Below are 144,179 nucleotides of genomic sequence, written 5' to 3'. Positions count from 1 at the left end.
CTCAGGAACAGGTCCGGCGCCAGCACCAGGCTTACTGGGGCAAGTCCTGGGGCCCAAAGCTACTAGGGGACCCACACAGTTGAATCTTAGTCCCCTGCAGGTTGGCAGCACCTGGTCAGGGGGCTGTATATAATGAATCCATGGGGGAGGTGTATATAGTTAAACTGTGACAAGGCTGTTTTGGAATTTTAAACCAGGGAATATTTTAGTTAGTTTCTGACTTTTTAATGCTGACATGAGTTCGCTGCAAAGGGGCCCACAGAGGTTCTGTTGCCAGGGGTCTACTGAAACCTGAAGTCGACCCTGCTCAGCAATGTAGAAGGAAGATCCGCATATAATTTGTAGAGGCAGAAGAATAAAAAGTCTTTGGGGCACTCACCAATCTATGGCTCTTGCATTGTTTATCGTCACAATCTATGCAGCTTTTCCCCTGGGAAGCCAAGGGAAGAGGAAGCCACAGGGAATGGTGGAGTGAGGGAGGGTAAGTAAAGAGTTTATTTTTATATATATATATATATATATATATATATATATATATATATATATATATACTGAGGGGCTCCTGTGCTGGCCTTTTATTTAATGAGGGGGGTGGGGGGCTGGTGAACATTTAATCAGGTGAGGGAAGGCTGTTGGGCATTTCATGATTGAGGGGAGGCTGCTACACATTTCATGATTGAGTGGAGGCTACTGGATATTTTAGCAGTTAGTAGAGGCACATATCTAAGGGGGAGACTTCTACTGTACAGTATATATATGGTATTTGAGTATGGTGCTGTGTATACATGTCTGCATATCCTATATGTGTATTTTCCAATGTGATGGCTGGACTGGAGTACATCAACAAGAGTTTAGATATAAAGGGGCTTTGGTCCCACATTTGCACGGTGGCCCACTTACTTATTGTTATGCCACTGTCTAGATTCCTTTTTACATCAAAATAACATTGATGATTACATTATAATATAAAATTATGTCCCTTTGCATCCATTCTTCATCTCATCATTTCATGCCACATAGGAGAAGTCTATAGCACTAAACTAACTCCATATGTGTATAAGATAACAAAACACATAGGAGAACAGACTGGATTCAACTGAAAGTATATAAACCTAAGCGTAATGATACTTTTTGTATGATGATTTACACAAGTATTCCAAGACTACTTGTATCCATATATTATTAGTCAAAAAGGCATCTTGGGATGGCAGAGGTAGCAGTCACACATAGCCTCTAGTGCCTAAGACTAAGGCTTGAACGTAACTGCCATATGATACTTTAGTGAAAACGATCACTTCTATCATTACAGGTTCATTCACTGCAGTGTAAAAAATATCACAATACAGGTCACAATGGCCGGTGAGGAGACCAGTGTATTTTATTTCCAAATTCCAAACTTCCAAACTGTAAATACCAACCAGTGCAGCAGAGGCTACGGTAGTATCTCAGAGTGTACGGTAATCCATTAATGCCTTTCAGGAAGACATAGCAGATGGAACCAAGGAATAATATGTAATTAATCCCTTTGTTTCGAGGAGTATTAACTACTTGGCTACTATTGTTTGCCTTGCCATTTTCTCCATCTGCTTTGTAGCATGGTAGTAAGATGAAATCGGTGGTCAGCAGCTGTTTTCCTCCACCGTGCCAGGACACTGCGCGATGTACCGCGGAGCAAGGAACACAAAAGTGTTTGACACATGATGCTAATTTATCAAGGAAGGATAAACATGATAGCCTAGCGTCAGAAAAGGAGACAATTTGTTAAGAGGTGTCACAAAGTATTTTAGTGGTCTGACACCTTAATGACACTGCTATTATCAACTCCAAAGTAAAGACAATATCAACTTGTCACATATCGCGCACCAAATACATTAACTGCTATCAGCTTTAAGAAATTATGAGACCAGGCCCTAATAATAGGAATAAAAACTTGCTAGTTAATGAGTCCGGTGAATTTAGTGAAAGTTTGAGCCAAGATGAAAGTTGTTCTGTCAACACCACATAAACAATCAAGTCAAGCACCATTGTGATAGTGAAACCCCACTTTATTGTCTGAAATCAAAATAGTGATGGTCATTTTGGCAACGCAGCGCCATCAAGAAGCCAAAAATATACAATGCATTAAACATGGCAGACATTTGTAGACTTTTGTAGCTGCATGGAAGCCAGAGCACCCGTGCCAAAAACCGATCACTTGAGACACAATCCCAACTTTGAATGGTACATTTGGGCAAACACGTTTTTTTAAATGTAATCTTTATTTTTCATTTAAAAGAGCATCACATATCAACAACACCATTGGGTGCCTCTTTTTATCGCAGAGATTCCAAAAATTTTAAAAGCACATACAGAAAAATATCACATAAATCTCCAATATACCAGAAATGCACATCCCCACACTTCCCACCTTTCCTCTCTCCCTGCTCTGTGACCAGCTTCCCTAATTTCCAAACTAGAAAATATCCTGTTTACCATCAGATTCCACTGCTGATTCCACTTATCGACATTATCTCTCAAAAGTTTCCTGTTCTTCTCCAGCCACTAAAAATAAAAGAATGTGCAAAGTCCGGCAGAAAATTGGTGCAGCGGCTTTAGTAAATGTGGCCCATAATGTTAATATTATGTTGACAGATGGGTTTAGCAGGTTGTCCCCATTCCATTTATTCTCTGTAATTTCTGACCTTAAGAAATTAAATTTATAGTCTCAGGCAGAGGTCCAGTTGTATCGGGGTCCTATTACAATGGAAAAATCGGCAAGCAGATGTTTTCCTTGGTCAGATTGGATTGATGTTATCATGTCTTGTTGTCTAAGGATACACTGGCTATAATCATACACTATGGGGCACATTTCCTTAGGGTCATGCGCCACTTTTCTGTTGGACTTTGCATGTTCTTTTAGGTGCAAACTGTTTGCACAGGTATTCAAATATTGTCAGCAGCACATTTGTGTCATACGCAACCATTTGGTTCATGCGATACAAATTTCTGCACTGAAGGGGTGGTCCGGTGCTCCAGACCATGCGCCAGATTTAACATGCAAAGTCAGACAGAAAAGTGTTGCATGCCCTATATTAAAGGTGCACCAAAACAAGTAGTGCACTCTGTCGGGGCAGTACAGGGGGCGCCAGATTCATGAAGAACGTGCGCCAGAAATCATGAATCTGGTGCGCTCTTCACTATACGCAGGCAAACTGCACATAATGCAGACTGCACTGTTCTTAGTAAATGTTCCCCTAACCTATATCTTATATTGGCCACTAATATGGCTGTTGTTATAGACTTTATTATAACTGTGTGGATGCTATATAGAATTATTTGGTAACCGTTTGCCAATGTTATAACGTCAGTGGAGTGACAGTAGTGGTTTTGTTGGTCTTAGTATTGACTTTAGTGGGAATTAAAATAATAAAAATGAATAATATTGCCTCTTTTTCCTATTTTTAGATTTCTCAATTTCTCAAAGCACAGTGACCTTACTGAACCTCTATCAATTATACTTACTGCTATGCATTAATTTTTCATTTAATTGAAAAGATTCTGTAAAGTGATGAGTGCAGTGAGTGGGCAGAAAGCACATTTATGAATTGAACTTCCTCATAATATTATTTTGTTTTCAACTTATTTCAAGATGCAATTCAAATATTAACAATTGTGTTTCAATGTTCCACTTTTGTAGTTTAGCTGCTCTTATGGATTTAATGGAGGGGCTGAGGAAGTCGGTGTCGACTTTAAAATGTTTTGACATTTCAGGGTAGCAATTTGTGTTCATACATTGCGGTACATTAACAATATTCACTTACATTAGTGATAATCTAGTTCAATTTATTCATAGAATATTAAGGTTAAGGTTTTGCCTTTTTCTTAAAAAAAATATATCAATAGTAGAGATGAGAGAGCACTAAAATGCTCGGGTGCTCGTTATTCGTGATGATCTTTTGCCGATGCTTGAGTGCTCGTTTCGAATTACAAGCCCCATTGAAGTCAATGGGAGACTCGAGCATTTTTCAATGTGTCATGTTATTGAGAAATAATGGGGCAGATTTATTAAGCAGTCTGAAAGTCAGAATATTTCCAGTTGCCCATGGCAACCAATCACAGCTCCCCTTTAAGATATTCATGAGCACTGGTGAAATGAAAGCTGAGCTGTGATTGGTTGCCATGGGCAACTGGAGATATTCTGACTTTCAGACTGCTTGATAAATCTGCCCCAATGTCTTCAGATAAGTTAGCAGATGCACTGAAGAACACATTGCAAATGTTTCTGTACATCTGCAAACTTATCAGATGTCATGAGAACAGAACGGTGTTCTTCGCAATAGTATGTGAAGAACAATGAGGCACATATATTATCGCATCTGCGCCAAAAAAATGCCGGTATTTTAATGTTTTTTTGGCGCAGAACTGTTGCCGATAATTTATAGTGAGTTTGCGCCAGAAAGAACAGATGTTTCCAACTATCCCGACACCTCCATCTTTTTTTGCCCCAAGTGGGCATGGCCTAACGTTTCCACATTATCCTCCACATTTATGTGTATTTTGTCTGCATTTTTAGGCACAATTTTTGGCGCACGATAGACCAGGAAAAATTGGTCTGAGAGCAAAATTAAGGCGCAGTCCATGAAAGATTTTGGCGCACACTTCATTACTGTCAGCATTTTTCTGGCGCACGACTGATTAATTCCGTCTACCCAGTAATCACTAACAGCCGTGCACCACTTTAATAGATCGGGCTGTGCTTTACAGAGAATGGTTTCCGATGTTGCCATCATCCTTGCGGCACAATTAGTAAATCCCCCCCAATATGTGTGAAGAATCTTCACACATATTGTTCTTCACATACTATTGTGAAGAACACCGTTCTGCACTCGTGTCTTCTGATAAGTTAACAGATGCATGGAAACATCTGCAATGTGTTCTTCACTGAAGAACACATTGCAGATGTTTCCATACATCTGCTAACCTATCAGAAGACAATTTGCATTGACTCCAACAGTTCTCGAGCGGGCGAAATACTCGCCCGAGCAACGAGCCGTTTCGAGTACGCTAATACCTGAACAAGCATCAAGCTCTGACGAGCATGCTCGCTCATCTCTAATTAATAGTATACTGCTGTCAAGTAACTTACTTGTCTTGTGTATAAGGACACTTTTTAGGCCCCAATTCTTAATCTATGAGTTCAGTCCTGTGGATTGACAAACTATGTTACTCTACCTGATGGTCTAATGTATGAGTCTAAGCTTGACAAATAGAGATGAGCGAACATGCTCGTCCGAGCTTGGTGCTCGTTCGAGCAATAGCGTACTCGAAACTGCTCGTTGCTCGGACGAATACTTCGCCCGCTCGAGAAAATGGCAGCTCCCGCCGTTTTGCTTTTTGGCGGCCAGAAACAGAGCCAATCACAAGCCAGGAGACTCTGCACTCCACCCAGCATGACGTGGTACCCTTACACGTCGATAGCAGTGGTTGGCTGGCCAGATCAGGTGACCCTGGGATAGACTAGCTGCTGCCCGCGCTGCTCGGATCATTCTGTGTCTGGATGCCGCTAGGGAGAGAGCTGCTGCTGGTCAGGGAAAGCGTTATGGTGTTCTATTAGCTTACTGTTAGGCAGGAGTGATTCTCCAAGAACCCAACAGCCCTTCTTAGGGCTACAATAACGTTCTACTTTTTTTTTTTTTTATTTGCATCTAGTACCATTTTGTGAGGAATTAGCAGGGGGACTTGCTACCGTTGTGTTTAGCTCTTAGTGGCACACATATCCACCTCAAACACCAAAGTGGGAAAATTTAGTAGGGGTTGGATTTCAATTAGGCACAGTCTGCCATTTTTCCTTTTTTATTTTACGTTTATTTTGTTTAATAACTCAGTGTCATCTCATCTGGCATAGTAGTGTGCTTTCATACTTGGCTAGAAAATAGCCATAGGAGAATCCAAACGGCTTACGCCTACAGTAGCGTTATATATTTGATTTCTGGTTGATCTGCTGGTGGCTGTACTTGCTGCAGTGCATCTACTAGCCAATTGTGAGCAATTTGTAGTGAGACTTGCGACCGCTGTGTTTTGCGCTTAGTGACGCACATATCCATCGCAAAGACCGAAGTGGGAAAATTTAGTAGGGGTTGGATTTCAATTAGGCACAGTCTGCCATTTTTCCTTTTTTATTTTACGTTTATTTTGTTTAATAACTCAGTGTCATCTCATCTGGCATAGTAGTGTGCTTTCATACTTGGCTAGAAAATAGCCATAGGAGAATCCAAACGGCTTACGCCTACAGTAGCGTTATATATTTGATTTCTGGTTGATCTGCTGGTGGCTGTACTTGCTGCAGTGCATCTACTAGCCAATTGTGAGCAATTTGTAGTGAGACTTGCGACCGCTGTGTTTTGCGCTTAGTGACGCACATATCCATTGCAAAGACCGAAGTGGGAAAATTTAGTAGGGGTTGGATTTCAATTAGGCACAGTCTGCCATTTTTCCTTTTTTATTTTACGTTTATTTTGTTTAATAACTCAGTGTCATCTCATCTGGCATAGTAGTGTGCTTTCATACTTGGCTAGAAAATAGCCATAGGAGAATCCAAACGGCTTACGCCTACAGTAGCGTTATATATTTGATTTCTGGTTGATCTGCTGGTGGCTGTACTTGCTGCAGTGCATCTACTAGCCAATTGTGAGCAATTTGTAGTGAGACTTGCAACCGCTGTGTTTTGCGCTTAGTGACGCACATATCCATTGCAAAGACCGAAGTGGGAAAATTTAGTAGGGGTTGGATTTCAATTAGGCACAGTCTGCCATTTGTCCTTTTTTATTTTACGTTTATTTTGTTTAATAACTCAGTGTCATCTCATCTGGCATAGTAGTGTGCTTTCATACTTGGCTAGAAAATAGCCATAGGAGAATCCAAACGGCTTACGCCTACAGTAGCGTTATATATTTGATTTCTGGTTGATCTGCTGGTGGCTGTACTTGCTGCAGTGCATCTACTAGCCAATTGTGAGCAATTTGTAGTGAGACTTGCGACCGCTGTGTTTTGCGCTTAGTGACGCACATATCCATTGCAAAGACCGAAGTGGGAAAATTTAGTAGGGGTTGGATTTCAATTAGGCACAGTCTGCCATTTTTCCTTTTTTATTTTACGTTTATTTTGTTTAATAACTCAGTGTCATCTCATCTGGCATAGTAGTGTGCTTTCATACTTGGCTAGAAAATAGCCATAGGAGAATCCAAACGGCTTACGCCTACAGTAGCGTTATATATTTGATTTCTGGTTGATCTGCTGGTGGCTGTACTTGCTGCAGTGCATCTACTAGCCAATTGTGAGCAATTTGTAGTGAGACTTGCAACCGCTGTGTTTTGCGCTTAGTGACGCACATATCCATTGCAAAGACCGAAGTGGGAAAATTTAGTAGGGGTTGGATTTCAATTAGGCACAGTCTGCCATTTGTCCTTTTTTATTTTACGTTTATTTTGTTTAATAACTCAGTGTCATCTCATCTGGCATAGTAGTGTGCTTTCATACTTTGCTAGAAAATAGCCATAGCAATAGGATAGCATCGTTTGGTTTTAAAAACTCAAAAACACAAAAAAAAAAAAAAACACAAAAAAAAGTTAAAAAAAAATTAAAGCTATAACTCTCATTTTAAAAATGTTTAACCCGAGGGCTAGGGGTAGAGGACGAGGGCGGGGACGTGGGCGTCCAACTACTGCAGGGGTCAGAGGCCGTGGTCCTGGCCGGGGTGAGACACCACCTGCTTATGAGGGAGCAGGGGAACGCCGCAGAGCTACACTCCCTAGGTTCATGTCTGAAGTTACTGGGACTCGTGGTAGAGCACTGTTGAGGCCAGAACAGTGCGAACAGGTGATGTCGTGGATTGCTGACAATGCTTCGAGCAATTTGTCCACCAGTCAGTCTTCCACGCAGTCCACCCATGTCACCGAAATCGCCACTCCTCCAGCTCCTGCACCTCAGCCTCCTCCCCCCCAGTCTGCCCCCTCCCAGGAAAATTTGGCATTTGAACCGGCATACTCTGAGGAACTGTTTTCTGGACCCTTCCCACAGTCACAAACCACTTGTCCGGTTGCTGCTGAGCAATTTTCCGATGCCCAGGTTTTCCACCAGTCACAGTCTGTGGGTGATGATGACCTTCTTGACGTAGTGGAAGTGTGTAAAGAGGTGTCCGACGATGAGGAGACACGGTTGTCAGACAGTGGGGAAGTTGTTGTCAGGGCAGGAAGTCCGAGGGGGGAGCAGACTGAGGGATCGGAGGATGATGAGGTGACAGACCCAAGCTGGGTTGAGAGGCCGGGTGAACACAGTGCTTCTGAGACGGAGGAGAGTCCTCGACCAGAACAGGTTGGAAGAGGCAGTGGTGGGGCCAGACGGAGAGGCAGGGCCAGAGCTGGTGCATCAGCGCCAAATGTGTCAACTAGTGAAGCTCCCGTGGCGAGGGCTCTTGCGGCGAGGGCTAGATCTTCAGAAGTCTGGAGGTTCTTTAAGGAAACACCGGATGACCGACGGACTGTGGTGTGCAACATTTGCCAAACCAGGCTCAGCAGGGGTTCCACCACTACTAGCTTAACTACCACCAGTATGCGCAGGCATATGAATGCTAAACACCCCACTCAGTGGCAACAAGCCCGTTCACCTCCGGCCGTGCACACCACTGCTTCTTCCCCTGTGTCAGCTGATAGTCAGCCCCCTGCCCAGGACCCTGCCACAAAAACCCCATCGTCGCCTCCACGATCCTCCACAGCATCCACCAGCGTTCAGCTCTCCATACCCCAGACGCTGGAGCGGAAACGCAAATATAGTGCAACCCACCCGCACGCCCAAGCCCTTAATGTGCACATCTCCAGATTGCTTAGCCTGGAGATGCTGCCCTATAGGCTAGTAGAGACCGAGGCCTTTCGCAACCTCATGGCGGCGGCCGCCCCTCGGTACTCGGTCCCCAGCCGCCACTACTTTTCCCGATGTGCCGTCCCAGCCCTGTACCAGCACGTGTCAGACAACATCATCCATGCCCTGACCAACGCCGTTTCTGACAAGGTCCACCTGACCACGGACACGTGGACGAGTGCTGCCGGGCAGGGCCACTATATATCGCTGACGGCACATTGGGTTAACTTGGTGGAGGCTGGGAGCAAGTCTGACCCTGCGGCTGGTCATATACTGCCGACGCCGAGGATTGCGGGGCCTACCTCGGTCCAGGTGTTTCAGGCCTACTATGCCTCCTCCTCCTCCCACCCCTCCTCCACCTCCTCCTCCGAACTACCATCCGTGGGCACGGCGCCATCAGTCGGTAGCTCTAGGCACAGCAGCAGTGCCGTCGCTAAGCAACAGCAGGCGGTGCTCAAACTGCTGAGCCTAGGCGATAAAAGGCACACCGCCCAAGAGCTATTACAGGGCATCACGGCGCAGACTGATCTGTGGCTGGCACCGCTGAACCTGAAGCCAGGCATGGTTGTGTGTGACAACGGCCGTAACCTGGTGGCGGCTCTGCAACTCGGCAGACTGACACATGTGCCATGCCTGGCCCATGTGTTAAATCTGATAGTTCAGCGTTTCCTCAAGACATACCCCAATTTGTCAGATTTGCTCACAAAGGTGCGCCGCATCTGTGCGCATTTCAGGAAGTCCAGCACAGATGCTGCCACTCTCAGGGCAGCGCAGCGCCGCCTCCAACTGCCCGCTCACCGACTGTTGTGCGACGTGCCCACGAGGTGGAATTCAACACTGACCATGTTATCCAGCGTTTACCAGCGCCGAGCGATTGTAGACTGCCAGATGTCAACTTCCACCAGAACTGGTAGTCAGGTCAGTCAGCTTCCTCAAGTCTACAATGAGGAGTGGACGTGGATGTCTGATATCTGTCAGGTGCTGAGTAACTTTGAGGAGTCAACACAGATGGTCAGTGGCGATGCCGCCATCATCAGCCTCACCATCCCGCTGCTTGGCCTGTTGAAAAACTCTCTGATCAGCATGAAGTCGGAAGCTTTGCGCTCGTCACAAGAGACGGGGGAAGAAGATTCCTTTGTTGATAGCCAAAGCACCCTCAGGTCTGTTTCTCAGCGCATATCGGAGGAGGTGGAGGTGGAGGAGGATGAGGAGGAAGAGGAGGAGAATGTTGGCGAGACACAAGAGGGGACCATTGTTGAGTCCTTCACTGTTCAGCGTGTATGGGCAGAAGAAGAGGAGTTGGAGGAGTTGGAGGAGGAGGAAATGGACAGTCAGGCCAGTGAAGGGAGGGAATTCTTACGCGTTGGTACTCTGGCGCATATGGCAGATTTCATGCTAGGCTGCCTATCCCGTGACCCTCGCGTTCAAAGAATTTATTCCAGCACCGATTACTGGGTGTTCACTCTCCTGGACCCACGGTACAAGCAAAATCTTTCCACTCTCATCCCTGCAGAGGAAAGGAGTGTGAGAATGCATGAATACCAGCAGGCCCTGGTGCACAAGCTGAAACAGTATTTCCCTTCTGACAGCGCTAGCGGCAGAGTGCGTAGTTCTGCGGGACAAGTAGCGAGGGAGAGTAGGCGAGCAGGAAGCTTGTCCAGCACTGGCAAGGGTACGCTTTACAAGGCTTTTGCCAGCTTTATGTCACCCCAGCAAGACACTGTCACCTGTCCCCAGTCTCGGCAGAGTAGGGCTGATCTTTACAGAAAGATGGTGAGGGAGTACGTAGCTGACCATACCATCGTCCTAAATGATCACACAGCTCCCTACAACTACTGGGTTTCAAAGCTGGACATGTGGCACGAACTGGCGCTGTACGCCTTGGAGGTTCTTGCCTGCCCTGCCGCTAGCGTCTTGTCCGAGCGGGTTTTCAGTGCAGCTGGTGGCATCATCACCGATAAGCGTACACGCCTGTCGACTGACAGCGCTGACAGGCTGACGCTTATTAAGATGAATAAAGCCTGGATTTCTCATAATTTCCAATCTCCACCAGGTGAAGGAAGCTCAACCTGAATAATTGATCCACTCCTCCTCCTCCTAATTTTCCTCCTTCTCCTCCTCTTTGTACAGTAAAGCAGAGGAAACTGGCTATTTTTTGACAGGGCCCACTGGCTCTAGCTATAGTACTTTATGCATTTAATTTTTCTGGAGGGCCACCTACCCGGTCCTCTGTTTTAAACAATTTTTGGGAGTGCCACATACAGGCACTCAATCTATTCAATTTTTCTGGAGGGCCACCTACCCGGTCCTCTGTTTTAAACAATTTTTGGGAGTGCCACATACAGGCACTCAATCTATTCAATTTTTCAACTAACATAGTTTTAACTGCAGCACCTTTAATCTACTACTAGTTCACTGCCTCCATACATGGTCCCCTTATCAAACGAGCTGTGTCAGGCAGAATATTGGGTTGTTTTCATGGCTTCCATGTTAACTTTGTCGCCACCCTGCTGTGTAATCCACAAAATATACTGGCAAACTTTTATCATGTACCGATATTATTTGAGCGCTTCTTGCTCACCTCCTTTGGTTCCTCTCTGCCACCCATTGGTTTGAAGCCTGAGTCCATTTAGGGTATGTCGCCATGCCACTCTCTAGCCTGCTGCCGCTGCCTCTGCATGCCGTCCCCTATAGTGTCAGGGTCAATTATTGCATGTTTTAGATGCTATCTAGCTTCATTCTGTCACTCTGTCATGGCCATGCTGTTGCCCATAATTTTGGCATAATGGTGCGATTATGCAGCCTCAGAGGCATCCATGCATGCTGCCCCTGCTGTTTCCTGTCCATTTCCGTGGTGTTTCCATCCTTTTCTGAGGTTCCCAGGTGTTTGGCCAAGCTTCCCTGTGCAGAGCCTTGGTCCCCTTGAAAAATGCTCGAGTCTCCCATTGACTTCAATGGGGTTCGTTATTCGAGACGAGCACTCGAGCATCGGGAAAAGTTCGTCTCGAATAACGAGTACCCGAGCATTTTAGTGCTCGCTCATCTCTATTGACAAATACCAAGAGAAAGTTACCTTCCTGTGTCTATGTGCCTAGAGATAAGCAGACCCAACAAGTTTAAGTTCTGGCTCGATGTTCCGGTCTGGCCAACTGAGCCTGACATATTGCTGGATTGGCACCTGAACAGCCAGTCCGCCAAATGAATGTCCCTAGCAACTAGCCATGGCTATGATTGGCCAGGCTGCTGCATTGCTATTTGGTCATCTATCCAGCAAGATGTCTGGTTAGGCGGCAGAACGCCAAACCTGAATTTGAATGTCTGGTCTGCTCATCTCTACATGTGCTAACTATAATATTGATAGAATAATGTTACAGGTTAGGATTTTCAGGCCCCTCAGTTTTACTTAAGCAAAATCTTGGGCTCTCTATATTTTGGTCATATAGGTTGACATAAATCAGGGCTTCTAAACCAGTGTTCAGTCTACAAGCCCTGAAATAAAAGCAACGTTTAGTGGACCACCAGGCATTGCGATTATCTTCCCGTACATGCCACCTGACGCCAAGTGGGAATGGTGGGGTGTGGAGCTGAGTTTCTGTTAAATAGGTGAGACTACTAATGGCCTTACATGTTTTATGCAGTCCTTAATGAGCAAACCAAGAGTGGATCCAGCAGTGATGAAGATTATCATTTTTTATTAATTCCTTTTGAGCCCACTCTTGGTATTGGTTCAAAAACTATAAAAGATTGCAACCCCAGTGTTTTGAAAGAATGTGCAGTATAAAAGATCAACTACTGAAGTAAAAGAAAACCGGAGGTTAATGCTAGAAGCACAAAACCATGGTCAGTCCACAAAGAATGGGCTGTATGCTAGTTATAATTTTCAGACCGAGTACAAAGGACAGGACTCCAAGCATAATAGACACATGTAATGGAAGGAGTCCCTTCTTTCTCTCAGAAACTGAAAAGCTGCTCTTTTGTGGGGAAGAAGGGACTCCTTGGATCATGTATCCCTATGATGCTCCTGTTCTCAGTACTGTGGTTTATGGACTGTCTAGCCTAGGCCTGAGCCTCATATTTTGCCTGTATATTTGCAGTTTGCATGGCTGAGATCTGTATCCCACATTGACTGGAACTGATCCATATGTGGTATCCAAGTTTAAAGCAACTCTGCATGTTAAGGAATCCACTCTGTATGAACTAAGGTTTGGATTTCTAAAATAAAGTTGCACACAGTTTCGGTTCATGCTCAAGGTTCCATCTTCAGACTTGTGAATAGGTGCATGCCATTTCATACAACTTAAACTGGATGGAAATCTGTTCAACAGATATTTTGTTATAAAACATGCCCCTGGTTGTCTATGCCATGTCCACTTGTGCCATGCTTCTACCGGGGGCAGTTTAGTACATGAATCCTACTGTATTTATGAATGGTGATTCTTTAAACCCAACATACGGTAGCTAACTACAGATGTAAATGAATGTATTTATATTTATTATAGGACTCTTGTCTCACGCAACCAGAAATACAGTTCTCCCACTCTGCTCCCGAAACTGTCGCTATTTTCTTTTACAGTTGGGTCAAAAATTCAAGGGGCGATGAAGGCTGGATGCAGATCCATGGTGCCAAACACAAATATTTCTCTGTTTGATCAGCTAATATTTTATGACCATGACTTTGTTGGTCCCTGTGGGTGGTTAGACCCCATAAACCACAATCATACAAATATAGAACATCTCTCCCTATGAGATTTTAGTGCGGCTGTGCATTTAAGACTGTGGAGAACCTACATAGACTTTAACAAGGCAATGCTGCCAAGCTTATTTGACTTGCAAACACATCAAGTAAATGAAAGTGTGATGATGGCTAGGTGTTCTGGAGGGGAGATGACGTGACTTAGACTGATCGCTATGAAGCTTGCATGAAAAGATACCCCTGGGAACAATTCTGTGGTTCTAAAACAGTGCCTTATGCTGCCCATGTACTGCAGAAAGTTTTACCCAATCCCAATTGGGTAAGACTTTTCCCATATTTCCAGCATTTTTTTCAAGCTAAAGACTAAAGTAAATATGTACAGCATGTACTGTACTGTATTTTAATCCTTCAGTTACCACACGTGGCAAAGACTTATGGTCACAAATGTTATTAGGCGTCTTTTTTCAGGGTGGGCGACTAAGCATTATAAGAAAATGTTTAGTTTTCACATGGCATTGAGTACCATTGTCTGTGAATTTCACCTAAAAGGACATGTACCACCAGGATGAAGAATTGTAAACCCAGCACACTGACATACTGGTGTGTGCCCCCTCTGGCAGGATTCGCTCTTCTTTAAGCTTCTTATGCCCTTAGTCTTTTCAAATTATGCAACTATCCACAGGCACTCCAGGCTCTTTAGAATTTAATGTAGCCTGGAGCCTTTCAGGCTCATCTGCATAATTTTTAAAGCCTTTTTTCCTTAAAAACAAGGGTACAAGTTGCAAAAAGAAGAGCAGATCCTGCCAGAGGGCGCACACACTAGTATGTAAGTGTGCTTGGCTTACAATCGTTGATCATGGCGGTAGATAAATATAGGCAGAGTTTACTTGTTTCCACAAGTTTCTTTTTGTAGCCAAGTTACCCGAGGGACAAGAGGACAAAGGACAAAAGTCTGGACATTCAGTTTATATAGTTGATTAACATGAGTTTTGTCTCATTGAACAACAATACATTCAGATACTTGCTCAAATTTACTAAGTCTAAACTTTGTATTTATTTGCATTTTTTTTACTTTTTGTCTCACTAATCCTTGTCCTGTTTCACCCTGTACAAAACATTTTTGAAAGCCTTGGTTAAAATAAAAGCTTTGTAAGGTGAACTACACAATTTTAGGGCTTACTGCAGCAAAGCAAATAAAATGTTTTTTAGACACATGGCAATATATTACAGTAAGACATTCATGTTTGGTGACCTCCAATTTTAAAAGCATTTTATCAGAATTACTCATTCTATCATTAAATGAAAAAATAACGTCAAAGTAGAAAACATGTTTTGGATGTAATACTGCTGTTGTTTTAAACAGGGCCAGTTCCAGACAAAGTGGGGCCCTGGCAAAAACAAAAGTGGGGCCCCAAAATAAAACTATTTTATGAATTTTTTAGGAGATATATAGATGATAGGGAGATTGATGGGCAGCATGGTGGCTCAGTGGTTAGCACTACAGCCTTGCAGAGCTGGTCAACATCTGCAAAGAGTTTTTATGTTCTCTCTGTGTTTGTGTGGGTTTCCTCCGTGACCTCCGGTTTCATCCCACACTCCCAAAATATTACTGGTAGGTTGATTAGACTGTGAGCGCTATATAAGTAAAGAAATTATTAATTATTACTATGATAGAAGATAAATATAAAAGATGATAGAGATTTCTAGATGCAGAACTATAAAGTAGATGATATATACAGTAGATAGATATGAGTGATAAATACAGTGGAAGAGAAATGGAAGATTGATTAATAAATAGATAGAGAAAAAAGCAAGATATATAAATGGTCAGATTATATGAGATCGATAACTAGACAGATAAACAACATTTGAAAAGTCCAGCAGCACCAAGATTGCCAAATAACTTTGTGGGTGCAAACCCCAATATCCTGGTCTTGACACACCAGACAAATATATCCAAGAAAAAAATGAGACTGCACTCCAAGGTAAAATGTGAAAAAAACGGATGGGAGCTTTATTAGCCCAAGTGCAACATTTCAGACCCTGTTCAGGATCCTTTTTCAAGCAATGTGATAAATCCAACACTCCATATATATGGACAACATCATAAGTCATGTGATCATATCAGGTGCATTTATACAACAAAATTACACTTCAAAACATCCATATATGTGACACAGTGAACAGCTTCCATTGATATATTAAGAAACATCAGTAAATAACCCCGTGTAATAACCCCATTTCTTTACCTCTTGTAACTTGGTGACAATAATACTTTCTCCCCCGGCGTTCAGAAGTACAAAAGGCGCATGTGCACTTGGGCTAATAAAGCTCCCATCCATTTTTTTCACATTTACCTTGGAGTGCAGTCTCATGTTTTTCTTAGCTAGACAGATAGATATATAGACAGGAGATAGATGATAAGCATCTTCACCCGGGAATTAAACCAACGGCTATTAACCCTTTCACACCCCCTCACCCCCCCTGGCATTTCTGGATATTTTGACCAGAGCAATTTTTACAATTTTGACGGTTAAAAATAAAATCAAAATTACAGCAAGAAGAATCAAAATAAACCCAACAAACCACATATTTTATGAAAGCAGACACTTGCCCCATTTTCAAAATTGCATTAAAGAGTTTATAGACATAGGCGCCTTCATGCAATTTTGATTCAAACTGAAACATTTTATAAAAATTACAAATTTGACTTTGATGGCAAAAAATGTGTTCCAAACAGAAAATATTTACCTTCACATCTCAAAAATGTAATAGATGGACATGTGTAGAGTTCACAAATATCCCATATTGATATGCTCACATAAATAAATCCATATAATATCACTAAAACTGTAATAACTAGATATCTGCATTCAAAATTTCCTCTAAAATATGTACAAATCCAGAATACTTATATAAAGAAAATATACTATCCTACCCCACACCAATATATTCACCAAAATATGCAGCAAAGGGAACGTTAAATCCACAGGGGACCCCAAACAATTTTTGCAGAAAATTGAACTGAGCTTCAGTGTATCAGATATATCATTGTATGTTCCCTTACACAATGGTAACCCAAATAAATAACTATATATCCAAGCTAATGAGATAATAAAAGTCATAACAAATGAGGGTACACTAGGGATTAAATTCAGGAAAGATGCTGCAAGCACCTGTAGGATGTAGGATACAGATATTTGGTAAGGTGACCAGCTGGCTATACTCTAGAAGAGGACTGAGTGCAGGAAATTAGGTATACATTATATAAATATTTTTTTTGATTAGTTTGGGAAAAATCAGATTTAACTGACAAGTTTGCAATCAACAGGAACGTCAGGGTTGGGGGTGAAGGGAACACATTGCCCTGAAAACTAAGACAGACATGCACAAGCATAGAGAAAGTGAAAGTTTATCCACTTTGACCCCAAGAAATGTTCCTACTCTACTGCTCATACTCTCCTTGTGCTCATACCCTCTCCTGACAATCGACACCTGCGATCAGTGATGCCACCCCCGGCATTTTAAAGCAGACAGCACGTGCACTCTGTTTACTGGACCCGAACTTCAAGGAGTCCACCCATCCCTACTAGAGACATTGGTCTTCTCCTTTTCATATAGAGTAGCAGTGCTGATATTAACCCACTAATAGCTGTAAATCACCACCAGTTGAAAAAGTGTTCACTGTTTTATAGATTTCAGAAATTACTTTTTCAGGACCCTTCTGTAGATGGGGCAGTTCATGATATGGTTATGGAGGAAGAAAGGGATCCATATGTTGACCCAACACAGAGGCGCTAAGTTGCTCAGTGCAAATTCACTGGCCTCATCTGATAATAACAAAATTGCCATTCCAGCCTCAAATGTTGCATTCCAGTTGTTTTTTCCATATTTTATTATTTCTGAACCAAATATAAAAGCTGTTTTCTTTAAAGCCGTTTTTTTTGCAATTATTAGTAATGTGTTATTTTTATAATTTACTTCTAATGTACCAAGGTTGTCTGCACAGATACAGACAGAGAAAACAAACAAGACACAATATAGACGTATAGACTGGCACAAAAGGTTATACATGAGCTATTATTACTGGTTTAACATTTGCAGTACGGATAATAAGGTGATGATTAATGAATATTTGCTTCTCGGCAGGTATGTTCATTTTACTTGCAGACTGAATCGTATACTGTGTTATTTTCATGGCAACCTCTTGCCCCTTACCTAATCTCCTCTGCTTCTTTATGCTTGATGAGTCATTTATTATAATGGTGGATTTCTTTTCTGACTCATCTATTGTGGGGTCTAGATGGGCAAACACAGCACCATTTACAGCAAAAAGTCACTTCATCTAATAAAGTTGCTGGTATATATTTGGGGTACGTTTTTAACGTTATCCTGTAACATACATCTGTATACATTATAATTGTATCTTAAGACTAGAGACATATCACATCTTGGCTGTCTGTTGTGAGGATATGTTGGACAGATTCCCCATGTGTTCACATTTTCTGACAGTTCTTTACTAGTTCTCTAAGTACTTCCTATACCTGCTATAGAGGACACTAAAAGTTGTTACAGTTCAATATAATTATAATATAAAATTAGATAATTAGATTTTTGTCATATCATCACAATAGCAAAAATCTGGTACAGCCATTAGAAGTCAGGATTTATTACATGAAGTATAACCCAATGATTGATAAAAACACATTAACGGGGTCTTTATGACTTACTTCATTATGTCACCACTCTAGCTCATGTGACTGCAGTGGTTACGATATCCCAGCTCGTCTACGAAAGAAACTGAATAGGAGCCATGCCATTCCCCCCCTGCTCTACTCTATCAAGGAATTTTAGGGGATCCTAGATACCCCATTTAAATCTTAAATCAATAGATGGTGGTCATCGCTATCCCTCTGTCTTCAACACTCACCTCAAATGCATATTTATCCCATGAAGTCAGCCCTAACGTAATTCATTAGCCCCTCAGCTAATGAACTGGTCACTGCAGGACTGGGCTTTTCATACCCCAGCAATCATTTTCAGAAGAACTAATTTGTTTTGCAGTTCACTAGTTTCAGCTACATACATAATGATGATAAATACTAGAAGCAATCAGTATGGATGAAAGTAGTCAGAACAAGGAAGCCTTTTCCTATCCTTAGCTTCTGTTAATGTAGTTTCCTATTTAGTATGTTGAGAAAATTGTAGACGTACCGTGTTAGCCAGGAAAAATTAAAATTCTGATGTAAATACTTTTGTGTAAAAACTACAAAAGTGCTTAAGGAATGATACCTTTATTGGCTATCCAGAAAAATTATATTTGGTGCAAGCTTTCAGGGTGTCCATGCCTGAAGAAGGGGCATGGATGCCCTGAAAGCTTGCACCAAATATAACTTTTCTGGTTTTCCTATTTAATGGCAGATATCCCCTGTTCCCAGAGAATGTACCTCCCTATAAAATAGTATAAAGATACAGAGAAGACTGCACATTTCTCCATAAGCTGTTCTTGGATAGTTATTGCCTATTACTAACTTTTTCAACACAGTCTCCAGTCTAGAGAATAGCTAAAACAAGGGGATCAAGCAATTTCTACAATGTCAGGCAATTGACCACAGAATATGAAGCCACAACACTACTTATTCATAGCAAAAGTGAAAAAGATGAAAGCCGATCATTCCTACTCTTATAATAGTAGCATTCAGGCTTTACGTTGGCTTTGTTTCTTGATCATTTGTGGGCTATGCCGTATTCCATTGAGTAAGAGACTGTGGAATTAGAGACTGTGGCTTTAAATAACATAATAATTTGATTTTCTAGTGAGTAGATGAAACCACATTGCACGTTAAACCCGTTCCCTTGTGTTTCTATTACGGCATAATGTACAGGTTGAGGATAACCGCTCAGTCACTGGCCTGGCAATGTGGGAAAAGACCCTCTCAACATACCGTAAATTATCTGCAAGAAGAAAAGTGAATGCACAAAGCATATTTGTAGAATGTGAAAATGCTCAATCCAATGTTTCCTGGAATATTCTGCTTGACTGAGATATTCTAGAAGCGTTACGGATGGGTAGTGGTAATAGACCCCTAACATGTGACAGCTCGGTGTCTGAGAGGCACAGGTAGCAGAAGGTTAGAATAATATGACTATTAACCTGCATGGAAAGGAACGCTCTGATCTACTCCATGAGACTGATTTTTAATACCACCCCTTGTGTTGCAAAATCAGCTCTATTCATTTATTCCAATATAGTCGTCATTCTGCTTCATGGTCATAATTATTCACGGTAATGGGTACAGCATCGACTACATGCTTTATGCAAAATTGAAAGAGCTTGTTTAGACAATGACCTTACTGTCTGCAAAGCCTACATTCACCAAGACTCTCGCTTCATTCATTTTAAGGTCTTTGCAATATTTTTTCTTTATATGTATATTTCTGGACCTTGGAAATACTTGGGGAGAGTGTTTTTACAATGAAGGTTAAACCTTGGCAGATTATATGAATACAGTGATATTGTATGCAGATTAATCTGTCAAATAGATAATGTAGAACAAGCAGCAATACACAATATGACATTGTATGATATTTTAAAATGTCACTGCATGCTGAAAATGCCACATAAGGTATCAAGATGAATATGATTGCCCTTGCAGGGACAGGTGGAAGACAATTACTATGCATTGGAATTAGCTTGTTTAATCCTATAAAAATGTAGCAATGAAATATCTGATGGGTAAAGGTTAAAAATATCCATACGTTTTGCAAATACTGTATAGTTCACTATGTTACTGTATCTTCTTACAAGTACCACTTGCACCACATACACAATCAGTTATGCTATGTATATTTCTAGCGCACAATAACCATAATTGGGCTGAAACATTGTCGCAATCTGCTGGAGTCCAATTCTGATCCAACACGTTCTTCTGATTGTATCGCACAATAATGTAGCATAAAATGATTCACTGGAAGATCAAGGGCCGTCATTCCAGCAGCCCCTAGTGGCAGGAAGCCAAAAGTACATTTTGATTGTTACATGTTACTTCCATTGTGACCACAATTTCCATACAAATGATCCATTAACTGTAAATTGAATTGGGACAATAAGAAATAACTATTATATAATCTATTGTAATGAAGACACGGAATACAATAAATACAAGACAACAAAATAAAACATCTACAATAGTCAACGATACTTTGATTTATGTAAATTGGCAAAGTATTCAGTGGTGAAGATTTATGCTTAACAATACCAATTGTATAATGAAAGGCAATTATCTGTGGCAAGTATGGAATGGGTATGTTCATTAGGATCTTATCCGGCTGCCACGTTCTTGAATACCGGTACACAAAGCAGAGAGGACATCTGGACAGGGGTGATGGGTGAACTTTCACATTAATGATTTCCTCACATGGAAAGAAATGGCATACTGCAGATAAGTCTCTGTGCTAGAGAGAATCATGGGGCTTCAGAACTGGATTTACATTCATTAGCATTCACTTCCCCATTACAACCCAACTAGCTGCTGCACATACCACATACATGATTAGTATTAAAGGAAACCTGTCATCAGAAATTGGCCTAGCAGCTGAGCAGCTTCTAGATGATATTTCTTTCATGGCCCAGGGAGGTGTCATCATCCAGAAAATCAAATTTGAAGTGGGATGTAAATTGGTTTTATGAAGTCAAGGAGGCAGAGACATCAATAATCAGATCTCCTGAAGTCCGGTCGATGTTGTCAATCACATGGGCGTGTTCAGAGGCAGGGAGAGCATATCAATGTTAAATTCTCCGCCTCCCTGACTTTATACATCTAACTTTAACGTTGGTTTTCTGGGTGATGCTACCAAACTGGGTCATAAATGAAACATGATTTAGAAGCTGTTCAACTGCTTGGCAACATACTGGTAGTGATTTATTGGGTCAATTTCTGATGACAGGTTCCCTTTAAGTAGAAACTACTAGGTCACATCAGTGCCTGTCTACCCTTTTAAAAGAACATAATAAAGTTTGAATTTTACCAAAGCCTTTTCTTTTATTACCACTACTCTGCTTATAGAAACTACTGCATCTATGTCAACTACAATTTAGTCCTATCCCTGAAGAGCAGACATCTTGCTTTTCTATCTGATGCTCCAGAGCTGTTCTCTGCTCTCTTCCTCTAGCCCCGTCCCCCTGTATTCCAGGACGAGCTCACACTCACATAGTGAGCTACAAACTACAGGCAGATAAGTTCTTTATCCAGGGAAGGGGAGGGAGACACATCAGATCTAACAGTGTGTGTGTAGCTGAGATGTAGCAGGGCTGGAGACTGTCATGTGTAATAGGCATCTCATGGATCTCATCATCTGTCTCTTTCTATGTGTTAGATACTAGTATAATATTCAGAAGGTAAATGAAAGTGTATATAAACCTAATGTAACCGCATTAGAACCGCTCACAGAACTAGATGGATCAGAATGTGTCTGCTTAGAGAGTCCCCGCCCACACCCTGGGATTTCACATTAACCATAACTGAGATATAGGAGATAAAAACATCAATAAAACTGATTAAAATTGTAAAGTAAAGGTTAAAATTTATTTTTATTGTCTTAACATAACTAGGGGATTTAAATTTGAAAATGTTCTTTCCTAATAAACATATCTGTTTCTCAAGGCCTGTTTTTTATAGACATGGAGGATTTTCCACATACTCAGTTAACAGTGATCACCCATGTTTTAATTGCAGCAAAAATCAAAATTGCCAAATATTTCAGAGGTAATTAGCTCAATAAATGAAAACTGCCAGTATTAATAAACTTTTGCCCACTGCCTACATAAGATCCCTAACTTCCTAAACAATTGGGACATATGGCATAGTTCTGCATACAATACCATCAATATCTAACTATATAATCTTTCGGTTTGCATGATTATGTTATCTGTACATCTACTCTTGTCACCAAGTTACCTGTCTTGGTTGTGTTTTCTCTTTTTTTTAATGGTTATATTGATCATTCCTGTGATAACTGCGCAAAGAAGAAACGACAACATATTTCTTTGTAAGCCAATTTTTATTCATGTTTGTATGTACCATTATCCCTGGAAAATCAATAAAAATGAATGTTAAAAATAAATAAATAAATAAATAAATGAGAAAATTTTCTTTCATGGGCAAACCCGGTTCGTTTGTATTCATGCATACTACCATAAGGTCCTGGTAGGTATGCACCGCTAGATCTCGTGTCCCTCTTTCTGCGGCCATTTTATGGACAAGAATGACAGGATGATAAGGTAAAAGTAATTTCTGAACCAAGGGGCTTTACTATACATTTAAAGAGGTTATCCAAGTTTTAAAAATTACTGAGGCCCAGGCTAGTTAAACATAATAAACATGTACTTACCTCCTCCGGCGGCGCCGATGTCCCGCGCCGCGGTCTGTTTGATCCGTGCCCCTGTTTGTTTACAGGGGCACAGAAGCTGCGCACAGGGAGCTTCCGGTCCACAATGTGGCCGGCTCCTCCCATCCGTCCCTATCTCTCAGCATTGTAAGCGCTGGTTTCAGATAGAAGCTTCCGGCCTGCCCCTGTATACAAACCGGCGCACAGATGAGATGCACCGCGCGGGACATCGGCAGCACCGGACGAGGTAAGTACATGTTTATTATGTTTAACTAGCCCACCCCAGCCCGGCCTTCAGTAAATTTTAAACCCGGATAACCCCTTTAAGGAAAATGGTGCAGAAATATTAATAGGTTTATATGGGTTAATGACCTCATATCCTACCGTAATAGACTACATTAACATGAGATATTGTGGCTAAATGTAAGTACTCATTTAAACCCTGTGTAGTCAGATCTTTTCTACTTCTTCCAACTGTCATCTATTTCTGTATGGGATAGATGAAAGGGTCTCTATAACTCACACCTTGCAAACCATAAAAAGGGCAGCTAATGTAAGCCTAAAGGAAGCCTCTGCTTACTGAATGTGAGTCTTAATAGAAACTGTGCAGAGGTGCTTTAAAGGGGTTTTCCCAGCTAACAAGTTAGACCCTATCCACAGGATAGGGCCTAACTTGATGATTGGTGAGGGTTTCAGTGATGAGACCCCCCCAGATTGCCAAAACAGGGAGTCCGATGGGATCTGAGGTACCCCCGTCGGACCCCTCATTGCTCCCCTTGTTGGAAAGGGAGGTGACGTCACACAGGGGGTGTGAATAATCAGTAGTCTGAAGCATCGGACATCTCATCCCTGCGCTCTAAGCTGCTTTTTATCACTTTTTTTTCTAGGTGATTCTGGCGTGTCAAGCTTGGGGAATACAAGCGGTGAAAAAAGATGAAAAGGAGGGGAGATGAGTGTATGTAAGTGTTTTTTACTTTTTTTAAATGGTAGATTTCCTTTAAGAAAAGTCATTTGGTAATACAGATTTTGGCACTTACAGGTTAACAGATGTTGACCATGGACTTCTATTAGTGGAAACTACAGCAGCACTTAACCTTGACATGGTTTATATCTGTAATTTGAGGGAAAGCCATTTTCTTTCATTAGGTTATTGGTAGTAGACAACCTTAAGAGATTTTGTCACATTATTATTTGCTGTTTTCTGTTTAAATGGGTTTTTGCAGTTTTCTTTCTTCTTAAAAGTTTTTAAACTTTTAAAAAGTGTGTTATGAGTTTAGAATTTCAGCATCATAGGCTATTTCTTTAATCTGTCATCTTTATTTCTGTAAATTTATCAATAATAATAAATCCTTATTTATATAGCACCATTATATTCTGCAGAGCTTTACAGATCATGAGGTATATATACAGACATAAAATTAAATATACAGAATAAAAACATGTCAGATTTAACAACAGAAATGAGGGCCCTGCTCAAAAGCTTACAGTCTATGTATACTTCTAATACATTTTTAAATATTTTAATCTTTGTGTCTTGCAGCTCTGCAGTCATGTTTAATGTATATGAACATATAAACTGAAATGAAAGATTTTTGTAAATCTAGAACACAAGAAATTTATCAAATTTTGTAATTTGTAAAAGAAATGTGATCAGTGGTGTTATATGTTTTATACCACTTGTTTTATTTAATATTCTACCCATTATGATTTTTATTCATCTTTATTAAAATTCTGTGTATTTTTACGATTGTGGACATCTTATTCCACCTCAGTACAAACATGTAGAGTCTTGAATAGCTTTAGTTTCATGTTACCATGGAGTTCTATAACAATATACTTATAGAATTCTATAGATTTGCAGCCAAAAATTTAGAAGCCAAATTTTACAGAAATGGACTTGCATATTGCTACAAGTCAGGTACTTTGTCCTTCTGTATAATTACGGCGAAGATGGGGTGGTGAAATACTGGGACTCCTGTCACTTGCTCAGCCAGGAGAGGGGGCACGGAAGTTACAATATTCCCTGATCACTTGCAGAAGATTATCATGTACTGGGATCAATCACTGCAACAACTGATTAGAGCACACACTTTCAGGGCCCTACACCCTCGCTACACCTGCGCCCCTGAACAAATAACTGCTCATCGATACACCCGGCAGCAGATTGCACGTGTGAGCCGACTCCATGCCTTCTGACTTGGCAGAGCTCAGACACGCAAACTATGTAGTGCCCCAAAGAACTCCTAACATCAACTCCACAGTGCTGCCCCAAAGATCCCCTAATATCACCAACGCAGTGCTGCCCCAAAGAACTCCTAACATCAGCTCCATAGTGCTGCCCCAAAGAACTCCTAACATCAGCTTCATAGTGCTGTCCCAAAGAACTCCTAACATCAGCTCCATAGTGCTGCCCCAAAGAACTCCTAACATCAGCTCCACAGTGCTGCCCCAAAGAATGAGGCCTCTTAGTATATTGGGCACATTGTGCACCAGTGGGGGGGAATATCCTCATGCGAACAATCATGATAAAACATGTTACATTTGTCCATGCCCCCTTCCCGCCCATTATTTATAAATAGAATGAGCTTTGGAAAATAAGTGTGCCCCCCAAATAGTGTAAGGCAGAGCACAGCAGCTGATGGCTCTTGACCACTGGGGAGGCCAAAATCTCCTTACAGCTCAGGGCCCATGATAGTCTTCAACTTATGTATGTGATGCGGTGTAATAGGTTAAAAAACAAAGGTGTGCAATGAGGGCTACAACATTTTCCAGCCAGTGACTCCATAATTCCTAGTGTACATAACACTACTACCAGGGACGTGTAATTTTTGCATGAAAGAAGGATTTGCAAACAGAGTTTCATACAATATAATCTTTATTATACACATCAAAAGTTAAAATGAACTAAAAGAACACTCCATGTGCATAGAAATACAAACAGCCTCTCATAAGCAGAAATTTGTAAACATGTATATTATAAAGCAAAAATAATAAAGACTAATGTTGTATCTCTCTAAATATAATCAAGTCCAAAGGAGAGTGCAAAGTTGGTGTATTCGTTAATAAAAGGTGACTTGTAAGTAGATAGAAAAACCATACATTAAAAATAACCCATCTATTACACCATCAAATATATACAAATGAATGAAATAAGGGAGGCAGGCTTCACCCCAGAGCAGTTTTATGAATTGGGCCCCTCTTCCCCCTTAAAAAATATACATACAGGCGGTCCCCTACTTAAGGACACCCGACTTACAGACAACCCATAGTTACAGACAGACCCCTCTGCCCACTGTGACCTCTGGTGAAGCTCTCTGGATGCTTTAAAATAGTCCCAGACTGCAATGATGAGCTTAAAATTGTCTGCAATGAAGCTTTATTGATAATTCTTGGTCCTATTACAGCAAAAAAATTTGAAACTCCAATTGTCACTGGGGCAAAAAAAAAATTGTCGGGAACTACAATGATAAAATATACAGTTTCGACTTACATACAAATTCAACTTAAGAACAAACCTACAGTCCCTATCTTGTATGTAACCCGGGGACTGCCTGTATTATACACTCATATAGACACACATTAATATACTTATTACAATAATATATATACAGTATATAGACATACAGAATATACATACATACAGTATACACACACCAGCATATACACACATATACATACAGTACCATATACAACCATGTAGCATATACACATCACATTTTACACATACACACAACAAATACACACATGCATACAATACAATATATAGACATATAGCACATATATACCCATACATTATATATATACCACACACACATACATCATAGACACAATACCCCATATCGCGGGGCCCCCTCTCGCTGTGGTCCCATTGAAGCTGCTATGACTGCTACCACTGTAGTTATGCCCCTGACTACTACAATATAATATCATGTTGATCACAAGCATTTATGATTTAGCAAATGGGAAACTCCAAGCTTTGGCTCATTGTTCTTCTTGATCTCTATTTGACTTTTTTTTCTCACTTATTTTGGTCTGATAGAGCCATTGTGACTTGTAAATTATTGAATTATCTTAAAACTGTCTTACATTCTGATACCAGAAAGACATCAACCAACCAAGAAAGGGGCTGATCAACTTGATTGATCACAGGAGTCTGTCAGCATTTTTGACCATATAATGCTGAGGACAGTGATATGTTGCAGCCCTGGTCTATGTGAACCTTCTCTTGCTCTTTCCCACCTATTCTTGTGTTCCCTCAAGTCTACATTTACTTTGCTGCAACAACTATCTTTCTCGATTGCCCTCCAGTTAGGATCAGTGGTTGATCCTCTGGACCACCGCGGGCGATGACGTAAGCCGACACCTGGGACTAGAGTAAGTGGCACCCGGTTTTCACCAGATCCCGCCGCAAAGCGGGTTGGACTTGCAATGGCATGGTACCACAGGTCGTTCCATAGGTACGATTTTGTCTGCAGTATAGGCCAAGCCAAAGTACAGAGTCATAAGGCAAACTCGTAGTCGTGACAAGCAGGAGGTCGATACAGGCTCAGGATCAATGTCGGGGATATAGCAGAAGGTCAGGACGGGCAGCACAGTAGCGAGGTCAGGAACAGAATCAAGGTCACAACAGGAAATCAGGATAATCGCACAGGGCATCAGGAACACGCTTTCTCTAAGGCTATAAGGCACAAAGATCTGGCAGGGTGTGCGGGGAGAGGCTGGGTTAAATAGAACTCTGGGTAAGGCCAGCCCCAATTAACGGAGGACTGGCCCTCTAAATCTTGTGAAGCCGGAGTGTGCGTGCCTTAGGACACTGGGACGCATGCGCACGGCTGAGGACACGGAAGCAGGAGTGAGGATGAGTAAGTTAACGTGCCGGGGAGCAGGGGCACACGGGGGGCATGGGTGAGCCCGTGACCCGAGACATGGGTAACGGGACCACCCATGACACCTCCTGACCCCTGAAGTCAGTCACTGTCCTTAGCTATGTATATCTCAACACTACCGAGGCCATTAATGTGCCGCATGGGTGCTGTGTGTGGACCAGCAGAGCACTGAGATGGTAGAGTTGGAGTCACTAGTGAATTAATAGTTAAGAATAATTATTTTCTTCTTTATACCATTTCTTCCCTCTTGCCTAAGGAATCTGGAAAACTCATTTTATTCACAGAATCTTTAGTTTGCCCTCCCCTATCTAATGAGCTGAGAATTACATATCTAACAAAAGTTTGTTCCCGGTCACACTCATTCCACTTTCTTTTTATAAAGTTCACACAAAATAATCCATAGTGATTACTAATGCAGAAAGGAGGTAAACTCATCAGTCTAAACCAGTCTCATCAACCTTTTATCAAAGCTTTGTTTTCAGACATACAACCAAGTTGAGTTTTCTGTCCTCCTTTAAACACTTTTCCTAATTTCCTGATCCTGCTTCACAGTTCTTCCCACTTCACAAATATTTGCAATGTTTGAGTCACATTACAGACGTGATATTTGCTACTTCTAGGTTACTCATAAATCCATACCAGACTACATTTTTCCTATCAGACTTCTAATCTCCTTCCACAAAAAAAAAAAATATTTTGTAATGTTTCATTCAACTGTTTTATTCATTGAACTATAAAATATACACTGGTGGTTCAAAAGTATATGGCTGCAATCTTGGGATTGGCTTCAGATACATGGATGTTGACATAAAAGTTTTTAACCTGGTTCAAAAAAAAATCTACATTAATGTATGTAATGGAAAAGTGCTATGTTGGATCACCTTTTCTAGTATTTTTAATTTGTATACTGTTGAATATAGTAATTCAATGTATCTCAAATTTTTAACTCCTTACCCACATGTGATGTAACTATCACACATCAGTTGAGGATGTATAGAGCAGGTTAAGAGACTGACCCCACTCCATACACAGCTGGTGTTAGCTGCATTATGCACCCATGGCTGACACCTGCAACTGTTAATCCCTTCAGTACATCAAACGTGATGGCGGCACTTAAGTGACAGCGCTGCATGTGCTCCTCCATCTTGGATCTGGCTGGTGCTCCCATTGATGTCATGGGTGGGCATCGGCTGATTGCTATGACAGCCATGACCCTAATGCCATGATCCTAATGACGCTAATTCTAGCCAATTGCAATACTGAAGTGTTACAGTATATTGTATAAGTGAACAGACCCCCTAAGGTTAAAGTACCCTAGCGAGTCTAGAAATACAGTAAAAAATGTTTTTTAAAAAATGTAAAAAACCTAAGAGTTCAAATCACCACCCTTACCTTAGAACTGGTATAAAAATAAATAAATGTGTCCCAATCTATCAATATATTAAAACAGTTATTCCAGGCAGTGAACTCCGTAATGGCAAAACACCACTTTTTTGTCATTTTGCAACACATAAAAAATATAATTAAAAAAATGACACCTTACTCAGCTCCATACGCCAAAGTATGGAAAAGCTACGGAAAAATGAAGCCTTTTTTTTGGACAAAAGGTTTTAATATTTTGAAACCTATTAAAAGCAAATATAAATATAAATTTGGTATCCCAGTAATTGAATTGACCAAAAGAATAAAAGTTGGACTCCACAAGAAAAATGTTGCATAAAGATTCTTTCGTCATGTTTCCTGCATTTGGAATGTTTTTCCCTCTTCCTAGTACACAGCATGAAAATTTAAATACTGCCAGTAGGAAGTGCAACTTCACAGAAAACAAGACCTTAAAAAGCTCTGTGCATGTAAAAATAAAAAAAGTTATGGGTTTTTAAAGGGGAGCAAAACACAGAAACGCAAAATCAAAAAAAGGGCATTGACGGGGAAGAGGTTAAACTTCACCACTTATAGGATCACTATATCTTGTGGCCCTTTAACTTAAAGATTGACAAAAAGCACCGTCTCTGTACTGATTGTTTCTTTTGTTTCATGTTTGTATACTAGAAAATGTAATAAAAAGTACGTTGAAAAAAAAACAGGATCTCTGTGCTCTTTTTCTTCTTCTTACTCCTGTAATGAACAGTGTATCTTAATGCCTTCTTAGGGACATCCACCTCATACAGTTAAGGAGTCTAACTCTTTCAATTTCTAGAGAATATCCCCCTAATGATTCAGCTGTCATAGGAGATTAGATGATCAGGGACTGTCTGTAAAGGGTTAGGTCAATACACACTATATCAGGCTCCTCTATTTATCAGCTGTCAGTGGAAATAAGAAAGAAAGTCAGAGGGAAAAAAAGATTAGTTTCATAAAGTACACCACCATTTTTATTATTATCAGCACTATTGATTTTTTATATAGTGTCAAAATTTTAGTTGAAAAGTTTATTTTTTGAGAGTGGACAACCCCTTTAATAATGCTCTATTGTTTGAAGAATAGTTCTCAAAAGATGCGACACAAGCAACTGAGTATTCCTCAAAAAGATGTAGGTAAATACTTGAAAACAAAAACAGAGAGCAGACACAGGTTCAGCCTTACTATAGCAGGAAAGAAATAGAAAGGGTGGATAAATCCACTCCCCTTCTTGAGTTGTGCAATTGGTGAAAACTTTATGTATCGTAAGGTCAAGTCAGGTGATGTGGCCTTGTCTTCACCCAGGGATTTTAAACTATGTCTATGCATTCACAAAGACAGGTTGGGTGATATATATGATGTAAACATAGCAAATGGGATACCGTAATTAAATCCCTGATCCCTTAAAAATTTACGATTGGTGGTGCAATTCCACTCCTAACTCTTCCCAAAATTCTGTTTATTGAAGGTATAAAACTGGTACACACTAATGATAATGCGTTTCACAACTCGGAAAGGGTGCTTCATCAGGTTTGTGAAAATAGTGGGACATAGCTGGAAATATATATATAATTCATATAATTTATGTAATTCATATCACTAAGTTACAAAAAGTAGCAACAATAAATATATAAGATAGAACCAAAACAAATTAAATTAAATCCCTTCAAAAGTGTTATAGTAAAATACGGTCCTACTGTACTTGATGTTTAAAATATATATATATATACTAGCTTGGGATAGTAAATAACTGCTCTTAGCTACAGGAAAATAGAATAGGTTAAAAAAAATATTTAATATGTATCTATATACTTTCTCAGACTGTCACTGACCGTCCCTTTTTTTTAATAAAATTTTTGACACTCTCATTCCAATGACTGTTCGTCTCTGAGATTCTCATTCCGTCTCTCAGACTCTGTTTGACAGCCTCTGACTGACAGTCGGCTGACAAATCTGGTTAAGGGCTTATTTTTTTGCAAGAAGCGTTGTTCTTTTTACTGGTCTTATTTTGGAGTGCGTAACATTTTTTAAATCACGTTTTAGAGCATTTTTTAAAGGCTATTAAATAAAAATATCTTTTATTCATAGCATTTTTTTAAGGGGTTCACTGTGCAGGTCCAGTAAAGATTCTGTTTTATCATACAGATTGTTGTGGACACAGCTATATTAAATATGTGGGATTTGTGTATTTTATCCAATTTTACTGAATAAAAAACTAATTTGGAGAAAATCTTGTTCATTTTAGCATCACCATTTTTTCAAAAGCATTACTTTGTTATTTTTCCGGTGACGAATCTGGTTGAGGGCTTATTTTTTGTGAGAACAGTTGTTATTTTTAGAGGTCTTATTTTAGAGTGCATAACTTTTTTTAGAGCATTTTTAAGGGTATTAATTAAAAATTATCCATTTTCGGATCATTTTTTGCATTTTCTTTTCTGGAATTTACCATGCGGGTCCAGTAATGATTCTGTTTTATTATATAGATTGTTATGGACACGGCAATACCAGATTTGGGGGGTTTGCGTATTTGGCTTTTTTATACTTTATTAATGGTTTGTATGGGAAAGTGCCATTTTAGGGACTTATATTTTTTTGTTTTTTATTTATTTTAATGTTTAATTTTTAAAACTATTTTTACTCTTACAAACTTGAACTTGAACCAGCGATGCTCTGATCGCTGGTTCAGGTCCAATACACTGCTCTACAATACTTATTCATTGTAGAGCAGTGTAAACTTTCGGAGAATGCAGAAGACATGTAAGGAGTTAACATAGTTTATATGATATAAATTCCCCAACCTGTCTTTCTCAAAAAGATGTACTTATTTGCTAACTTACTAAGTATCATAAAACCTTACAAAATAACCTAAAAAAAGTTTTTTTTATGCTGCAGCATCAACTGCATAAACATGCAAAATTTTAGCACCTTAGTAACTTGGTCCTTTTTTGTTTTTGTGTTTCCATATTCCACTCCCACCTTCTTAGTAATAACAGTATTTATTATTCCATGATGTGTACTGGGAAGTAGGAAAATTGGTGAAAAAAGACATTTGCAACTTTTTCTTTTGGGATCGGTTCTTACTGTTTTCATTGTGTGCTCCAAATGATACATTTATTTTATTTGTTGGTTTGTACAGTCACAGGGATACCAAATTTATACAGATTGTATTTTGTATGGGTGTTTGCTGTCAACAGGAATCCAGCTGTCATGGCAACCAAACTGAGCCCACTACTGTTGTCATGCGGCTCCAATATAGCTTTGCCGATGAATGAACAGAATCCTTTATTGCAGTGCATGAGAACAATTATACCCTAGCTTTAATGCACCATAAATTTCAAAGTTATATTGAAAAGCTGTTTATGGTAGCAACAATCAGACCCCCTATGGTTAAAGTACCCCTAAAATACCTTAAAAAAAATACAGTAAATTCTTTTTTTAAAGTTACTGAAAAAATAAGCAAAAAAATCATAAACATTTTAGGTATCACGGGATTCCAAAAGTCCAGATCAATCAAAATATAGAAGTGATTTTTCCCGGTGTTGAACCCATCATGGAAAATAGCACCCCATAAGTCTGAATTGTTATTTTTTTTACAACTTTTCAACCCATAAAAATTTTAATAAAAATTGCTGAAAAGGCCATACAGTCTGAAAAAGGTTAGAAATAAAAACATCACATCCTGCATAAAATGATACCTTACACAGCTATGTTTGTCAGAGTTATTATCAGAATATGGCAAAACAAAGACATTCTTCTTGTACTAAAGGTTTTCATTTTTTAAAGATCTATTAAAACCTATATAAATCGGGAGTTTTTATTAAGAGCACACAGTAAAAGCAGTAAAATAAGAGCCCAAAAGAATCTGGTGTAAATGTGTTTTTTTCGTCAATTTCCCCACATTTGGAATTTTTTTCCACCTCCCAGTACACAGCATGGAATATTCCATACCCCCATTTGTAAGTGCAATTTGTTATGCAGAAAACAAGTTCTCATAAAGCTCTGTACTTGGAAAAATAATAAGTTATGGACTGTTAAAGAGGACCTGCCAGGTCGATTAGGGGGCCTAAACTTAAAAAATAAACATTTATCAGACTCACATCTTCAGATCCCGCACTAGCGCCTCCTCTCACTATGCTGGATGTGAAGCCGGTGCCTTATACTGACTTCACTGCGCATGCTCCATAACAGTGAAGTCCGGGTATAATATGCCAGTTCCACTTGAGAGAATGCGCAGGCGCAGAGGGAACTTGGGGCCGGGGTGAGTATAACATAATTTTTTGTCTTCTGAATGCTTACACAGTAAACAGGGCAATTTGGGAAACTAAACCACTGGTCTATAAGGACCTCTGCGTGGTTGATTGTCCCAAATGGCCCTAACAGGTTCCCTTTAAAGTAGGGAAGCAAAAAATAGAAATGAAAAACTGAAAAAGGGCATCTGCGGGAAGTGGTTAAAGATCTCTGTGGGAACGAACCAGAGCTTAGACATGTGCATGGGCTCTACATTTTCTAAAGATGTAATAAAATAATCATTGCCCTCTTTTTTTCTGATTTAACATTTTTAACCTTTTGTACCTTGGCTATGTAATTGTTTACATTTTTATATTTTGCTCATAAAGGGGGGAAAGGTAATTTAAGAAATAGAAGTCAAAAGCCTGAAAAAGTAAACTAGCTATTTAAAGCTCATCAAATATAGGGATTTTTTTTACTACATTAGGTAAGATTTCCATATTAACACAGCGGAGGAATCTTTTCAATATATGTCATGGAAATATTTCTTAATACAAAGGGCTATTTTTTCAACTACAAAGAAACCACTTTATTTCCATGAATGCGTACAGTGAAAAGTTAATGCATTTGTTTTGCTAGCAAGTTAGTTTTAGAGTTCCCGTAACAACTCTGCTTAACATTATGAGTGATACATAAGAGCCCTAAACAAGTGTTCCATCTCCTTCAGTAAATGGTGTCAGAAAGGTAAATACAGAAAAGCCAATGTAGTATCATGGATGGATCCAAGGCTAACAGAGAGCTGTTTATCTTGTAATTGACTCAAAAAAAATTGAATTCTGGGAGAAAAGAAAATATGAGTACACCACGCACACTAATTTTTCTGACCTTGCTCAGAATGTTCTCTAAATCTTGTAATAGCTTGTTGTAAGTTATTGTGACATTTTTGTGTCTGTTTTGGAGCACTTACTTTTGTGACATTTTAAATTGTTACCCCTAAATGTCAAATTTTTACACACTAATATATTTTAAAAGTGTAGGACATTCTATTCTATTCACATGAGCTCTAAAAGAGGAGGTAAAATGCTATAATGTAACTTAGTGATCTTCTCCTCCATTACTCCATAATCATCGATCCCGAAACCTGATACAATCTTCTTCCTGTATGTCTTCCATTAGCACAGGGAACACAAGGAGAATCATTCTTCTTCCTCCTCAATCATTCAATGGTTGGAGTATTAACCAACCTTGATTTGTTTAACCTGCCAGTGATTTGTTGGATGGGCTTTTTCTAGTGTTTCTTGTGGTGTTGGGAGACACACACAAAGAGGAATGCAGTACTTCTATGATAGTGTCACATAACTACAGGGGAACAGGTTTTGGAATTGAAAAGACTTTGGTGAAGTATGTATGCACAGTTAATGTGCCTTGGATATGGAGGGCGATAAAGTAATATTTTGTTATCTTTATGTCTCCTGGCACCACATTAAATACCTTTGGCTATGGGACCATTCCCTTCCCCACTGTAGCTATATGTTGTGGTATGTTCGAATATACCAGAAGAAATGTATTATATAAACAGTTTGGGCCTTCTAAGTGGTCCATGAACACCCAAACCACCCAACACATTTTTTGTTGAGATGGACCTTCACCCATGACATCCTCGTACTGTACATCTGTTCCTGCTCACAAAACATATGAAGCTCATCCAAAGGTCCTGAATCTGCAGATTGAAAGCAGCTAGAAGGGATGCATCTGCCATTCCCCAAGAAGCTTGATTCTAGCACCATATTTAGGAAGTGAATTACAGACTTGTAGGGGCTATAAAATCCAGAGCCAGGGGGCCCACGGCAGTCTTATCTCTGCAGTGGGGTTGCCCCTGCTCCAACATAAAGAGCCTTTAAGGCGGAAGGTGAGCTGGAATCCACTACCATACCATAGTTACAATTTTGACATCCATAATTTTCCCAAGTATCTATGAAAACATAAAGAATTGACCCTTTATACATGATTGTCTTTGTTTGGCTTGTGTGTTGGTTAATCTACTTGTATTTAATGTCTCTGTGAGCAAAATATGGAAAAGTTATATGATATAATGTTTTCAGAAACAGTGACTAATAGGCTATGTAAGGAAATGTCATAGCAACATATTCATTTTTTACTTCATAAACTGACCCTTCTTTTATATTTTGACTATTCCTAATAGAAGGACATTCATGTTGATTTAATTCTTATTTTTGGGAACTCTTTAAAGAGGACCTGTCACCAAGTACAAAATGATTACCAAAAGATATGGCCACCAGAAGTTCATATGTGAGTAACATCTTAACCACAAATTAATCATGGGCACCATTGCAACCAAATTAGCATTTTTATACTTGGTCACAGATCCTTGAACATGTTATTGGAAATGTATATTTATATTAGGTAACATTCTCCTGTTGCCATTTCTCCTTATTAATGAATTTCTCCTTAAAAATGAATTAAAAGCAAAAAAAAAAAAACAACATGGATAACACAGCATCATAACAATAGACAAAATAGTATGCAGTTATTTTCCCTGGTTTCTTTCGTCTTTTTAGAGTTGTTTTGGTGCAATTGTGGTCCAGCCTTTTCCATTGCATCAAATGAACATAGGACAGGGCAAAGTCACTTTAAAATAAACCCTGCGTGCACCAAATTCATTATTTGCATTGACTAGTTTTCACAATACTGAACTGAATTCATGAGCTGCGACTTGGTGAAAATTTTGGTTTAGGTGCAAAATGACTCCAGTCAACCTCTGGCATAAAAATAGGACAAAAACCACCACCAAATTTATGAAGAACAATTGCTCCTTAGAAAGACATGTGCGCCAAAAAAGAGAACATTTTTTGACAAACACATACATAAAAAGCCAAATACAACAATATACATAGACTGTAATGATAAATTCCCCCCAGTGAATCATTTAAAAGTTCAAAAAACACCAACAATGTTATTTCTGTGTTATTTGCTTCCCAATGACTTTGAAGAACCAAAAAGTCAGATGTAACCAAGAATGGTTTATCGGTCTCTACAAAAATAGTCCAATGTTTTTTGAAATTTCCACAGATTATTGCAAATTAAATTCAACTTTAAAGGAAACCTAGCATGAGGATGAGAGGTAGATCTGATGGTAGATTCCTCCTGCCTGCCTCTGCCCTAATCTGTAATTTAATAATCCTGCAACCTAATTTGTTAAAACTTTATTTTAGCAATATGTAAATGAACTGCAGAGGCTCCTGGGGCGTGTCCTAGCCTTAGCTCCCAGTGCCCGTCCAGTCTAGTACACGCCCCAGTAGCCTCTTCAAATAATTTACATATTACTAAAATGTAGTTTTTAACAAGTTACCTTATATACTCGAGTATAAGCCTAGTTTTTCAGCACAAAAAATGTGCTGAAAAACCCAAACTCGGCTTATACTCGAGTCAAAAAAATAAATATATCTAAACTCACCTTTCCGGCGACCCCTGTATATCTTCTGTGCGATCTGTCCGGCAGCGGCGGCAGGCTATATACACTGGGGCAGGGTCTGGCAGGCTATATACACTAGGGCAGGGTCTGGCAGGCTATATACACTAGGGCAGGGTCTGGCAGGCTATATACACTGGGGCAGGGTCTGGCAGGCTATATACACTGGGGCAGGGGCTGGCTGGCTATATACTGGGGAGGCTGTGACCAATGCATTTCCCACCCTCGGCTTATACTCGAGTCAATAGGTTTTTCCAGTATTTTGTGGTAAAATTAGGGGCCTCGGCTTATACTCGGGTCGGCTTATACTCGAGTATATACGGTATGTTAGGTTCCAGGATTATTAAATTACAGCTTAGGGCAAAGGTAGGAGGAATCTATCATCAGATCTACTTTTGATAGGAGATTCCTCATGGTAGGTTTCCTATAAATCTAAATATTAAGATTTTACTCTGCTCAAATCTGCATGAGATGTCTCTTATTTACAATGTAGACTTTAGACCCTGTTGTCTTCTGATCTTCCATGCAGCTTTCCACTATGGTACAAACAAGCCTCCTCATTCTGGTGTAACAGTTGTCTTATTTGTCTTTGCCGCCTTGCTATAATGGGGATTATGCAAAATAAGTTTTCCAGGATGGGATAAGGAAGACAATGCCTCTTTGGCTACCTGGTATGGCATTGCTTTCCTTATACCTTTCTGAAAAACTTATTTACATATTTCCCAGAATCCCCTAGTGGAACATCAATGGTGACAAGTCTCCACCTGCCTGCAAGGTAGCATTAACTGGCAAAGTCTCAGGAACACAAAGAAAGGATGAAAGGTAAGATATGAAATGTAATTTCTAGAATTGCCTTTTTTGGCGAAATCTCATCCATTTACCTATAAAAGCAATTCTCCTACGAATCATGTGAAAATGAGCAGAGAAAAGTCATATTTTTCCTGAGAAGAATCAGAGACTGCAGGAGGAGCATCACTTCAGATGCCTCTATCCTCAATTGTATAGTACTTAGAAACATGCTTTTGGTGTCATATTAAAGATAAGAATCTCATGTTTCATGCTTGTCATTCTGTGAGGGCTACCTAGTGACATTCCTCCTGCAGATGCTAAACTTGACTTATCTCATGCAAAATATGACTCTTCTCTGCACATTTTCACATGACTTTGGAAAATAATTTTTATAGGTAGCCAGGTTAAATGTCACATAAAAGAGAGAAATCAAACATTTCACAACCTTACTGATGGTGTTGCTAGCTTAATGGAGTAAAATGTAGTTACAATGTGGACTTTAAGCTAAATGCTTCAAAATATTTGCCGATATTTGCTTTTACGTATTTTGCACTGCATTTATTACAGTGGATGGCAAAAGTATTCGGACTCCATTAACTTTTAAACATTATATCCATTAATGTAAATGTATTTCATTCATCTTCGACACGGTAGCACAAAGCATTAACTATGTTTAAAGTGGAAAGAATATGTAGATTTCCAAATTTTTGCAAATAAAAACTGAAAAGAGTTGTACGCATATGTATCCAGCCCCGAGAACCAATACTGTGTAGAACCACCTTTAGTTTCAATGACAGAGGTGAGTTTGTCTGGGTATGTCTCTGCCAGCTTTGCACATCTAGAAGCTGGAATTTGTTTGCTCATTCTTCTTTGCAGCATTGCTCTAGCTCAGATTGTGTAAAATACTAGGGATGAGCAGACCCTATTCAATTTTTTGTTCAGCCAGTTGCAAAGTTAGAAATCTTGTCCCATTCCTGGTCACGGACCAGAAGCCCGAACAGGAAAATCCGCGATGGCTTATCCACCACGACTGTTAAGAACCGGTGCATGCGTCCCACATTAATTGAGATGCTGCTGGCGGCATTGTCAGGGGCACTTAAATAGATAACACCCACGGTGCCAGCACCAATCGCAAGTATTATTAGCACCGGTGTTCAACCGTACCCGCACACGAACTGACTGAAGTTTGTGTCCAGGTTTGGGGCCCATTCCAAACTTTGCAGTTTGGAAAGCTCAACACTACTTCAGTCCATTTGTAAACAGCAATTGTAGCTTTTTCTGTATGTTAGGGTAATTGTCCTGCTGGAAGGTGGACCTGCGTCCCATTCTGTAGTCATTTACAGCCTGTAATAGTTTTTCCCATCAACTTTGAGCAGCTTTCGAGTCCATGCAAACCATTCTAAGTATAATAAATAATGTTATTAGGGGATAACTTGAAGGAGTGGAGAGTATGCGGTCACAACCGGGCCCAAGAGGCTTAGGGGCCCCTAATGTGTGATTTTTCCATTTGAGAAGACTAGTACTATAACCCATACGGTATAGTCGGGGCCTGGCACAGACTTTGCACTGGGGCCCCTCAGCTTCAAGTTACGCCATAATACGATTAGATGTAATCATTAGTACTACCCGCTTTTCTTTCTTTCTCAGTGCAAATGTTACTACATATAAGTTATTACCTGTAATCCTCAGAATAGGCACTAGGGGCCTAAAAGTGACTAGATTCTACCATATTTTCATTCATTAAATGTTTATTATCTCACTTATTTTATTCATTCTCTGTCCATGTGCTGACAAAAACAATTAAACTTCCATATCTAATCTGTACCTCCAGAACTATAGTACAGAATGGTATTCTTCATCATATAAAAGTAATACCCATGAAAGGGCTTAAACACAATTACAGCACATGGAATCCGGAGTCTTCCTAAGAATAATTCCTTCTTTGAAAAATAGACTTGCTATAGATGTGAGTTACATCTGGAGAGGACTACGTCCTACACTCGCCACATTAAGAAAACGTATGAATGAAAGATCAAAACAAAGATCTCTAATTACTATGTTTCCCAACATAAAGGAGTATATTGTTCAGTGCGTCATACTAGTAAAACATAGAGTTTCTTGTTCCTAGGTATATATTACCTCCAAGGAACAGTCGATTCTAAACCTTAACTGTTCCCACATGTAGAAAGTAGTGAAGGTGGATTCACACAATTACACTTGTTATATGGATAGAGTACAGTCATAAGATGTAAGATTTAAGATACAGTATTTACCATATTGATTCCGATAAAAGTTTTATTTATTTAAAGGGAACCTTAACCACATTTTCATAAATACAACTAATGGCAGGTTCCCATAGAGGCCTATAAACTAATGGACACCCTTTTTTAGCCATGCCTCTTCTCAGCATTTCATGTGACCAGGGTGATATCGTCTAAGTTCCTGTTTAGAGATGAGCGAGCACTTAAATGCTCGAGTGCTCGTTATTCGAGACAAACTTTTCCTGATGCTCGAGTGCTCGTCTCGAATAACGAGCCCCATTGAAGTCAATGGGAGACTCGAGCATTTTTCAAGGGGACCATGGTTTGGGAATAAAATGTGTTATTTAATTGAAAAAGAATGTCTTCTGATAAGTTAGCAGATGTATGCAAACATCTGCAATCTATTCTTCACTGTTCCGCACGTATATTATCTCCCGACAAGTTAGCAGATGTGAAGAACAGTGAAGAATAGAATAAAAACAGTGAACACAGTGAACACAGGATCATTTAAGTGAAAAACGCAGTGAAGAACACAGTGAAGAATAGATTGCAGATGTTCTGCATATTTGCTTACTTGTCGGGAGATACGCTCCTCTTCTTCCACTGAAGTCTCCGTGCTGCCCCGATGTCTCCATGTGCTGCCCTGATGTCTCCATATGCTGCCCCGATGTGTCTCCGTGCTGCCCCGATGTGTCTCCGTGCTGCCCGATGTGTCCATGCGCTGCCCCGATGTCTCCATGCACTGCCCCGATGTCTCCATGTGCTGCTCCCCGGTGTCTCCATGTGCTGCTCCCCGGTGTCTCCATGTGCTGCTCCCCGGTGTCTCCAAGTGCTGCTCCCCGGTGTCTCCATGTGCTGCTCCCCGGTGTCTCCATGTGCTGCTCCCCGGTGTCTCCATGTGCTGCTCCGATGTGTCTCCGTGCTGCCCGATGGGTCCATGCACTGCCCCGATGTCTCCATGTGCTGCTCCCCGATGTCTCCATGTGCTGCTCCCCGGTGTCTCCATGTGCTGCTCCCCGGTGTCTCCATGTGCTGCTCCCCGGTGTCTCCATGTGCTGCTCCCCGGTGTCTTTGTGCTGCTCCCCGGTGTCTCTGTGCTGCTCCCTGGTGTCTCTGTGCTGCTCTCTGGTGTCTCTGTGCTGCTCACCGTGTTCTTCAATGTGTTCTTCACATACTATTTTGGTTGCACCGTTTCGCGCGTATCTTCCGACAAGTAAGCTGATGTGCCGAACATCTGTAATCTATTCTTCATTGTGTTCTTCACTGTGTTTTTCACTTAAATGATCCTGTGTTCACTGTGTTCACTGTTTTTATTCTATTCTTCATTGTTCTTCACTGTGTTTTTTAAATTAAATGCTCGATCTCGAGCAGGGGAAATACTCGTCCGAGCAACGAGCCGTCTCGAGTACCTTAATACTCGAACGAGCATCAAGCTCGGACGAGTATACTCGCTCATCTCTATTCCTGTTACATTTGCAATGTCTACCCTATGCATGTATCTGAAATCTAAGCAGCCTCCATGAACTTCTACTCCTACCCATCCTCCCCCATCCTCCATGGAGGCATCCTGTGATCAGATACATACATGGGGTAGATGTTGCAAATTTAACAGGACCAAACAGGCTCAATAATGTAACAGAGCTCTCTCTCATGTTCCACACAGCAGTGAGATCTGTTAATCAGGAACAGGATGACAGGACAATGTAGTGAACACTACACATACCGGACCCCAATATTATCACTGGACTCCCTTCAAGTGAGTTGCATATAAGTTTACAAACTGAAGTTTTTACACTGTAGCCATGGAAATGAACCATTTAGGGATAAGGGAAATGCTTTTAAATAATAGTTTTTAATTAAGTATTTACTTTGAGGCGATTCATTTAAATGGGAAGTTTACAATATTGTGGATATTGTGATATAAAAATGCATGCAATATAAATATATGAATAAATGTATAAAATAATACTATTACTTTAACCCCTTCCCGACTAGTACGGCGCGCGCCGGGTCCCGGTGCATGGAGAGGGCTCGCTGGTCGAGCCCTCTACATAGCCGGTAAGTCTTTGCTGCATATTGCATTGCTTTCACGGCGATCGCCGCCGGCAATGCCGCCATCTTGCCGCGGATCGCCGCTCCCCGATGACGTCACGGGGAGCGGTGATCCGTTGCCATGACAGCTTCAGGTCTCACGAAGGCCCGAAGCTGTCTCGTTTTAACCCATTCATTACAATGTGCTATCAGCACATTGTAATGAATGAGGAGTAAAATCCCCATATACTGCCATATTGCAGTATGGCAGTATATGGTAGGATCGATCAGACAACCTAGGGTTAAAGTACCCTAGGGAGTCTGAAAAATAGTAAAAGTAAAATTAAAAAAAAGTAAAAAAAAAAAAATTATAATAAAAAAACCTAAAAATTCAAATCACCCCCCTTTCCCTAGAACTGATATTAATATTAATAAACAGTAAAAATCATAAACAAATTAGGTATCACCGCGTCCGAAAATGCACGATCTATCAAAATACGGTTTTTTCTATCAAAACGGTTTTTCAATGCGTTTAACCCCGTAACGGAAAATAGCGTCCAAAGTCAAAAATGAAATTTTTTTGCCATTTTGGAAAATATAGAAAAATTAATAAAAAGTGATCAAAAGGTCGCACAGTCCTAAAAATGATAGCAATGAAAATGTCATCAAAAGTCGCAAAAAATGACACCACCCACAGCTCCGTACACCAAAGTATGAAAAAGTTATTGCCGCCAGAAGATGGCAAAATTAAAAAAAAAAATTTGTACAAGAGGTTTTAATTTTTTTAAATGTATGAAAACATTATAAAACCTGTACAAATTTGGTATCCACGTAATTGTAGCAACCCAAAGAATACAGTAGACATGTCATTTGGGGCGCACAGTGAAAGCTGTAAAATCCAAGCCCACAAGAAAACGTTGCTAATGTGTTTTTTCACCATTTTCACTGCATTTGGAATTTTTTTCCCGCTTCCCAGTACACGCCATGGAATATTAAATACCGTCACTACGAAGTGCAATTTGTTACGCAGAAAATAAGCCATAACAGAGCTCTTTATGTGGAAAAATAAAAAAGTTAGAGATTTTTGAAGGTGGGGAGTGAAAAATGGAAGTGAAAAAACTAAAAAAGGCCAAGTCGTTAAGGGGTTAATAGGCAAACTCTTTACTTAAAAACTCCCATCAATCACACATGAAATCAAGAGAATTTTTTTCTTTATGGGAGGTTTGTTTTTAAACTGGAAAAACACCATGGTCATCCTTAGAAAATGATCAAATCTAATGGAAAAATATGTGTGAAAAATAATCTTTGACCACCCCTAAAAAGTTGAATGTCGCAAAGCTTGGTTTTCTCTTGTTTGTTCACAGATGTAATTATTGGTTAAGATGGTTTATTTTGGAAAATTACCACTTTGTATGCCGCTACTTTGCATATACCACAAATGTCTGTTCCAACAGAGAGGATCGTCTGTTTCTTTATCCAAACTCATCTTCTCTCTTACATGCCAAAACAAGCTTGTTCTCTGGAAATTTATTTTATTTAAAGGAAACCAGTCAGCAGGAATTGACCTAATAAGCCACTCAGAATCAGCATGTTATCAAGTAGATTAACACCTCCAAAACTACCCCTTCACTGTAACTAACAATACTGCATCTAGAGACACATAAGGTTTCTCTGGCCTTTTGCATAAGGGCAATCACAGCAGATGGTTGTTCTAAGGTGAGGAGAGCTTGACTTCAGTGCTAAGCTCTCCACCTATGTGGCTTTAGAAAACCAATTTACATCTCGTTCAAAGTTGATTTTCTGGATGATCCCACAATGCTGGGTCATGAAAGGTCCATTATCTGGAAGATTTTAATCTGTTTGACTACATGCTTTGGTTTATTAGGTCAATTTCTGCTGAAAGGTTTCCTTTTATAATTTAATAATATTTCATAATGTGCTAAAATTTCATTCAGATAAACTGATAGAACTAAGAGCAACTGAAGTCAGGGCTAAGGAATATTGATGAACGGACCCATTAAAACTCGGTGTACCTGAACTTAAAAATCTGTTCTGCTCGTGAACTCAGATCCAGTGCTGGCACGGATTGGGGGTTAACTGTCACACTTCATTTGATGTTATCGAGGACGTCACATTTCAATCCCCTAGTGATGTGGGCGGGGACTCTCTAAGCAGATACATTTTAATCCATCTAGTTCTGTGGGGTGACAATGTGGTTATATTATCAGGGTACAGGTGCATATGAATTCTGACATTGTACTAACACACTGACACATAGAAAGAGAGATGAGACATATCAGAGATGCATGGGATTTCTATTACATAGAGGCTGACAGACTTTTACATTGTTACACTTTTAGCTCTGCCACATCTGACAGATATGTGCCTACCTCCCCCTTTCCCCGAATCACCTATCTCCTTGTCTCTCTTGTCTCTGAGCTCTGTGCAGGAGGCGTGGCTACAGGCAAACAGCAGAGAGACTGCAGGCTGGCACACAACCCTAAGTCAGAAGTTACAGGGTCGTGTCTAGGGGCAACTGAAATTATGTACAGCAATACTGATAGAGACAGATTGGAATTATATCTGTGAAATGCTGCATTTTTGTTAATAACAGTGAATTAGAGAATGTGTTATTTTGTTATCCTGAGTACTTATAAGAAACTTGTCTGCGTGGGAATAACCCTTTTAATGCCTTTAAAATGCTGCCCTCAAACCGGCGCAAAAATTGTGTTTCCAGCCCTATACTTCCACACTGATTGTACAAGTGGAAAATGCCCTTAGAAAATCAATGTTCTTTTTGTATGATTCATGGGGGAATAGTTAGAAAGTCAGGGTGATAGGTTTTGTTTCTGTAGAATTAAGTGCCAGGAAGGATGGACACAGGACATTCTGCTTCAGAAAAGGCATGTGTGTTTGCCTATATTTATTAAAGATTTATCAGCATGGCTGTGAACTAAAACTTATATTTTTATTAGATATACCTTAAAATATACAAAGGTCACAGGTTGTGAATTCTAAAAACAACAACAACAATCCGTACTATAGACGCCGACCTAGGCGACTATACTGATCACCACAACCCCCAACGGTTGTGGATCAAACAATGGGGATACCACGTACCTGCAAATCACTGTGCCATGCACCATACCATCCAAAAAATACCTTGCAAAGAGGAAATAAAAGATGGTTCTTACCACAACTGGTATTGGTCTGTAGTTGTGTCCAGTGGTCAGCTGTGCTGTTTCCAAAGTACGTGTATTGACGGGAGCATTAAGATGGTAAAGGACATACCTGTATATGTTAGATCCAAAAACGTCACGAACTGTAACAAGGCTACAACTGTCCCTGTCCCCAGGTGTGATTAGCTCCCGCCCTGACAAGGGCAGTCCCAATAACTTGCCCTAGTTTAGAAAAAAAAAAAAAAAAAAAAAACACCCTGCATTCCCCTTCCCTGACGCGTTTCTTCCTGCTGTAGGTTCTTCAGAGGGATTGCGGTGGAATCAATAAAACATGGGGTCTCCAATGTAGAGGAGCATCCCTTGGGGTGTAGTAAATAGTCTGATAAACCCAAGTGTAGGGTCATCTACTGGGTCCCTGGTGTGGAGCCCCAGGCGTTGATCCCTATCTGATGGTGATCAACGCCTGGGGCTCCACACCAGGGACCCAGTAGATGACCCTACACTTGGGTTTATCAGACTATTTACTACACCCCAAGGGATGCTCCTCTACATTGGAGACCCCATGTTTTATTGATTCCACCGCAATCCCTCTGAAGAACCTACAGCAGGAAGAAACGCGTCAGGGAAGGGGAATGCAGGGTGTTTTTTTTTTTGTTTTTTTTTTCTAAACTAGGGCAAGTTATTGGGACTGCCCTTGTCAGGGCGGGAGCTAATCACACCTGGGGACAGGGACAGTTGTAGCCTTGTTACAGTTCGTGACGTTTTTGGATCTAACATATACAGGTATGTCCTTTACCATCTTAATGCTCCCGTCAATACACGTACTTTGGAAACAGCACAGCTGACCACTGGACACAACTACAGACCAATACCAGTTGTGGTAAGAACCATCTTTTATTTCCTCTTTGCAAGGTATTTTTTGGATGGTATGGTGCATGGCACAGTGATTTGCAGGTACGTGGTATCCCCATTGTTTGATCCACAACCGTTGGGGGTTGTGGTGATCAGTATAGTCGCCTAGGTCGGCGTCTATAGTACGGATTGTTGTTGTTGTTTTTAGAATTCACAACCTGTGACCTTTGTATATTTTAAGGTATATCTAATAAAAATATAAGTTTTAGTTCACAGCCATGCTGATAAATTTTGAATATTGAGTGAACCAGAGGCAAAAACGTCCTTGATTTTGGGCCATAATAATACATGCTTTGTGTTTTATATTTATTAAAGACTTAGCATTGAATCTTAACCCCATATCCCCCTTTGAAATTGTCTCCCTTTTTGTAATTTTTATGTCAGATGTCTTATAGTAGATAAATTACCAGTTTCCACCCGTTACAAAGAAAGAAAATACTCTTCTTTTAATTTAATGTTCTTCTATTTAACTATTTCTTGTGTATCTCACATTACATTTTCCCTTTACACTTACAGTACAAGATCTACGGCTTTGAGTGACATCATGCTTATACTGGGATTTGGTTTCCATATAAAGTTATAGAGATGTATTGTCTAATGTTTATTGTAATACAGTAATCTTCTATTGTGGAGATGGAAACACCATGAACTCTCCATCTAATAATAATAATGAATATTCTTAGTATATGTCTATATTATATACCTTACTGCCTATGTGCTGCATTCTCGGGTTGAATAAAGTATCTTAAAAAGCCACCAACTACTAGTAAAGTATAAAACATAAAATAAAAGTTGCTTAAATCATTCAGAAATGTGCTGAACAATTTATTATAAATTAGACATATATGAGACAAGTATCTATCAGTAGTGTAACATCCTTTAGTTACTCGCACGTAGCAGTACTAAGTTTGTCAGATGTTTCTTAGCTAAGTTTGTGATTTTGCCGTGGTGATAACATAGACTTGGACAGAACCTATATAGAGTGCATCATCTACAAATGTACTGCCTTGGGCTCAGTGAACAAATTCAGCACTGCTACATGTGTATGCTAAATGAATTAGAAGTGTATGATCTCCTGATATAGCTTCATTTTACTGCAGGTTGTGTCTACTATATATATAACCTTCCTAAGGATGGGACACCCCAAGGGGCAGAGGCTTGTCCCACTGGTCTAAAACGCCCCTACGCCTTTTTTTGAAACCCCTCTGTATCCAGCCTGCTGCCCCTGGACTTGTGCCTACCTTAGCAGGAGGGACCAGCAGACTTAGTAAGCAGCAGGCATTTCCAGGAGTTATCTGGGGAGAAAAAAAGTTGACAGGAGGAGTCTGGAAGTCAGTGCCTGCTAAACTTGGTCTCATTGTGAAAAAAAATTCTTTCCTTCAAACTCACTTACAATACACTACAGCCCTGCTGCTTCTCCTGCTGCTGCCTCCACTGCCTGCAAAGGACCTGACATAGAATATACCGTAAAGGGGGATTGCACCTATCAAAGGTTGAAGGCTGGGAAACATCTGGAGGCTGACGAAGAAAATATCCTTAAGAAGACAACTATTCTCCTCAAAGAAACAAGACTCCAATAAGAAACCTAACAAGACTAAGTTTTCTGCCAGGTGTATGGGACATAGATACTCAATACTGCACTGAACTTGTAAAGGTAACGCACATTTTTATTGTTTTTGTATTAACACCAATTTATGTATATGTCATTCATTTATATATCTACATGTGTTTGTAAATATATAATTATGTACACGTGATATTACAGGAAAAATGAATGAAGTGCAGGATGTAATAGAAGTTAGATGGCACTTTATACAATTGGTACACTAGGTGTAAGGCAAAGGCTGCATAGTGAGAGAAGTTTGCTCTTCAGTCACCTAAAACTGTAGATTAATCTCTAAAAAAAAAAAAAAGTGGCAAATGAGCATCACAATACATTGGATCATGGCAGAATTTTTCTATTTAAAAGGTCTTCAAATCCCTTGTGACTTTAGCTCCCATAGAGAGGGTCATAGAAGAAAGTTTTACATTGGACAGACCAATACAGGCAGTCCCAGGGTTAAGTACAAGATAGGTTCTTTACGTTTGTTCTTAAGTTGAATTTGTATGCTAGTCAGAACAGGTATATTTTATAATTGTAAATCCAGACAAAAAAATTTTTTGTCCCTCTGACAATTGGATTTTTATAGTTTTGTGCTGTCATGGGGACAATAAAACTTCATTACATACACCTTACAGCTGATCATTGAAGCCTGGGACTAAAGTAACATCCAAAGATCATCACCAGTCCCAGGAGGCAGAGAGGTCCAACTGTAACTAGGGGTCTTCTTTAAGTCGAGTGTCCTTAAGTCAGGGACCGCCTGTATTTGGTTTTACACAGGACTGCAGAAAAACCAACAGCACAATGTCCACTGATATATGAATCAGGATGTCCATAGGGAACAGTGCCCAAGTATATTAACACATTCAAATCTGCTACATCTGTATGGTATAGCCAACTGTATAAAGTTATATAAAAGTTATATAACTCTGACAATTAACTTTCTTTATGATAAGATGTGCTGAGTGCAATCTCACCTAAAATCCACAAGTGGAGCCCTTGGACCATATCCCTCTGCTGGATCATTCAATGATGACAGCCTTTCCTAGAACGTCAGAAGAAGTTCCGAATAACTAATATCCTGAGCTTTTTTATATTATCAGTGTAGGTTATGTAGTGTAAGTTATAGTCTTCTCAGTTGTAACATTATGGCTCATACTTATTAAAGCCCCTGCGCTTAATTTCAGTGCAAACTGCTTGCACATGTATATATAAACTGTCTGCAAGACAAAATTCTGCACTGAAGGGGGTGTTCCAGTGCACCTCATTTATCATGCAGTGTCCGACAGAATTGTGCTGCATGCTTTATGTTAAAGGTGCACCACAAAAAGTTGGTGCCATCTGCTGGAGCAGTACAGGGAGCGGCAGATTCATGGAGAACACGCGTCGCAATTCATGACTCATCCTGCACAGTTTACACTAGTTTAAATAAATGTGGGCAAGTATAAGCAAAATTAGGTTTCCATATTATTAGTCCCTAAAGCAATGTACAGTAATTCCTTATGCTGATATAATACAGTACATCCAGGTATGCATTGGGACACCATGGTCTGTTATCACATGGTGGTATTCTGGTCAGTATTTAACATCAGGATTTGTAAGACAAAACAAGGAGAGTATAATGGAAAGATTTCTAGATCTTCTGTGTTTAGTTTATTGTTCAGGTGTTTGCATCCAAATACTGATGCAAAATACTGATCAGAATACTGTCATGTGAAACTACATCTGATAGAAGCTCTACTTTTCCCTTGTGGCCCCTCTAATTCAATTCTGCTATCAGACTGATTAAGAAAGCTCTGTGTAGTGCTGCATAATCTGTGTGTGCTATATAAATAAAGGAATTATTATTTTTAATTATTATTAGTTTCACATGACAGTATTCTGCTCAGTATTTTGCATCAGTATTTGGAAGCCAAAACCAGAAATGGAACCTAAGCACAGCAGATTGAGACATCTTTGCATTATCCAGAAGTTTAGCTAACACAGATCTAGACATTTGGCCCATAGACTACAGATGAAAGGAGACAGGGAGAGTCATCAGATCACACTACATCATTCCTAAAGACAGAAATAGGGGTTTATAGCGGAAAGCCAAAGAGCTGACTATTGGCTGGCCTGAACATAAATCTCTATTCAAGGTGAAGGGAGGAGAGGGGACGTACAGGAAAGCTGCTAACATACTTATGACTGCTCTGTCTGTCAAACTTTCCACTTTCTTCCCTTAAACCACTATATTAAGGTTTCCTGTATTACCGGCATTCCAGCTGAGGCTGAATAAGTTCACCAGTGACTACTCAATGTGGGCATTTCATATGGAAAATAGAGGAGTTGGGTTATTTTAAGATGATATGGAAATAGAGGCGGAAAAAGAAGAAAATAAATATTGAGGGATTTCTGTACTGTGTAAAGGAGAACATTTGTCATCAGGTTAGTGAAGGAACACAGGTAAGGAGTGTGCAAAGAGGAACGGATACTCCTAGCAAGGAAAACACACTCACATTGTATATTTATATAGCTAGCATTGCTTCTATCAGGACCATGGAGACCTAGGTTGTAAAGATGAATGATGAAAAGATGGATGGATAGATAGATAGATAGATAGACAGAGAGATATCCTATTGGGCTTTGACATTGCAGTCCTATATTGTTGCCACAATGGGGCAAATTTACTTACCCGGCCCATTCGCGATCCAGCGGCGCTTTCTCTGCTCTGGATTCGGGTCCGGACCGGATTTAAGAAGGTAGTTCTTACGCCGTCTACCAGGTGGCGCTGCTGCGCTGAAAGTCATCTCATCGCGCCGGAATGCACCACCTCGGACCAGGTGAAGGTAAGCGCTCCCCAAGCAACACTTTTTCGTTTTTTAAATGCGGCGGTTTTTCTGAATACGTCGGGTTTTCGTTCGGCCAGGCCCCCCGATTTCCGTCGCGCGCATGCCGGCGCCGATGCGCCACAATCCGATCGCGTGCGCCACAATCCCGGGGCAATTCAGGTACAATCGGCGCAAATCAGAAATATTCGGGTAACACGTCGGGAAAACGTGAATCGCGCCCTTAGTAAATGACCCCCAATGTGTTAAAGTTCTCCCCCTACAGGGCAGTGCAAGAGTAGCATTGCTAAAACATTATCAGTGCAAGTAAAAAGTAGCAGCTAACGTTTTTTTGACCTTAAGATATTACATTTTAACCTTTAAAAAAGGATATATAAAAAATTACATGTAAAATGGTCAATATTAGACACTTTCATAAAGCATATTTTGTAGCGTTCTGAGCCCTGAGGATCAACAAGGTATTGAAATCTGTATACTAAACCTAGCATGGAACTCAAAAAGCGTCACCTTTACACAAGTAATGCATCTTCCCCTCTAAATGCTGACATTTCTGATAGCATATTGTGATGGATTATCTGTGCATACATGAGAATAGACCTGTCACACAGCTTGCAATCTATGTAAAGTATTACATATGTAGTATGTAGCATCACAATGTAACATACAGATAAGATGGATACATGATGAGGGAAAGCCAAAAATGAATCCACAGTGTGACTTTTCTTCATATTACTACATAATACTAATGTATGATCTCATTCTCTATACCTGACATACCATCCCACATGTGTTCATTTAAATGTAGCCCTTCCCTCTATTACGTTTTTTTTTACCTATGTGCAGGAGTTTTTTTTTGGTTACCACAAGATGACGCCAGGCCCACTCCCTAGTTCTCCTCCCCCATCCTCTTCCCTACTAAACAAACCAGTCTCTGTGTCTCCAATGTCCAACTTCTCACCAGTAACAAAAGCTGTGTTCATCTCGCCTCTAGGACCACATAGCGTGCCAGCACTCGGCTACTGAGGGCCCATACAAGCCAAGAAAAGTAAAGCTTGTTTAAATGTGAGAAAGGGCGAGAGAGAGACAAGGACAGAGAAAATCACAGGCAGAAATGTGACCGTTATAAGGGGGAGGGAATGGGTTCATTGGAGCAGCGGAAACCTTACAAGTTTACTTTTCAGTAATCACTGACTGCTTGTGAGAGACAGAACAGCCTGTCTGTGTATGACTCCTTCTCCGTCGCCTTCAATGGGCTTACAGTACTAGCCGAGGAAGTTTTTTTCCATCCTATGAATGCATTTATTTGATGATGAATCCGTGTCACATATGCGTCAATTTATTTGCTACAGATTCGCTTATTTTCTTTTTCGTCGTATGTTTTCTAATAATGTTTGGGTCAGGCTTATACATCAATCATCTGCTATCATTGCCAATTAACTTCCTAAAATAAAACTCTTTTTTAATGTGCGGTTGGGAGGCTCCATCACTGAACAATGTTTCATATGGAAAATCAATATTATCTATTGAGATTCTGATTTATACCTTTCCCGCAATCCATGTAAAAGTTTGATAAATATTGCCTAATTATTGACACATCGATAAAGTTTTGGAAATGCAAACAAAAAACTATTTTTCGTAAATGTTTACATTGTTGTAACAATGTTAAAGGAGTTTTCTAGTTTGCAAATAATATTGTAATATCAACACAGATCCCTCCTCACTCTTCCCCTGCCAACTACAGTATAGCTGTTACCAGAGATGTCGCCCCAACATGGATATGTGACAGCTGCTGCCAATACTGCCTATCATTATTGGATCAGATTACATTTTTAAGATTTTTTAAGAAGCAATAGGTCGACGTAACAATTTAACAATGATTTTTAGTTTTATCTTGGGTAGCCCCATGTATAAACATCTGATTCGATTTCTTTCACTATATCTAGCCTTTACCATTATATATAACATCATGGGATACCATGAAGACTTGTTTCATGCATAGCGTTAACTTTTTATAAATTTATCTGTCATCATTTTTAGGTTGTTTATTCTTTTTGAAAAGATTGGGAGGGATTTATCAAGCAATCTGCGCCAGAATTCTGGAGTAACTTGAATCTGAAAAGCCTTGTGCCACATTTATTAAAGGATTTACAGTTTTAGACAGTTTTAGGCTACATTCACGCTGCCGTTGCCCACCATCCGTAGCACGGCGGGAACACCACAGTGGTGGTGGGGGGAGGAGGGGGACAGCGCCGCTCAACCCTGCCTCTCTCCATAGCAATATATGGCGCACAGAGCCGTATTCCGTAGAAAGATAGGACATGTCCTATCTTTCTACCGCTCCCATTCGGCGCCGTGAGTCCATAGCCATGTATGGGGGACGTATATACACCATATATACATCGGCCATATATACGTCCCCCATATGTTCGAGTGAATATAGCCTTTGTATGAAAAAAAGGGAAGTGGCTTTGTGATAAAATTGGATGCAGTAAATTAGATCAACTAATGTACGGTGCAAAGTAGTAGCTGACAGTCTTAAACTTCTCGAGATTTATCATCCAACATCAGAGACAGTGATAAATCTAATGCAGTAGAGGACTGTCTAGTCGTACTCTCCTCTGGCCTGGTGTGCGACACATAAATCTTCCTCATAGTGCAAAGTTTGCTTGTAGCGAAAAAAAAAAAGGTTCTGTACACACAATGGGGCAGATCTATCTAAGACCGATAAATAGTCTAAATGGGATAGATTTATAAGATGTGTCTGAGAGGACAAATGCTCTAGTTGCCCATGACAACCAATCAGAGCTAAGCTTTAATTTTACCACAGCAGGTTATGAAAATAAATCTGAGCTCTGATTGGTTTCCATGGGCAACCAGAACAGTTTTACCTCAGATACTTCTTCCCCAATGATTATATGCTGTGCCTAATATATCACAGTATCTGCTGCAGGATGATAAATCTGACTAGTGGTGCCCTCCTCTCTCCATAGGAAACAGCGGAGCATGGTTCTATCTTTTTCCGGTGTACCACCGCAGGGCCACCATTGCTGTCTATGTAGACGTATTTGCAGCCGCAAACTTGCTGCCACATATACGTCTCCATAGACAGGCATCTGAATGTACCCTACGGCTACATTTAAACGAATGTACACCGGCTGGACTGTAGCCGGACAGACATACGTCCGCCGCGATAGAGAGGAGGATGGGTGACCCGTCCCCTCGTCATAGAAATGCAAGCCGTTTGGGCTGTGCACACGGGAAAAGATAGGACATGTCCTATCTTTTTCCCATGTATGGAGCGGTACGGTGCCGCATGTGTGTGATACTGTATCGATCCATGCGGCCATTGCCGTCTATGGCTGATATATGGACAGACGCAATCTTGATAACCATACGGTCATGTGAAGGCCTTAGTTTAAGATTCTCTAGTCATGCCTTGCGCCTCCTATTAGTTGGATGACAATTTTCCATGACAGACGTGTTCTTTTCTCATTGATAAATCTGTCGACGCTGCAGTTTTAAGCCACGCCCTTTTTTGGAAAAGTCTCTAGCAAGTCATAACCTATTCTTCTTTTCGGTGTACTTTGTTTATACATCTGTCTAAAGTGACATACACCATTATTTCTGGAACACAATACAGCAGAATGGCTCAAAATTTAAGTAAAGGGAAGTGTAAAATGTGTAGGAAAGTGAACTACAAACATCATGTGTATAGGAGCCTAACTATAGTAATCATTAACATATATCCCTTAGATATGAACCAGCAGAAGTTGGTGCAGGGTTTTGGTACAGATATTGCTCATTAAGGGGTAATGCAATGGACATTTTAAGCATGACGTCTCCATTGCAGGGACCTGATAAATGTTGGATTTTCTGATGTTCTGATTAATCACAGAGGAGAAGCCTCTTTCACGTAAGATTTGTATTGAGGCCATTTTAAAGCACTCATAACCACTGGCTGCCTTTATGATATATTTTTTTAGTAAATAGGGGTCTGAGAGAAATAAAAGAAAAATGGGAAAAAATTACACACTTGGAGTATGCTGTAATTTTTTCTAAAATGTCACCGCTGTCAAAATCATATCTAAAATGTCACAAAGAAAGCTCATTTACTAAGCAAAATGCTGTAGGATTCTGTCAAGAAAGTACCCAAAAAATCTAATGCACTGTTGGCTTTGTTCACAACTCAGAAGTGCACACCAAAATATACCGATAGAAGTCTTTGGTCGCATTGTAGACATATTTATAAAAATATATTTCCCTTGTATAGGACTATGCTTTCCAAAATAGAAAAAATATAAAAATAGGTTTTGCAACTGGTTGAGCATTAGGGTACATCTACAATGTCATGAAAATGTTCTAGATGTATTAAAGCAGGACATATTTTCAGCTCAAAGATATTTCATACATGTAACAGTAATAGCACAAGGCAGAAGGCACTAGTAGGGCTCTGGACCTTTTTCAGTAATTCACTTGATTATAAATTAGTACAATAGCACAACCCGCACAACGTGCACCATCCATGAGGCGAGTTGAGTCTCTTGCCTCAGGCAGCACCAACTGCAGCAATATGGGGGCAGCATCAGGGGCGCAGTCACCTGCTATAAAGCAGGATCTGACAGCTAAAAATAGTATCTTGTCACACCCAAAGTCAGCACGGGTATGAGAAGCCTCAATGAGAACCCACTTGCTAAAAAAATAACTTCATATATTATTTCTATATGAGGCAGAGAGGGTGCCGTTCAATAGTTCGCCTTAGGCAGCAGAGAGTTTCGGTTCTTCCCTCCTCTCAGCTTCCCTTTATCTTTCCTTTCCTTTCTCCCTCCTTTCCTTCTTCATTCATTCACTCCTTCTTGCCTTCCTTCATTACCGCTTTTGCTGTCTCCTTACTTACATTTTGCTTCCTCTTCTTTACTTTATTCCCTTCGTCATTATTTTATCCCTTTTTTATAACTTTATCTCATCTTCCGTTTCAACCTGTCTTCCTCCCCACTTCTTTTCTCACTTTGATACTGTGGATAAATGCCATTAATATTGACTAAGCTCCTGCAAAGAATGAAAATAATCAAACCCTACTGTGTGGTACATCAACGCTAATAACCCTTGCTTTTTCTGTAAACCTACTTCTAGTATGGTAAACTAAAAGATTTTAGTGTACTAAAACTGGGTGGTAAATTTATGCTTGTGCATCTGGCAATAACATTGAGCATTTTCTGAGAATCTATGGAAATAAAATCTAGACAATAGTGCCACCCATTTGTTTAGCTATGTATCAACCTACTATACCCGGAATCATGGCCCACATGAAGACTATAATGGGCCAATAGGTTTAAAGACATTTAGAAGCCTTTTATAGAACCGGTTGGTACTACTTTTAGATAATAAACAATGTCCTCAGACGAAGAAAGGCTGCACACATTCATCTGTACTGATCATGTGACTCGAGGTTGGACTCAAGTCGCTGCCCTGAGAATATCCAGCTCCTTCAGCCACTTGAGATGCTGTTGTGTATGTGCCATTAGGCATCTCAGGACAAAGTATGGTGGCTTAGGGGGTAGGATCTCCTCAGTACAGCAGCTTGAATCCAACTTGTCACATTATCTAAGGATACACTGACTTGGGTTTCCCCCTCCTGAGAAAAAAAATGTGACAGAGAATTGGATGATCTTCATTGGAGATCAATGTGTACAACCAACCTGTGTCCTGGAGACAACATTAGTTATCTGGGAGGCAAAAAAAACTAATAACAAGACAGTAACAATTGAGTATTCAACTTCTCAGGAAAACCCCTTTAATGTTACATAAAGTTTTACAAATTTTTTACATGGGATATTTTCACAACCAGGATAAGCATTTGCAAAATTTAGCAGGTTGAAAGTGTCGGAAAACACCAATATTATGGCACCAACACTTCATAAATTCAGGTGCAAGAGGCGCAGAGAGCCTTTAAGAGTCTTTAGGTAGTATTCATCCCTAATTATGACCAAAATCAATATATATGGCAGTAAACTTTTATCTTGTATTATATTTAGCTTGTATTTCAGTTTTCTGGGATGCAAGCTCTGAAATATTCGCTATTCCTTGCAAACTGCCACACTAGGTGGGCCTGTACACTCGCTGTAGCCTGCTACCATTCAGGCCTGAAGGTTTGCCCGTGATAGCGCAATTCTAAGCCTGGCGGCAGGGCCTGGAAAGAATTACTCACCAGTGAAGCCGTGGCCTCCTGACACGTTTGATAACGCCCCCCTATGATTTAAAGTGAACTTACACCGTCCACTCTCAAAAGTTTTAAGTATTTATTAAAATTTTGTCAGTTGACAAACTGTCTGCCTTTGTCATGTAGCGGCCATTTCCATTTCTACGTTCATTAGATACCAAAAAATTCCTTCCGATTTCAAAGTAAATACATAGGATAAGAAGGAAAAGTATGATTAGACTCTGAAATATTCCAATCTAGAATACTGAGTGTTCTGTATGTTGTACTTTGGCAGTACATCTTAACTAAAATGGCTTCATTTATAGTGAAAGCTCTGTATTTACGCTCAGTCTCAAATTAATGCAGGAAGGGAAGTGTTGGAATGCCAGTATTGCAGTGGAAAGACCAATGTCTGAATGAATAGAGAAAGCCTGTGGAAAAGAGAAAACGGACCAGCTCTACCAAAGGGAATGTTTGTAGATTAACCCCTCATTCCACCATTTTAAGTCCTTTACGTCATTTTCAAAACCAAAACACACAACCAATCTGTGCCTGATGTGTACTGAAATATTTACAACTAAGTCAATCATTTCCTTTGTACATAAGAGCAAAACAATAAAAATAATGGAAATGCAATTATTATGCCTTATATGTTCCATGGTGTCCAATCTTTCCTCCAGCACCCCAGCATTGATAATCTAATAGTACGATATGAAGAGGAAGAAATCAGGCTAACAACGCGATGCTCGATAATACACAATGTTTAATTCTCAAATCTGATGGACAACGCGTTTCGGAAGCGGACTGCCTCCTTCGTCAGGTCCGATAGCACAATCTCTACAATTTTAACAATATTGTTAAAATTGTAATGATTGTGCTATCGGACCAGACGAAGGAGGCAGCCCGCTTCTGAAACGCATTGTAAGAGATTTTTATCTAGGACTCAAAACAGTCCTTATCATTTGTAAGGCGACTTTTAAAGTAACCTTTTATAGCCAAAAATGGCTCCCCGCTACCAGGACAGGAGCACACACTAAGACATACCAGTCTTTTAGAATATGCAAAATCTCCTCCCTCTTTATTAACATTCAGCCACATATATCAAATACAGACAATCAGTTTCATAGGGATGTGAACAGGTGATAGAATACTCCAATGCTAATGGCCATAATGAATATATCAGAACATTCTCTAAGACATTCTACCAAAATACTTATGAACTTTAAAACATTTCTTTCAGAGGCCTTGTTTTCATCAAAACAGAAAGTTTTTACTAAAAAGTCACAACATGGCCTTCAAAGAGAGAAGCTAGAGAAGATAAGGTAGCTATAATGAAGACACAGTAATTTCTAAACAGTTTCACACAAAATGAAGTCTGAATCCTGACATGGCTGTACAGAGGTTAAAAGCCCCCCAACTAAAATGGCCGCTTGATCCAAAATGGCGTCTTGTAGAGGAATATATCTTTAACAACATTGTCCATCAGATTTAAGAATTATATGTTGTCTATTATCCAGCAGCGCGGTATTAGCCTGATTTCTTCCTCTTCATATCATACTGTTCTCATCCGATACTTACCCTAGTAGCGGATAGCAGGTTTCCTGCAGCAGCTCTGTCGTATAATTAATATAAATCTTGTTTAACTTGTTTAACTACACTGCTAGTACCAATTGTCTAGTCGACCAACACTAGCATGTCAAACCAATTTTATTGTCATATTGCCTGCGTTGCGTAATTTTTTAAATCTTTTTGATATTATTGATAATCTAATAACAGTTCTGGAGTTTGAGCTGTCAGCAGGTTTCATTAGGTTTCATTTACATGTGTTTTTTTTCTGAGAGTTTTTAAATCTGAACGGAAATTCCTGCCTCTTCTATAGGCCTTGCATGGCTGAATGTGCATCACTGAATTGCAAAGTTTTAGTTTCCCACTTGTGAAAAATAGACATCTTGGCATTATTTATGTTCTATGTATCCTCCCAATAAATAAATATACTAAAAATTCTGAGAAATTAAACATCCAAACCATTTCCATTTCTTTAAATACAGTATTGGTTTCTTCACATGACCATATTGGGTGGGGGCTGTATTCTGGCCGCAATTGCACCCGTATTAAAGCAAGTAGGCCATGGCGCATTAGATAGAGCAGGTCCTATTTTAGGGCAGATTTGTGGCACAGGAGCTCCGCTCACCTTCCCCAACCCCCACCCCACACACATTTCTTCACCAAGCCATGTGCTTCCCCTGGGTTCTACCCCGCATGAAGCAAATGATCATGTGTAAGTTCCAGAATCAAAAAGTTACAGAATATGTTTTAGCTACTTTTTCAGCTTTTTTGGGTATTTGCACAAATCCTTGTTAATTTTATATATGTTTACACTCACTTTCCTTTTGAAAATTGGGTGGAAAACATTAAGCTGGTTTGCACAAGATTTATTAGTAGGGTGGTGTCAATAGCATGTGGAGTAACAGCTCAGTCAGTAGTATAAGAGTAACACATGTGCCAAATGTATTAAATATTTTGTGTTCGATCAATATGATGCTAATTCTGGTATGTCTACCAAAACAAGCTTCCAAATATCCTGTGTCTTGATTTCCAGCAGGTCTGGTTGGAAGTCAGTGTTTATATTTGATTTCCCCGCCCACCCCCACCCCTGCGGAACATTGGTTAAAAACATTTAAAAATAAAAATTCTCCTAGCCTCTTTCTTCCTGAGGTTTTATTTCCACCGTCTGCTACAGAATGGAGTGGGCAGGCAGATCAGTGACAATGGCAGCACAGTGGGTTTATTTTGGACTACTGCTTCCCCCATGTAGCCTTACAGGGGAAGTATTAGTCTAAGTGTCACTCCAACACCAGGACCACCACAACTTTCCAGGGAATATAAGTTTTAGCTTATCGTTATAGTTGAAACCAGGACTCAAAGGACCATTTTTCTGTAATTAAACAAGTTGACTTTCCGGTCCATCTGTATAGAGGACCTTTCAATTCTCCAGGTCCAAACGTTTTATCAAATAATTGCATTCAAAAACATTTAGGCCATATTCAAATTTGTTTGTGCATCAGGGACATTGACTCATCTCCTCACATTTCCTCTTCTCCTACTGTCAGCTCCATCCAAACCTTTCCCAAAGCTTTACATCTTCTCTCATGTATTCATTCTAGGTCTCCAGTAGGAGGCATGATGCATTAGAAGAGGGGTAGGTGACACAGACAGTAAGAGCAAGGGAAAGGTGTATCTGATTGGTGATCCTGAGAGCTTAATCAATGCCCAGGTTCATGAACACAGTGATTTGCATATACCCACAAAATTTATTTATGGCTAATGCCCCGACTGACTGCTGGTATAAAAATATGTTTGGTATGTATGTATGGCCATAGATTTCACAGTTTTATCAGCTGTATAAAGCTGGTGGAGGTGGTAGACTCCCTTAAAATTTTGATGAGCTTTATCAGAATTTTTAAAATTGTCAGAAAATATTTCATGTGCTCAGGTACGGTCTAGTATAACATTAGCATATAATACCTGCAGGATTGTACTCCTTATACACAGAATGGTAAAAATGTTGTTGCCATTTGGAAGCAGCGTATTCGCATAAACATAGCAATCTGTCAGTCACTGTGGAGGGAGGAGGGGGAGAAAGGGAGAATTCTCTTCATGAATACGACAGATTCATAGAATATTTTTCTAGATTATTTTTTCAGTGGTTCTGGTAGACAGACGACACCACTTTGGATATTACTACCTTACATAGACAAAGCAGCATATTAAGACAGATGTGCTTTAATACATATTTCAAGGTAAAGTTTGTAAAGTAATATTGTAACATAGAAGTAGAACATGAACTATTCCTATTATAGTTATATTCCTATTGAACCACAATGCTCAATCTGTAACAGGTTGATCTTCCCACAATGGACAACAGTTACCTCTGCAACACCAATAGCATCCAAAAAGGAAGTTCTACTTGATTCCACAAATATTACCCTCAGGATCACTAAGGTTACATTTCTAATATCTCCTTACACTTCTTATACAGATAAAGTTTTCAACTATTAATAAATGTTAATATAATCCCTGTCCATGTGGATGTGGTAGAGGGAATCTCCTACTCAGCACCTCCTCCATAAAACCAAATGGACAAGACCCACACATGCAGTTTATGGCTCGATGTATATTTTTATACCTGGTATTTTACCACAAGTCTGAATAACCAGATCTATGTCAATCAGCAAATAACCAAGTTGACATTTAAAATTTATAGGACACCTGTCAATTCGAAAAAAAAAAACTAACTGTACATACTAAAGAAAGAATCTCCTTAGCCCTCTTCTAGTTATGTCACTGTGAAAATCCTAGCTTTATCAGAACCAAAAAGCTGTGCAACAGCTGGGATCCAGCTAACTCATGAGGGCCGGGGCCATCAGAGGGGGCAGTGACTGTAGCATCAAGCCTGGCAGTAACTACCGGCATCTGGTGTGGGAGTGGCGGTCCGGGAGAGAAGCAGTAGAAAGGGAAGTGCCTGGACAGCCCAGTTAATGAATACACAAAACATTACCCCGATACAGTGAGGGCCACTACTGCCACACATAGAGGGATACTATCCCCCTACAGTGAGAGACACTACCCCCATACAGTGAGAAACACTACCCCCATACAGTGGAGAACACTTCCACCACACAGTGAGGAATACTACCCCCATACAGTGAGGAACACTACCCCCACACAGTGAGGAATACTACTCCCATACAGTGAGGAAAACAGCCATACAGTAAGGAACGCTACCCCAATACAGCGAGAGACACTACCACCATACAGTGAGGAACACTACCCCATACAGTGAGGAATACTACCCCCATACAGTGAGGAACACTACCCACACACAGTAAGGAATACTACTCCCATAAAGTGAGGAAAACAGCCATACAGTAAGGAACGCTACCCCAATACAGCGAGAGACACTATCGCCATACACTGAGGGACACTACCGCCATACAGTGAGGAACACTACCGCCATACAGTGAGGAACACTACCGCCATATAGTGAGGAACACTACCCCCATACAGAGAAGAATACAGCCACACAGTGAGGAATACTACCCCCATACAATGAGGAACACTACCCCCATAGAGTGGGGAACACTACCCTCATACAGTGAGGAACACTACCGCCATACAATGAGGAAGACACCCACCATACAGTGAGGAACACTACCGCCATACAGTGAGGAACACTACCACCATATAGTGAGGAACACTACCCCCATACAGAGAAGAATACAGCCATACAGTCAGGAACACTACCGCCATACAGTGAGGGACACTACCCCCATACAGTGAGGAACACTACCGCCATACAGTGAGGAACACTACCCCCATACAGTGAGGAACACTACCCCCATACAGTGAGGAACACTACCGACATACAGCGAGGAACACTACCCCCATACAGCGAGGAACACTACCGCCATACAGTGAGGAACACTACCCCCATACAGTGAGGAACACTACCGCCATACAGTGAGGAACACTACCGCCATACAATGAGGAACACTACCCCCATACAGTGAGGAACGCAACCACCATACAGTGAGGAACACTACCGTCATACAGTGGGGAACACTACCGCCATACAGTGAGGGACACTGCCGCCACACAGTGAGGGACACTACCACCATACAGCGAGGAACACTACCCCCATACAGTGAGGAACACTACCACCATACAGTGAGGAACACTACCCCCATACAGCGAGGAACACTACCCCCATACAGCGAGGAACACTACCGCCATACAGTGAGGAACACTACCGCCATACAGTGAGGAACACTACCTCCATACAGTGTGGAACAGTACCACCATGTTCCTTTCTTCTTCCCAGAGTTCTCTGCACCATGTAACACATTGTGCTCGCAGTCATTTTTCTAATAAAGGAAACAAAATATTTCGAAACTTCGGATTCGTGACAAACCGAAGTTTTCCTGAAATTCTAAACAAATTTAGAATCATTAGAATCAATTCACCCATATCTACTAATGACATACAATATTTTTGGATCAGTCTGTTTTGATTCGATACATCAGATATGACTTGCAGATGACGTACATATAGGCCCAGATATATTAAATTGGATTTGCTAGTTTTCTGTTTAACTTTGCAGATAAAGAAGGTTGAATCGGCTTGCACATGTATTTATAAAGTGCCTGTGGCAGTTTTGTGTCTGACTTTTCGCTAAAAAGAACATTATTTGCTAAGGGGCCGCGGCCACACTTTCATCGAATTTTCCGACATTTTCGGGGATTGCATGGCTGTGAGAAGTATTTAACAGGGGATTGTGTCACACACGATCGGATTTTGGTGCAGCTGCGCTTGCTTTCATGCGACAAAGATGGGGGGGCGTACCGTTCGACGATCCGGCTGATTCAAATTGTGTCGCAAGATCAAGCACATGCACCAGGAAGAAGAACTCCGTCGGACCTAAGCGGGGAAGCGGCAAATGCAGGATATGGGGCGCATGATCTTAGTGAATCGTGGCAGATGTACATTATCGTCAGACAATGCACTTCCGGTGAACTCCTCCGGACGGGTAAGTAAATGTGCCCCATAATCTGCTTGCACATATATTTAAGTGTCTTCCCCAGTTTTGTGTCGCGGTTGCACTGGGTCCAACAAGACAAAAATGTGCAGCTAAAGTGCCGTGCTACTGCTTGGTCCTAGTTTGTGACACATTTAATACAGCAACAGAATTGTGTCACATGCCGTATATAAAAGGTCAAAAAAAGGAGCACACTTCCCGATCAGTGCAGGGTGCACCAGATAATTGAAGACCATGCACCTGTATTCAATAATCTCCCACACCCTGCAATTTCGTGAGGTAAACTGCAGTTACAGTACTGGTGATTGTTCTACTTTTGATAAATCTGGGCCAATATTCTGTATGTTACATTGGGATGAGTATATATAGTCTTGCTCAACAGACCCAAATAATTAGATTTATATTTTTATTAAAATAGATATATCCCAGATATAATATGAAGCAGATGTTGTGTGCCATCTATTGAAAGAATTTCCAATACTTACATTACATCTCCATATTTCTGAAGTAACTCTGAGTATACCTTACAAGTGCATGATATGGTACAAACATTTTCCTAATTTTCTCCAGAAATATGAGCTTTTACAAAATTAGCTACAAGTACCTGTAAGGAGCCATTAGCTTTGATGGAATTTGATGTTGTTTGTTTGGTGCATTCAACTACATTCAACTACAAATATAGACTCAAAATCTGAATCATATGTGCTGTTTGGGGATATGCCCTTACTTAGTAGGTTCTAACTTTACATGTTTTCCTTGCATTTAAAAAAAGAGTTTGTTCCAGAATTTCCCTCGACTGTGATAGAACTCAGAACTAATTATGGTGACCCCAAACCATTTAAATAATGCAAAAATGATTTTTAATTGATATGCAAATCAGCCTCCAATTGCAACAAGGGAAGGGCTAAGTTCCCAGCTCTCCTAAAGAATTGTTCTTCCAAATTAACACCCCTACACCTTTGATTGACATGTTCAACCATTACATGTACCGACAGAGAGCCAATCCCATGATGGAACATTTCAATAACATCTAAAGGGATGCAGTTAGAGGACACTTGTTTTGCCCTTGTTTCGCCCTTGGCTGATTCGTGCATGAAATAAATATGGATATCTCATGTTGGCTTAGAGAAACTATGACATGTTTTATACCAATAAGAGGCCCATTTACAGCTATAATGAGGAAATAGGAGGCATTTTGAAACTGCTAAAACTGATCCAAAAATATTTTTATACCTAGCCCTGTGACCAGGATAAGGGGGCATCCTGGGCGCCTAGAGGAGAGGCGATTCTACCGTCATAAACAAAGGTTCTTTACTGTAAGAGCAGTGAGACTATGGAACTCTATGCCACAGGAGGTTGTTATGGCGGATGCTTTATACATGTTTAAGAGAGGCCTGGATGACTTTCTGGAGAGAAAAAATATCTTGGGTTGTGGGGATAAAACATTCATTTAATTCTTAAAGGACCCTAGAAGGAAGCTACATTGATAATCCAAAATTCTTCTTTTTTTCTACTGTATTGGTGTTCACAGATGACAATACAATTTAATCCTGCGAAAGAGCAGGGAGTAATAAGTTACAGCTTAAATTGTCACATTGGCATTGCAAAAATATGCAGGTTTTGGTTGTAGTTTGGGCACTCAGTGTCTAAAAGGTTTGCCACCGCTGTCATAGAGCGTTAAAGTTTTTCATTTTTGATTCTCCTTTGTTTAAACTGATATTTTCAATTATGTAACCATTAGAATTCTGATATTATAGAAGAAGTTCTGCTGCAGATGAAGAACCATAGATTTTCTGCTTTAATGTACATTTAAAGCAAAAAGATAGACAAAGCAATTCACCAAGACCATCTGGATCTTATTAAGGCAACGGAATCTGATGTGAGGGAGAGCTGTGTGTTTACAACCCATATTCTCTGAATGTATGGTTGAACTCCCATGTGTCATGGCTTCTGAACCATAATAAGAAATGTTATACCGTACTAAATGCCCACTGCCTAAATGGCAGCATAATCCTTCCTCATACATCCTTTCCGCCATCCTGCCTGTCACTTCACAGATGATGACCTCTGAGGGCCATTTCCTTGTCTACAATATCACATTTCTTTCATTTGTTTTTCCATAAATGTAACCTCTATTACAAGGGTCATTTGTTATTTGGCAGTAGTAGTGATCCCCCAAATCAATAAATAATCCACTAAAAACATATACATATGAGGGAGAGAGAGAGAGGAGAGAGAGAATCTAATCTAATATTTTAGAATCACTAAAAAAATTACACGTTATTACTTGAAAGTAAAACTAAACAAATTAAGAAAATTTGGTGAATGATCTATTATTGTAAATTTAACCAGGGATATTAGATTTTTTTCACTTGGAATTTTTTGATTTTGGTTCGGCCTCATCTGAAATATGCCGACCAGTTCTGGGCACCAGTCCATAAAAAGGATTCCCTGGAGCTAGAGAGGGATCAACGTAGAGCCACAAAAATGATAAGCGGTATGGAGGGTCTTAGTTATGAGGAAAGATTAAAACAACTAGATTTATTTAGTCTGGAAAAGAGATGACTACGAGGGGACATTATTAATTTATTTAAATATATGAATGGTCCATACAAAAATATGGTGGTAAGTTGTTTCAGATTAAATCAAATTAAAAGACAAGGGGGCACTGTCTCCGTCTGGAGAAAACAAGGTTTAATCACCAGAGGCGACAGGGCTTTTTTACTATGAGAACTGTCAATCTGTGGAATAGCCTGCCTCAGGCGCCGGTCACAGCAGGGACAGCAGAGAGCTTCAAGAAGGGTCTAGATGCCTTTTTACACCTAAATAACATTGATGGTTATATTATACAGAACTGTTTCCCCTAAATCCCTTCCTCATGCAATCCCTTCCCTTCCTTGGTTGAACTTGATGGACAAGTGTCCTTTTTGAACCATATAAACTATGATACTATAGGATCATTGTTACCTATATCCAGCAGTTTCTTTGCTACCTTCCTCAGATTCCTCTCCATCTGCTAACAAGCCCTGGAGTCTGTAGTCTAAACAAATCTACAAACTGTACTGTCATTTGGGAGGGGAGGGGCTGCTGCTCCCTGCTCACAGAGGAGGAGGTCATGTGACAAAGCTCTCTCTGTGTAGACAGTAGAGCGGGATGTGTTAAAGACTGTGGATATAGATGTCTCCTGCACACAATAGTGAGGTGCAAGATCTCCCCTGTTCCCTATTAGCCCCTCCATCCCAGTCTGTGATTCTACAGAACTTTCTGTTTGCTGCTTCCTTCCCCCATCTTGTCATCGACAGTGTCAGCTCTGTGCAGATAAGATATTATTAACCCTTAGTGCTACCACAGCACAGGCTGTACACTGCATGTAACAGTTTTACTTATGATTTATTTCACTTATTACATGTTCCCTGTTCCTCCATGTGATGGAAGCTGTCAGGCTAGTGAGGGGAATAAAATGAATTTCATACTAAATTACTTTGAGAGAGATCATGAGATCTGTGGGCTAGCTAACTGGCATCAGCTTGAGGGCATAAACAGACAGACATTAGTCTCCACCCACATCAACTCTGGTAAGAAAGATTTTTGTGAAATACTTTCAGAACAGAAAATGTCATAACTTTGGAAAGAAAAGGGTGAGCAGCACAAAGTAGGCATTACTCTGTTTGTTTTTAATGGGGGAATCACGTATAATAATTTGGTAAAATCACTATAACTTTACAGTTATGCTTTAAACCAACCTATTTGGTTGAATCCAACTCTTGCCTCCTTAAAAGCCCTAAATGCATAAGTTGGCATTGATACCTATGGAATGCCATGTGCCTTTTTTAATGATTTCAGTAGAGTAAACTCATACAATATGCAGAAGCAGCATGTAATCTGTCAAAGGTAGTAATTTACTGTTGTGACTTGGGAGGGTTTTGAAATGTACTTGGTATTAGATCCCTTGACTACGGATGGAAAGTTAAAAAACATGATGTAAAAGTTATTTAGATATTTCTAACAGGTTTCTATAAATCCTGATAAAAAAAACTGTTCTCTAGAAAACTGAGTGGGGGAAATTTAACCCCTTCCCACCGCAGCCCTTTTTCGTTTTTTGCTTTTTCATTTTTCACTCCCCACATTCAAAAATCTGTAACTTTTTTATTTTTCCATGTACAGAGCTGTGTCATGGCTTATTTTCTGCGTAACAAATTACACTTCAAAATGGTGGTATTTAATATTCCATGCTGTGTACTAGGAAGTAGGAAAAAAAATTCCAAATGCAGTAAAATTGTTAAAAAAAAACGCATTTGTGCCGGATTCTTGTGGGCTTGGATTTTACAGATTTCACTGTGCACCCCAAATGACATGTCTACTTTAGTCTTTGGGCAGGTACGATTATGGGGATAACAAATATATAGAGGTTTTATCCTGTACAAAATTTTTGGGGGGGATTTTGCCATCTTCTGCCGCTAATTTTTCATACGTTGGTGTATGGAGCTGTGGGTGGTGCCATTTTTGCAGATTTTGATGACATTTACATTGTTATCATTTTTAGGACTGTACGACATTTTGATCACTTTTTATAGAATTTTTATTTATTTTAAAAATGGCAAAAAAGTGCCATTTTCGAATTTGGGCGCGATTTTCCGCTACGGAGTTAACTGCAGTGAAAAAAACGTTATCATATTTTGATAGATCGGGCATTTTCTGACGCGGCGATACCTAATGTGTTTATGATTTTTACTGTTTATTTATATTTACATCCGTTTTAGGGAAAGGGGGGTGATTAGAATTTTTAGGTTTTTTTATTATAATTTTTTTTTTTTACTTTTTTATTTTTTTTTATTTTTACTATTTTTCAGACTCCCTAGGGTACTTTAACCCTAGGTTGTCTGTATGATCCTATCATATATGCCATACTATAGTATGGCAGTATATGTGTATTTTACTGCTCATACATTACAATGTGCTGATAGCACATTGTAATGAATGGGTTAACCCGAAGTAGCTTCGGGTCTTCGTGAGACCCGAAGCTACCATGGCGACGGATCGCCGCTCCCCGATGACGTCACGGGGAGCGACGATGCTCAGAAAGGGGGGCAGCTTTGCCGGCGGCGATCAGCAGAAAAACACCCGCGATCGGTGCCGGGTGGATTTTAGTTTCCTTATTGGCATATTTTCTGCGGGATGATTTTCCAGTGATACAATTTTGCAGTTGCTATTCCCTATTGTTGAAAATTTATAAAAAAAATTTGTGGGCAAAGTAATAGAAAAGCATCAATTCTGTAATGTATTTTTTTTTTTGTGGTGTTAATTTTTACATCTCCGTCTTCCAAGTACCATGACATTTAAATTTTTTTGGCAACTGGTTGATGGCTTGTTTTTTTGTGTGACATGTTCTTTGCACCACTATTATTCTGGAGTTGATATGTTTTTTATTACTTTTTATTGCATTTTTTGTGGGATGAAATAGGTAAAAATCGTAATTTTTTGTGGGTTTTTAACAGTTTTTTTTTACGGTGTTGATCATGTGGGTTCAATTATATATTTTTTTTATTCTTAGGGTTGTTATCGATGTGGTGATGCTAAATATTTGGGGTTTGTGTTCTGATTCTTCCTTTTCACATAATATGTTTCTTTATATGTTAATAACATTTATGGGCATTTTTACTCATTTATTAATTTATTTTTATTTTGTTTTTAAACGTTTTTATTAGTTCCACCATGGGACATGAACAATACTGATATATTGTAGGATATTGGGGCACATTTACTTACCCGGTCCGTTCGCGATCCAGCGGCGCGTTCTCTGCACTGGATTCGGGTCCGGCCGGGATTCATCAAAGCAGTTCCTCCGACGTCCACCAGGTGGCGCTGCTGCGCTGAAGTTCGCTGGAATGCCTCGAAATACACCGGCCTATCCAAGATGAAGGTGAGTGAAATTTTCGCGACACAAATTTTTTTTTAAATGCGGCGGTTTTTCCGAATACGTCGGGTTTTCGTTCGGCCACGCCCCCCGATTTCCGTCGCGTGCATACCGGCGCCGATGCGCCAAATTCCGATCGCGTGCGCCAAAAACCCGGGGCAATTCAGGTACAATCGGCGCAAATCGGAAATATTCGGGTAACACGTCGGGAAAACGCGAATCGGGCCCTTAGTAAATGACCCCCATTATCTCAGTCAACCTATGCACATGCATAAACTGACACTGAGCCTTTAAGATCTCATCACAGACGGGATCTTAAAGCCACTGCTTGCAGACAGCCTTGGGATTCTAAACAAACCTCAGGGCTGCCATAGAAATGACTGGTGTGCCCAAAGATGCTGCAGGTCGTGATCGTGGGAGAGAGACCTCCAGCAGGCATTTTAAATGCCATGGTCGGACTGAGCATGGCATTGAATAGGTTAAACACTGCAATCAGAGCTTGCTCGCTACTGGCGTGTCACAGCTGACACCCAGTCTATACTGATGCCGGCCCAGCTCCGATTTCTCAAAGCTACAGCACGCAGCATCCAATATATTGAACACAGAGCATTTATTGTGCCATTATTTATGTGGAAAAACCTGACATACTTTGAGGAGAGATGAGCGGACCCGAACATTAGGTTCATGTTTGGGTGCATCCCATGTGACCTGAACATATCGCCAGATATGTCTTATATGTTCTCAATTTAGAAAGAGAGCACATGTCTCTTAATTTGGTCCATCTCATGCTAGTCCAATTATGTCTGGCATAATACATACCAGTATTACACACAACTGTCCCATAACCTTTATAAGGACAGTGAAATGATACAGTCAAATTTTTTTTCCGGTAAGAATTATTTTATGTTCTTTTAGCTCTTAATTTGTGTAAAAAGTCAGAAGAATACGTCTATTTAGGAACACAAGTGAACACTAGAGTACAAATCTGTTCCATTATTGAGAGATGTTCTACTAAAAATAAACAGAACAGTGCCATTGCAAGAGCTTAGTGGTGATCATTGATTTATCCAACACTGCCACGTCTCGTCCTGAGTCAATTTCAAAAGGCTGCATTGTTAGAGGCAGCCAGCGAAACTTATTCTGGCACACAGGATGCCAAGATCAAATGCACACAGGGTTTCTCTTTCAGAGACTCACTTTGGAGCACACAGAGCACAATTTTCTAAGCACTACAGCTGCAAAAATAATTTTCTTATAAAAGTTTTTACTTGATATTGGATTTAGATAATCAGTTTCATTGGCTTTCTAGTTTTTCATGATACAAGTCAAAATGGAAACAGATATTTCACTTTTTACTATGACATCATAAATGGTGAAGGCCTAAAATGGCCATTGGAAAACCATCTATGATAGAACTTTTCTCACTTTATAACAAAAGGATTAGCCTTGGAAACTCAACTATCCTGGCTCGTCTGTATCCCAAAAGATGAGCTAAAGAGCCCCCATACACCTGAAAGCTGCTGGCCTCTAGTCTTTATTTTTCAGGATCTTATGAAACCATTATTTACATTTGACGGGGCCTACAAATTTCCATCATAATTGAAAAGTCTAAGTAGAATCGTACTTCTACAAAATATGTCTGCATGGTGGCATAATGTGTATCTGTTCATTGTGAATTAGTGGTACAAAAATATTTGCTAAACTTTTTGGCCGACCTTAATACCCACATATTTCATTTGCTCTATTTAAGCTCCTGGAATTTGTTGGAAATAAAAACAGACAGAATTTTAAATGCTCTTCTTACTATAAGTAAGCCGCAAAACAGGACAGCGGTCAGGTGGGTCTGGTAATGCTGGATCCACCTAACCTTGGTACTATAACATGCAGTTACACTTTTTAACAAGATTTGTTCATTCTAAAAAGTGTGTTTATATATCACCATTTTCTCAGGTATTTTCGTCAACGTCTTTCCAATCTAATCTGTCAGATAAAAATAGTACATGAAAATCTAAGGTATAAGTGGTACTAAAATCAGTGGGACCAATGTATCATGTTGTGTGTAGCAGATTTTATGTTGCACAAGGCTTGAAAATGTCACAACTCCTGGAGCAAGATAAAAAATTTGCAACTTTTTGTTTCTTTTACGCCACATGCAAAACTTTTAAGAAGTTTCCAGTCAAATTTATAATAAGTGTGGCAAGACAATGGCACATGTTATAGCTCAAACAGGGGCGTAACTACAGTGGTAGCAGCCATAGCAGCTGCTATGTGGCCCACAGTGTCAGGGGGCCTCATCATCCAACCTGACAAACTAAAGAGTGGAGCATGTGCACCATTAAATACATTATGCACATTGTACAGCATAACATGTATATACCATATTTGTGCGCCATATGTGTGTATAAATGTGTGATTGTAACTTGCATGTGGGAGTATACAAATATGTACATATCTTTAGTGAGAAGGGGGCTCCATGCAGAAGCCTGCTATGGGGCCCTGTTTCTCCTAGTTACGCCACTGAGCTCAAACCAACACCCAACAGGACCTAGTCTGTATTTGAATGCCCTAATTTCATTGATTATTCAGTGTTTGCCACAAGATGTCTGAATCTATCCCCTTACCGACATGTGACATATTCATACCTCACACATCAGCTGTGGGTATATGGAGAGGAAACACCCTCTCTAAAGAAGGTGCGTGTTTGCTTCATGTTGTTGGTCATTTAATCTGCTCCGGCAATTTTTGTAAGACCCGAGGCTATATCATTTCTGATCATTTGTTAGCAATTTCCAGTGGACTTATTATAATAGAAGATCAGTAAAATACCAATATACTGCCATTCTATAGTATGGCAATATACGGAAGGTTTATCAGACAACCTGAAAAGTAGTAAAAAAATAAAAATGAAAAAAAAAGTTAAAATAATAAATAAAATAAATGTAAAAACACCTAAAAATTTAAATCACCCCTCCTTTCCTAGAACTGATATAAAATATAAAAATAAATTAAATTAATAATAAATAATAAACATACCAATAGGTTAGAAATGAATTGATAAAACTAAGTCACAGATCTACACCTTGTTACATATAGCATTAACATACTTCTCTATTAACGTTCTGAAACTTTCATCCATAAAATAAAATATCTAGTAGATGATTTATTTATTTATTCTGCACTCTGATTTAATATCCAAGATCTGTAATTTTCATGTCACCTTCAAATATAATGTGCTATAATGACAAACTGATAAATGTATTTTCCAATCCAATGTATCCTCGATGCAATGCATTCCATACATATGGAGAATAATATATTGACAATACTTTTTATAATGATCTTAAAAGAATCGGAAATTTTTCAGGTTGTGAACAGAGGGTGTCTATATATTTTGAATAATAATTTTTGGGATGAGTGCAGATTTTCATTTACACATATTAATAAAGTAGTCATTAAATATATGAAAATGAATTGCTGATTGGTTGCTATGAGTTACTGCATATCCAATGTTGCCCCTCTATCCTTCTTTGTATCGTCTGTGATAACACAACTACATGCTTTCTCCAACTAGATTATCATCCTCCCTTTATTTGATTGGTTGTTTGTGAAGTTTTATTGCATATTTATGACTGCGTTTATTCATTTATAATTCCAAGAATCTGATTTGCATGAAGGCCATATTACTTTATAAAGAATCCAGCTGTTAGGTTCATAAATTGCATTACATAAAGACTATGAACGCTTCTATTCTAGTTCATACTTTTATGTAGATAAAGCAAAATGAAGGCATATTTACAGCAAATGAATCTAAGTCCCTTTCAGTGGGCTCTCTTTTAAGGTCAAAATATTTTTCTATTAATCAGACTATATGTTAGAATATTACAGTAGTTTTCTCCCTTCTCTGTTTGGATAAATTATTGAACATTATTGGAACACAATGCATAATGATATGGGGTCAGGAGATTATAGAGGAGGTTCATCTTGGTAAACAAGTCTTCCGATTCAGCTAAAATGAATGATAAACTTTGTAAAATACTTGATTTAAAGTGGTCTCCCAACACTTAGAAAGCCCCTCTTCTGTATAAAAAAATAAATTTATTTATATAGTGGAAGTGCCCCCTCCCTGGATGCAGTATCAATGATTGTTACAATTGTATTTCTAGTCTGGGTTGCTACAGAGGTATATTTTTTAATACTAGCCCAGCTCTTGGTTGGGAGATGTTAGTGCAGGTAAGCTAAGGCAGCTAGTGGTTGTATAATCAGGAAGATGGATAGAATAATCTGTCACCAAAACCGCCTCAACCAAATGGTTTGCTATCTCCCTTGTGCCACGGTACGGCATGTGGTTGAAAGGGTGGATAAATTACTGGGAGGGGTTGGGGATGACCAGATGTCGTGGTCCTTGTTGGAACCAACGGCAAAATAGATGGTAGATGGAGGAGCCTGAAGAATAGTTTTAAAGAATTAGGTGCAAAGCTTAAGGGAAGGACCTCCAAGGTAGTATTCTCCGGAATCCTACCTGTGCCATGTGCTACACAGAGCAGACAGCGGGAGCTCAGGGAGTTAAATGCATGGCTCAGATCCTGGTGTAGAGCAGAGGGATTTGGGTTCCTAGAGCATTTGGCCATCTTTTAATTAGGGTACATGTTGTTTTCCACAGATAACTTGCACCTAAATGGAAGGCGCTGCTGTGCTGGGGGGGGGGGGGGAGATCCTAGAAGGAGTGGCAGAGTATTTAAACTAGGATGGGGGGATGAGAAAAAGGAAGACAGGTTAGAGAGGGGACAGCCTATGTTGGTGGGTGGTGAATTGGGCGGTGTATGGGGGAGTAAGGCAGTGGATAAGGAGATCCACAAGTTACAAAACTGTAATGAGGATATATGTGCCAGTAACATTACTATACATCAAATAACTGTGGAAAATTAAAGTGTATGTTCACAAATGCCAGAAGTATCACATGCAAAATGGGTGAGCTTGAAGCTCTGGTATTCAAGGTTTTACACTCTTTCGGAAAGACAGGGTAAATAGGAGGGGAGGTGGTGTATGTCTGTATGTCAGAAGAGACTTAAAAGCGATTGTGAATGAGTCAGTGGTCTCAGAAGAGTGTGAGGAGGCTGAAACTTTGTGGGTTGAAATTCAAAACCAGGAGAGCGTTGAGAAAATTATTTTTGGTGTAATTCATAGACCCCCTAACATCTCAGAGGAAATAGAGGGTCACCTATATAAACAGATGGAGCGGGCTGCACAGGAGGGTACAGTAGTGATCATGGGAGACTTTAACTTTCCAAATATGGGTTGGGTCAGGGCTCTTCTTTTTCATTTTTTCAACTTTATGCAGGATAATTTTATTTTACAGCTTGTAGAAGATCCCACAAGAGGTGATGCTTTGTTGGACCCTACTATTTCTAACAATGCAGAGATTGTCCAAATTGTCACTGTCCAGGAAACCCTTGGGAACAGCGATCAGAACATAATTATTTCCTCTTAAACTGTAAACAGCAAAAACATGTGTGAAAATCGAAAACATTGAATTTTAAGAAGGCTAATTTCACGAAATACAGGGCTGCACTAAAGGATAAAGACAGCAATAAGATACTGTCACATGATGATACTAATGTTTAATGGGAGACATTCAAATCTATCTATAGTCATTATACTTCTAAATTAATTCCTATAGGTAACAAGTACAGACAGGCTAGATTACACCCCGCGTGGCTTACAGCTGGCTTTTAACTGTTTAAAAGGGCAATTAATCATAAAAAGAAGGCATTCAAAAAATATAAATCTGACAAATCCTAAGAAATTTTTTAAGTATATCAAACCAAAAAAAAAAAAATGGGTCAGAGCTGGTTGGATCCCTTTATTCTTTAAATGGGGCACTGGTCACTGGAGACCAAGAGAAGGAGGAGATATGATATGGTTATTTTAGCTACATTTATACAATAGAAGAAATAACATCTGACATGGGTGGTGCCAGGGCAGGTGACGCATCCTGTAATATACTAGACTGGCTGAATGTAGACATGATCCAATAAAAGCTCGATTAAATAAATGTGTGCAAGGCTCCTGTGGATAATTGTGTTCTTTGGACTTGTGGACTTTGCAAAGGCATTTAACACAGTCCTGTTACGTCAAATAAGGTCTCTTTGTTTGGAAGGAATCATTTGCAATTGAATTGAAAACTGGCTGAAGGATCATATCCAGAGAGTTGTGGTCAATGATTCCTACTTAGAATGGTCACCAGTTATGAGTAGTGCACCCGAGGGTTCTGTGCTTGGCCCCTATTATTTAATATATTTATTAATGATATACAGGTAGGAATTAATAGCATTGTGTCCACTTTTGCAGATGACACCAAACTGTGTAGTGTAATAGAGTCTATGGAGGATGTTCATAGGCTGCAGGGTGATTTGGACAATCTGAGTGTTTGGTCACCCACTTGGCAAATGAGGTTCAATGTGGATAAATGTAAGGTTATGCACCTGGGGGCTAATAATCCAAAGGCAAAATATGTCCTTGGGGAGTAAATCTGGGAGTCCCTTGTTGGGAAGAACCTGTGGGTACTCGAAGATCATAAATTGAATAACAGCATGCATTGTCAATCAGCTGCCTCTAAAGCCAGTAGGATCTTGTCATGTATCAAAAGTGGTATGGACTCTGATAGGGATGTGATATTACCACTGTACAAGGCATTAGTTCGTCCTTAAATGGAATATGCCGTCCAGTTCTGGGCACCGGTCCATAAAAAGGATGCCCTGGGGCTCGAGAGGATACAATGAAGAGCCACAAAAATGATAAGGGGTATGGAGGGTCTTAGTTATGAGGAAAGATTAAAACAACTAGATTTATTTAGTCTGGAAGAGAGACCACTACGAGGGGACATGATTCATTTATTTAAATATATGAATAGTCCATACAAAAAATACAAGGACAAAAGACAAGGGGCACTGTCTCCATCTGAAGAAAAGAAGGTTTAACCACCAGAGCCGACAGGACTTTTTTTACTATGAGAACTGTCAATCTGTGGAATAGCCTGCCTCAGGCGCTGGTCACAGCAAGGATAGCAGAGAGCTTCAAGAAGGGTCTAGATGTCTTTTTACACCTAAATAACATTAACGTTATTGTTATGTTATATAAAATTCTTTCCTCTAAATCCTTTCCTCATCCAATCCCTTCTCTTCCTTCCCTTCCTTGGTCGACCTTGATGGACATGTGTTTTTTCAACCATATAGACTATGATAATAAATTAATTTCAATGGTGTAAACGGAAGATTTTTCTGTTGTATCTTTGTTTAAATGTGTAACATTTTTAATACTTTTTTAATACTTTTGTATGTCCTAAGGAGTATGCTCGTCTGATCATGCCTATAATACTATAATGCAGTATATTTATATTTTGCACCTAGAGGTATTAATTCCTGATTACCTATAACTTGCTGTTTGGGTCTAAGCTGTAGCCTCTACACCTTTGGCGTGTCATTAATGGACCTCAACAGTGTTGTGCTAGTGATTGGTTTTCACTGTAACTTATCCTGAATGGCATGTCATATGGCAACAACAAGATACAAGCTTCAAAAGACAGAACCAGGCCACTTGTGTAAACATACAAAAATGCAAGACTGCTATAAAATGATATGGCTCAATGGGATTTCATGTGAATTTTATGTACACTTGACAGTGAGGGACACAACAGTATTTTGCAGTTTTGAAAAGGGGTATTTACTTGTCAGTCATTTATGCCATACGAACAAGATGTCTCATAACTGACTGATACTGTTGATGTAGGAAATTCCTTTAAGACCCGCATCTATCTGCAAATTGAGGACCCTTTCATATTCATCCTGCCAAATGAGGTGAGCATTGGAGGTCCACTGGGACATAGGTTAAGGATACCCTTTTGTAGACAGATGTGGGTTCTTGAAGTAGGACTCACATCATTCAGGCACTGATAGCATATCCTATGGGAATGTCATGAAACACACCACTTAAAGTGGAAGCAAAGAGGTATCCTGATAACTGATGGGTCAGAAATGGTACATTTCTCAAACAATTACTGATCCTATTTTGAAATATTTTGCTTATTTGCTAGTTATTTTTAAATGACTCAGTCTTTGTTTAACTTTGACAGGTAAACTATGACCACTTTATTATTAGTGTTCGTTTGTTTGCGTGTCATCGCTGCAGCAATATCAGAGGAGGTGTCAGGTAAGTTATTTCATATTTATACATCAATATTAATGTTCCAATTCTATATTTATATAAGTATGTGTGTGGATTCTTAAATAAATGCAGGATAAAATTATCTGTAAAAAACACAAACTACCCCCACTCTCCCTTCCCAGGATGTTATTGAGGATATTTTTATCCATAAATAAACTACACAGTTAGACTTTGGAAAATCCTAAGCCTATGGGGTGGTTTGTTTTTTTTACAACCTCTTTGGAAACTTATAGGTAAAATTCATAAATACACTATTATGTACTATAACATAGTGACTGCATCCTCCACTGGTCTGGTGACCTCAAAGACCACATTTCCTACAGTTCCGACATTTAAAAGAACATTCTAAATGTTATTAAAACATACAAATAGAATTTTTGAATCTAGAAAAATTAAAGCAATTTTTATTCCTTTAGCTAATAATAAGATGTCGTTGATCACTACAAGGTAATATATCATTTCTATGATGTAATACTTTCTTTAAATCCATTTCCAGACCATGCTCTCTCATTGAGTGTGAGCATACCCGCAGAAGCTCCACTGAACTATCAGCTAGGACACTCACTCACCATCCCATGCTACTTCATCAATGCTTTGGAACATGTGACTGTGGCCCCTTCAACGGCTCCTTTAACACCCAGAATCAAATGGAGCAGACATAACAAAGAAAAAGAGACAGTTCTACTGGTAGCCGCCGATGGTCAAATCCGTGTGAACGAAGCCTACAAAGAACGTATTTCAATGCCAAATTATCCTCTTATCCCTACTGATGTCAGTTTGGAAATTGTAAACCTGTTGTCCAGTGATTCTGGAACCTACCGCTGTGAGGTCACACACGGAATTGAGGACAGTCAAGATACAGTACAGGTCAATGTGAAAGGTAGACTATTTAGAGTCCTATAATCTCTACAGTTTACTTCTTTAACCTGCATAAATAATAATTAAAATGCAGCCTAGTAAAATTAATGTGTCATCTGGGGTGGGGTGGTTGAATCTTTTCATTGCTTTTGCCCAAATATTATAGGAACACTGCAAGAAAGTTTGGTGTTTAAAGGGGTAATCCCATTTGGGCATTTACATTTGATTTAATGAATGTGCCATATATATACATTTCTTCAATTACATGTTATTTACGTTTTTTTCCATAAATGTAGCCATGATGTCCCTTACAAATGAGATTGCTGTCCTTGGAGATGACCACCCCGCACCCTGACAGTGGTGGTCAGACATAACTATTGAGTCCCGCTTTACCATCAGGATTCAGTGTCCATTACAATAGGATGGCTGTGGGACATGCAGTAACTACCATCCAATTCATATGCAAAAATGCAGATGAATTCATTTACAATGAATTCAATGCCCAGAATACCCCTTTAAGCTATATCCCAATAATTATTAGTTGCTGCACTACATCTTGCACGTGTTTTAGTAAATTCTTGTGTTGCTGATTAAGGAACAGCTTCTATTTATTATTATGAAGTTTATATTTCATATATGTTTCTACGAGGAATAGCAGCACAACATAGAATTATACACAAGTCCAATTCTTCTCTGATGAAACATACTTTACAAGCTGCTCTGTGCATAATCTTAGATGAGATACTGACAAAATCGGAGCAATAACATTACTATCACCTTTTTTTCATCAATTCATTTCAGGGATCGTTTTCCACTATAGAGCCATCTCCACCAGATACACTTTGGACTTTGAAAATGCCAAAAATGCCTGCATTCAGAACAGCGCCACCATTGCTACACCTGAACAACTGCAATCTGCCTATGATGATGGATATCACCAGTGCGATGCTGGTTGGCTTTCTGATCAGACTGTACGGTACGGTATATCTAGAACTCATTTATTACATTTTGTGCAATCTTTAAATATATCACATAAGACATAGGGACATCAGATTAAACTGGATTAGATCTGGGTCCTAGAAGTGAAACCCACATATTTCATATTCTTAGGACCTGTCCTAAATACAGAAGGTGAGAATACTGCTTTAACCAAATTTAAACAAAGTTAAGAATGAACACATCTACCAGACATGTAGATTCCCTGCACTGCCCCTACTGGGAATTTACAGAATAACACATTTTCTGTATGAAAAAAAAAATCATATTTCTCATATGTAGCACAAAAAATGAGAAAAGCTTTTTTAGAGTTATTTAATGTCAAGTTGTGTAAAATACTTTTTCATTTTAAGACGTACATTTCTATGATTCTATATATCTATTACAGTTACCCAATCCATAGTCCTCGTGAGCCATGCTATGGTGACAAAGAAACCTTCCCAGGCGTTAGGACATATGGTGTTCGAGACACTGATGAAACTTATGATGTATACTGTTATGCTGAAGACATGTCAGGTATTCTGCAACAAACTTTCTCTCTATCTGTAAGTAGCGGACTCAGTGATAACCATGATGTCTTCCGGATTTCCTTAGGTGAAGTCTTCTATGCAACATCTACTGAAAAGTTTACTTTCTATGAAGCAGAAAAGCAATGCCAAGACTTAGGAGCCAAGCTTGCCACCACAGGTCAACTCTATCTAGCTTGGCAAACTGGCATGGATGTATGCAGTGCCGGCTGGCTGGCAGATCGCAGTGTTAGATATCCAATTGCTTTTCCACGTCCCAAGTGTGGTGGAAACTTGGTTGGAGTCAGAACAGTTTATCTCCATCCTAATCAGACTGGATATCCAGACCCACTTTCCCGTTACGATGCTATCTGCTACAAAGGTTAGTCTTTCTGTTCTAGTAGGGGGAACATAGGAATGTTTAGTGGGAGGAACTGCTTTTCAATCATTGTAATTTTATGGGTAATATAGATCATAGATTTGTGATCATATATGTGTGTGGTGTCAAATCTAGTGTGATTGTATGTAAAATGTTACTATGACAGTGAACCTTTTAGAGACCAAGTGCAAAAACTGCAGCCAAAATCTACTTACTTAGGTGCCATAACAGCAATTTAAGTAGTTGCTTATTATCCCCTGCTCTGTAACAGCTTTCAATCGTATAGGGGTCCAGAAGACACCAATGGATTATCACTATAGCTGCCCTTCAGGGTCCCCTGGACAGGTAAAAGGGGACTGGAGCAGAAGTTACAATGATAATTCAACTCTGTCCACACCTCCTCGTTCCTCCTGCAGCTCCAGCCAAGGATGTGTGTCTTTAAAGGGAACCTGTCACCGGGGACCTCATTTTCACTAAAGAAAGATTGCAGAAGCCCTTTACACCTGCAGTGCAAATTACAATATGATTGTGTGTTATAACTTACCTTGCACCCTGACCTAATCCTCTGTGTAGTCACAGAGGTTGGGCTTTGATTTGGATGAATTTCAAAAAACAACATGTGACTTTCCTGTGCTGCTCACTACTCAAATATTGGCCCCCACCTCTGTGCTCCGGTACAGCTCCTCCCTCCTCCTCCTACACAGACCTCATAGCCTGGTGAGCTGACATCAGTGGGGGATGGAGGAGCTGTACAGGAGCAAAAAGATGGAGGCAGCCTGCAGCACAAACAAGTCACATGTTGTTTTTTAAAATGCATCCAAACCAAAGCCCAACCCCTCTGACTACACAGACGATTCTGTCATGGTGCAGGGTAAGTTATAAGACACAATTATATTGTAATGCGAATGCTTAGAAAAAGCAGAAAGACATACAGTATTTTCACTGCAGGTGTGATGGGCTTCTACAACCTGTCTTTAGTGAAAATGAGGTCCCCGGTGACAGGTTCCCTTTGAAACCTCACATTCTGTGCTACCTGGAACTGCAGGAGGAAGCCTTGAGTTCTGTCTAGCAAACTCCGCCAAGGATGATTGCCTGGGTGCCCACACAGAGGGCTCTGAGTGCCACCTCTGGCACCTGTACCATAGGTTTTCCACCATTGGACAATGACATCATGACAGCATGATTGTATTATCCCAGATAACACATAGAAGACAGGCACTACCATAAGTAGTCCACTCATCAATATAAAGATGCGATGAGAAAAACTAAAAAAAGAGAGATGCGAATCTAGAACTAGAAAATACAAAAAAAATTTCAAAAAATAATAATAATAATAAACATTCACATTCAAGATCACAGCACATACAGTTAGAAACACTAAAAACACACAAAAAATTGTGTGTAGCAACCCAGAGCTAAGAGTGGTAGCACAAGTATCCCCCCCCCCCCCCAATACCTTCTGCCTAATTGTGAATTACTATGAATAGGTAAATACATCAATATTCAGAATCAAACAAACCGTCATAGATGCAAACAATGCCTGCACAGTACAGCGATGAATTTCAATACCAAAATAGGCCTGGGTATGAAAAGAGGGGAAGGGAGGCACACCCAACGGGTATAGTCACTCAATAGTGACTTCATCAGGGGTAGAGCTGTTGTTATTATCCCTGTACTGTGTCATCACTTTTATATGATATCCATAATTTGTGACATCATAGTGTGCATTATGTAAGCATTAGTGTTGTATTGTAGTGTGGCCCCATGGTTACTATTTACGCCCCTAGACAACCTTCATAATCCATACATAATCAATCCACTAAATCTGATGAGCTCCTTGTATTCTATCTTTTGACTACTACACTATATAATAGAATTTTTTAAATCCATGTTATGTCCTATTAAGCATTGTTAGAGCTTTTTCTTCAGTTTAACATGTAATTCTTTAAACGTGGAAAATGACCTTATTTGCTTCTTAAACTACTTTGCTCCTGGAATAGATGATGCTGACAACATTACTATTCAGACTGTGACCCAGCCTGGCCTGACACTTATCTTCCACCGTAACGTTACTGAAGAGGAAGTCCGTGGCAGCATCACCGCTCTAGAAGGACTAAACTTCACCCTGACACCTTCTGAAGATGGATTTACAGCAACCCCAGAATTCCCCGGCACACCAACAGGAGAAAACTTCACAGAAGATGGACTTCAGCTCTGGTTGGAAAATATTACAGCTGTTCCTTCCATTGAAGGAACTGGCACAGTAGAAGAGGAAATATTACCAGTTACAGTAGCTATTGATGCCGTGCAGCCAGAAAAACCCATCGCTGATACTGGTGAGTGCTGAGCAACTATATACACATAAATGTGAGAAATAAGTTAAATTAATGTTCCAGATTTTATTTGAAGAGTACTTTTATAATTTTGTAAGGTTGGTCAAGGTGTCATTCCCAAGCAGGTGGCAACAAAGCAGGTGGCATATGGATCCAAAACAGGTTAATCCTAAATGGTGTGACGATCATAAGCATGAGGCCTTAGCAACAGTTCCTTGTTTGGGTTTTTTGTTACACTCTACAGTGAAATGAAAACTCGAAACAACGGAATGGAAGGATGTTTGTGTACCTTCTGTTCTCCTATTACTTAAAGACGTTTGCCCATGAAAAAAAAGTTCTCAAATTTAAATTCCCTAATCTGGAGATGATGAGATTAATGAGATGGAAATAAATACAATGACACTCTCAGATCTGCTAACTCACCTATAACACACCCAGAGTCAGCTCTGCTATGCCTCCCTCCCGGATAAAGACCTTATCTGTCTGTAGCTTGTAGAGTAAGTCTCTGCACACTGCTGCTTGCTGGCAGGAAGTGCCTGTGTCTGAGCTGGTGTTTTAATGGAGGGGAATAGATGCAAGAGGCAGAGACCACTGCAGTGTGCAGACAAGAGGAGCTATTCATGAGAAGAATCCGTCCATAGTCAGAAGATTTACGGTTGGATCCAGGGGCAACCAAAATTCTAAACACTAGGACTGATAGAGACAGGTTGGGATTGTAGCTGGGAAATTCTGTATTTTTGTTAATAACAGTGAATTAGAGTATGTGTTATTTTGGTATCCTGAGTATATTTAAGAAACATGTCTTCATGGGAACACTGTTTCAATGGATCTTCTGTTACCTTTGGTTGTGCATCCTTAATTAACAGCAGCAAAAAGACATGGGCTGAGACGCTATTTTTCTGCTATAAAAGGAAACCTGTAAGCAGAAATTGACCTAATAGACAGCCAACAGTTTGTTGTTAACACCTTCCAGATCATGTTTCATTTATGGCCCTGTGTGATGCAATCATCCAAAAAAGCAACTTTGAAGTGAGATATAAATGGGTCAGATAAGGTCATGGAGGCCGAGAGTTTGATACTGAAGTCAAGCTCTCCTCCACTTCAGAATGTCCCCTTGCTGTAATTGGCATCCCTTGTGCAGTTGGGACATTAGTAACCAGGTCTTCCTGAAATCTGATGCATGATATTAATCACATCAGAAGGGGTGTTCTGAGCATGGGAGCTTGAACTCTCCAGCTTCTCCGACACTAAATTTACAATTCACTTCAAAGATGATTTTCTGGATCATTACATCACCCTGGGCCATACATATATCAATTCTTAAGTGTTTTTGTGCCCTTCTTCTTTCAATCTCTTATGAATAGGCATCAAATGTATAATTTATTTTTACGTTCATTTTATGTTGTACCAGAAAACAGCAATAGAAAGGGTTCAATAAGTACAAGCTCAAATTATTATATAAATGCTTAAAGCTGTGTCTGATTGAAGCGTCTGCTGATAATCAATGACGTGTTTTCCCAATAAGGTGTCGTATTCCATTACCGGGCTGGATCCAGTCGATATTCTCTCAACTTCACCCAGGCCAAGCAGGCTTGTCTGGACAATGATGCTGTTATTGCCACCGCGGCTCAGCTCCAGGCTGCCTATGAGGCTGGATTTGATCAATGTGATGCTGGCTGGATAGCAGATCAAACAGTCAGGTATGATAACATGTCCTTATATGTTCGAGAGTTGTTTATCTGTACAGGTTTTTATTTGGAAACAATCAATTTTATAAATCTTTATTTGAAAACAGAATATTTTTAAAATGAATGCTATTAATTCATGTTAGTGAATCAGTGAGAGAAAACATCAATGAGAGTTTAAGTATTGAAATAATAAGAAAGGCAAAGTCCAGCACTTGTAAAGATCTTCAAAGATCATGTCTCTTTATTTCCTAATATTAAAGGGCACCTACCACCACAAATCTACCTATAAAGGTAGATTGGGTGGTAGGTGGATCAATGGGACGTGAGGATAGCCCTTTTAAGGGCTAATCCTCACGTCCCTGCACTTTTTTAATAACTTTTATTAGGTATTTATTCAAATTTACTTATGCGGCTACTGGGGCGTGGAGTAGCCGCATATGAGATTACACGAGGCGTCTACTCCACGCCCCGGTAGCCACTTTACCCCTCCTACTCACCCATCTTCGGCGCGCAGCTCCGCGTAGCTGCGCGCCCTCGTCCGGCGATCCTGCCGTCTGCGCAAGCGCAGAAGAGCAGGCCCGCGCCTGTTTCGGAGTAGTGACCGCGCAGGCGCGGGCCTGCTCTTCTGCGCATGCGCAGACGGCAGGACCGCCGGACGAGGGCGCGCAGCTACGCGGAGCTGCGCGCCGAAGATGGGTGAGTAGGAGGGGTAAAGTGGCTACCGGGGCGTGGAGTAGACGCCTCGTGTAATCTCATATGCGGCTACTCCACGCCCCAGTAGCCGCATAAGTAAATTTGAATAAATACCTAATAAAAGTTATTAAAAAAGTGCAGGGACGTGAGGATTAGCCCTTAAAAGGGCTATCCTCACGTCCTATTGATCCACCTACCACCCAATCTACCTTTATAGGTAGATTTGTGGTGGTAGGTTCCCTTTAAAATATGAAATAACACGCAGAAATATGAATAACATATTAACGCGTTTCAGACAAGAGTCCTTAATCATAACATGTCATCATGTTATTCATATTTCTGTATGGCTTTTAATTCAAAAAAAGAAAGAGTAACGATTTTAGAAGATCTTTACAAGTGAAGGACATTGCTTTTCTTATAACTGCCATACACACTGATCCGCTGATCGTCCTATGCATGTGGAGATGGATGGCTGGATTGGGAAGTGCTCCTTTTGGTAAGAGAGAGCTGGAGTGTATATTATTTTAGGCATTAAAAACTTAAAATAGGTTCCGATGTCTATGTAATCTTACACTGGTTTGACTCTATCTTGACTTTGCTCAATGATGACAATCATGACATATTGGGTCAAACCACACTAGCCCCATATTGGGAAGGGCATCAACAATAAATACAGCCATTACCTGGAAGAACCAATATAGCTTATCACAAAGAAGAGATGTACATGTGAACATTACTTTATTGCATTTTTAAAAAAAATTAACCCAAATTAGTGCAAATAGTCTTCCAACTGAATGGGATATTTGAGTTCTTATGAACACGGTAGAATTGCAACTATGTAACAATTTATTGATTATTATTATAATTTATTTATATAGCAACAAGTGTCACATGCTGCCTTTGTTGGAGTAGGATTTAAGATATCCTCTTTTAGTGTGCATTGACTGTGTTTCAAATCAATAAGCATGTGTGCACATCCTAAGGAATAATTCAGACAACAGCTGATTTAAGTCTCACTCATGCTATCATTGCCTGGGGCAAATCTGCAATGCGCAAGCTTTATTTGGATCCACAAATCTATATAGAAATTAGGAAAGAAGCAGAAGGGGTTGGAGAATTCCCAGCTCATGTAGTCTCTTGATTGGAGAACTTCCCTGCTGTTGCACGTCGACGTCATGTTCACGTCACACCCACATTCCCACCCACCCACATTGATGTTTTGGTTAAGATCCACGATGTCGGCGCCATCTTAAAATATATTCTCTGTTACAATTAGAGATGAGCGAACATGCTCGTCCGAGCTTGATGCTCGGTCGAGCATTAGGGTACTCGAAACTGCTCGTTGCTCGGACGAATACTTCGCCCGCTCGAGAAAATGGCAGCTCCCGCCGTTTTGCTTTTTGGCGGCCAGAAACAGAGCCAATCACAAGCCAGGAGACTCTGCACTCCACCCAGCATGACGTGGTACCCTTACACGTCGATAGCAGTGGTTGGCTGGCCAGATCAGGTGACCCTGGGATAGACTAGCCGCTGCCCGCGCTGCTCGGATCATTCTGTGTCTGGATGCCGCTAGGGAGAGAGCTGCTGCTGGTCAGGGAAAGCGTTAGGGTGTTCTATTAGCTTACTGTTAGGCAGGAGTGATTCTCAAAGAACCCAACAGCCCTTCTTAGGGCTACAATAACGTTCTACTTTTTTTATTTTAATTTGCATCTAGTACCATTTTGTGAGGAATTAGCAGGGGGACTTGCTACCGTTGTGTTTAGCTCTTAGTGGCACACATATCCATAGCAAAGACCGAAGTGGGAAAATTTAGTAGGGGTTGGATTTCAATTAGGCACTAACTCAGTGTCATCTCATCTGGCATAGTAGTGTGCTTTGATACTTGGCTAGAAAATAGCCATAGGAGAATACAAAGAGCTTACTTACGCATACAGTAGCGTTCTATATATTTGATTTCTGGTTGATCTGCTGGTGGCTGTACTTTCTGCAGTGCATGTACTAGCCAATTCTGAGCAATTTGTAGTGAGACTTGCGACCGCTGTGTTCTGCGCTTAGTGACGCACATATCCATAGCAAAGACCGAAGTGGGAAAATTTAGTAGGGGTTGGATTTCAATTAGGCACTAACTCAGTGTCATCTCATCTGGCATAGTAGTGTGCTTTGATACTTGGCTAGAAAATAGCCATAGGAGAATACAAAGAGCTTACTTACGCATACAGTAGCGTTCTATATATTTGATTTCTGGTTGATCTGCTGGTGGCTGTACTTTCTGCAGTGCATGTACTAGCCAATTCTGAGCAATTTGTAGTGAGACTTGCGACCGCTGTGTTCTGCGCTTAGTGACGCACATATCCATAGCAAAGACCGAAGTGGGAAAATTTAGTAGGGGTTGGATTTCAATTAGGCACTAACTCAGTGTCATCTCATCTGGCATAGTAGTGTGCTTTGATACTTGGCTAGAAAATAGCCATAGGAGAATACAAAGAGCTTACTTACGCATACAGTAGCGTTCTATATATTTGATTTCTGGTTGATCTGCTGGTGGCTGTACTTTCTGCAGTGCATGTACTAGCCAATTCTGAGCAATTTGTAGTGAGACTTGCGACCGCTGTGTTCTGCGCTTAGTGACGCACATATCCATAGCAAAGACCGAAGTGGGAAAATTTAGTAGGGGTTGGATTTCAATTAGGCACTAACTCAGTGTCATCTCATCTGGCATAGTAGTGTGCTTTGATACTTGGCTAGAAAATAGCCATAGGAGAATACAAAGAGCTTACTTACGCATACAGTAGCGTTCTATATATTTGATTTCTGGTTGATCTGCTGGTGGCTGTACTTTCTGCAGTGCATGTACTAGCCAATTCTGAGCAATTTGTAGTGAGACTTGCGACCGCTGTGTTCTGCGCTTAGTGACGCACATATCCATAGCATAGACCGAAGTGGGAAAATTTAGTAGGGGTTGGATTTCAATTAGGCACTAACTCAGTGTCATCTCATCTGGCATAGTAGTGTGCTTTGATACTTGGCTAGAAAATAGCCATAGCAATAGGATAGCATTGTTTGGTTTTAAAAACTCAAAAAAAAACAAAAAACACAAAAAAAAACAAAAAACACAAAAAAAAACAAAAAAAAGTTAAAAAAAAAATAAAGTTATAACTCTCATTTTAAAAATGTTTAACCCGAGGGCTAGGGGTAGAGGACGAGGGCGGGGACGTGGGCGTCCAACTACTGCAGGGGTCAGAGGCCGTGGTCCTGGGCGGGGTGAAACACCACCCGCTGATGAGGGAGCAGGGGAACGCCGCAGAGCTACACTCCCTAGGTTCATGTCTGAAGTTACTGGGACTCGTGGTAGAGCACTGTTGAGGCCAGAACAGTGCGAACAGGTGATGTCGTGGATTGCTGACAATGCTTCGAGCAATTTGTCCACCGCCAGTCAGTCTTCCACGCAGTCCACCCATGTCACCGAAATCGCCACTCCTCCAGCTCCTGCACCTCAGCCTCCTCCCCCCCAGTCTGCCCCCTCCCAGGAAAATTTGGCATTTGAACCGGCATACTCTGAGGAACTGTTTTCTGGACCCTTCCCACAGTCACAAACCACTTGTCCGGTTGCTGCTGAGCTATTTTCCGATGCCCAGGTTTTCCACCAGTCACAGTCTGTGGGTGATGATGACCTTCTTGACGTAGTGGAAGTGTGTAAAGAGGTGTCCGACGATGAGGAGACACGGTTGTCAGACAGTGGGGAAGTTGTTGTCAGGGCAGGAAGTCCGAGGGGGGAGCAGACTGAGGGATCGGAGGATGATGAGGTGACAGACCCAAGCTGGGTTGAGAGGCCGGGTGAACACAGTGCTTCTGAGACGGAGGAGAGTCCTCGACCAGAACAGGTTGGAAGAGGCAGTGGTGGGGCCAGACGGAGAGGCAGGGCCAGAGCTGGTGCATCAGCGCCAAATGTGTCAACTAGTGAAGCTCCCGTGGCGAGGGCTCTTGCGGCGAGGGCTAGATCTTCAGAAGTCTGGAGGTTCTTTAAGGAAACACCGGATGACCGACGGACTGTGGTGTGCAACATTTGCCAAACCAGGCTCAGCAGGGGTTCCACCACTACTAGCTTAACTACCACCAGTATGCGCAGGCATATGAATGCTAAACACCCCACTCAGTGGCAACAAGCCCGTTCACCTCCGGCCGTGCACACCACTGCTCCTTCCCCTGTGTCAGCTGCTAGTCAGCCCCCTGCCCAGGACCCTGCCACAAAAACCCCATCGTCGCCTCCACGATCCTCCACAGCATCCACCAGCGTTCAGCTCTCCATACCCCAGACGCTGGAGCGGAAACGCAAATATAGTGCAACCCACCCGCACGCCCAAGCCCTTAATGTGCACATTTCCAGATTGCTAAGCCTGGAGATGCTGCCCTATAGGCTAGTAGAGACCGAGGCCTTTCGCAGCCTCATGGCGGCGGCCGCCCCTCGGTATTCGGTCCCCAGCCGCCACTACTTTTCCCGATGTGCCGTCCCAGCCCTGCACCAGCACGTGTCAGACAACATAATCCGTGCCCTGACCAACGCCGTTTCTGACAAGGTCCACCTGACCACGGACACGTGGACGAGTGCTGCCGGGCAGGGCCACTATATATCTCTGACGGCACATTGGGTTAACTTGGTGGAGGCTGGGACCGAGTCTGACCCTGGGGCTGCTCATATACTGCCGACGCCGAGGATTGCGGGGCCTACCTCGGTCCAGGTGTTTCAGGCCTACTATGCCTCCTCCTCCTCCCACCCCTCCTCCACCTCCTCCTCCGAACTACCATCCGTGGGCACGGCGCCATCAGTCGCTAGCTCTAGGCACAGCAGCAGTGCCGTCGCTAAGCGACAGCAGGCGGTGCTCAAACTGCTGAGCCTAGGCGACAAAAGGCACACCGCCCAAGAGCTATTACAGGGCATCACGGCGCAGACTGATCTGTGGCTGGCACCGCTGAACCTCAAGCCGGGAATGGTTGTGTGTGACAACGGCCGTAACCTGGTGGCGGCTCTGCAACTCGGCAGACTGACACATGTGCCATGCCTGGCCCATGTGTTAAATCTGATAGTTCAGCGTTTCCTCAAGACATACCCCAATCTGTCTGATTTGCTCACGAAGGTGCGCCGCATCTGTGCGCATTTCAGGAAGTCCAGCCCAGATGCTGCCACTCTCAGGGCAGCGCAGCGCCGCCTCCAACTGCCCGCTCACCGACTGTTGTGCGACGTGCCCACGAGGTGGAATTCAACACTGACCATGTTATCCAGAGTTTACCAGCAGCGCAGAGCGATTGTAGACTGCCAGATGTCAACTTCCACCAGAACTGGTAGTCAGGTCAGTCAGCTTCCTCAAGTCTACAATGAGGAGTGGACGTGGATGTCTGATATCTGTCAGGTGCTGAGTAACTTTGAGGAGTCAACACAGATGGTCAGTGGCGATGCCGCCATCATCAGCCTCACCATCCCGCTGCTTGGCCTGTTGAAAAACTCTCTGGTCAGCATGAAGTCGGAAGCTTTGCGCTCGTCACAAGAGACAGGGGAAGAATATTCCCTTGTTGATAGCCAAAGCACCCTCAGGTCTGTTTCTCAGCGCATATCGGAGGAGGTGGAGGTGGAGGAGGATGAGGAGGAAGAGGAGGAGAATGTTGGCGAGACACAAGAGGGGACCATTGTTGAGTCCTTTACTGTTCAGCGTGTATGGGCAGAAGAAGAGGAGTTGGAGGAGTTGGAGGAGGAGGAAATGGACAGTCAGGCCAGTGAGGGGAGTGAATTCTTACGCGTTGGTACTCTGGCGCATATGGCAGATTTCATGCTAGGCTGCCTATCCCGTGACCCTCGCGTTCAAAGAATTTATTCCAGCACCGATTACTGGGTGTTCACTCTCCTGGACCCACGGTACAAGCAAAATCTTCCCACTCTCATCCCTGCAGAGGAAAGGAGTGTGAGAATGCATGAATACCAGCAGGCCCTGGTGCACAAGCTGAAACAGTATTTCCCTTCTGACAGCGCTAGCGGCAGAGTGCGTAGTTCTGCGGGACAAGTAGCGAGGGAGAGTAGGCGAGCAGGCAGCTTGTCCAGCACTGGCAAGGGTACGCTTTACAAGGCTTTTGCCAGCTTTATGTCACCCCAGCAAGACACTGTCACCTGTCCCCAGTCTCGGCAGAGTAGGGCTGATCTTTACAGAAAGATGGTGAGGGAGTACGTAGCTGACCATACCATCGTCCTAAATGATCACACAGCTCCCTACAACTACTGGGTTTCAAAGCTGGACATGTGGCACGAACTGGCGCTGTACGCCTTGGAGGTTCTTGCCTGCCCTGCCGCTAGCGTCTTGTCCGAGCGGGTTTTCAGTGCAGCTGGTGGCATCATCACCGATAAGCGTACACGCCTGTCGACTGACAGCGCTGACAGGCTGACGCTTATTAAAATGAATAAAGGCTGGATTTCTCAGAATTTCCAATCTCCACCAGGTGAAGGAAGCTCAACCTGAATAATTGATCCACTCCTCCTCCTCCTCATTTTCCTCCTTCTCCTCCTCTTTGTACAGTAAAGCAGAGGAAAATGGCTATTTTTTGACAGGGCCCACTGGCTCTTGCTATAGTACTTCATGCATTTAATTTTTCTGGAGGGCCACCTACCCGGTCCTCTGTTTGAAACAATTTTTGTGAGTGCCACATACAGGCACTCAATCTATTCCATTTTACTGCAGGGCCACCTTCCTGCTCCTCTGGTTTGAAAAATTTTTGGGACTGCCACATACAGGCACTCAATCTATTCCATTTTACTGCAGGGCCACCTACCTGCTCCTCTGGTTTGAAACATTTTTGGGACTGCCACATACAGGCACTCAATCTATTCCATTTTACTGGAGGGCCACCTACCTGCTCCTCTGGTTTGAAAAATTTTTGGGACTGCCACATACAGGCACTCAATCTATTCCATTTTACTGCAGGGCCACCTACCTGCTCCTCTGGTTTGAAACATTTTTGGGACTGCCACATACAGGCACTCAATCTATTCCATTTTACTGGAGGGCCACCTACCTGCTCCTCTGGTTTGAAAAATTTTTGGGACTGCCACATACAGGCACTCAATCTATTCCATTTTACTGCAGGGCCACCTACCTGCTCCTCTGGTTTGAAACATTTTTGGGACTGCCACATACAGGCACTCAATCTATTCCATTTTACTGGAGGGCCACCTACCTGCTCCTCTGGTTTGAAACATTTTTGGGACTGCCACATACAGGCACTCAATCTATTCCATTTTACTGCAGGGCCACCTACCTGCTCCTCTGGTTTGAAACATTTTTGGGACTGCCACATACAGGCACTCAATCTATTCCATTTTACTGGAGGGCCACCTACCTGCTCCTCTGGTTTGAAACATTTTTGGGACTGCCACATACAGGCACTCAATCTATTCCATTTTACTGCAGGGCCACCTACCTGCTCCTCTGGTTTGAAAAATGTTTGGGACTGCCACATACAGGCACTATCCAAATTAAATTGTCTCCATAGCAGCCTCCACACGTTGTCTCCATTGCTACCTCCAAAAGTCGTCCATATAGCTGCCTCCATACATCGTCCCTTTATCAAACGAGGTGTGTCAGGCAGAAATTTGGGTTGTTTTCATGGATTCCACATCAAAGTTGTTAACTTTGTCGCCACCCTGCTGTGTTATCCACAAAATATACTGGCAAACTTTTACCATTTAGGGATATTATTTCAGCGCTTCTTGCGCATCTGTTTACATTCCCCTCACCCGGCATATCCTAAACTTATAAGAACGCTACTACACTTGATCTTATACAAAAGGTTCTTAGAAGTGCTGTTTGGGGAGTAGCCTAGAGACAGGGGCTTGAATTGGCGAAAGCTCGCCTGGCAGCGGAGCGCCAGCTCCATGCGCATCATGCGCTTCTTGCGCATCTGTTTACATTCCCCTCACCCGCCATATCCCAAACTTATAAGAACGCTACTACACTTAACTTGGTGCAGGCTGGGACCGAGTCTGACCTGGGGCTGGTCATATACTGCCGACGCAGAGAATTGCGGGGCCTACCTCGGTCCAGGTCTCAAAGGCCTACTATACCTCCTCCCACCCCTCCTCCACCTCCTCCTCCTCCGAATTACCATCCGTGGGCATGGCGCCATCAGTCGGTAGCTCTAGGCACAGCAGCAGTGCCGTCGCTAAGCGACAGCAGGCGGTGCTGAAACTGCTGAGCCTAGGCGATAAAAGGCACACCGCCCAAGAGCTATTACAGGGCATTCCACATCAAAGTTGTTAACTTTGTCGCCACCCTGCTGTGTAATCCACAAAATATACTTGCAAACTTTTACCATTTAGGGATATTATTTCAGCGCTTCTTGCGCATCTGTTTACATTCCCCTCACCCGCCATATCCTAAACTTATAAGAACGCTACTACACTTGATCTTATACAAAAGGTTCTTAGAAGTGCTGTTTGGGGAGTAGCCTAGAGACAGGGGCTTGGATTGGCAAAAGCTCGCCTGGCTGCAGAGCGCCAGCTCCATCCCAAGATCCAACTAACATAGTTGCAGCACCTTTAATCTACTACTAGTTCACTGCCTCCATAATAATAATAATAATAATCTTTATTTATATAGCGTCATCATATTCTGTAGCGCTTTACAAATCATAGGAAACAAATACAAATGTAATGTAACAGAGCACAACATTTGTATGGAACAACAGGAGTGAGGTCCCTGCTCGCCAGAGCTTACGGTTTATGAAGATGATGGGGTAACACGAGGTAAAAGAATATTTAATGGTCAAGCCATTCTTCTTAGGGAATAGAAAAAAATATAATAAATGGAATTGCTGTCGCTTGAACCACTCAGCCGTCATCTTATATACCAGGTCCAGGGTGAATGGGACTGCAGAGAAGTCTGGTGCCTGTTGGTTGCTGGATAACAGATGGGAGGACGACACAGGACGGGTTAGTAGAAGAGTTAAAACTTCATGCAGTTAATGAGTGTTATAGGCTTGCCTAAAGAAATGGGTTTTAAGAGCACGTTTGAAACTTTGGAGGTTAGGTATTAGTCTGATAGTCCGGAGCAGAGCATTCCATAGAATTGGTGCAGCTCTAGAGAAGTCTTGGAGACGCGAGTGGGAGGTCCGCACTAGGGTAGAGGTTAATCTAAGATCACTGGCGGATCTAAGAGCACGGGTTGGGCGATAGACTGAGATAAGAGAGGAGAGGTAGGGGGGTGCAGCATTATACAGAGCTTTATGGATGAGGGTTATTATTATTTTAAACTGTATTCGAAAGGAGACTGGCAGCCAGTGCAGCGACTGGCATGAACTGTAAGCATACATGGTCCCCTTATCAAACGAGCTGTGTCAGGCAGAATTTTGGGTTGTTTTCATGGCTTCCATGTTAACTTTGTCGCCACCCTGCTGTGTAATCCACAAAATATACTGGCAAACTTTTATCATGTACCGATATTATTTGAGCGCTTCTTGCTCACCTCCTTTGGTTCCTCTCTGCCACCCATTGGTTTGAAGCCTGAGTCCATTTAGGGTATGTCGCCATGCCACTCTCTAGCCTGCTGCCGCTGCCTCTGCATGCCGTCCCCTATAGTGTCAGGGTCAATTATTGCATGTTTTAGATGCTATCTAGCTTCATTCTGTCACTCTGTCATGGCCATGCTGTTGCCCATAATTTTGGCATAATGGTGCGATTAAGCAGCCTCAGAGGCATCCATGCATGCTGCCCCTGCTGTTTCCTGTCCATTTCCGTGGTGTTTCCATCCTTTTCTGAGGTTCCCAGGTGTTTGGCCAAGCTTCCCTGTGCAGAGCCTTGGTCCCCTTGAAAAATGCTCGAGTCTCCCATTGACTTCAATGGGGTTCGTTATTCGAGACGAGCACTCGAGCATCGGGAAAAGTTCGTCTCGAATAACGAGTACCCGAGCATTTTAGTGTTCGCTCATCTCTAGTTACAATGCTTTTAGGAAAATAGGACAAGTAGAAATGACAGGATTTGATCTACCAGCTAGGTTTACCTTAACACCTTACAATCAGTAAGAGGTTCAAAAACATTACATTTAGACAAAAAACAAATGGAAGTACAAATACAAGACTACAGTGATCAGGAGACAAGTGGGAGGAGAATCCTACCCGTGAGGGTCACAATCTATGTGGGAGGGTAGATGGAGACAAAATGTGAGGGAGCAGAGCAGTGCAGTTATCACTTGTTGTAGGTGACCCAGGAGGGTTTTCAGATTGTGTTTGAAGCATTCGGAGGTGGGGGGCAGTCTAGTATATTTTGAGTTCCAGAGTACTGGAGAAGCACAGGATAAATCGTGGATATGGTTTTGAAATGATGAAGGTAAGACCTTCATAACGTTGTGGTTGTTAGTGGAGCACACTCAATGGGAACAAGATTAAAGGGATAGCCACCTTTAGGAAAGTTTAACAAGCTAAGTGAGAAAACCTAATAGGTCCCCGACAAGGAATCCCTGCTTTGTTGGCTGGCAGGATCACCGCAGCTCCAAAGAAGATTAAACATGGTACATATAATATGGATGACCCTATTAGGGTCACCCACTTACACTTTTATATGTTCCAAAAGTTGGCCAACTCCTTTAAGACAGCAGATGATATTATATGATGTTATAAATACGCCCTCAACATCAGTTTGGTGCTGGTAGCGCCCCACTACTTGGCTGTACACAGCAGGCACCGTAGCTAATAGTAAGCTCCACTAAGGTGCGGCCTACATGATGAGTAAACTATCAGACAATACAGTATGTGCCTACACATAAATGCGGTACTGTTAATAGCTCTGCCAAGGCTTAGGAGTGTTGTTTTGGCTACCTAAACATATTACATACTTTGTCTTCTGGCTACTAAACCTTGTCTCATGTAATTCATGAGGAAACAAACCATATAATCCTTATTTATTTGCTGTTTTAATTTAATCTAAAAGAGTTGCTAAAGATTTGTCACTATGTAAGAGTATTTAAATCACATATTTTTGGGCAGATACCCCATTGTCAAACCACGTGAGAACTGCCATGGAGATAAGAATGGATTCCCAGGGGTGAGGAACTATGGCGTGGTGGATCCATCCGAAGAATTTGATGTATATTGTTATATTGACAAGCTACGAGGTATGTGACCAACCAAATAGTAATAGCAGAAAAGGGGGAAATTAGTGTTATTTATACAAAGCACTTTTTTCTGTGTATGCAAAACTACTGCTGAGATAACTACTACTTTGGTTCCAATGATAATTTAACCATATTATTGTTAACTATATTACTATTATTACAGCTTATGCTTAATATAAGTAGGTGTTTGCTTTTATAAAAACTGTACATTCATGGCATGTGGTAAATCACACATCTCATATAGGTTTTTATTATTGCTGTTACTCTTACAACAAATATAAAATGTATGTCACTGAACCATTCCACACACTCCATCATTATATGTATATATACAGGGTGTAACAATAAAGCCTGGGCGGTGGAATATCATGCAAAATACAGAGAGATAAAAAAAAACTAAAATTATATGTGTCAAATATTTTTTCAAAATCTATCCAATAATAAAAAACACAGCTTCCTACCCCTAACTCCTGTGGGTGGGGTGGGGGGCAATTTTAAAATCTTTAATAGCAACCCCAATTTTTATTGTAGATACAGATTCCCCAAGAGAAATTACATTGATTCACTTTACAAGTCAAATCCTTTTCATTGACAGATGGCGCCGTAATTACAAAAGTTCAAAATGAGTAATAAAATGTTCAAAAATGGGATATCTTGAGAAATACAAATCAGATCGAAAAAAAATATGTGATATGTATTTCTTAAAAATGTATCCAATGATACTAAAGTTGACCTTGCATTTTCACCCCATCCCCCCACATGGGGCTGATGTGAGGGGGAATCACATTTTTTCAGCGTAGCCCAGAAACAATGACGTGGCCTAGTAATTTTCTTTTCTCTTTGGGTCCTGGTTTAATGTTAGTCTCCTCCCCTTTATAGATGGGGGTTCCCAGTTACAATTTTAAAGTTGCCCCCTGCCTCACACACAGGGAGTGGAAATAGGGTGCCGAGTTTGGTAACATTAGATAGATTTTTGAAAAAATATTTGACACATATATTTTTAGTTTTTCAATATTTATTTTGCAAGATACTGTATTCCACTATCCCAACGTGTATATATTACTCTGATGCGGCATCTCTGGGCCCTTATGCCATCCCTAATGTTGGCCTGGCAGGCACAGAAAGAAAAGGGAACCACATGGTATTATGCGTGGTGTGGTTTTCAAGTCCAAATCCATCCAGCCCTTAATATTGACAAGTTTTAAAGGCGGCAAAAGGCTCCGTGTGGAATATGCCATTGGGCAGTTAAAAAGGTTGGCCGATATCATACAATATGTCCAACGCTGATCCTGTGAGATGTCTTAGAATGAATGTCAATGGTGACACAGGTGTAAGATAATTCTGGGGACTCTTAGCATGTTCAAAATAAACATCCTTAAAAATTCAGTGATCATATTATCTCACATTAACATGAAGAGAAAGATCCCATTATCATAGAACTTTTCTTTCTAACATTTTACATGAATGGCCGCCACGTAGTGCTACATTTCCACTGTAATATTTACTGATCATTAAGGTTAAAACCAGGCCCAAAGTGCTAAAACCTTCCAATAAAAAGTCTGACAAATGATACCTTGTAGTGCCACTATACAGACAATTATGGGGATAGTCCTTCTATCCTGTAAGTATGGTTTTAATAAAAATAGAATAATTATTTTGATTTAGTCTATAATATAGTGCTTTAATATTGACAATAAGCTGTGTTCACATCGTTGTGAGGATTTCTATTTGTCTTCTCTGTTATAGGACCAAATAGATATTGACAGAACCCATTACATATAATGTAGTCAATCAGGTTTTCCATTATTCTCACAGTAGAATCCAAGATGCAGATGTCAACATAATCGTAATATTATAGATTTCTACAAGGCATACTGTAAACGCCACATTTTTAGTACTCCATACATAAGTAGCCTGTGGCATGATAAATATAATTTAGTATATTCTATCCAATTTAGTAAATAAATGGCTCAAATAGTGAAGGCAGGGTCTGTATCCTGAAGAGCGTCCCTAGAACAAGTTCTCTAAAGAGCACAAAGGTGTCATTTCCAGTACCGTTTTTATGAATATGCCTTGTATCCGTTACGAAAAAATTAGAAATCATATTTGTAGTTTTTGAGATATGATTAAGAACTCAAATTCGTAAACCTTAACATCTGACAAATGTTCTTTACCTTCTGGAATATAGCTTCAATATTTTAAAGAGACCATCAGTGCTAGATCTATTCTATTTTCTGTACCTGCCAATAAAACAAGTAGGCCAAATATTTTTAAAAAACGTTTTATGGGCAAGAGTATAACAAAATAGGTGAGAAGAAAAGATGATATATCTTTATTGATATAAGATTACTTACAAACAGGTAACGTGGTATAAAGTGAGGGAGGCTTCGCTATAGGCACCCCACCCGTCCTCTCTCACTATGTACCTCGTTACCTGTTTGTAAGTAATATTATATCAATAAAGATAAGAAGATTTTTTGGAAGACTGGTGAGTGCCTTACATCTTTTCTTCTCCCTTATTTTGTTATGCTCTGGACTCCACATGATTTTTGTTTTGCGATGAAAATCCAATAGTTAATATAAGTTTGTTTGTTTGCAGGTGAAGTGTTTTTTGTAACTCAACCAGATCAGTTCACTTTACAAGAAGCCGCTGAGTTTTGCGAAAGCAAGAATGCCACCCTAGCTTCCACTGGACAACTTTATGCTGCTTGGAGAATGGGATATGACAAGTGCAGAGCAGGCTGGATTTCTGATGGTAGCGTCCGTTACCCTATAGTGACACCACGTAAAGTCTGTGGAGGGGATACACCTGGAGTCCGCACAGTCTATGTCCATTCAAATCAGACAGGATTTCCTGATCCCCTGTCAAAGCACCATGCCTTTTGTTTTAAAGGTAAATTCTTGTTGCTAACATTTACAATACATTTTACATAATTATTAGTTTAAGGGCCATAACTTTCTTTTTTATGCAATAATGTATACATTTTTGCAGCATTTTTTTTGTGGCACTTTTTTCATGTTTAGTTTTTTAGGGGGGTTAATGTAATAAAAACTGCAGAAATTAATTAATAATTAGTATATGACGGTCATTTTGATATATAATAAGAATAGTCTGGGGCAAACGGGCTACAATAACAATGTTTTTTATGTAATTTTCCTATGTTTTTTATTTTATTGACGAATATTAATGTGTATTTTAAATATTTATCTATATGTAATTTGTGTGTACATGTTTTAATTTTATATATCCCCTGTGAGGTCATAAATCATCCCTGGAGGACATTTCCACATTTTTTCTTCTTTAATTATTTTTATGTTTTTACTTCTATTTTTCACCTTTAACTGGGGCATCTATAAGAGCCCCAGTTACAGGGGGAAACGACCCCCAGTAGAGGCACATGTTGGAATAGAACTGGACTGGGTCTGATTAGACCCAGCAGCTGTGATTGACCCCTACAGATCTGACGTTCATGTGAGCACCGGGTCTGTATTGTCAGCGGCAAGCACTGGCTCTGCTCCTCTCTTCATCGGTCTGCTTCAAAACAATGATGTGAGGATCGGAGAAGAAGGAACATAGGGAAATAAACTGCATTTTCCTTTTCCCTAGGGTCTCTGGCTGTCTCTGACAGCCGAAGATCCAGTCCTGCTCCTGCAATTAGCACTCGGGTAGAAGAAAACTGCAGACTCGAAACCCATGTTTGCTGATGTCTATAGTCAGTGGGTGGTTGGGATCAAGTTAACTCATTATGTAAAGAGATATTTATGGATTGATCTATTGATTCCCTAGCATAGGTGGCCGATACAAAATTTTAAGATTTTCCACCAGTCTGCCACTTCTGCTTCACAGGCTTGTGAGATAACATCCATTAATAACATGGGCTTTATGTTGCTTAGTCTTTTGTAAGTGAATGGGGCTGAAATTCACTACCAAGCACAGTTACTACTACTGTGTGTACATTGCTGTACTTAGTGGAATGTGAGGGTCACTGTGCTAGTCTCAACTCCCTACTCTGTCTCTTTAAAGAGGTGATCCGCAACCCTGAATATTGTATCCTTCCTGATCCGGAGCCCTGAATCTGTATCTTAGCCTGTTCTCTGTAACCTTTGGACCCTGTAACCTGATCCTGAGCCTGCAGTCTTTCCCGAACACTTGACAGTAGCAGACTATGCTACTTTTATCCTTTCTGTTTAGGCCATAATAGCCTGTTGGAGACAGATGCCACTGTGCAGCATCCATCTCCAGCATCTGTTAAACAGAGACCATCAGTGTGCCCCAGTCATATATAGGAAATATGCATATTTCCCAGAATCCCCTAGTGGAGCATCAATGGCTTTAAGTCTCCAAAAACCTGCAAGGTAGCGTTAGTTAGCAAAGTCTCCATAAGTAGAGCTCTTACTTCCTGACCCTAGTCATATATGGACAGTTTTGTCCAAAGGGAGACACCTTAAACGTTGGAAGCAACAAATCATTGTGTGCTGCCAATGTTCACTCCTTTTACTGCTGACAGAGGGGCCGAGCAAGTAGACATATCCTAAAGTATATATTAGGAATCTGAGGCATATTCAAAACGTAAGGTAAAAGCTAGACATGAATAGAGAAGTACTATGTAAAATGCATTGTCCAGCATTCAATATTTATATAATTATTCATACATTTTTATTCTTAGATCATTTAGGAAGTTACTGTGAACATTCTGTTGTGTTCTGAAAATATCTAGTTAAAAAAAACTCTAACCTTTGGGACAAAATCTGCTCCAAAATGTAAAGAGTATGTTTTATATGTATGACATTTCAATATGGTTTACAGAGGAAAAATAAAATTGTCCTCTTTTTTCACAATGTAGCTCTCCCATTTGAGGAAACCCCAATAACTGAAGAAGAAATAATTCCAGCTCAAGTAGTACCAGGCCTAGAAGGGCTGCCTTCTGGGGAGCCAACTGTGGAAGTGGTGACTGCAACTGAATATGACAACGAGACAGACTTTTGGCTAACAAATGTCACTGCTCTTCCCACCGTTGAAGTACTAGAAACAGGTAAAAAAATATCTCAATTAAATTACTGACCAAAATGTTCAAACAATTGTGATTTTGTTATTGTTGATACAAAAAAAATCTTCAAGTCAAACAGAGGGAGAGCTAAGGATGAGGACACCAATGTGTGTGTCACTTGTATTATCCAATGCTCAAAGTGTCTCAAGTCCAAAAAGAATTTTTTTTACATACACAACTGATTTCAGATATTCAAAAAGATATTTTATTAGTTCATCACATAAAATAATGATAATTACAAAAGTTACAAAAATTAGAAGGTAGCAAAGAATGAACACCAGGTATTAAAAACAGTGTATTCCCAACAGAATTGGGGAGAAGTATCAAAAACAGACACTGGAAACAGGTATGGAAAACATAGTAAGTACGACTGACCTCATGCAACCAAGTGCACACATGAGTATGTAAATGAAAGGTACAAAAGCCAGCTATAGTTGAATTACCATACCGTAACAAGAGGAATACACTGTATGACCCCAGTCAAATCTTCAGATTAAAAAGTTGCATGGCAAATCAGGTATAAATGACATATATACCTAATTGTATGTTTTTGTTCTTTTTTATCAAAGTGAGTCCATCTGCAGTTCCTCCTTTGATCGCTATTCCAGAAGTCAGTGGAGAGGGATCTGTTGATATCAGCGGAGTTAGTAGTGTTCCATCCGGTGAAGTATCTGGAGAAATAAGTGGAGATGTATCTGGAATTTCTGGAAGTGGGGAACCCTCTGGCATAGAAACAAGTGGGTTGCCCTCAGGAATTGAAATAAGTGGAGAACCATCTGCAAGTGGATTACCATCTGGATATGAGCTTTCTGGTGAAATAAGTGCAAGTGGATTTCCATCTGGCGAGGTTTCTGGTGAATTACCATCGGGTGAAGCTAGTGGTCTGCCTTCTGGTTTATTTTCTGGAGATGAAACTGTATCTGGATCAGCTTCAGGAATCCTAGACATTAGTGGACTTTCATCAGTAGACATAAGTGGAGACATTTCTGGTGAAGCATCTGGAATTGATCTAGTTAGCGGTTTACCTTCAGGGCTAGGGTCTGCTAGTGGAGATGTAAGTGGACTGTTTTCAGCTAGTGGTGATCTTAGTGGTCTGCCATCTGGGTTTCCAACAATTATACATGTGGATACAACGTGGGTAGAAGGTGCCACAAAAACACCAGAAACTGAAGCAGAAGGAAAAGGTATAACTGAGTTTAGTGCCTCAGGAGACATATCTGGGTTAACATCAGCTGATTTCAGTGGCATAACCTCAGGTCTAGAAGTGAGTGGTGAATTTTCTGGATTAGACATTAGTGGCCAACCATCTGGATTTTTTGATGTAAGTGGAGATGTCTCGGGTTTTGAAATTAGTGGATTTCCATCTGGAATTAGTGGAGATGTTTCAGGTTTACCATATGTCAGTGGGGAATCTTCTAGTATTAGTGGTGAATCATCTGGTATAATTGATATCAGTGGTGAAATATCTGGATTAGTTGATGCCAGTGGGGATTTATCTGGCATAAGTGGTGATATCAGTGGTGCAAGCTCTGGTATTTTTGATGAAAGTGGTGAATCATCTGGAGTCACACTTATAGATGGAAGTTTAACTGAGTTTTTTAAGCCATTGGAAGGAGAAATGGAAGGAAAGGGGTCTTTAGAAACTAGTGGTTTGTTTTCAGGAGACTTCTCTGGTGAGGTATCGGGGATTTCTGGTGAACCATCAGGGTTTATAGATAGCAGTGGTTTTGTATCTGGATATATTCCTAGTGGAGAAGTAGACATCAGTGGACTCTCAAGTGGAATTGACTTTAGTGGGGAGACATCTGGAACTGGATTTGTTAGTGGTTTCACATCTGGTATTGAAGACATAAGTGGACTCACATCTGGCATCCCTACAATATCCCATATAGATTTTACATTAGTGGAAGCTCCAACAACAGGGCCCTTTACAGAGGAAGCAGGTCAGGGACCATCAGGAGTATTTGAGATAAGTGGATTCTCTTCAGGAGAGGCATCTGCCGAGACATCTGGACTTCGTGATTTAAGTGGAGAGCACTCATCGACACAAGAAAGTGGAGATGTTTCTGGATTTACTTCCGGACTTCCAGAAATAAAACTTATAACTGATGATTTAATTGAAGCTGTTACAAAACCAACAGTTTCACAAGAGTTGGGTGGTGTGACTGTTCCATACATTATTGAAAGCTCTGCCTCAGGAGATATCAGTGGTGAGGCACCACTTTCCATTCCTGAAGTCAGCGGAGATCCATCTGGAATTCCTTTAACTGTTGAAGGAAGTACAGAAGCCAGTGTAGACACATCTGGCTATCAAACTGTTTCTTCACAAGATTTATCTGGTGAAACATCAGTACCTGACATAATAATTAGCACGTCACAACCAGAATCTGAGATAAAAGTTGTCTCAAAGGAACCTGAGGAAGCAAAACAAGACACTGAACTATCTACGTCCGCATCAGGAGATATTACAGAAGAGGCAGCACCTCTGACGCCAGCACCATTGATGGAAGCTCCGCCCCAAGTACTTCCAGATGTAGAAGATGTTGAAGGTACTATATTTAATTTGTCCTATATCATTAGTATAAAGCCTAATATATTCACAGTTTTATAAAGTTATTTATATTAATTTAAATTGCATAGCAGCATTGTGAGTAAAGACTTGATCAGGGGTAATCATGGATAACTTTCTTATGAGTGAACATGAGGAATACAACCATATCTGACCATTAAATGACTTATACTGTGTACCATTAGCAGTTTTAGGCAATATCTCCCAGGGCCGGAATGAGCGGTAGGCAGACATAGGCAGTCGTCTAAGGCGCTACCTCTTCTCTGGCCAAGAGGGGCACATGTCTTATATGTCCTCACGCTAAGAAGGAAAAGCATCCTCATTATTGAGTGTGCAGGCTCTGCACCCTTCCTTCCTCCCACCCACCCGCAGGATGTACTTCTGTGAGCTGGAGAATGGGTGCAAGAGGTTGGAGAAAGCACAGGCATGCACGTTGTATTTTTATTACTGAATAGATGCCGCCTGTTGGATTGAAAGGCTTTCCTCCTATCTCCCAATGAAGAGGTTAATTGTTAGCCCATGCTGCGTGCAGGAAATGTAAGTGCATGTACATATGTGACTGTGCATTACACTCAGCATGGGACATTAATCAGTGATTCTACACCAGTTTCTGGCATATATGGAAAAGGTGAAAAAAGGCATAAAACATAACTTTTAATCGATAAACAATAAAAACACTTGATGAACATGCAACTTGACAATTGGTGGAATGCGAGCAGCAATACCACAATGCACAGAAGCCCAGACAAGTCTAGTTAAAATAGTCACTAATACCACATATAGGAAATATATAGTAAAGAGTAGAACTTACCCATCTTCAAAGGGCAGGGGTAGGTGGGGGCAATAAAGATAGTAAAACAGCCATTCAAAACACCCCAGGTCAGGTGGTAGGTATTAACACTGCCCACAGAAGTCCCTATGGCTACTCTATCCATCAACCCCAAGAAAAAGCTCCTGCCCTTACAAGGACAGTCCCAGAGAATCCCTATCGGTCTCTAGGGGTCTCTAGGGGTCCCTGAGTGTGTGGGTGGAGACAAACTTCTGTGAAGTTTCCCATAGACAGCATATAAGGAAAACAGGATATTCTGTCACAAATAGCATAAAGGGCATTATAGAAAGATGCTTGGCGTCTCCTTCCTATCGCCATAAATTTATTGGAATTTGTAATCGGATATCTTTTTGGGATGAACATCTTGGGGGAACCAGACATATTAAGCAGATATCCTCCTGAATAATCTGAAATAATCTTATATTAATTCTTTTTTAAAAGTAAGAGATAAAATGGTAAATTATGTTTTTTGGTGACAGCAGGCATTATTGGGACATGTGCAGATATCCAGTGTGGAGCTGGAACATGTGTAGAAAATCAAGGGAGAGTTCGTTGTCTGTGTCCACCAGGATACGGAGGAGAAAGCTGTGACATAGGTAATTAATGTTATTATTTTATTCATATGTTTGTAATTTATGTGCTTTTTTCGTGCTGTTCATCAAAAGGAAACTGCTATTAATGGGTTTCTTCAACCATATGACCTTAAAGGGATTGGCCACTCTTTTACATATGTTGCCCAAGTGGCTTAACTGCCTTAATAATAATCCCTAAATGTTCATCAAGTGATTCATCATTCCTGCTACTTACTTTAGTGATGTCTGCAAACTCTCCATTGATGTCTGTCACTGATGAATAGGAGAGGCTGCAGCAGGAGACTTATGACTCATCCTGGTCTCCCCTCTCCCTGTGTCTGTTAGTAAGACAGACTGTGAGAGAAAAATCCACAGTGGGTGATGCCATTAGAACAGACTGAAGGAATGACAAACAGGAAGTTGTGTATATATGCAGTAAATATCTAATGGACCAGATCTATTGAATAGTGGCCAACCCTTTTAAGTCAAAACATTGCTAATGAAGAATATCTGCTGAAGGTGGTGGTCCTGATGAATGTTTATGGTAAAGAAGCTTACAAACTGGTAAAAGGTAAGGCAAAAATAGGTTTCACTCTATACACACTATAAGGAAATTTAAGTTTGATCATGTGGAGCAATAGAATTGTAGTTTTTGTTTTTTATCTGCACATCATTTTATGACCATGTGATATATAAAAACTAGTATAATATCAATACATGTGGCATAAAAGATATCATAGCACTTCAAGAACACATCCTAGTTCTACAAAAGAATATTACATCAGCGATTCTTCCCCTAGTTTCTCACTTTTCTGTAATGCTATTATTTTGTTTCATATTACAATTAAAACTGATAAATATACAAAAGATATTGGGGGTCATTTACTAAGGGCCCGATTCGCGTTTTCCCGACGTGTTACCCGAATATTTCCGATTTGCGCGGATTGTACCTGAATTGCCCCGGGATTTTGGCGCACGCGATCGGATTGTGGAGCATCGGCGCTAGCATGCACGCGACGGAAATCGGGGGGGCGTGGCCGAACGAAAACCCGACGTATTCGGAAAAACCGCCGCATTTAAAAACCGAAATTGTGTCGCTTGGGACGCGCTTACCTTCACCTGGTCCAGCTTGGTGTATTCCGACGCGTTCAGTTCATTTTCAGCGCAGCAGCGCCACCTGGTGGACGGCGGAGGAACTACCTTCATAAATCCCGGCCGGACCCGAATCCTGTTCAGAGAACACACCGCTGGATCGCGAATGGGTCGGGTAAGTAAATCTGCCCCATTATCTGGATGTCCCAAGAGTTCAGTTCTGACCCCTTCTCACTGCCCTCTACCTGCTTGTAAGACAGCTGGCTTGAACAGGATCCTCTCTTTGTACACAATCAGTAGTGGTTTAAAGATTCTTAAAGGGGTATTCTCATTTCGACATTCACATGCAATTTCATTAATCTGCCATATATACATTTCTTCAATTAGATGTTATTAAAGAAAATTTACCTATGTGAAGATATGTGAAGATAATTTCTCATAAACATAGTTATATGGTCCCTTAGAAACAAGACTGTGTCCTTGGATACGACCACCTCTGCTGGAGCAATTGCGCAAAGAAACAAAACGTTTTTGTATATGAAAGGATCAGGATTCACTGCGTGACCCACAGCCGCCCTGTGGTAAAGATCCCTGAATCCAGGTGGTCATACAGGACTCAATAGTGTATGTCTGGCCACTGCTTCCAGAATGTGGGGTGGTCGTATCCAAGGATGCAGTCTTGTTTCTAAGGGACAACATGGCCACATTTATGAGAAATTATCTTTACACAGGAACATTTTTTTAATAACATCCAATTGAAGAAATGTTTACATATGGCAAATGAATTAAATTAAATTTGAATGCCCAGATGGGAATACCCCTTTAAGCCCTGACCCTTGACTAAGGCCACCCATTGGCCCATATTTATTGAACTTGCTGATCAAGGGGAGATTAGTGGAGCAGACGGCCACGCATGACCATTCTGCTCGATTAATCTCCATGGAGCTGATGGATATTGGATGAGCGCGGTGCTCGGGAATTCCCATCAGCTCCATAGAGATAAATGGAGCAGAATACTCATGCACGGCCGTCTGCTCCATTAATCTGATGGTGCAACGAGGGATGCGACGGGCTTCTTGTTCTCATGATCTGTGGGGGTCTCAGCACTGAGACCCCCACTGATCAGCAAGTCCATGGGATAGGGCCTATCTTTCCTTCATGGAAAAACCCTGTTTGCGCCAGTTTTCTGCCTGACTTTGCACTGAAAACAAGGTGCAAACAGGTTATACATGTAATTATGAAGTGCCTGCGGCAGTTTTTTGTTGCGGCTGCACTATGCATTCTAGTGCAGAGTTGGACCGCGCACCACATTTGTTACTCAACAGAATTGTGTTACACACTCTTTGTTAAAGCTGGTGCACCCTTCTCGAGGAGTGCAAGGAGCACTGTGCGCCATTTTTGATGAATCTGTGGCACTCTGCACACTCGACATTTTTGTAAATGTGGCTTATACTGCAGCCATAAATATAACGGATCTGGATCAAGCCTTTTGTTCTTCAAAAGATATTTTCAGGAACCTGAAATCTCCTACAGACCAAAAACGCCATGGGCAAGATCATCTACAGATGATTTCTAGGTTTCATATGGACAATATCATTCACATATATGAAAAGCACATTTAAAACACATACTCCATTAGTATACATTTTTTATATTTTGTAGTAAAACAGAAACCCGTCCACCATGAGCCCCTTATGCACCAGGATCCGGATACTGCTACTCCTGCCCCTCCCACTGAATCTTATATAGCACTTAAAATATAGGTCATGTAAGTTCAAATCTGCATCAATAAACCAAACGTGGAATTTGCTGGATATTCTCCGGTGTGTCAACCTTAGAGTCCCACAAGAACAAGTAAAGAGAAAGAGAATTGGCTTCAAGACTATTACCCAGAATCTGAAAAATGGCTGCTTTTGTCTAAAAACATATGCTATTCCAGTCCAAGGGTTAGGCCTAGTAATGCAGCTCAGCCAGCTTGAAGTGAAAATAGATGATTTGCAATACCACATTCGACCTCAGAACATAAATAGCACTGTTTTTGTAAGATAGCAGTCACATCACCAGATCAATTTTATTTTACTTATTTATTGTACATATACCATAGCCGAGGGAAACACAGTAATGGGATTATAGAGAAGGACTTTTCTGACTTCTTCTAATAAATAAAGTTATTAGAATGCATGTTCACATTATATTATATATTATGATACTGTTTCAAAATAATGTTATTACAATTTTCAAAGGTTTTACTTGATGAACGAAAGGTTAGGAAACAGGAAAAAAGAGGAACACGGAGGGTGGCGCCTCGGGTGATATCGTTTGACAGATGTTGGAGATTCAAATGAAGAGTAGAGGGTGCTCACCTGGTTTTTTCTTGGTTTTTAGGCACATCAAATATAGTAGGGTCCACAGATTCCAGGCGATGGTATCTCAGATGGTAGTTACCATTTTACAAGTTTCAGATTCTCAAAAAGGTTTCTGGGTGGTATAGTTCTAGGGTTCGTTATACCAACTATGCAGCTACCACAACTCTAATGTGCCGGGGTCCCATTAGGGTCCGGAAGACAAGTGGAAAGAGTATTGCGAAAGCGAGTTTACATGGAGCGCTATTTAGTAATAACTTACCCCAACAATGGAATATACCAGTCTTGAAACCAACAAAAGTTTTTTTTAAAAACTTTTTAATATTATTTCAAATCAGTTAAAAAAGTAGTATATAAATCTTACAGACAAAGTCCAAATGACGCGTTTCGGGTCACAGACCCTTTCTCAAATATAGGACATAAATGAAAAATCACATTAGTATTGCAGTCTTTAAATAAAGAGTAAGTGTGTACTTACAATTGTGATGCCGTGCGGTGAATGGGTAGGGCGAAAAAGGCGCGAAGTGCAGGTTTTTGGCGCGCCAACGGCAATGAGCCGAGTGGCGCATGCGCAGTAGATTATGGCGCGCCGACGGCATTGAGCCGGGTGGCGCGTGCGCAGTAGGTTAATGTCAGAAGTTGTTGCCGGAAGTACCGGAAGATCAGCATAGTGTGCGGCTGTCATGACAACCGAGCATGTGATCTCGAGGTTTAGGACTTGTAATGTTAAGGGAAATGAGATAAGTGATTTGTGAGTGTTTGATGCGCATGTCAGGATTTAGCGCTATTGGTTAAGGAGAAGGACAATAAATATACTAGGGTATGGAACGCAAACAATAAAGAAGGTCCATTAATATTTGCCATAAATACTAGATAACAGTCAGTCAATTCATTAAATAAATAAATAAATAAATAAATACATAAATGGATGTATAACTGGACAACGAATTATTAAATGAATAGATAAATGAATAAATAATAATAATAAATACGCTCTCATAAATACTTTAAAAGAATAAGTTAGTATGGAAATAATCAATAATAGAAAGGAAGGGCATGAGGACTATGACTACATATATAAGAATATGATCTGATATAAATATCAAAAAATAAAAATCAATATATATCAATACATGTATGCTAAAAGCAATTTTATAAAAATGTATGTTCATATGGACTAGAGTTTGTAAAGTAAAGGGAATGGTATATTCAGATGGTGAAATAATAATATTTGTCTCAAAATACGTTTTCTAGGCTTTCGTTTAATCCTGTGGGTGTCAGGCATTGTAGTTTGAATATCCAAAACATTTCACGTTTCTTCAGGTAGTTGAATCTTTGAGGTGTATTAGATTTTATGTGTTCTATAGGTGTAATGTTAAAATCACCCATGTTGCAACTGTGGTGGGTGGCTGCGTGGCGTGAGACACTATGTAGAGCGAAGCCTTTTTCTATATTTTGTCTGTGTTTGTTGAGTCTTTCCCTCAATGGTTGGATGGTGCGTCCAATATACTGAAGTTTACACTTACATTCCAATAGATATATAACGTATTTTGAGCTACAATTGAGAAAGCTCTTGATGGGGTAGGTTTCTCTAGTAACTGTAGACATAAAATTACTTTGTTTGTGTGTGATTGAGACGCAACATTTACAGCGATTATGGCCGCATTTAAAGCTCCCTAAAAGTTTCGGAAAGAAAGAAGATTTCGCATTTGATATGGCTACCTCTGGTCGAAGGCGACTGGGTGCCAGAATATTCTTGAGGGTTTCAGATCTTCTGAAAGTTATTTGTGGTTTTTTGGGAATCGAATTCCTCAGATAGGGGTCATGCATAAGTATTTCCCAATTTTTGTTAAGAATTGTACGAATCCTTTGACTATCAGTTGAAAAGGTTGTTATAAAGTTGACGCTATGGGTGTTTTTGTTAGTGTCTTTGCTTCTAGGGAGTAAACAAGTTTCTTGTGAAAGAGCTCCTGCCTTCCTGACAGCTGTTTGGATGAGTGGAATGGGATATTTCTTGGCTTTAAACCGTTTGGTTAAGATGTCGCTCTGATAAGCATAGTCTTCATCGTCCGTGCAGTTTCGCCGAATTCTTTTGTATTGTCCATAGGGGACATTCGTGAGCCATTTTTTAAAATGACTACTACTAAAATCTAAAAAACTATTGCTGTCAACTTGCTTAAAAAACGTTTTTGTTTTGATGTCGCCTTCTGGAGTATGGAAGACTACCACATCTAAAAATTCAGCATTGTTATTGGTAATATTACAGGTAAAATCAAGGCCCCAAGAATTCTCGTTGATGTCTTTGATAAAATTCATAGCCTCTTCTTCTGTACCCCTCCAAATAATAAAAATATCGTCAATAAATCTTTTATAAAGATAACAGTATGAGAAGGATGCATGTTGGTATATAACCTGTTCTTCAAAAAGTCCAACGAATAAGTTCGCAAAGCTGGGGGCGAACTTGCTCCCCATAGCTGTGCCACGTCTTTGTAAAAAGATCTTATTGAGGAAGGTAAAATAATTGTGTTTGAGGATGAATTTAGTTGCTCGTAATAGGAAATTTGCCTGTGGTTTATCTATTGAAGGATCTTTATCTAAATAGTGGGAGATGGCATATATTCCTAGGTCATGTGGTATATTGGTGTACAGGGATGAAATGTCCATTGTAATAAATAAAAAGGAATTATCCCATTTACACGTGATTACTTAATCAGACAAGTAATCACGTGTAAATGGGATAATTCCTTTTTATTTATTACAATGGACATTTCATCCCTGTACACCAATATACCACATGACCTAGGAATATATGCCATCTCCCACTATTTAGATAAAGATCCTTCAATAGATAAACCACAGGCAAATTTCCTATTACGAGCAACTAAATTCATCCTCAAACACAATTATTTTACCTTCCTCAATAAGATCTTTTTACAAAGACGTGGCACAGCTATGGGGAGCAAGTTCGCCCCCAGCTTTGCGAACTTATTCGTTGGACTTTTTGAAGAACAGGTTATATACCAACATGCATCCTTCTCATACTGTTATCTTTATAAAAGATTTATTGACGATATTTTTATTATTTGGAGGGGTACAGAAGAAGAGGCTATGAATTTTATCAAAGACATCAACGAGAATTCTTGGGGCCTTGATTTTACCTGTAATATTACCAATAACAATGCTGAATTTTTAGATGTGGTAGTCTTCCATACTCCAGAAGGCGACATCAAAACAAAAACGTTTTTTAAGCAAGTTGACAGCAATAGTTTTTTAGATTTTAGTAGTAGTCATTTTAAAAAATGGCTCACGAATGTCCCCTATGGACAATACAAAAGAATTCGGCGAAACTGCACGGACGATGAAGACTATGCTTATCAGAGCGACATCTTAACCAAACGGTTTAAAGCCAAGAAATATCCCATTCCACTCATCCAAACAGCTGTCAGGAAGGCAGGAGCTCTTTCACAAGAAACTTGTTTACTCCCTAGAAGCAAAGACACTAACAAAAACACCCATAGCGTCAACTTTATAACAACCTTTTCAACTGATAGTCAAAGGATTCGTACAATTCTTAACAAAAATTGGGAAATACTTATGCATGACCCCTATCTGAGGAATTCGATTCCCAAAAAACCACAAATAACTTTCAGAAGATCTGAAACCCTCAAGAATATTCTGGCACCCAGTCGCCTTCGACCAGAGGTAGCCATATCAAATGCGAAATCTTCTTTCTTTCCGAAACTTTTAGGGAGCTTTAAATGCGGCCATAATCGCTGTAAATGTTGCGTCTCAATCACACACAAACAAAGTAATTTTATGTCTACAGTTACTAGAGAAACCTACCCCATCAAGAGCTTTCTCAATTGTAGCTCAAAATACGTTATATATCTATTGGAATGTAAGTGTAAACTTCAGTATATTGGACGCACCATCCAACCATTGAGGGAAAGACTCAACAAACACAGACAAAATATAGAAAAAGGCTTCGCTCTACATAGTGTCTCACGCCACGCAGCCACCCACCACAGTTGCAACATGGGTGATTTTAACATTACACCTATAGAACACATAAAATCTAATACACCTCAAAGATTCAACTACCTGAAGAAACGTGAAATGTTTTGGATATTCAAACTACAATGCCTGACACCCACAGGATTAAACGAAAGCCTAGAAAACGTATTTTGAGACAAATATTATTATTTCACCATCTGAATATACCATTCCCTTTACTTTACAAACTCTAGTCCATATGAACATACATTTTTATAAAATTGCTTTTAGCATACATGTATTGATATATATTGATTTTTATTTTTTGATATTTATATCAGATCATATTCTTATATATGTAGTCATAGTCCTCATGCCCTTCCTTTCTATTATTGATTATTTCCATACTAACTTATTCTTTTAAAGTATTTATGAGAGCGTATTTATTATTATTATTTATTCATTTATCTATTCATTTAATAATTCGTTGTCCAGTTATACATCCATTTATGTATTTATTTATTTATTTATTTATTTAATGAATTGACTGACTGTTATCTAGTATTTATGGCAAATATTAATGGACCTTCTTTATTGTTTGCGTTCCATACCCTAGTATATTTATTGTCCTTCTCCTTAACCAATAGCGCTAAATCCTGACATGCGCATCAAACACTCACAAATCACTTATCTCATTTCCCTTAACATTACAAGTCCTAAACCTCGAGATCACATGCTCGGTTGTCATGACAGCCGCACACTATGCTGATCTTCCGGTACTTCCGGCAACAACTTCTGACATTAACCTACTGCGCACGCGCCACCCGGCTCAATGCCGTCGGCGCGCCATAATCTACTGCGCATGCGCCACTCGGCTCATTGCCGTTGGCGCGCCAAAAACCTGCACTTCGCGCCTTTTTCGCCCTACCCATTCACCGCACGGCATCACAATTGTAAGTACACACTTACTCTTTATTTAAAGACTGCAATACTAATGTGATTTTTCATTTATGTCCTATATTTGAGAAAGGGTCTGTGACCCGAAACGCGTCATTTGGACTTTGTCTGTAAGATTTATATACTACTTTTTTAACTGATTTGAAATAATATTAAAAAGTTTTTAAAAAAAAACTTTTGTTGGTTTCAAGACTGGTATATTCCATTGTTGGGGTAAGTTATTACTAAATAGCGCTCCATGTAAACTCGCTTTCGCAATACTCTTTTACTTGATGAACGGGTATAGTATGACAAAGCAACACACTGGACAAATAATACTCAGGTCAATAGATCGCCTCCTAAAAAAGAAGAAAATAGGATATTGCAGATAAAGTAAACTTTATTCAAAAGTGTTCTAGGCCCCTTGCACACAAAAGTGAAATGAAGACATGCACTGGTCATTTTCTTAGCGCCTATTATACTGTATGTCGCCCTTTATGGACCATGGGTGTTCATGAGCCAACTACCCGTGCCACAAAAGATTATTTTTGGCAAAAGTTGATAGAATGGGAATGGGGAAAATACATTAAAGGACTTGTATTTCTCCCCTTCTGACTCTAAAACCTGTATCAAAAATTGTAGGGATGATACCCCTCTCCGCCCATAGGAAAAATAAATAAATAAAAAACTGAGTGAGAAACTGTAGCTTCAGCTGCACTATGCTTTTCCTAGAGCTGTTGTTGAGTTTTTAGCTTTAGTTCTACATTTTACAACTTAAGCTCGTTAGACTAGTGACGCACTTTTTTATTTTTTTGATGGAAATTTTTCTACAGTTTATAAACCAAAGCAAGGTATGACCCGAGCAGGAATGAGAAGATTAAGGATTATTGGGTCCAATATATGTAAACCTTTTAATAAGTGGCACAGCCATCACATGCCACATCATGATGTTCCGACCATTGAATATTCATATGGGGACATGTATCAAACTTTTGGCTTGCCTTTTTCTAAAATTTTTGAGACTTTTTATTGTGCTTGTGCTCATTTGCGACTTATTTTGCTCCATTCAATGTTTGCAATTGTCTAGTTTTCTGCAGTGTTCCCTGAGTATTCACCCTAATCCAGATGTGAAAGTTGCAACTTTTTAAAAAAGGCACAAAAAAGGTGCAAATTGCGACTTTTGGAGACTTTTATTTTAAAAACTCGCAATCTCACTCAAGACCAAACTCTACATGTATCAATGAGGAAAAAATGCTAAGATACATCTGACCAGCAGAAAAGCCAAGAAAAGTCTCAAAAAAACAGATGGACATAGCCCGACTTATGATACATGTGGCCCATTGTGTGGTATTTAAACCTATGCCAGTCCAGGGTTAGCGTAGATTTCAGCTATAGCCTGGGTCAGTGTTCTTGAAAATGTAAACAATGCAAAACATGTGCTTCTCATTCCCAATCACAAGGGTTTAGGTCGAAACGCATATGCCATCTGGAGTAACTCCTCCCCATTGCATTTGAATTGATTTTAGAAACACAATGTGAACAATGCTTCAGGAGTGAGAAGATGTCAAGCAATGTTGTCAGATTTCAGCTTCTGTTACACAGATTTTTATTCCAGGAGGATCGCTAATATATTTTTTAGTTTTTAGAATATATTTATTAACTTGTGTGTAGCAGATAATGGACTGATGTAACACATATTGTACCATGTTTTATTTTCATGTGATAAGTCGGCTTAGGCAGTTTGCTAGTTATATCTTCACCATTACCGTAAGAAAAGTTTTTGAATAAAAAGCATCCAATGGCGTAACAGGATATGAGTTGATATTTTAGGTGTGTATATGCTGTATGACACTGTGATGTGTTGTTCTCCTTATTTTGTTTTTCTTAGGATTTATGTGAGAGAGTTCGCAAGTGACCCGCTAGATGCAAAGAGGAAGCTTAAAATGTCCTAATCTCCTGCCTATTAAAACTCCCACCAGCCCCCGCTGTATGCCTTGCTTTAGCTAAATGCCTAATTTTCCCTTTTACAGCGTGCTTAAAACTTAATTGTTGCTAATTAAAAAATTAAAAAGGAGAACGAGTTTCTTGGTCAGCTGGTGGGCATTCAGAGCTGGTTCAAATTGCTGTTGCTTGCTGACAAACACAGAGCATGCTGGGCCCAAAACTTTAACCCTTTGTGCCATAGGCCATAGAAAATGTATCCGGCAGTAACGTTGAGGTATTAGCTTGTCAGACTCATCTCCCATTCTTCAGTTGATTGAATTTACACAAGATTACCCAGGGATAAATTATCAATAACCATTCAGTATTCACAGAAAAAAATGTTTTTTATTCACAATTGATAAATTTTTTTCAGAAACACGTTCACGAGTAATCTAATTGGACTACGGGCTATAAACAGTAGGTTTTATTAATGATAACAAGTGACCCTTGTGAAGCCCTTAGTGAATACAACATCAATACAACAATAGAATTTTTTTATTTTGCACATTATGGGAAAGCACTTAATCACAGGAAGTTAGACATCCAAATAATGACAAAGACGTCCAATGTCAGATTTTTGTTTATTCCATTCCTTTACTTTAAGTCTCATTCTACTATATAATGTAACATACTAGACTTCATTTAGTTAGAAAAGATTGTGTGGAGCTGAATCATTAAAATAATAACTACATTTTTGGACACATTTTTTGAAAAAATAATATGAACTATTACGTATTCTTGCTTTTATATCATAGACCAAAGAGCTTTTGCATATTACATTTTCAGTTTTGTCTATTACTGGATCTTTCATTTGATGGATACCACAAGTGCCTGATGGACCTAGGGAGGCATTCAGTAGTATTTTTCCTATAAAATCTGAAGAGTTTCTAACTCATGATTGAATGTGTTGGGTAATATCACTACAAGAAGGTTCTACTTCATTTGAAGAAGAGCCTAGAGTGCACTATTTAGTAAACATAGAGCAAACCTCTTCAAGACTGCACCATTGAGAATACTTCAGATTTCCTGGGAAGTTTTCAGTCATATTATATGGTCTTATGTAGACTGGCCATCTTCTTTTAGAGAAATGCCACCATAGACAACAACTTGACATCATTGTATATGATTCATATTAGAAGCCACAACATTGTACAGGAGCGTTTTATAAAGAACCCTAACATTATCTGCTGACCCCAGCAGGGTTTCCATCCAAATTTTCACTGTTTAAATGGCGAGAATAAATCATAGATGTAAACAGAACCTTACTTTCCCACTAAAAGCGGCAGCTGAACAGTAATGCCCAAGTTACCACAGAAGTTATCCTTTTTCAGAAGAGTAGCAAACTAGGAGTCCTAATGGCAAAACCTTGATTTTTTACAGACGTTGATGAGTGCCTTCCAAGTCCTTGTGTGAATGGAGCTACCTGCGTTGATGGCATCGACACATTCAAATGCTTATGCCTTCCCAGCTACGGAGGGGACCTATGTCAGATCGGTACGACCAATGTGGCTTGAGCTAATTGTACTAACAACTGCATCCCACTCAAAAATAGCGTCCCTCCTTCCAAAGCAAATGGTTGTGTGTGGTTCTCAGTGGGCTTTTTGCTAATACAGGCCTACATGTGAGAGAAACGTCAATAACCTGTTTTTGTTTCCTTCAGTTTCTCTTGTCTTCCTCCACTTATAATGTGATTTATTCCAGATTACAGGACTTTTCCCTCCATAGGACTGCATCAAGGCTGAATTACATCTTTACTGTTCTTCTCTTAAAAGTTTAACTACCTGCAGGTTCCTTACCTAGGATACAACCACTATAGGCATTCTCCACCCAAAACTGTATTTTTGGGAGCGGATGAAATTTTTTTAAGCCTTAGACTTTTTTTAAGGATGTTCTTGATAATTACCAAACATTCAGTGACATTAATATATATATATATATATATATATATATATATATATATATATACATATATATATATATATATATATATATATATGTGGCCTTGTCCCCCTTCCATTTGTAAACCTCTGTTTTTAATTATGTTTTTCCCTGGATCACAAAGTCAGTAATTGGGGGGTAAAAGTCTTGTGTGACTACAAGAGGCCAATAAAAAGTAATTATTTTTACATTATGTATTCTATTTTCTAGAAATATCACTTGAAAATACTCTCAACTTAATATGTTAATTGGAGTTTTTTATTCGTAATATTCCTAGATGAAATGTTCAGTGAAGTGAAATAAATCATTTTTGTATGCTATTGTAAAGACAACACATTTGTTAAATACTTTAAAATATCCAAAATGACTCCCTCTACTTGCCTATTGAATAGTAACATAGCATAAGCTCTTCTAATTAAATGGTGGACAATTTTAGTTCAAGTGCAAAGCTCATTTTAGTAAATGTTATTAGCTTTTTTTTACACAAAGTTTGCCGTGCTGCACCATAAGTAAGGGGAACTCAAAGTAGAAAAATGTTTTTCAAACCACAAACATTGGAGAGGTTGTCCAAGGTTTAATACTGATGATTAGTCCTTAGGATATTTTATTAAATCAGTAGGGTTTTCCGACCAGTAAGCTGCCACAGCCATCACATGTGCTCCGCCTATGGGGCCAGATACAGACAGTTCTGTTCACTGTAGTGTCAATGCTATATATGGGAACAGAGCAACAGCATTGGCAGCATACACCATAGACGTGACAGCCATGTCTAACTCTATAGTCCCTCTAAACAGATATTTAACACTCATACCAAGGATTGGCTATCAATATTTAGTCTTAGACAAGCCAACAACAGTTCTTGCTTTAAAGTGGTGATCCAGAGGTTGAAAAGCATTGCAGCTTTCTTCCAAAAACAGTTAGTTGCAGTACCCATGATCAGGAAATGAGCTGTTTTTAGAAGAAAGCGGCCATATTTGTCAATCTCCAGACAACCTCTTTAAGGATTTTCTGTATTAGACACAATCTAACCAGAATTACGTGAAATATTTAAAATGTCGGCAAATGCTTGAGTGGCATCTTGGAAGGCACCTGCAGATAAAATTTCTTTTCTTTTCCCTTCGTCGTGATTTTCTGTATGCTTGGTGGTCTGATCCTTCCTTCTTGTTACTCCAGAATCTCAGGAAAAGAAACTAAGTAACAATCTCTATTTCTTTTGATGTCAGTGACAATTTTGGATTCTGCAGGTTCTGAACTCTCCTGAGAAAATCCTGTAAGAAGACTTATGGTGGACACAAAACTTCAATCAATCGATGTTTTCTCCTCACTTTAATCTTCTCTTGTATCTCCTAGATCTTGAGGTGTGTGATGAAGGATGGACAAAATTCCAAGGACACTGCTATCAACACTTCTCACAGAGAGAAACCTGGGTTGATGCTGAAAATACCTGTCGTAGCCATCAGTCACATTTATCAAGTATCTTGACCCCCGAAGAACAAGAATTTGTGAATGGTTAGTACTGTTTTTGTGTAATCTAATGTACACTATGGGGCTCATTTACTAAGGGTCCGAAGCGCGCACTGTCGTCAGGTTTCCCGACGATTTTCAATTTGCCCATAAATGCCTCTGGATTTTGGCACACGCAATCGGATTTTGCCGCATCGACGCCGGTTTTCACGTGACAGAAATGGGGGGGCATGGCCATCGGACAACCCGACGGATTCGGAAAAAACGCGGAATTTAAAAAATAATTTGTGTCGCAAGATCAGCACTTACTAGCAGGTGAACAGGTGAACTCCAGCGGACCTCAGCGCAGCAGGATAGGGCCTAACTTGCTGATCAGTAGGGTTCTCAGTGCTGAGACCCCACATATCACAAGAACGAGTGAGTGCAGCACTATTGAGACTATCATCTCCATTAATCTGACGGACGCCTTGTTCTTGTGATCTGTGGGGGACTTAGCACTGAGACCTCCACTGGTCAGCAACTCGTGGATAGGGTCTAACTTTATTTCGTGGGAACACCCCTTTAATAACTTTAAAAGTATTTAAAATCTTGCAAAAATTTCTCAGTAACTTTTTAATACTTTGGTGTAAGCTGTGCAAAGTGACCAGCTCATTGATTTGGAAACTGTACAATCTTTAACTATTTTACTGTAACTGTGCTGATTCTATGGAGTTATTGAACATTTTGAAGAAATAAGACAATTTGTTTTGTTTTTTAAAATTCTGAATTCGGCCAAACCCGGACTTCAATGGTTCCATCGCTCATCACTACTTAATGATGATAATAAATCTTTATTTATATAGCAGCTTCATATTCTGCAGCACTTTACAAATAATGGGGCCATATACAAATAAAATAAGACATTACAGAGTACAAACCATCATTTGAAACAATAGGAGTGGGGGTCCTGCTCACAAAATCTTTCAGTATATGAGGATGAGGGGGTGACATAGAAAGTGGCAGTGCATTACATTGTATGAAGCCTCTTCTATCTGCTAACCCTTAGTTGTATATTAACCATATTCCATGTAACAGGTAATGCACAAGATTATCAGTGGATTGGACTTAATGATAAAACTCTGGAGAATGACTTCCGTTGGTCTGATGGCAGTCCTATGGTAAGTGTCTTTAACCATGTACTTATACTCAAAGCGCAAAGGTATCTGGTCCTGGTTATAGTCATTTGAGTTTCCTTGGGTTAGATCTGGGCTTTCTCTTGTTAAATAAAAACTTCAGTATTCTACATCTAGTCTTATAGAAACCATTTAAAGCTCCAGATCTGGAAAAAGCCCTTTATAATATAGGTTATACCTGTGTTATATTCATAACTTACATAAAATTACCACATCGGACATCAGAAAGCAGTAACAGATCACATCCTAACACTAATGTCTAATAAGATTGCAGTATATATGATTCAGTATAATATAATTAGCTTTTTTTTATTATTATTATATTTGTGCCACTCACCTAGCAAAGTTAGTCACGCCAGAATATTTCAGTGTTGCACCTGATATATCTTTAAAATCCAGATATGACTTATAAAAAGTCACAATTTTGGTGCAAATTGTAGTAAAATGGTAAAATGTTGGCACTAATTGCAACAAAATTGCATAATTAAACTCCAGTTCTGAGCAGGTAAGAGCTTAGAAGGGGTTGCATAAGATTGTAAGACTTTTGTGTAACTTAACATTAAAAAAAGGTAAAAAAAAAAACAGATACACACACACACACATATATATATATATATATATATATATAAACGAAAGGTAAGCAGCACTCCAAGACATCCGATGTCCAGAAGCAAAAAGGTGGTATTCTTTATTCCATGTTTAGAGGTACAATAAAGTCCTGCGACGTTTCAGCTCCCAAGGAGCCTTTTTCAGGTGTACACCTATACAAACCTGATATATGATCCTCTAAGATAAATAAAAGTCCACCACCCCCCACAAAAAGAGACACAAATGTCCTGACTAAAGATAAAGTTTCATCAATAAACCCTGCAGTTCCCACCATGGGCTTAACATACTTAACACTACAATTTGATTTTCTTCCCTTACCATTGAAGAGTATCTTATGTTTTTTTTGCTATTAGCTGTATGAGAATTGGAGACCAAACCAGCCAGATAACTTCTTCGCCACAGGAGAAGATTGTGTGGTGATGATCTGGCATGAGAGAGGCGAATGGAATGATGTACCCTGCAATTACCATCTACCATTTACATGCAAGAAGGGAACAGGTACTAAATTATCTAAAAGTGGTGAAATGTGAAAAAGAATTGAAATGGTCACCAACTTTTCAATAAAATTAGCATTGATGAATATAACAATAATACGAGAAACTTTTAGAATACCTTATCAAAGCATAATGCTTATCTCTTCACCTACCTTTTCTTATCATTCTCCCTAATTCGATCATCAACTGCTTTCCCTCTGAAATCTCTGCTGAATTCCATTTTGCAAGCAATAAAGACAGAATCTCATAGAGGTTCTATGCAGGAACAGTGAGTTACAGTAGATAGGCCCCACCTACCTCAGAGAAGACTGCAAACCACATATACATGCCACACAGGTAATAGCTGCCAGGTAGTTTAAAAGCATCCACATCACATAATTAGGGATCTCTTTTCAGGTTCTGTAAGTTCGGTTCAGGTACAGAACCCTAATTGATCATGCCCCAATGGAAACACCTGTGACCGCTGCTGTCACTGAAGTGTTACCCTTTGAATACCACTGGCAAATCCATCACTGGGAGAGGGGATCCTAGAGTAACACTGCAGGAATTTACATGGTGGTTGTATATTTGTGCTAAAAATGCACCTTAAAAATTGCTGAAAAAAAGAAAATCTTTCATCAAAATCAAGCACAATAAACTAGGGACACTTATAAGATCCAGGTAACATAACTGTGGTAATCTTCTTATATTTCTTATCCATGGTCTCCCTCCTTCTAATATCAACTTTTAAATTTATGCTAATTAGATACACATGCTATGGGCGTGTTATCATAGCTAGAGATGAGCGAGCACTAAAATGCTCGGGTGCTCGTTACTCGAGCCGAACATTTCCCGATGCTCGAGTGCTCGTTTCGAGTAACGAGCCCCATTGAAATCAATGGGAGACTCGAGCATTTTTCAGTAAAATTATAAACTGAACGAGCACAGTGAAAGAACACAGTGCAGAACAGATTGCAGATGTTCGGGAACATCTGCGATCTGTTCCGGAGACACGCGTGCAGAACGGTGTTCTCCGCAATAGTATTTGAAGAACAATATGTGTAGAGAACAACTTGCAGATGTTGCCAAACATCTGCAAGTTGTTCTTCACACATATTGTTCTTCAAATACTATTGTGGAGAACACCGTTCTGCACGTGTGTCTCCGGAACAGATTGCAGATGTTCCCGAACATCTGCAATCTGTTCTGCACTGTGTTCTTTCACTGTTTTCTTCAATTAAACAATCAAATTAAATGTTTTAATTGTATCTTTTTACTGTTCTTCACTTTTTTTTTTTTAAATTAAATGCTCGTTATCGAGCAGGGCAAATACTCGTCCGAGCAACGAGCCGGTCCGAGTATGCTAATACTCGACCGAGCATCAAGCTCGGACGAGTATACTCGCTCATCACTAATCATAGCCCCTTCATTCACAGGCTGTTATAGTGTGCAAGGTGCGCTTCCTCCCTCCCGCTGTGTGCTCACTGGTGCCACGATTCCAGGAATTGCAGGTGACCCTTGACTTGCTGTTGCAGTGTAACAGCACCCTTCTGGCTAATTATCATCATTTTAAAAGATGATTTTAGAAGGAAGGAGGCCATGGATAACAAATAGAAGAAGGTTACCACATGCCTGCACATGGCAGTGCCCCTGGTTTATCATCTATGATTTTGATATTTGATTTCCTTTGATCCTAAAAAAAACCCTTCCTATTGCCAACTAAAATTGCTCAAATATAGAGCTAGAATATACATTTTAGACAGTATGGTAGAAAAGCTGTTCCTCTACAAGCAGCATTGAGGAAACTGTGAATCGGTGCAGCTTGATTTATAGCCACATCTATGTTTAGTGGAGCAGCAGTAATTCCTTGTGGGTACTTCCCCATTATTTGCTTTCTTCTAGTACATCTTACAAAGAGAAAAGTCTTGTGCCGCTTTCAAAGGAAACATGTTTTGTTGAAGGAAAATCCTCCTCAATATTGTTGCCAAGCACCGCAAACTAAGAAAAGCCCAGAATGGTATATAAATCGCTGGCCATTACATCTAGGGACGGATAATAGGGAGACATTGTATAATCATTTACAAGAAAATTAATTAAGGTGGACATTAATTATAGCGCAGTACCAGCTCGGTGGCAGCCTGGGAATTGTTGATTTTGTTTTGCATGGTTGGCACAGTAAAGGCAAGCAGATGAAATGTTCATGAGCCTAGCAACCAAATTTAGGGAATATATGCCAAGTAGGAATGTACAGCTTGCCACTTTGTGCTCACCTTATATTGTTATAAAACCACTGTAAAAAGTGTAACTTTTAGAAAAATTTTAACCAGCTAAAATATAACACAAACACTCATCCTCTTCCCCAAGAATAAACTGTCTAGGTCTAGGCTATTATCTTCCTTCCTTCTTATTTACTATAATTTTTTTTACTCCAAGTGAGATTTCTCCAAAAAATTGGAAAAGAAGGTTGTGCTTTAGAGTTATTTTTGGCACAAAGACAATCAAACATGCTCCAAAATGTTTATGGTTCAACAGAGATTTTTTGGCATTTTCCAAAACAGAAGAAAAAATAAACCAAGTGCAAGCAAAACAATAGCATGCGCAATGCAAATGGGACACAGACCCTATTGTGGAACAGTTAAGGCAAAATACATTTCAACAAAGTTTAAAGAGAATTGTCATCTTGCTTATTTATGACCTACTGTACATCTATCTCAAGAACAGGCAAATGGAGAGAGTTTACTCATCTATTTGCTGTTTTCCAATAGGCCTGAACGAGTCGAGCCATATGTATCTAGCCACTTTGACATTGGGGGTCAGGACACTTTCCCAGAGAAAAAACAGATATATTAAGTATCTGAGACATATCGGGCCAGATTTACTATTACTGTGGCAAACAGTTTGGCTCACTGATGTGCAGTGGGCAACACATTCATGAAGACCGGATTTTGGTCTTCCTGAATCTGGTGCACTCAGTTCAAGCAGCGTCAGACATAAATGTGGCGGCCGGTGCGAATATGCGGAAGCCCCTTTCTGTGCACAGTATTGTGTTGTGACGTGCACAGTCCAGCCACGACACAATTCTAGCACAGACTGCATAGTAAATCTGGGCCATCCTGTGGATATCTCTGAATGTCCAGACTGCTTAAGTAATCTATTCTTTCATCTTCCTCCTCCATAGTGGCTTGCAATGATCCCCCAGTAGTCCAGAATGCTTATACATTAGGAAGAAGAAAGGACCGATATGAAATCAGCTCTTTAGTCCGGTACCAGTGTAATCAAGGTCTCCTGCAACGTCATGTACCTATTATTCGGTGCCTGCCAAGTGGGCAATGGGAAGAGCCAAGAATACAGTGCATAGATCGTAAGTATCTTTTTATGCTTGTCATTCCATTTTTTGGGGGGTGGGATATGGGGGGGTTAAGACATGTCTAATTACATTTCCTAAAGCGCTAATGCAGAATACATGTATTTCAACACAGTAAATTGTTGTTGTGAATAACTAGTAATTCTCCTCTTGGCACAAGTCCTAATGATTCGGTGAGTATTCCAGCTAATAACAGGTTGTAGAAAATGACGCCAGGCTCTGTTATTTATATAGCGACTTTTTTCTGATGCTCTTTCCAAAACAAACCTAATCCATTCCTTATATACTCATACAATGAACAGAAATAAGACAACTGGTAAATGCCTTGTATAATCACCATGGTATCAGACAGAATCCTGTACAGTAGGTTATTGTAGATTATGGTAAATTACTTTACAGGTTGTCTGTGGGGATAAGGTTTTCCTTGTTATGTGGAACTTGATCATCTCCTCGTACCCAAGTTCAATTTCTTCCTCTGCTGTGAATTCTGTTTGCAGAAATTCTTAATTCTTAATGAAAACCCCTACAACGTCTTAGGTTACCATCAACTCCATATACAAATTATCGCAATGGGTTCTCTTCCATGTGCCGGTGCATGTAATAATTAACTATTCCTGGACACCTAAGGATACAATTATATAGTACACTTAGAGCCAGGATTTTATGTTAGATGTTTATAGTTTTTGGAAATGATGGAAACTACTGATGGCTCCTACAGAAAGGCAAACACACTCAAAATCACACACTGGACCACATTTATCGACAGTGATGAAAACTAGTTTGCCTTACTAATGTGCAGAGTGCACCAGATTATTGAAGACTGGTGCACGGTCTTCAATAATTTTGCAAACCCTGCACACGGTGACTGTGTTTAATCTGAGCACACCATTTTTTTTGGTGAGTCGTGCACCACATTTCTGTTGGACTTTCAACATAAATGTGGAGCACGGTGTGAATCGGTACCGGAACACCCTTTTAGGTGCATGGTTTTGTGTTGCAGTGGACACAGTGCATTGAGGATGGAGGTGATCTTATAAGCAAAGGTATTCTGAAGCCTCAATAAGTGATAAAGTAAAATATAGAAGAAGTGATAGATTAATGCGATAATAGATAATACAGAGAGATAGAAACTGTAGATAGATACATAAATATGAGATAGATAGTGAAAGAGAAACTGTAGCAAGATCAGGTACAGGTACTCCTAAGATATATACATAAAAATAGCGGCCCTCCAGACAAAGGATCAAGTGGAAAGAACTGTGGTCTTGATTCCATGCAACGTTTTAGCTTTTACCAGCCTTTCGTAAGAATGTAGATAGCTAGAAAGACAGATAGATAGTCAAACAGACAGACTGATAGACAGTCAGACGGACAGATAGACAGTCAGACAGACAGATTGGCAGTCAAACAGACAGATAGACAGATAGAAAAATACTGTTGATAGAGAGAAAAGATAGATAGATAGATAGATAGATAGATAGATAGATAGATAGATAGATAGATGATAGATTGATAGATAGATAGATAGATAGATGATAGATTGATAGATGATTGATAGATAGATAGATAGATAGATAGATAGATAGATAGATAGATAGATAGATAGATAGATAGATAGATGATAGGGATGGATAAATATTAGACAGATATGCGATAGGTAGACAAATAGATACTTTAGATATGTAGGAACTTCAGATAGAGAGATAAAATAAATACATAGATATGTAATAGACAGATAGATAGATACTGTAGGTATACATATATATATACTGTATATATAGATGTTTTTTCTGAATTCAAATTTTATATATATTTTTTTTTTCAATTCAGTATAAGGTATAAAGGATAAGGTTAACATATATTTTATGGTATTCGCCAATTAACAAGGTAACACCATAGCAAATGTGTGTATAATAAAAAGCATAATTCTGAAATAAATCTGATTTATGACTCTTTTTTTCTTTTTTCTTTTTCTCTGTGTTTTATTTCCCGCAGCTTCCACTTATAGACACAAGAGAAGCCCCAGACGTCGATCGAAATCCACTAGCAGAGTTGCACAGAACAAGACCCATTAAAAGAAAAAGACAGAAAAAGAATTTATTGTAAAGAACATTTATATTAACAAATGTCAATTTCTTTTTGTTTTGTCATATACGGAGTTTATGTTGAAGAAATTCCCAAGCTGTATATAAAAAAAAAGCACCAAAGCAAATTAGGTTTCAGCATTGTTACTAATGGTCAAAGAAGTGCCTTTTTCAGGCCTCATGTTGTGCCTTTCTTAATGAAAGGTGGAAGAGTTGATTGGAATAGGAAAGGCTATGCACAGCCATAAAGACTATCCCCCCCATCCCCCGCTGTAACTAAATATAATGTGACTATAATGTAATATTTTATTATTTAAACTCCAGGCTGGCCGAATTTTATGAAAAAAAAATATAAACAGAGTAACAAACACATTGCACATTAAGGACCTTAAATAAAAAAAATTGTGAAAAATCGCTGAATGTATCTCAAATGTGAGAGGACAAAGGGGTGGGGTGGGTGAGAGATTGGGAAGACATAATGTCCACGTATGTGCTTGTTCATTGTTATGAGCTACAAGCAGTAGACATATTTCCTATGTGCTACCATGAATAGTCCTCTCCCACTGCACTTATAACAGATGAGGTCATGTTCAGAAAGCTTTTGCTGGTTTCTTTGTCATAAATCTGTATGGACCTACCATAGGGATGAGCTTGTTGTCTAGATAAGACCTTACTTGACTTTCAGAGGAGGCTTTCTACGATAGACTTCTGCATGGCCCAAAGCTGCTCATCTTAAAGGTTCTCTCTCACTTCATATGTATAGGTATGCTCAGAAATATTTGCACACATATTATATACTAATACTGCACTTAAGTAACAATGCACTTAACTAGTCTTACGCAAAAAAAAAGAGTCGACATCTGTTTCTATCCATCTGTTTAGAACTCACTCTGCAACTCCAGCTCTTTAGGGTTGTTTCTTTTCTTACGTACAGATGTGTCGTTGGGACGATTAGTCGTCATTGTGACTCATCTTTTTATGTATCTCCATTCATAGATGCCTTCTGCAAATCAGTGCTACAGTAGTGTTATGTTGGCGAATTATGATAGTATTTGGATAAAGCTTGGCATGCCCTGTATTGTGCAAATCTGTTGGACCACTGGGATACCCTGTGGATTTGTGAAATGCTTGACAGATGCGTGTCTGTGTCTCATAAATCACCCATAGCCTTGAAGCCTGAAGCCAATGCTATGCTCTTCTATATAGCGGAATGAAATCTGCAGTGGGACCCACAGCTCTATAAAAGGGCGAGGACTATTATGATAACGTGGACAGGTTTTCCCGAAACATGATAATGCAATCCACCATCACTGTTTCCCCTGCTTTGCCAGCTGCGACTGTGTCTCTTTGATAGAACCTCAAGACTCCCCCGTAGTAGGACTGAAACAGTTTGCTTCCATTTCCCCATCTTTGCTCCGGGGACCGTGCAGTGCATGATGTTTCCGTGCACCTATTTATATTAAAAATAATGTAATGTTATTAAAAAATACAATTGGAATACTAAGTTCTATTTTTATTTAAATAAAGTTGCAATATTCTCCTTGGATTCTGGAGGAGCCTCTGTGTGTAATGTCAGGTACAACATTTTCTATATTTTTTTGTAAAAAGCAAAACAAATATTTTATAAAACTTGCCTAGAGAGAAGACAGAGTAAAGAGTGTGTAACATCTGAAAAAGATTAAAAAAAAAAAAAAACATTGTGAAATGTGTATAATAAAAAAGCAAAACCTGTATTTTATTTTGCTGGATTTGAAGTGATATGTTTTGATCAGTGTGTGAATATTTTGTCAAAGATGTGTGAATACTGTGTGGATAATGAGTGACAGAGGCTACATCAATGTCGTGTTTTGGTTCTATTTTGTAAGAATACGTTAGGAGGATTCCCATTGTACCAATACAATGGAGAGTCAAGATGTATCACATACAGTGGGATTTATAGTCATGCTCCTCCTCCTCCTCCCCCTGCAGACGATTTTTAGGGTGTTTCCCCAGTGATGTCACTTGCCTTATATGGACAGAGAAATCTATAGGGACCTCCTAGAACGTATGCTCAGATACATTGCATCCATCCCTTTTGCTTCCAATGGCCTTCGCTGAACTTATGCGTTGCTCATTAGGAGGGAGTTGGATGGAAAGACGTAGCTTTCTGCTTCTTTCTGGTGTTTTTCAAAGCATACAACATATATTGTGCAGAGGCAAAATGGATGCGCCCACCTGCCAGTATATATGTATATCGTGTAAACATCTGGAGCTTTCCTAGCATTTACACTAGGATGTCCAAAAAAGGAGATGTGAATGTAGCCTTACAAACCTTGATACAAGAGCTCAGTGTTCTGCCTGCTCCCAAGTGTTTTACTTCCAGAAATAGATGAAACTTGTCTGTTTATGGCTGTCCGGAAAGGTAGTTATTTCCCCCAAAATATTTGAATAAAAATTTGGCTTGTGATCAGCTTGGTAAACCCGAAGAAGTCACATTAGATATACACAAGTCTTATAATGAATATGTTTGCAAGATGTGGCGAAGAACTTAAAAATAAGCATTAGCATTTAGAATTTGCTAATAAAAACAGTCTGCAGATTATTGCCATTAAGTTTTATCTTCCTCCTTGTGGTGCCAGTACTTGCTTTATGAAATTCTAGTGCATTTGGACTATCACTACAGTAAGATTTAGTGGGCATCTGCCACTGTTATTAATTCAGTAATGCATTACTGTTAACCCATAGAACTGCAGACAAGTTGATATGCTACATTCTTCACAAACTTCATACACTGAAAGACAATGGATTTATGATAGTACCATATATCCATGATGTGCATTGTCCAAAGAAGTCTTTGCATTGTACTCTGTACCATGTAACACCTATGAAATAAAGCACTGAGCTTATAAAACACCATGTTCTACTTCCTATGTTTTAGTTACGTTAGTGATGGGAAACAGTAACTGTGACCTTGAGTAAAGGGCATAACATGGGGGGTGTAGAGGGTACAATTACAAAGTCCCTAGACCGTTTGGATGCACATTATGGGGCACATTTCCTTACCCGGTCCTGCGGAGTTCACGAAAGGGAATTGTCTGACGATCATGCACTGTGCCGCGATTCACTAAGATCGTGTGCCCGATATCCTGCATGTGTTGCTTCCCTGCTCAGGTCTGACAGAGTTCACCTTCTTCCCGGTGCATGTAAGTGCTTGGGCTTGTGACATAATTTGAAAGTTAAATCCTGCACTCAGTTCGAAACATTCGGATCATCCGATGGCCCGCCCCCAAATTCTGTCCCATGAAAGCCAGCGCAGCTACGCCAAAATCCCATCGTGTGAGACACAATCCCCAGTTCAATACCTTTCTCAGCGGCGCAAATCCCCAAAAAGTCGGAAAAATGTGTCTTTTACCCATACAAATAGACAAAAGCTAGAAACAATGCATCCAAGATAGTGGCCTGTTACAGATTCTCCATTGTGGCCAAGCATCTTCCAGTTACTCCTCTATCTGGGTGTATATTCTTTATTGTTACCCAAGGAAAACAGGCACAAGTCCATGAGAATATATATATATATATATATATATATATATATATATATATATATATATATATATCAGTTTATATAGTCTATATAATTTCTTCTTTTCACATTTGCTTCTTGACATCTGCATATCAGTAAGGTATCAATAGAATAAATAGTACACATTAACAGACATATTGGAGGCCATGTCGATAGAATCAGACTGATGAAGGTAAAAACTAAGTAGTGTTGTGAAATTAACTCAGTGATCTAAACATTGGTTGTTTGTCCAGAATTCAAATCTGTTGACATATGCCACCAAAGACAGGCCATTGCTCTCCTGTGGAGACCGAAGCATGTTGTCAGCACTTAAAGGATATCTACCACCAGGATAAGGGATTGTAAACCAAGCACACTTACATGCTGGTGTGTGCCCCCTCTGGTAGGATCTGTTCTTCTTTGAGCTTCTTATCGCCTGGTTTTTACAAAAAAAAAATGTTGAAAATTATGCAAATGGGCCTTCAAGCTCATTTGTATAATTGCTTCAACATATTTGTTGTAAAACAATGGCATAAGAAGCTTAATGAAGAGCAGATCAGGCCAGAGGGGGCACACTCCAGCATGTAAGTGTGCTTGGTTTACAATGATTGACCTTGGTGGTAGACATCCTTTAATCTCAGTGCCTGTCCCATTACCATATGTGCATTAATACTTGTTTCTTTGTCATAAGTGTTAAATTGGACCTGTACTTGTTAGTTTAACACGCTTGTCTGCTGTGTATGCAATTTTTTTTTTTTAAAGTCGGAAATGTTTGTGCACAAAATTTGTAAAGTTGGTTTCTTACAACCAAGCTTGCTAGCTGTGACTAGGCAAGAATTTGCAATTTTTTTGTGACTTTCTAAAAAACACGCAGTGCACTTGGACGCATATAAAACCTAAATTACAAATACAAAAAAAAAGCTGTAAAAAATGTCCCCTTGCTCAAAAATTTGTGACTTATAATATACTAGGAAAAAATTAAAATATATGTACCCCAAGATCTCTATATATCAGTTTTAGATGCAATCACAGGTCCGTGCTCCTGGTATTTATACCATGCTTATGTTAAAAGCATGTTGTTGTCACACCTTTTACTTTTACTACTTTCTTGTTTTCTCCCTTGACCCTATAGGACATGAGCATAACATGAAGAATAGTTTGTCAATAGCAGATCAATTTATACTGTGAAGCCATTTAATGTTTTTTATGTTCCCTTAATTTTTTTTAAATTATATTATATATACAAGAAGTTCTGAGTTATGTAAAGGATAGATTCTTTAGGTTGGTTCCTACAGTGAACCTATACTAGGAATACTAGCTGGTGATAGGTTCCAATAGCCTATGCTATGCCAATTTTAGAAATACCTTTGCCAGAATTCTAAATTCTTCCGCTACTTTATAAAACTTTATTTCACATTACTTGGCTCAGCAATGTGTGGTGAGTAGTGGAGTAAGGGACAGCTGAAGCAGCCTGTATGCCTATGTCTCAGTCTCCTCTAGCCCACACTCAACCATTTGCCTCCGCCCTTTCCCTCTTCCTGTCAGGTGCATTGAGCAGGAAGGGGAGGGAGAGGGATTAGTGTGAAGGGAGGAAGAATGCATGAGGAGCCTGAGGAGCACACAAAGGCTGCTGCAGCTGACCCTTACTCCACAACTCACCACACACTCCTGGCAGGGAGCCAGGTAATGTGAAATAAAGTTTTAAAAAGAAGTGACAGTATTCAGAATGCCGGCAAAGGCATTTTTAAATCAGTATAGCATAGGCTATTTGAATCTGTTGCCAACAATGACTCACAGGTTCACTTTAAGTTGTATCTTTATCTCAGTCGGAACAGGTATATATTTAAGTGTAACTTCAGACAAAATATTTTTGCCCCTGTGATACATTTATTATCACTTTAGCCTGTGGCAAAATACAGCAAAGCACCCCCGCACCATCACACCTCCTTTTTCATTCCATTTGTTCATGTTTTCTGTGTCACACAAAGACACGGTGGTTGGAACCAAAGATCTCAAATTTGGACACATCAGACCAAAGCACAGATTTCCACTGGTCTAATGTCCATTCCTTGTGTTCTTTAGCTCTTGTTCTTGTTTCCTGTCCTTAGCAGTGGTTTCCTGGCGGCTTTTTTACCATGAAGGCTGCTGCACACAGTCTCCTCTTACCAGTTCTTGTAGAGATGTGTCTACTGGTAGAACTCTATGTGACAACGACCTGGTCTCTAATCTAAGCTGCTGTTAACTTGCAATTTCAGAGGATGGGGACTCGAATTAACTTATCCTCCACATCTGAGGTGACCCTTGTCTTCCTTTCCTGGGGCTGTCCTCTGGTGAGCCAGTTTCTTTGTAGCGCTTGATGGTTTTTGCAACTGCACTTGGGGACACTTTCAAAGTTTTCCCAACTGACTGACTTCATTTCTTAAAGTAATGATGGCCACAAATTTTTCTTTACTTAAGTGCTTTTTTCTACCAGTCTATTCAGTAGGACTATCAATTGTGTATCCACCTGACTTCTGCACAACACAATTGATGTTCCCAACCCCATCCATAAGGCAAGAAATCCCACTTATTAAACCTGACAGGGCATCTGTGATGTGAAAACCTTTTCTGGGGACTACCTCTTGAAGCTCATCAGGAGAATGCCTAGAGTATGCAAAGCAGTAATCAAAGTGAAAGGAGGCTACTTTGAAGAACCTAAAATATAAGTCATATTTGCAGCTGTTTCACATTTTTTCAAAAGTATACAATTCCACATGTGTTAATTCATAGTTTTGATGCCTTCAGTGTGAATCTACAATTTTTATAGTCATGAAAATACAGAAAATTGATAAGGTGTGTCCAAACTTTTGGTCCGTACTGTACGATGTTCACCACTAGAAGACCTTACCTTCTCAGAAAATCAACTTTTGCACAGAGTTACAGGGAGCATAAATTGCTACTCCAAGGTTTCATGGTGGCATAATAGGGCCATGTACTTCATTCCACAAATAAAAATGAGAATAAAATCAATGAAATGTTCAAATGTTCGTTTTATGAGCGGTCAATTAGACTGAGCAAAATAGCAAAAATAATGTCACTCTAACTGAAGCAGCACTATTGTAGCTAATAATCTACATTATTAACCTAAATTGGTCCGCACAAATTATTTCTTCATTGAATATTCTGTCATTAGAAAAGACTCTGTTCTAAGTATTTAGGACATAACATATTGTTTCTATCAGCAGGTCAGAAAACGAAAATTCAGGGTTAGAAAAAAATGAAAACAGAAAAAGACAAGAAACAAAACTAGAAAACCCTTATGTGGAGTGCTATTATTTACTTGTATTTGGAACATGCTACATTCTTAATAATTATCCGCCTATTTCAAGTACAAGACCTCAATCAAATGTAATTATGTTACACAGTATTTTTGCAATCTATTGATTTAGAGGACTGAAGCATAGCCGGTCATTATCTGAGCATCTAATAAATAGATTAGAAAGTATAAAACGATTAAGGAGGAAATCACTTTATCATTACATGAGCGCTTGTTGTGCTTCCATTGCTTTGAACGTCCAGATTTGCTTCCATCTCTGCTCCCTACCTCTACATGGGCTGTAACATATCAGTTTAAATGCTTTGTTTTTATGTTTTTGTAAATGGTTTAGTTCCTGTTTAGAAAAATGACCAATTACAGCTTATTGGTAAAAAATATAAAACACAAAAAGTAAAGAGTTGGCTGTAGAGAATAAACAGCTTCTGCTGTCCAAACCCCGCTAGATGAATAACATAAGGAACCTGAGCAGTTGCTATGGTTACACTACTTTTTTTACTTATGCCTCTTTTTTTTTTAGAAATCTGCCTTTTTATTTTGTACTGAAGCAATCCTTTACATCACAATAAAAATATTCACCAAAAAAATTCATAATAAATAGTTCAAACAGCTTCATCAGCTTTAAGGTTCAATGTATGCTCCCCCAGTTGTAATCTGGGGCGATCAAACATCAGCGTGCTAGAGTGGAAGGGGTGTGAAACCTATTTACCCCTCCTTTCTCCAAAGAGAAACGCAGGGCCGGCGGAATAACATAGCAATATATGGGATATGTCCTATATTTCTCTGTGCACGGTCATGGTGCTGTGAGACAATGTGCTCTCAACACATAGTGACCGGGTGCCATAAGTGTCAATGGGTATCGATATCCATCCAAAAATGGTGCAGCCAGTTATTGGTCCTCATTACGGCCATGTGAATGAGCCCTGAACAGTAACCTGGAGCCCAATAGAAACACTTGTAGAATAGGAACATAATTGAAGAATAGGAATGAAACACAATTGGGGGATTAATCATACACTGATTCATCATGTACTAGCGCTCAATGTTAACGCCACCCACAAATGTCTCACTGGATATACTAAGAGGCCCTGGCCTTTTACTATATATGACACATGACCATGTGTTTGTTTGCAGCAAGTTCTTTTTTGTTGTTTGGAAGTACTAGAATTGCACTATAGCCTGCACCAGTAACTGGCCATTGCGGGGCTCCCCTGCCCTGGCCCACTCACACCTGCATACTCTATGCCCTTCCACTCATACTTGGTATGGAAATGGCGTAAGGGGGAAAATAGGGTAGAGGTAAAAGGACTAGAGGCAACTATAAACCAATTTGCAGAACAAATGGAGCAACATTTATTTGTTCAAAAAATCAAAATGCAACGAAATTTGAGAAGCAGAAAGATAAAAATTTCCTACTAACAGAAGACAGTCATTCATAATGGGACAACTCTCCTACTATATACTACACATTAGAGGTAATTCAAAGACCAATGTTTTTATCTGATGGACAGTAGATGGCTCTAAAATTTCCTTTATGTCCACAGGAATTTGTTATTCCCAAATCCCTAAAATCCTTATATGTATTTTCTATTGTGTATAATAGATTTGGATCTCTCTCAATTTTGTTATTTTCAATATTCTATAGATTCCTATGAATTTTATAGATTCCTATTGACAACACTTAAATGTGGCACATGACATTACAACTAAATTTAACAGACATACTAAAACGAAAGATTTTCCTAGATAACACCCCCTGTGATGTGCAAACCGGCCCCCGCAGAGAAGTAGAATGTCATTTTAAATTATTTTAAAATGCCAACCTCTATATGTAGATATTACACAAAAACACATTGTTTAGCTTCGAAGAAAAGTCACAGGTTTTCTATGTAAAAAAATAGTTAAAGTTATTTTAGAAAATAGTAAGATAGTATGAATGTGGTAGTAAAATTACACATTAACGTAACTTTATGTTGCTTTGGACAATAGATATTCTAGACATCAAAATATATATTTACATAAAAGATGTAATAGTATATCTGCATTATATGTATAAAGTGTTACTTTTTTCATCCTACAAAATCATAAGTGCCCTTATTGTCGCCATTATAATCAATGGGGGTCCCTCTGGATTTGTTATTGTCCATCATTAGATGAATCTATCGTTATTGGTCATTTTATTCTGCTGTTATTGTTACAGAATACAAAAAATGGAAAGATGAATATTGATGTGCGTGCCAATAGCAGAAAAACATCTGGCGTTTACTTTAAAATAAAATAAAAAAGAATGTGATAAAAAATTAGACTAGAAATATTATAAAGACAATGGGGTCATTAATCAGGGCTTCTATGCCAGAAACTTGAAACAATCGCAAATGCCTAGCGAATCTACAGTCATTGCAGGTTAGTAACCAAAGAGTTTTTGTATAAAAAATTGGTTTTACCAAAAAAAAGATATGTTATATATTACAAGTGACTAAGCACTTGTTCCCTGGGAGTGGCTGGAAAGGAGCAGTTCCCCCCTCCGTCCTTGGGAAACTGCTTCTCCATGTGTCCTTTTCAAATATATGAAAACGCCCATCACCTTACTTCATTTCTAAGTACTGAAGGCTAGGTGCTTATGTCTTATTACAGGTTTCTCAGCTCAACTGTGCTTATCACAATGTATTTAATAGGATCAGGATTGTTGGGCTCATTGTGAAGTTCAAGCCCCCCTTTTCAAATATGTGGATGATAATTGACTTGCCTGAAATTTTTATTACAATATTAGTATTCCATGATGTCATAGCTAACCAGAAGAGGCAAATCTGTATTAAATATTATGAAACAGGAACAGATAAGAAGTCTGAGCCTTTGATCTGAAAGGTACCAAATATTAATCCATGAAGATCATACTAAATACAGCTAAGCTTTACCTGGGATATTTAAGCAAGGCTTTGGAACAAATGCAGTCTTCATTCTTTTAACTTAGGAGGATGACACATCAGAACAGTTTATAATCATTTGTGATATATAAGAGCTGCCACCATCAGGAGGCCATCCGATTCTCTATTGACTCCCTCTGCCTCTACACGTACCGCCTGTGTATTTTTAGCATGCTTAATAATCTAATTTTGTTGCTAACTGGTAAGAGAAATATTTTCTGTTCACTTAGAATAACCTACGGTATATTATCAGTCTGAAAGCACGTATGCGCTGCAAAATAGGCTGAATGGACCTTTAACAAGACTTAATTCATAAAGAAAGCATTAAGTTCTTGCCCATGTATAGATTGGACACCCTGATGTACAAGACAGGTTAGGCACACACAGTGTAGCACCTTTCTAGCTAAGTGGTCTTGTGTAGATCGCTTCTGTTAATCTATTTGCTTTTGGCCACCTGGAGACCTCGCGGTTTCTACACAAACTGGGAAGCTCATTGAGAAACCTGGAATTTTGCCATCCTGGGAATACAGAGGAGAGTTGTTCATGAAGGAGCCCATTTTACTCCCTGCCACGTGGACGTCCACTTTGAATAGATGCTGCAGTGTGGACACTGTACACCAGGAAATGCACTGAGGATCTCCACTTCTTACCGCTAACTGGGTGTAGCAACATCAACACATGGGTTAACACCTTACCTGCCAAAGAGCAAATTGATGGATATTCACATTATACAATAAAACAGATTCCTCATTACAGGCGCTACAGATACATTGGTCAACTTACGCTAAGATGGAGAAAGTAGTCATTAAAGCGTTTTGTGGACAACATTTACTAAAGGAAAATAAATGAACATGAAAATGAATAAAATTTTATATGAAGAAAATATTCTTAATGCAGACTTGCCAGTTTCCCCTTAGGCTACATGCACAAGAATGTTGTTTTCATCTGTGTGCAGTACACAAACACATTCATGTCAATGGACTCATGTTCATGAATGGGTTTTTCAAGTATCTGTGAGTATCTTGTAGCTTCATGAAATTCAGAAATAAACTAAAATATTCCCTAGTTTATCATTCCCAAACAGCCCCATCAAGATTATTTTATATACAGCCCCATCAAGGTTCTATTATATACAGCCCTTCGTGGATTCATAATATACAGCCCCCCTCAACCCTCACCAGGCACATCCAGGCTTCTGGGAACTGAGATTTGACCATCTGGGTCCCCCAGCAGCTCTGGGCCCCGGCACTTCCCCAGGTAGGCCTGGTGCTGGCAACGGCCCTGGACATACCTAAGACATGCAGATCACACTGATGACATATGGACCACAGAAATGGAGGATGGATCCGTTATTTGCTGCCTGAGAACAGCACCTGATCATGTGCAGGTAGCCTTACTCTGCGAACAAGTAGAATCCATCCAAATAAACATTGAAGGTTTATGGTCATTATTTTGCATCGATATTTGATAACTGAAACAAGGCTTTGCTTTTCCTATAGAAGTCTATGGAACAGCATTTAGGGATGCTTAGCTAATTTCTATTTAAAGCGGAAACGTCAGTACAGCTGATATGTATTTATAATGTATGAATTTACAGGCACTTACCACTCCCCCTGCAGAAGTAGTGAGTCCCAAAAAAATCTAAAACTACTCAATGAGGCCAGCTGGTGGAAACTATCATGTAAGATGGTCCAAACCCATAAATTGCACGTAATTGCACAAGACAGACGCTACAGATCATACAGATGTACAATGCAGGTATAATAAGAACTTTTGCAATTTCATCGCTGCACTTCCGCCGGCAGACAGGGAGTCCTTGCATCATGTCTCTGTACGTTGTAAGCACTCCCATCTTGTGCAATGTGTGTAGTCTGTGGAATCAAACCAAAATGTGGGTCTGTTTCCAAGGGTTGAACATGTTTGTGCACAATTGGTAAGTGCTAAAGGAACACACCCATTTGGCCAGTAAGATGGTAACAGCCAACAGGGAATAAAATTGCATAGCGACTCCCGTATATCTTTCTAATATACCACAACTTTACAAGTCACCTGTGTGTCGCTACTCCTTGGGCTCCAGCTGTTGTAAGCAAATCACTGGTTATTACTATGCCTTCAGTTGCAACTAGTCTTTGATTATCTGTCATGTTAACACATAATATATATTGGTATATAGAGGCGGTCCCCTACTTAAGGACACCCGACTTACAGTTAAAGACGGACCTGTCTGCCCACTGTGACCTCTGGTGAAGCTCTCAGGATGCTTTACTATAGTCCCAGACTGTAATTTAGAACACCAATTGTCACTGGGGCAAAAATAATTTTGTCTGGATCTACAATTATAAAATATACAGTTTCGACTTACATACATATTCAACTTAAGAACAAACCTATAGAACCTATCTTGTATGTAACCCAGGGACTGCCTGTTTACTGTTGGAGTCTTCTATGCTGAGAATGGTGGGGGACTCGGGAGTGGGTGGCACAGTGGTGGATCGGTTCGGTTTCTTCTTGCCTGACTACCTTGTTAATGGAGATATAAGTATTTATTATAAGAGACATATCAGGAGAGCTCACCTATCCTTCTTGATCCTGTAGCCTGGAGAGGGCTACTATTTAGAGAAGAATATGGTTTGGCAAGGGGCTCTTTCCACTATTCAGCCCTGATGACAGGTCTATAAAATACCAATCTTATTTAAGTTTTTCTCGGCTCGGTGTGAAATGTCTGCCAGTGCTAATCATGTAAGTACATTTTAGATGCTTCTTGATGGGTGAAATGCCGAAAACTGCACAATGATCTAATCAATACCTCTACTGTCAAAGCTCCAAATCTTTGATTTCTCAGGATTCATTAAAAGGAACGAGTAGTAGAGATGAAATGCACGCTCATTGATTTTGCATCAAGTAGGTTTTTGATCCCTTGACAAAATAACTCTGTGTGTCTGATGGCAAAATCAATTTCCTACTTCGGGAGCAACACTGTAACCTGTGACCTGCAATCACTTTGAAAAGTCTATTAAGGAACCATTGACAGCCCGGACCTCCTGTGCGTTTGTTCTGAAATAGTAGGTGTGACGCCGCAATGACTGGCGGCAATAGCTTTATGGGGAAATGAGCGCACATGGCTTTACAGCAATAAGATGTCTGCTCTCTGCTTTTATAGTATAAGACTGTCATTTTTTTCTGCTTTGTAGAAGAGTCAATCGCTATCTCTCAGAATGTAACAGTGAAACAGGAGAAAGCTAATAATATTACTAACCTGGTGATGTTAGTAGTTGAGCTACTTGTACCTCAGCAAGCCGGTCATGTTACAGTATTATTCCAAAGTTATGGTAACTTAGCGCATTTTGTATATATATCCAATAGATCTACAAGGTACAGTATTTTTTGCCATACTGTTAGGCCTCATGCACATGAGCATATTTGGGGTCCGTCATCCCCATTGGCTACTATTGTGCACATTCCTGCTATGGTGAGATAGTCCCCCCCTCCCCCAACCAAAATGGCTCAGCAAGCAGTGCCCGATTCTGGTCCATAATGTGAATGAGGCTTTACTGGTAACCCTACAAACCGTCATCATCAATTCTGTGTAGACATAACAAGCATACGACACCTGAGTTGCATTTTTACAGAGTGACTGAATTTTAGAGTATTTGCTGCCCCTGAAATTCAGCAGATCTAGCAAAATGCGCATGATAATTGACATCAGGTCTAAAGTAATATATGTTGTTGACTTTAATGTAGTTAAAACGGTTGTCACAAATTACTCTGTTGGGTGATGCAAAAAATTATAATTGTAATCATTAAAAAAATTAAACTTTTTTTTTCTAAAAAAACTGTTAATTGCCCCCCATTTTTATAACAGATAATAACCTAATGGGCCACATTTACTAAAGGCTGTGCAACAGTTTTCTGTTGGACTTTGCAAATTCTTTTCAGTGCAAACTGCTTGCACATGTATATAAGTGTCTTTGCCACATTTGTTTTGTGGCGCGGCTGCACTATTCCCAATGAGACATAAATTTCTGCACTGAAAGGTGCGTTTGGTGCAGAGTCAGACCATGTGCCACATTTATCATGCAAAGTCTGACAGAAGTGTGTCACACGGCCTATACTAAAGGTACACCGATAAAAAGTAGGGGCACTCTGTCTGAGCAGTGAAGAGAGCACCAGATTCATGAAGAACATGCGCCCCCTGCACACTACACAGTCAAATTACAAGTGTAGTTTGCACAGTTTTTAGTGAATGTGGGCCAACTAAATCTTGTGAACAGCCTTAATAAGTAAATCTGAGTAAATAAAAAGTAAAAAAAAAAAAAAGGTGAACGAAGACAGCAAATAAAGTTAAAACATATTCTTTCTAATATAAATAAAAATAAATGAAAGAACATGGCTTGCTGAGCATTTCCTGAGCTAGAAAAGTTAACATTATCCAACATACATACGGTTTTAAAGAAGAACAAAAAAAAACCCTTCACTTTGACGGTTACAAAAACGGAATAAAATGTGATACAACACTCATAATTACTCAATAAAATAAGCCCAAAGAGCCCAAATCCTTGGAATAATTTAAAATAACCTTTGGTACTTGGAAATGGCAAATGAATGGTCAATTTCTTTTTTCACAAAAGTGTTCTTATAATATGTAATAATTAAAAAAATATATATTTACAATTTGGTATTACTAACACAGCACAGGCCCATAGAACAAAAATAATTTTTTATCATTGTTGAACACGTTGAAGATATTTTAAGTAAAAAAAAGTGTCATGTTGGTTCAATTTATTCATCCCTCCAAGAAAGAGTTACTACAATGTAGTCAATATATTTCAGGGATCAAAAATGTATCAAGAAATGAAACACCAGCTCACCATTCCTTCAATTGCAGGCACACATGTGATTTGGATAGGTACGACAGAGGTCACGGTCCAGCCAAGCTTTTCCAACTTCACATAACTTTATTTATTTAGTACATCTCCAATAAGAAGTTCCAAAACATGGTAACGCCTACGCGTTTCGAGCGGAGACCCCGCTCTTAATCATGACAAACATGATTAAGATCAAAAATGTATACCAAATAAATAGAACATTGATAACCTTTCAACTTTAATAAAAAGAGAATGGCCCTTAGATCAAAATGTAAAGCATTAGAGTTGTCCACTTTCAGCAAATAATTAATATGATTTGTGTAAGGAAAAGTTATTACATTTTTCTTAAAATATACTTTCTGTATCAATTCCTCACAATTTTGAAAGAGACAATGTAATAGAGAATATAGAATTTGCACCTCTTCCCACTAAATCTGTAGATTTGAGTTTGTAAACTTTACTTATTATGTACTTAGTCTTCATTATTTTTGAATACCAGAAGCTTGAAACCCAATTGAGATTTTCAACCCTCCACCTTCCATCATATACCATATTACTGAGGAAAAAAATCATCTAGTAATGCATTGGAGCTAGCAGCTTACTATAATTTACATTTTTGTCAGTTCATAATCATCATCGTTTTGATGCTTCTTGGGACCCATCAGTCTCTGCTTCCTGGTCCTTCTCAATACACAGAAATTACTACTCAGCCAATTGGTGGCCAAGGGTTTGTCCTATTTTGCCCAATTGGTGGTCAAGGAAGTGTCCTACCTCAGCCAATCGGTGGCAAAGGGTTTGTCCTACCTCACCCAAATGGTGGTCATGGAAGTGTCCTACCTCGGTGGTCAAGAATCCATTTCCTGTCTATGATTATATTATATTTTATAGCTGCTTTTAAATAAAAATATTGTCTGGTCAAACACTTGAACAGCAAAATCCATTTTTTATCCTAAAATGATGGATATGACAGCAATTAGAAATAAAGGAAAATATCTTTGCTTCACAAAAGATTCCTTTAACTCCAATATAGACTGGGGCTGAATAGCTAGATTCTCTAAAATGCAGAGAGAAGCATTGTGTGCCCTGCATGTTGTCTCCTAATACACAGCGAACTCAATGGTGCTTGCACATCAACCTTGACTGGGACACAGAAGAATGAATTTTGGTTTCGAGCGACCATACAATATCAGTACAGCATTGAATAAACACTAATGTTCCCAGCACACAATGTTACATTTTAAAAAGTGTTCAATAGAAAAAAAAACTGATGTTGGCAACCTATTAAAATCTGTCTTAACTTTATTTTTTAGAAAATAACAGAAATTTCTATTATTTCAGAAACCTCCAATGGCTTCAGTGAAATCATGTGAGGGTTGGAACATGGCAAGGCTGTTTGGTCTGGGAGGACACAATAAATGTATCAACATGATAAATGTACAAAAATATATCCATGTCCTAGATACATATTACATATAAATAATGGACTAAGTATTACAAGGTTGTAAGGGTTAAGGCCTCTTTCTTCACAACCTCCCCTATAGGTTGTGGTTCTTCAGCTTTGCCCAGTATCCATGTTGTCAGTTGTCACTGAGTGGGCGACTATCACCCTAGTCTGCAAATAAACTAGTCCATTAACATTAAAGGACTTGATGCTCGTTCAAGTATTAGAGTACTCGAAATGGCTCGTTGCTCGGACGAGTATCTCGCCGGCTCCAGATCGAGCATTTACTTAACAAAACACAGTGAAGAACAGTGAGGAATACAATGAAAACAGTGAACACAGGATCATTTAAGTGAAGAACACAGTGAAGAACACATTGCAGATGTTCCGAACATCTGCTAACTTATCGGAAGACACGAGCACCTAATGATTTTCTCCACAATAGTATGTGAAGAACAATATGTGTGAAGAACACATTGCAGATGTATGGAAACGTGTGCAATGTGTTCTTCACACATATTGTTCTTCACATACTATTGTGAAGAACAACGTTCTGCATGCGTGTCTTCCGTTAAGTTAGCAGATGTACGGAACATCTGCAATGTGTTTTTCACTGTGTTCTTTCAATGTGTTCTTTCAGTGAAAACATCTGCAAACATCTGCAATGTGTTCTTCTTCAGTGTTCTTTCAATGTGTTCTTTCAGTGAAAAATGCTCGAGTCTCCTATTGACTTCAATGGGGTTCGTTATTCGATACGAGCACTCGAGCATCGGGAAAAGTTCAACCCGAGTAACGAGCACTCGAGCATTTTAGTGCTCGCTCATCTCTAGACTGTACCCATTACAGGAAATAAAGATTATTGTTTTTATAATTCAAATGTATACAGTTTTCCAATATACTTACTGTATCAATTCCATATCTCTGCTTGCTGTCATTCTATGGAAGGCAACTGTGTGATAAGTTGATAAACACTGAAGTCCTTTTCCTGACGGAGCAATTGTCACCAGTAAGGTACTAGATCCAAATTATTTCTGTCACTGAGTGACCCCTAGGGGAAAGTTTATGATAAAGGCCAAGCCCCTTCCCCCTTCGAGTCCCAGAAAATACATCAAGAGGCTGTATCCATTGGGCAGCACAGCAAAAACTGAGGATAAACTACGCCAGGTCTGACCTGATGTGGTTTTCAGTTAAAACCTGTGAACAAAGGTTTGCAGGTTTTAAAAAATGCACAGCTAGGGTCCCTCTGCCAGCGTCCAGGCCCCTTTATGCCCTCTCGTAGTCATGATAATAATCGCAAATTCTAACTGTGCACAAGAATTTGCATTATTTCAGTTCTTCTACACCAGCAATTTTGGTGAACAGAATTTAGCAGAGGATCAGGGGTCGGGTGCTGGGGAGGGAGGCATCAATTCAATTTTCGCCTCAGGCAGCAAAGAGAGCAAAGAGGTCTGAATCTGCCCTGCATTGGCCCTGGAATATAGAAAAAGTGGTGTGGACCCCTTATATTCCAG

General features: G+C 39.9%; 1 protein-coding gene across 4 annotated transcripts; it reads left to right on the top strand.

The window, feature by feature from the left end:
• Nucleotides 1–47,385: 47,385 nt before the first annotated feature.
• On the top strand, nucleotides 47,386–128,322 carry ACAN (aggrecan). Of its 4 annotated transcripts, none has more exons than XM_072148510.1 (19): nucleotides 47,386–47,799; nucleotides 77,407–77,483; nucleotides 77,995–78,378; nucleotides 79,158–79,332; nucleotides 79,741–79,868; nucleotides 79,947–80,240; nucleotides 82,238–82,573; nucleotides 84,096–84,270; nucleotides 95,968–96,095; nucleotides 98,695–98,988; nucleotides 100,940–101,128; nucleotides 101,713–103,692; nucleotides 105,024–105,137; nucleotides 116,861–116,974; nucleotides 118,769–118,927; nucleotides 119,957–120,039; nucleotides 121,017–121,161; nucleotides 124,315–124,497; nucleotides 126,496–128,322. In XM_072148510.1, the coding sequence occupies exons 2-19, from the start codon at nucleotides 77,414–77,416 to the stop codon at nucleotides 126,573–126,575; spliced, it is 5,031 nt and encodes a 1,676-aa protein (XP_072004611.1). In that variant the 5' UTR covers nucleotides 47,386–47,799; nucleotides 77,407–77,413; the 3' UTR covers nucleotides 126,576–128,322. The 4 variants fall into 4 exon arrangements, with proteins under 4 accessions (XP_072004611.1, XP_072004610.1, XP_072004613.1 ...); XM_072148509.1 differs by having other exon boundaries at nucleotides 105,021–105,137; XM_072148512.1 differs by lacking the exon at nucleotides 116,861–116,974.
• Nucleotides 128,323–144,179: the final 15,857 nt, after the last annotated feature.

The sequence above is a fragment of the Engystomops pustulosus genome, chromosome 4, assembly GCF_040894005.1.
Source record: "Engystomops pustulosus chromosome 4, aEngPut4.maternal, whole genome shotgun sequence".
NCBI classification, from domain to species: domain Eukaryota; kingdom Metazoa; phylum Chordata; class Amphibia; order Anura; family Leptodactylidae; genus Engystomops; species Engystomops pustulosus.
Note: the sequence above shows the minus strand (reverse complement) of the source record. Positions and strands in the feature narration are given on the sequence as shown.

What these genes read in the sequence shown, in the direction of transcription:
- ACAN (XM_072148509.1), top strand. Translation starts at nt 77,414, where the DNA reads ATGACCACTTTATTATTAGTGTTCGTTTGTTTGCGTGTCATCGCTGCA. An exon ending in AGTACAGGTCAATGTGAAAG is followed by an intron (nt 78,379 to 79,157) that starts GTAGACTATTTA and finishes AATTCATTTCAG; the next exon opens with GGATCGTTTTCCACTATAGA. An exon ending in TTATGCTGAAGACATGTCAG is followed by an intron (nt 79,869 to 79,946) that starts GTATTCTGCAAC and finishes GGATTTCCTTAG; the next exon opens with GTGAAGTCTTCTATGCAACA.